Source organism: Marmota flaviventris, chromosome 12 (genome assembly GCF_047511675.1).
Source record: "Marmota flaviventris isolate mMarFla1 chromosome 12, mMarFla1.hap1, whole genome shotgun sequence".
Taxonomy (NCBI): Eukaryota; Metazoa; Chordata; class Mammalia; order Rodentia; family Sciuridae; genus Marmota; species Marmota flaviventris.
The window spans coordinates 56,232,370-56,376,548 of NC_092509.1; the positions used below are offsets into that span (position 1 = coordinate 56,232,370).

At 37.8% G+C, this 144,179-nt stretch overlaps 1 protein-coding gene and 1 long non-coding RNA gene across 2 annotated transcripts; both read left to right on the plus strand.

Annotated features, from left to right (window-relative positions):
* The first annotated feature begins 10,291 nt into the window (after nucleotides 1–10,291).
* Nucleotides 10,292–98,105, plus strand: LOC114084082 (complement factor H-like). The gene is given in 18 exon segments (XM_071619672.1): nucleotides 10,292–10,391; nucleotides 17,900–18,052; nucleotides 42,858–43,031; nucleotides 48,971–49,165; nucleotides 49,717–49,890; nucleotides 70,982–71,164; nucleotides 72,451–72,627; nucleotides 77,842–78,018; nucleotides 78,779–78,961; nucleotides 79,066–79,245; nucleotides 81,682–81,858; nucleotides 86,826–87,008; nucleotides 87,403–87,612; nucleotides 88,294–88,467; nucleotides 89,148–89,324; nucleotides 90,461–90,637; nucleotides 93,421–93,603; nucleotides 97,867–98,105. Coding segments are annotated over 18 exon segments (3,186 nt in total). The 3' UTR covers nucleotides 98,076–98,105.
* A 32,475-nt stretch (nucleotides 98,106–130,580) lies between these two features.
* LOC117794943 (uncharacterized) lies at nucleotides 130,581–133,409 on the plus strand. Its single transcript, XR_004618826.2, has 2 exons — nucleotides 130,581–130,661; nucleotides 133,063–133,409. It is a non-coding gene; the product is annotated as an uncharacterized lncRNA (long non-coding RNA).
* Nucleotides 133,410–144,179: the final 10,770 nt, after the last annotated feature.

Below are 144,179 nucleotides of genomic sequence, written 5' to 3' on the forward strand. Positions count from 1 at the left end.
TGAAGTGAGTTCCTTGATTAGAAGCAATGGATATGACGAACAAAATAACATGTGCTAGAGAGGATGTGGAGAAAGCAGAACTTTTGTGCACTGTTGGTGGGAAGGTAAAATGGTAAAGCCTAGAAAACAGTATGGTGGTTTTTTTTTTTTTTTTAATCTTTTTTAATTGAATTGTCATTTGATCCAGGAATTCCATTCCTGGATTTATACCCCAAATAATTGGAAGTAGGGTCTCAAAGGGATATTACTTCCCCACATTCATAGCAGTATATTATTCACAATAGCCAGAAGGTAGAAGGAGCCCAAATGCCCATCAATGGACAAATGGATAAACAACATGTGATATATGGATTGGAATATTAGTTAGCCAGCAAAAGGAAGGAAAATTTGATCCATCCTACATGGGTGAAACTTGAAGATGATATGTTAAATAAAATAAGCCAGTCATAAAAAGACAAACACTGTCTGATTCCACTTACATGAGGTACCTAGAGCATTAGAGATGAAAAGCAGAATGGTGGTTGCCAGGGAGGAGGGGAAAATGGAGTTATTATTTAATAGGTACAGATAGAGTTTCAGTTTTGAAAGATGAAAAGAATTCTGGAGATGGATGGTGGTGATGGTTGTATAACAATGTAAAGGTACTTAATGCTCTTGGACTGTACTACAAAAGATGTTTTTTAAGTATATAGTTATAATGGTAAATTTTATGTTGTGAATATTTTACTCCCCCCCTTTTTTAAGCCATTTGTGCCGCAGACAGCAACTTGGGAATCTGTAGACTATATCGATGGCAGTTGAAATTACAGTCTTACAGAGGGGAGAAGCTATCAGTTACAGTGTCAGCAGCGTCAAAGGAAGATGCTAAGAGGCCTGAGAAGCAGCGATTAGAAACACAGGCGGGAAAACAGGAAAGAGTGGTAGCATAGACGTGGAGGGAGGGGACCTGGTCCTAAAGCCAGAAACTGCAGAGGCATCGAGAATGAGATGGACAGGGGCTGGATGTGTAGCTCAGTGGTAGAGCACTTGCTTATCATGTGGGAGGCTCTGGATTCCATCTCTGGCGACACACACACATGCACACACAGTGACAATGCCTAAAGAGAATCCTGCGTTTCACCTAGGTTTATGGCCTAGACAGAAAGCAGCTTCAGGACAGAGGTGGGGGTAGACTTCTGATTGCAGCAGGATGAGGAGCATGTGGGCTGAGGAAGCAGGGAGAAGTGCAGCTTCCTCAAAGGCTGGCTGTGCATGGAGGGAGAGAGATGGTAACAGAGGGAGGTGCAGCCAGCCATCATAAGTTGATGACAGGGTCATTAACTTTGCAACTTGTTCCAATTTCATGCTCACTCAGCTCTCTTCTGTATACATCCAGATTGCAATGCCCATAGACACACCTGGCCCACCAGGCAAAGTAACTGCTTGAGGAATTGGCGTTCTAGTTGATACACCATCCTCTAAAATTTTGGTTAGCTCAGGAAAACTCTCTAAGACTCAAAAAAAAAAAAAAAAAAAAAAAACAAACCTGTCAAGATGGAGTTTTTCAAAGTGCAGCGCTCCAGACAGTGAACTGCTTGGAGGTCCCTGTGTTCTCATGCTGCATCTCCCCTCTATTTTTCTCAAGTTGTCCTCTCTGGCTAGAACACTGTCCTTCTGACACATACCACTTAAATTTTATTCCCACCCATCTTTTGAGACTCAATTTAGCTTCACACCTCTTTCCTTCACTGAGCTGTGAACTCCCTGAGAGTTTCTTGGTTTTAAAGCCCCTGCTTTCACTGTATTGTAGATGGTCAGTAAGTGTCCATTGAATTCAATGAATGGCAAAGAAAGATTAGATTGAGACTGCCTAATGAATAATGGGATAGAAAGCCCCACTCCTTTAAAATGTAAATTTGTTTTTTATTGTTTTATTTATTTTAATTGGTTTAAATTTTTTTCTTTTTGTTTGTTAACCCATTCTTTAGCAAACTACATATGTACAGAACATATTATTACTAATCTCAAGACAGAGTCTCACTGTGTTGCCCTGGCTGGTCTCAAACTCCTAGGCTCAAGTGATCCCTCCGCCTGAGCTTCCTGAGTAGCTGGGACCACAGGCACATGCCACGTGCCTGGTTGAGTAAGCAATATTTACTGAATATTTGTCAGGCACACATGAGGTATGATGGATATATAAAAGGATATGAACTAGGTGTGGTGGTACACACCTGTGATCCTAGTGACTCATGAGGCTAAGGAGGGAGGATCAAAAGATCCAGGCCAGCCTTGGAAATTTAGCAAGACCCTGTCTCAAAGTAAAATACAAAAAAAGGCCTGGGGATGTAGTTCAGTGGCAAAGTGCTGCTGGATTCAATCCCCATTATACCCCCCCACACGCACAGTATGGACTCCATCTTTAAAGAGCCCATATGTGAAAATTCTTTTTTGTTGTTGTTGTTATTGGAGATGAACAAAATACTTTTACTTTATTTATTTATTTTTATGTGGTGCTGCTGAGGATCAAACCCAGTGCCTTATACATGCTAGGCAGATGCTCTACCAGTCAGCCCCAGCCCCAGCCCCTGTAATTCTTTTTATCACATTTTTCCTGTTTTGTGGGGAGGGTTGTTTGTTTTTGAGGTACTGGGCATTGAACCTAAGCAATTGCTCTACCACTGAGCTATAATCCCAGCCTCATCTTTCATAGTTGAAAAAGGAATGGTCATTATATTTGGCCTCTGTGCTCTCAAAATTATTTGTTCATACTTGAGGCTGGCACGTCGTGCACAATAAATCTTTGTTGAATAGATGAATGAGCCTTTATCACAGAACTTAAAGTACAATTTTTTTTAGTTTTGATGTGTGATTTTTCTCCTCCAGTTTGGAAGTTAGGAATTCTGTCTTGCTCATGTTTGTTAACAGAATGTGGCACAGAGCTTTGCACATAGTAAGTGCCAAAAACATCAAGTGGTTGAATGAATGAATTTCTAATTGAGGCAAGGGTGATACACAGCTACATGCATGTGTATTTTACACTCTTGTTCACCCCACCCTCCACCCCAACTCAATATTTTTTCCCCATAGGAAACCAGGTGAAAGATCCATTTCTTGTTTTTGGCTTTTAAAGCTTCTGGATAAAAGCTTTTTGGCTTCTGCAGGCATCCTCAGTAGTTTGTTCTGGCTGCCAGGCTCCCATTGCATGACTGATGTTCTGAAGGATCCGGGAAGAAGCACTGCCACAGGGTCAGTGCACTTGATCCTCATGAAGACTGTGACTGTGTTGGCATTTCTCTGGATGAGGAGCAATGGTGGCTGAAGATCTGATATGCTGTCACAACACAGCTGTGCACCTGGGCTGGGAGAGGGGCCCAGAAGTTAGCTAACACTGCCCAGCTGAGCTGCACACTTAACTTTTAAAAATTCTCCAGTGAGTATATTAGATTTACCCATAAGTGCACACAAAAAAAGAGGTACCGGGTAGTTATCTAGTGCAGGTTTTCTTGTGCAGAAAGCAAAAACAAAAGCTCCCCATTTCATTGACCTGCCTTCAGGGGAAATGTGTTTGTCTATTCAAGAATGAGGTTTTCATGTGGGGTTAAGAGGGATGGGAGTGTTTTACTTTATTTAAATTTTTTTTTTCCTTTAGTGATGGATTGAGTTTATCAAAGAACAGAAAATGCTGCAGGTGATCATTTCAGAGATTCTGGATGTTGCCTTAGGGGCCTACTGGTGGCTACAAAACTGGTTGGACCAGAGCCTGCAAAACTGGTTTGACTAGAGCAAAGAGGACAGGCCTCCTGCTTGCTCCTCGGCTAGCCCCGGCAACACTTGGCTTTGTATTCTCTGGGAGTGAGCCCTCTAGGCTGACACCTCTGTCCTTTCTCCACCCTTGGAACAAGTGCTGGTGGCTCAGGAAACGTACTTCAGCACATGTTTCTACTTCCTCTCTATTTAGGTGGCTAACATCAAGCGGTAGTCCAAGGTCAGCTGGTAAGGGAACACCCTTGGTGATGGTTTCCTCTTCTAGGTGTTCCAGCCTTTGGCTTCATCTTTATAAACAGTGATGGGAAAGCCTTACCCTTTCATGATCCTTAGACTGATTTCTTTTGGACCAGCCTGATTTCTTTTCTGGTCTCATGGGGGTCAAGGGGGCTGTCCCAAAACATATTGTGTTTATTCCCAATGAAAAGAGCTGGCTTCCTCTCTAGCTATTTTTCTGGTCTTCATTATTTGTAAATTCCAACTCTCTAGCCTCCAGCTAGGCAAATTTGCAAGCTATTATTAGTAGCTATGTGGAAACCTCATATTCGAAATGTTTTCTGATAAAAGAAGGAGGACATTCTTTGTTAAAAAATATTTCAGAAATACTTTTCTTGTTTCTCCCTATTCTAATGGCTCTCTTTTTGTTCTACCCTCTCCCCAGAGCATTGCTAAATGCTGTCTTTTCACAGCTTTGAATAACTGCTTTTTAATTTGACTGTGCTAACAGTTATTAATGCTAACTGGTGGTAATATGGGTTTTAGTTACGGTATTATTTGGACTTTTCTATACCTTTTATATTTATCAGAAAAGAACAACCCTAAAATGAATTGCTTTTCACCTTCTTTCCTGGGGTTTTGCTGGTGATTTAGTGCTATCTCAACTCCCAAGCTGTTAGCAGGACCACACTGTTTCCTTTGTGCACGACCAGATCTCAGTGTTCCAGGGCACTGTTTCTCCCACCTAACTGGAGGCTTGCCAACCATTCTTGCTAGACTAGGAAGTGAACTACTGATACTAAAGATTAGAAAACAAAATAAGGAGCTACAGGGTCCCCAGAGAAATCTCCCTACGTAACTCCGGTGTGGGTTACTAGTTTTGCTCCAGTGGCTTCACTCCAGTTCCCAGAGAAAATAACCAGGCTTTTGAGGTAGACAGACGACTGGGGTGGTCTGGACCAAGATGACACATTGCTTTGACACTTGCGGGAGCTGAGGACGTGGGATGAAAGTATTGATTCCAGAGCTTCAAATTTTAACTGGACTTGGTCCCACCCTCATTTGCCATCTGTTAACCAATAAACCACAATAAACCACTGCTCCTTCAGTGTTTTCATTTAGAACAGCAGTTCTCAAGTTTATGTGCGTAGTCAAATAACCCAGAGAGCTTACTAAAACATAGGTTTGTGGACCCCCAATCCCCTTGCCCCCCAGCTTCTGATTCAGTAGAATTGGATAAGGCCTAAGACTTTGCATTTCCAACAAGTTCCTAACACTGATGTTGCTGATTTGGAACAACACATTAAGAACCACTGATTAAGAAGGTACATTTGGGACACTTGCCTAACATGTATGAGGCACTGGGTTCAAGCCTCAGCCTCACATAAAAATAATAAATAAAAAATAAAGGTATTGTGTTAAAAAATAGGTATGTTTGGTGGTATTATCTAATCTGTGTGCTGATGGGAAAATAAAGGTCAAAGAGGAAGAAATCAGAAGCTTTGTAGAGTTCTGTGCTTTAATGTATGCGAAAATGGAGTGGCATCCAATTCATATTATTTGGTGCTTCAGTAGTTGGGGGTTGGAGAGGTACTCTTTGGGAAGGGGCATATCTGTGTATGCCTCAACCCAGAAGGTGTATTCTCTGATCTCATAGTGACCCCTGCCCTCTCCCCTGATTGGAAATCAAGTACAAATTTGCATTTCTAGTTTTTTTTTTTCCTCACTGTGATATATTTAGACCTGGCCTCAAACTCCTAGACTCAAGGGATCCTCCTGCCTCAGCCTCCTGAGTCGCTGATACTATAGGCACAGACCACCACAACCAACTGGTCTACATTATTTTTAAGATTACAATAAGATTAAATTATATGTGTCTCAAAATTTCACAGTATAACTGCTGTTCAAAGCCATGTTTCAGAGTATCCTAACTCTACCTGCCCATCTTGCTTGCTGTTGCCATGGCAGTTCATCTCTCTCAAGCTGGTTGAGCATCTGGTTGTCATATGTCCCTGCCTCCCTCCCAGCCCATGGAGGACCACTCCCAGGGGTTCTGCAGCAAGACTCAACACACCAAAAGACCATGTTCCAGGAGATCTCTGGGTTCTGACTGTCTTCTGATATAATTTATGGTTGCAGTTATTGGTGACATGAATGGAGCTACTCAGGAAATGGAAAATCCCTGATATGTGGGTCCTGTGTGTTTATTGAAAAGGGAGAGCTTGGGGTAGATGGAGCATTTTCTGTTTTGTTTTGTTTTCATTGCTCAGTAAATTTCCCCAAACAATCCTTGCTTGCAACATTTAGCACTGAGAGGAAAATCCCAAAATAAATATTAATAATCTAAAATCTTAACTAGCAAAAGCAGAGGTCAAAGAGTTGGTAATCTGCTCTCTTTTTTATTTATATAACAATAAAACTGGATTTTTGCTATGGGACTTTAATTCTAAGGCAGCCAATTGTCTCTGTATAAGGTTATGGTTTAATTTTTTATCCTTTCTGAAAGATGATAATGCATCGTGTACATGCTGTACTGTGTTAATCTTTCCATCGTTATTAAATTCTCATATATGGGAAAGTTTAAACATTATCTACTTTCAAATGATTGTTTTCTCTTATGTTGTATACTTTGGGAGTGTTTTAGAAATTTTTCTTTTTAAAAATTTTTTTTTGTTTTCGATGCACACAATACCTTTACTTTTATTTTTATGTGGTGCTGAGGATTGAACCCAGTGCCTTCCACGTACAAGGTGAGCCCTCTACCACTGAGCTACAACCTCAGCCCTTTAGAAATTTTTCTTTCCTCCCTTATGTCACACAGATTTTTTTTTTCCAGATGGCCAGTTAGGGACTTTATTACTTTTTCCCTAACAGAGACCGTAGATCTATGAACTATGAATTAGGGAGAAAATTTGGTGATTTACCTGGAGACACAGATATATTACAGAAGTTCCTTGACTTATAATGGGGTATGTCCTGACCAATCTATAGATAGTTGAAAATATCTTAAGCCAGGCACATCAGCACACACCTGTAATCACAGCTTGGGAGGCTAAGGTAGGAGCAAGTTTAAGGCCCTAAGTAACTTAGTGAGACCCTATCTCAAAATGAAAACTAAAAAGAGCTGTGAATGGGGGCTATGGTTGTAGCTTAGTGGAGAGTGCTTGCTTAGCATGTGTGAGGCACTGAGTCCGATAAAATAAACAAAAAAAGGATTGTGTCCATCTGCAACTAAAATAAAAAAAAAAAAAGCTGGGGATGTAGCTCAGTGGTAAAGCACCCCTGGGTTTAATTCCACACACACACACACACACACACACACACATACACACAAACACACAATAACATCTCACATTGCTAGCCCAGGGAAAATATGATCTCTACTGAATGAATGTTGCTTTCACGTAATCATGAAATAAAAAACTTGTAAGTTGGAGTTGTCTGTGTAAGTATTAACCATGAGGAAAAAAAATAAGTAAGGGTAGTCAGTGGTCCCTGGACCGGTTGCATCTGTGTTTTAATGCACCTCACCATTAGATGGTAGTATAGTAATAGGTATAACAGCCTGGGGGGGCGGAGGCACTGTTTTTACCCATTTTTTAAAAATATTTATTTTTCAGGTGTAGTTGAATACAATACCTTTATTTTATTTATTTATTTTTATGTGATGTTGAGGATTGAACCCAGGGCATCGAACGTGTTAGGCGAGTGCTGTACCTCTGAGCCAAAACCCCAGCTGTCTTCACCCATTTTAAATAAGCTCAGAAAGCTCTATATTGGTCTAATAGAACCATAAGGTCCTTATCAGCTCCAACAATGTAGATTTGGAACTGGGACCTATATCTTAAAGACTCTATGACAAGTCAGATGGAGTGAATACTGCAAACAGAACTTTTTCTTTCTTCACAATACTGGGGATTGAATCAGAGGCTTCTTGCTTGCTGAGAAACTCTCTACCCCTGAGCTACACCCTCAACCCCAGAATTTAGTTTTGGTTTCAGGGTGCTTTGTTACCAACAGATGTGGGATAAATATCATTTAAGTCTAAGAATGCCTGGATGGGATTGGGGAATATTGTTCTGAGACTTCTTAGCATAGCTTTTGGCTTTACTACTTTTCTAAATTTGGATGTTAAAATATATAATTCATTACTACTTCCTAATAGATCTACTGTTTATCCAACATTCAATCAAATGCGTTTCTTTTAATTAGCATTTAATTTTCCCTTCCTAAATTGACATTTTAAAAAGCAAGGCTAGTGTTTGGCAACTTTTCTCCCACATAATTTGTGACCTGCGAAAGAAAGAAATAGCTCTGTCCCTCCCCAGTTTCAAGGGTCAGCTGCTCTTTGACGTTAGTGTCTTCTTGTCTGCTGTAGCGAGTCATAAGGTGTCATTATCAGGGATTCTGTATCCTGAGAGGGCCAAGAAAACCAGGTCAAAAGTAATGTGCAGAGGTATTTAGACATTTTTAGGAATGGCACGTTTAGCTTAATTTCTAACATAACTGAAAGACTCTAAAGTTAATGGGGCTTTTTACATGGCTGGTAGAAATAGAAACAAATCCACTTAGACCCAGTTTCAGTAAAGATAAAAAGAAGAAAGCAAACCTTGAAGAAATAGAGAAAACAGAGTGGATTTGATGAATAAGTTTCCCTATCTTCAGAATCAGGGTGATAGATTCTCAACTGGATCTCACAGGTCATGGACTTGCTGGGGCAATTTCTTACACCTATACAGGGCTCTGGCCTCACCCTGCAGCACAGTCATTGTTCCTTTAGGAGCTTTCATTACCAACCACTCACTGGGGCCATTGTCCCAGAGCATTTCACTATTTAATCACAGGCTTCACCGTTACCTTACCCTCTTCAGGGACTATCAGAATTGTCCCAGTCAGGAACTGGCCCTCCACACCCTAAGCCTGGGGGCTCTCCCAAACCCTGGCCTCATCCTACTAGTCTGGCACATTCCCACAGTGGGAAAGTTGCCAAGCTACATGAGCAAAAACCTACATTGCATGTCTGCGGGAGACAGTGAGCAAGACCTTTTCTGACCTAGCCAGCTACCAAGAGACCTTTCATCCTCCCAGGTGGCTACCAAATCCCGCTCTGTTCCCTTCTCATGGACTGTCTTTCACCATCACAGATTCTGATGCTTTCAATGACCAGAGGGCCATGGAAGTCACACTGCTTGTGGGACTGGAGAGCCTTGCTGCTCAGCCTAGCTCACCTTCCCTGCTCCCAGACCCTGAGAAAGACCAATGAAAGCTGAAATCTCTGTAAGTTTGACAATGGGGCAGTCCTGCTGCTGTGAGCCACGCCCTGTCCCCACTCTAAGGAACACAGACCTGCTCCTCTCTCACATCTGTTAGGAAATTACTTTTCTCAGAAAACAGGTGCTTCCTCAGGCCCTGAGAAATCTGTTCTGCTGCCCTTCAGCACACTCTTGCTGGCCATTCCAGGGAGATTCCTAAGTGAAGTAAACGCTCCCCTCTTCTTCATCAGAGCTATAACTGGGAGCTGTCTCTTCATGCAGTGATAGGTTGGTAAATGTGAGTAACCAGCTTTGGGTAGAAAGGGGGAGAAGAAACCACTAACTAGTAGCATTTGCTTGTTTCCATGATGTGAGTACTCTGGGACCTGCTTTTGGGGGAACTTCAGAGAAAGCTACAGCAGCCTTGGCAAAGAAGAGAGATGGAGGAAGAGAAATAGGACTGATTTTAGGAAAGGACTGCACTCAAAGATGAGCAGGGATCAGCAAATATAGACTTCATGGCACAGAGAGCAGGCGGGGAGTATCCCTCCCCTCCCACACCTTTTTTTTTTTTTTTTTTTTTGGTGCAGTGAGGGGAATGGAGGTTGAATTCAGGAGTGCTTTGCTACTGAGCTACATCCCCAGCTATTTTTATTATTTTTTAAAGATGAAAGGCCACATTGCATACAGCTGCATGCGCGCCCACACATATGTACCTAGAACTCCGACCTGCCCTTCTTGCCCTGGGGAATTGGGTCTCAGGACTGGAGGATTCAGCATGCAACTCCATGAAGTTGCCTTGATATCCCTGCCCTCACTTTGACTATCCCTGCAAGCCCTGGAGGCCCTAAGCTCCACAAAGAGGACCACACTGGCCCCCCTGTCCTGGCCCTCAAGCCCTGGCCTCACTGCACCTGTAAAGGCACCCTGGGGGTGGGGCCTAGGGCAACAGGGTCCACCCACACACATTGTGGAAATCCCTCGGCAGCCCCACCCCCTAGCGGTCTGGCTCTCCTGGGCTCAGATGCCCACACGCTCCACTTGTGGATGATCCACATGCTCCAGTGGGATGGCGGTTGATGTGTATTGTGGCCAAGGGCCCACGGCCAACCGCCCAGCGCGGCGGCACTAAACTGGCTGAACAGTGGCTGAACTGGCTGAACAGTGTCCTGGTCCAAGGTTCCCAATTCAGAAGCTGGGCCCCGTGTTAGGTGTCCATTGTCCGCCCTGCATTCCTATTGACCACCTTGTCTGCGGTGTAGCGGTGCAGCCCTCATCTCCATTCCTTTGGGGACATTTGGGAACTCGGCGCTGGACCACCATGGCCATGCTGCAGGACATGGTAGCTGCAGAGGCTTCAGAATCCCCACACTGAACTCCAGGTAGGAAAGGTGCCCAGGTGGGCAAGGTGGGGTGAAGTTGGCACTGGAGGTCAGGCCTGGGGAACCAGGAAGGGTGCTGTGTGGCTAGCTGGCCCCCACCCATTGTGGTCAGAGCTGGTGCAGAGGTGAAGGGCATATGGAGAAGTAGGGCCACCTCTCCAGTGCAACCCAGCACAGGGCAGAACCTCTACGGCCCCAGGCATCCCTAGCCAAGTCACCAAGGGAGTGACAGGTGGGCTGAGCCCAGGGCAGCTTGAACAGTACCTATTCATGGAATCTGGTTAAAGTCTCTGGTTACTTGGTCATGTCATCTGTCCAGTGTTTCACACTATACCTGGTCAGAAATATGTTGCTAATGTCTGTTTAATGTAACTGGTCATGGTTATCTAATTATTGTCTCTGTTTACTGTACCTGGTCACTGCAATTGCCTTAGTGGTTACAGTACCTGGTCACAGTATCTGGGTAATATCTCTTAGTATAATAGATCCCAGTATGTAGGCATTATCTTTGTTTATTGTACCTGGTCGTGATATCTGGCTAATGTCTCTGGTTACTATATCTGATCATAGTATCTGGATGTTGTTCCCTTTACATGATCACAGTATCAAATGTCTCTTGTTAGTGAATCTGATCACAATATGTGGCCAATGCCAATTGGAACAATATCTGGCCATCTATCTGGGTATTGTCTCTAGTACTCTATTTGGTCATGACATCTGACTGGTGTCTCAGTTTGCTGTACCTGGTCAGGTATCTGCATAAAAGACTCTGGTTATAGTATCTAGTCACAGTAAATGGGTAGTATTTTGTTTATTTTATTTGTCTCTCAGGTTATTGTACCTTGTCCCAGTGTTTAAATATTATCTCTGTTTACTGTATGTGGCCACAGTATCTGGTTTTTTAATTGGTCACAGTATTTGACTAAACATTTCTGGTTACCTACTGTTCCTTGTCATGGTATCTGTGTATTGTCTCTGTTTACTGTGTCTGGTCAGAGCATCTGGCTGTTTCTTGTTATTGTACCTGGACCTTACGTGGCTAAGGTCTGTGGTTATTGTCCTGGGTCATGGTATGTGACTCATGACTGTGGTTACTGTACCTGGTCAGGTATCAGGGTCTCTGCTTGATGTACCTGTCATGGGATCTGGCCAAGTCTCAGGTTTCTGGACCTCATGACCATACTTGGGTATTGTCTCAGTTTACTGTACCTGGTCACAATATCTGGTTTAATTCTCTGGTTATTGTATCTTGTCATAGCAGTTGATAAAGTGTCTGATTTCTCTGGTCACAGTATCTGGGTAATGACTCTTTTTACTATGTCTGGTCTTAGTATCTCCTTACTGTACTGTGTCATGGTATCTTGGTATTATCTTGCTGTGTGTACTCTACTTAGCCTTGGTATCTGGTTAATGTCTCTGGTTACCGGTCACAGTATCTGGCTAATGTCTGTGGCTCGTGAACCTGGCCACAGGAAGTGTATAATTTCTCTGGTTTATGTACTTGGTCATCGAATCGGGCTAAATAGTTTCTGGTTATCATACTTCTCACAGGAGTTGCTCATGGCTCTGGTTTCTGAGCTTGTTGCTATATCTGGCTAATGTCTCTGGTTCCTGTACCTGGTCATCTTATGTGTTACTATACCTAGTCATGGTATTTGCCTAATGACTCTGCTTATTGTAACTGGTCACAATATCTGGTTTGGCTTTTCTTTCTCCCTCTATTTATTGAACCTGGTCATGGTTTTGGGCTTATATTTCTTGTTATTGAACCTGGTTATGGTAACTAGCTAATTTTTCTGGTTCCTGTACCTGGTAATGGTAAGTGTTTAATTTCTCTAGTTATAGTTTCTGGCCACTGTATCTAACTAATGTCTCTGGTTACTATAACTGATCACAATGTCTGGGAAATGTCTCTTGATTACTGTACCCAAGTCATAGTATTTGAATATTTTCTCTGGTTACTGTAGATGGTCATATTGTCTGGCTTATATCTCCTGTTCTTCTACCCAGTCATGGATCTGGGTAATGTCTCTAGTTAGTGTATCTTGTTAAAGTATATGATTAATGTCTGGTGACTGTGTCTGATCACAGTAGTTGGACATTTTTCTATATGCTGTACTTATTCAAGATGTCTGACCCATTTCTCTGCATACTATACTTTCTAATAAAATGACCAATATGAGCACAGAGTACTTGATTACTAAAAGCACTTCCAGATGATACATATTTAGTTGGCAGTTCTAACACTAAAAGTGTAGTTATAAAGTCTGATGTTCACTATTTACCACTATTCTTTCCTCATTAGGGAACTGAAAAATGATTTGGTTTGTGTCATAATTATTTCCATTTGAATCTTTATGGAAATCAATATTCAATGGCTTATGTTAATACTCTTTTAATAGACCTTCAATTCTAACTGAATGAAAGATACAATCAAGAAAGCACATGGCTTCTAAGTTTATGTTGCATACATTGTGCATGGGCCTGAAGCAACAATATTAGATTAGATCCATTATCTACCAAGCACATAAATAGATGAAATGTAATACATTATGCCTGAATCAAATCTGAAAGATGGTTTAATTACTAATTACATGTCAACTCAGTGCAATTAATTTTAACACAGTGTGGGACTTTTTTTCTTCTTTATACAGAAACTTTGTTATCCTGTTCTCATCCCACTTCCAGCAAACTAATGGAATCCACTACTCAACCTGGCCAAGCTACTCATTTATTCAGCCCTCATCCTTCCTCCTTCTAACACTGATTTCTGATGAGTACAGTTGCTCCACACACATATATTCTACTATTCTTTGTCTTTAATCTGAAGATTGATAGAAGTTCTTCAGAGTTCCTGCCACAGTCATTGCCAAAAAGTTAGCAGAACATGGTACTTAGTCACCCAAACCTCTGCTACCACCCACCTATGCCCACTTATACCTAGTTCACTATGTATTAATTTCTTCCTTCCCCCCCCCCAATCTACTTATTATCCTTTCCCTGTCTTTTAGATGTTTAATTTATTTATTATTCTTTTTATATTAATTTATTATTTGTAAGCTACTACTTGAATGCTGTTTTAGCTACATCCCATAAATTCTGATATATAATATTTTCATTATTATTTTATAGAAATTCTATCAATTTAATTTATACTATCCTTCTGACCCAAGGATTCCTTTATAGAAAGTCTGTACATTTTCAGGGTGGTCAGCCTTTTTACTTGGCTTACATTTTAAATGTGTTGCACTATAACCACAGAATGTGGCTAAAATAAATCTATATTTGGAATTTAAATTATATTTTCCTTATGGCCTAATATATACGGCAAGTTTTCATGACTTCTTTCTGTGCACTTGAAAATATTGGGGTGCAGAGTTGGCATAATCCATAAAGCACATCTTTTCTAGTATATTGATCACATGAAGTAGACAAAGACAGTTATTAATTTCCTTTCCTTTTACCTGTCACATAGTTTTTGCTTCATAAATTTACTGTTGTGTTATTTCACTATAGATATGTTTAACTGAACGTATCTCCCTTTGCAATTGAGGCTCTATAAAGAGATTTTCACCTTCTCAAGACTGAGATACTTATAATACTTTCCTCCTCCTCCTCCTGCTCCTCCCCCTCCTCCTTCTTCTTTTTGACTTGGTTATACCCTTATCTGTTTTTTTTTTTTAACCTGTGATATAATACACGTTACTTAATATTTACCATCATACCTAGTTTTAAGTTTACAGTTCAGTGACATTAAGTGTATTCACATTGTTATGCAACCATCACCAACATTCATCTCCAGACTCTTTCAGTGTTGAGAGACTGTAATTATACCCATTGAACATGTGCTCGCCATTCCCCTTTCCTTTCAACACCTGGCAAACACCATTTTATCTGTTTCTATAAATTTTCCAACTTGAGAGTATTTTACTCATTGTGCCTGATTGTTTCATTAAACCAAATGTCCTCAAGATATCTTATTTTCTCTTGTATTAGGTGAGTTGAGCTCTTCTGTTGTTTGTTATATCTATGATGTTTGTGTATTTTTTAAAAGTTTTTGTTATGTGTTTTTTTCTTGGTTCATTATCGTGTTGCACTTTATTTTTTATATTTATTTACTTTTAAAGAGAAATATATTAAGTATATATTAATATATTCTCACCGCCAACTTCTTCTCCTTCACAGAAGAAGCAGAATCCGGAAATGATCTCTTTCTAGCCACAAACCCAGTCCCTCCTCCTACAAAAGGTCAGGTGCTTCCTGTGCCTTTGATCTCAATGTCCTCACTTTTTAAAGAAACCACTGAAATCTGCTATGAAAAAATTTTTCTCTGTCCTTCTTTCCTCTTTCATTTAATTTGAACAAATGCTCAATATTTTTTATTAAAAAATTCATTTCATTTTATTAAAAAAGATCTCTTTTATCAGTATCTCCCCACTCACAGTCCTACTTATTGACAAGCTCATCATGTTCATGTCTAGGTTTGCTGTACCTTACATTTATTCCTCGACTACTTCCATTCTCAATTTCATACTGGATGCTGTCTCTTCTTTTGGGGGTAACCAATAAGTCCACAGTATCCAAACAGTAGTTTTAATCTCATCTCTTCTGGTTTCCATTGAACCAGTGCAGCCATCCCTTTACAGTTTATTTGTTGTACCTTGTCTTATCCCAAACCACTAAACTTTGAATATGCCACCACTTTACCTTGTACTTGCTTTCACTTTTGCACTTTTCACACTTTTCTTTCTTTAGCATTGAACATTTGCAAACAGGCAGCTTTGAACTATATTGTCCACAGAAATTTTTATCTCCCTCCAAAATATTAAAATTAGTCGGCCTCACAATTAACAAATCAGAAGATTAAAGTATAGCCATTACTTCAAACAAGAGAGTGACAGTGATGCTCTTTCAGGTCTGCAACAGATCTGTGTGATACAGACACTGTCATCATGCTTGCAGGACTGGCTAATTTCAGATCATATAATTTGCATGACCCCAGTAATTTTCTGACCAAAAAGAATTACTTGGGAAGCATAAAATATAAAAATAGCAATGGCCATTCATTTTTTAACCATGTTCCTTTAACAATATTTTAACAGGTAGATAGTTGACTAACGTAAAAACAATTTGACTATTAACCCTATAGCAAATATCACAATTAATTTTTTATTGGTACATTATAGTTATACACAACATGATGATTCATTTTGATGTAATTACACAAGCCTAGAATATAATTTGCTCCATTCAGTCCCTAGTACTTTCCCTTTCCCTTTTCTCCTTCCTCCTCTGGTTCCTTTTTTCCTACTCTACTGGTCTTCCTTCTATTTATCTATAGTTTTAAAAATTATTTCTTTATTCATATGCACAAAGGTGAAATGCACTTTGGTATATTCATATATGCACCTAAGAGAGTTTGGTCAATTTCATTCCACCATTCCTCACATTTCCTGTTCCTCCTTCTTCCATTTCAATACTCTTCCTCTAGTTCACTGATCTCTCTTCTATTTTCATCCCTCCTCACCCTTTTTTCCTTATTTTTTTCTAGCTTCTGCATTATGAGAGAAATCATTTGTTTTAGTTTATTTGCTACTGCAACTGAAAGACCAGATCACAACAATGGTTTGGGAGGAAAAGTTTATTCAGAGGGCCCATGGTTTCAGCAGTCTGAGTCCACAAAAGGCTGCCTCCATTCCTTGGGGCTCAAAGAGAGGCAAAACATCATGGCAGAAGAGTGTGGCACAGAAAAGTCGTTCACATGATGATCTGGAAGCAGAAAGAGACTCCATTCATCAGATACAAAATATATAATCCAAAGACAAGCCTCCCCCAATGACCCACCTCCTCCAGACATAGCCTATCTGCCTTCAGCCATCAATCTTTATATCATCAGGGGATTAATTCACTGATTGAGTCAAGACTTTCATAACCCACCTGCAGAACCCCACCTTCCCCACAGGTAGGGAAGAATATAGTTGCTTAGATTGCATTGAGGAGTGAAGAGAGAGGAAGGGGTATAGTGGGTAGAATGGATAGTAGAATGAATCAGACATTATCATCCAAAGTACATATACAAATACATGACTGGTGTAATGCTATTTCTTGCACAACCAGAAGCATGAGGGATCATCCTACATTTACGTATGATATGTCAAAATGCCTTCTATTGTCATGTAGAATTAGAACAAATTTTTTAAAAGTAGATTAAAAAACATATCAATTTGCAGAAAAAAATATGACTACAATATCTGCCCATAAATGGATCCACCTGGAGACAATCATGATAACTGAAGCTAAGCCAGTTTACAAAAAACAAAGGACAAATATTTTATCTGATATGTGGAAGCTAACCCACAACAGGAGGATGATGGAAATAGAAGTGCAGTAGATTAGACAATAGGAATGAAGGGAAAGGAGGGGGCATAAACAAAAGAAAGACAGTGGAAAGACTCTGATGAAGCTTTCCCATGTATATATGTGTAAACAAAACAGTGAATCCCACCACCATGTACATCCTAAGAATGCAACTCTAAATAGATAAGGTCTAATTATACAAATATGGACTGTATCAAAATGAATTTTATGGGCCAGGGTTGTGGCTCAGAGGCAGAGCACTTGCCTAGCATGTGTGAGGCACTGGGGTTAACTCTCAGTACCAAATATAAATAAAATAATATAAGGGTTCATTTACTACTTAAAAAATTTAAAAAAACCATATTTTATAACTAAAAATGACCAATAAATAAAATTAATAAAATGAAACATTTCCTAGGTTCCTTTAAACATTTTGATAGCACTGAACTCAACTTCGAATGAATGGAAAGAAAAAGGACTTTTAAGAGTGGGTTTTAGTCTCTCCCACTTTTCTGCCAAATGACGGCACAACTATTGGGACAGACTTTTCTGACTTCTAACCTCCAGAACTGTGGGAAATAATTTTCTATTCTCTATGAATCTCATAATTTTACTGATAGAAATTAAAATTTAAAAATTGCAATATTTATATATTTACATATAATATATAAACATATATATTTATAAATATATAATATATGTTATAATATATAATGGACATGATATATAATAGATATATTTGTAAATATTATATATTTATATATCTATTACATATAATATATTTAAATATGTATTTATATATCTTACATATAACAGTACCTTTGAAACCGGAGTTCGAAGATGAAAATCCATGGCTTCTGCTGGTAGGTAGGATCTGTGCGCACAGGGTGGGGAAGCCTCTGCAGCAGAGAGGAGTCTTAGCTCCTCATGGCGGGCCATTCCATCCAGTGCTGCTGCAGACCCCAGCAGATTCTCAACCATCTCTTCTTCTTTCACAGTCTCTTGGAAGTGGAAGAATCATCTCCAGGAAACAAACCAGGCTGCAACTTCCGTGGAACTCCAGCGGAACTCAAGCAAATATCCAGCGCAACAATCTTCAAGGTCTGGGCAGCTTCTCTTCTCCAAAACAACCTCCAAGGGTTTATATAGCACTTGGTCCAATGCTATTGGTCCAAACTTATGCTAATTAGGACTTGAAAGAAGTACCAATGCTATCGGCCCAAAATTATGCTAATTGGGTAGGACACATACGAATGCCATTGGTCAGTCTTTTGTGAAATATTCATAGTAGATTCATTCATAAAAGCAGCCCCAAATTCCCACACTGGCAATGAATGAATGGGCTGGGAAGCAGCTTAATGGGAAAGTGGCAAAGCCCTTGCCTCCCATTCCCCAAGCTGTGCATTCGATCCCCGTTCTGAAAAGAAAAAGAAAACAAAATTACTGGTAAATTTTTGCTGGCAAAAAGGAAATAAACAAACTTTATAAATACATAAATCCTTATTCATAAACATACCTGCTCTGCATTCTGCAGGATCTGTCAAGTGACCCCTTATCCTTTACCTCTTCAAAACAATTTTCCCCTAAAGTTGAGAGTCATGGACGATGTCTTAGTCATCTCTCTTCTGCATCTATGCCAGAGGTGACGTGGATGTGTGGAATGTAATCTGGCTGAGGATCAAGGTCTCATTTGGGGCCAGCTTGGGAAGCATTGCTAGTGATATCACATAATAGCTACTTGTTAAAATTCAAATGCATGCATGAACAATTGCTATAGAACCAAAAGATGGTATGATTAAAGGTCAAGAAGCAGCAAATAGGGTTGGGGTTGTGACTCAGTGATAGAGCTCTTGTCTCGCACGTGTGAGACATTGGCTTTGATTCTCAGTACCAAATACAAACAAATGAATAAAATAAAGGTCCAGAGACACCTGCCCAAGCTTAGGCCCTTCGCAAATGCACTGGAGCCAGGGCTCACTGTAGCCCAGTTTCATCCCACCAACAGCAAGATTCTCAGGCCAAGCCCAAGAATGCTTCCACTCACTTGCAGACACCTGCCAGAGCTCATATACAGTCCAGATCTTCCCCCACTGACCTGCTCGGGAGGCCAGACACAGAGTAGGCCCATGTCCACCCCTCAACTGGGAGACCTGCACTGAGCTCTGGTCCGGCCCAGGACCACCTGTGCACACCAGCAGACACCCACTGGAGCTCAGGCTCTGCCCAGATCAGCCTCGTGAACCTGCATGGAGCCCGGGAAATGGTAGGTCCAGGTCCATGCCAACGCTGGCCAACCCTCACCAGAGCTGAGACTCAGACCAGGCCTGCCTCTGCCCACCAGCAGACCACTTCAGGAGCTCTGATCCAGTCCAGAGCCACCCTAAGGACCTGAGCCGGAGAAGGGGCCCAGGGTAGCCCGAGTCCATCCACTCACCCTGAGACTGTCCCCAGAGCTCAGGTTCTGCCCAGGACTGACTCCACCCTCCAGCAGCACCCTCCAGAGCTCAGGTTTGGACCAGGACAGACTGCCTACCAACAGACACTCCCTGGTGGCCAATCCCGGTCCATTTCAGCCTCAATGACCTGAGTGGCAGCTGAATCCCAGAGTAGGCCCTGCTGCTTCCCGCCACCAGCTGACCCCTGCTCTATCTCAGCATTCAACCAGAGAAGCCTTGAAAATGTGCACAGGAGCCTGGGCACAGGGTAGCCCTGGGAACATATGGCCACCACCAGACCCCCACCTGAGTTCAGGCTGAGCCAAGGACCAACTCGGCCCACAATCAGACCCCTGCCAGAGCTCATACATGGTCCAAATTGGCCTCACTGACCTGCACTGGAACCCGGGCAAGGGGAGGTCCAGATCCATCCTGCCACCTGCAGAACCCCACCAGAGCTCCAGCTCTTCCCACATCCAACTCAAAGACCTGGCAGGAGACAAAGCTCAAGTCCAGGATAGCCCAAGTCCATTCAGTCACCAGGAGACTGCCACCAGAGCTAAGGCTCCACCCACGACTGACTCTGCCCACCGGTAGACAGTCCCTGAAGTTCAGTTCCAGCCCAGATAATCCTTGCTGACAGGCACAGGGAGCCTGGCCCAAGGTAGGACTGGGACCAACTGCCACAAGCACCACCTCCACCCACTGGCAGAACCCAGCTCAAGCTCATATGAGGCCCAGAACCATTGTGTTGACCAGCTCAGGAGCTCTGGAAAAGTAGGAGTTGTTCCATCCAGCCACCGACCGCCCCCCACCCCCCCACCCAGTAGATCTCAGGCTCTGACCAGATAAGCCTTGCAGATGTGCATAGGAGCCTGAGCATAGGGTAGCCCTGGAAACATATGGCCACCACCAGTCCTCCACCCGAGCTCAGGCTTGACCCACGACTGACTTCACCAACAGGCAAAAAACACCCTTCAGAGCTCAGAGCTCAGTCCAGCCCAGGTCCACCTCGAACACCTGCACCAGAGCCCAGGCAAGGATAGGCATGTTCCATTCCTCCACTGGCCCACCCCTGCTGGAGCTCAGGCTCAGCCAGGACTGCCTCCACCCACAGGCAGACCCCTGCAGGAGCTCATAAATGGCCCAGATCACCCTGCTGACCTGCACAAGAGCCCGGTCAAGGGGAGGCCAAGCTGCATCAGCCACTTGCAGACCCCGACCAGAGATCCAACTCGACGACTTGGCAGGAGACAGAGCCAGACCCAGGGTAGCCAAATCCATCCAGGCACCAGGAGACTGGCACCCAAGCTCAGGCTCCGCCCATGACTGACTCCGCCCACTATCAGACAGTCACCAAAGTTCAGCCCCAACCAAGATCAGTCTCTGTGACAGGCTCAACAGCCTGGCCCAAGGTATGCCTGGGACCAACTGCCACAAGCAGGCCCCAAGCAGAGTTCATGCCAGACACAGGACCACCTCTGCCCACAGGTAGACCCCTGCTGGAGCTCATCCATGGCCTCGCAGACCTGCAGGGGAGCCCGGGCAAGGAGAGGCCTGGTTCCATCCCGCCACCTGCAGAACCCCACCAGAGCTGCAGCTCTGCCCAGATCCAACTCATATACCTGGCAGGAGACACAGCCTGAGCCCAGGATAGCCCAAGTCCATCCAGTCACCAGGAGTTCAGGCTCCGCCCACAACTGTCACCCGAGCTCTTCAATATGCAATAGAAGTAGAAGAAAATAACTTCAGTAGATAGTATTGAACATAGATTTAAAGGGTGGTCGTTATATAGTTGAAAAATAAACATGCCAGTTTATTGTTCATCTAAAATCTATTTTTCTGAAGTGTACTGACCTGAATTTAGGAAGCATTCATAAGCTTCATAAAAATTAATTAAACATAAATATTAAATTATGTGCTCAGTAAATATTAGGATCCTCATAGTTTTGATATTTTAGTAATAAAAGTACACTGATGATTTCCTTTAAAAACAAATAGGTGCAAGAGAGATCAGGAACTGGTGAAAATAATTTCCGTGATGGGGTATTCATCATTTCTTTTCTCTCCTTTACTTACATATTCAGCTATTTCAATTTTATATGGCATAGAACAATGTCTCATGTGAGGTGTGTATATAAGTATATATGTATTTACTTATTTATTCTGGTACTGGGGATTGAACCAGGGGCACTCTACAACTGAGAACAGGTCGCACTAAGTGGCTTAGGCTGGCCCTGAACTTTTGATCCTCCAGACTCAGCCTCTCCAGAGCAGCTGGGATTGCAGGATTATATATGTATGCCACCACATCCAGCTGAAATGAGCCTTTTATTATTATTATTATTATTATTATTATTATTATTATTATTATTACTGAAGATTGAACCCAGGGGCACTTTACCACTGAGCTCCATCCCTGGCCCTTTTGCTTTTTAATTTTGAGACAGAGTTTCATTAATTTGCTTAGGGCCTCATTAAATTGCTGAGGCTGGCCTCACACTTGTGGTCCTCCTATCTCAGCCCCAAGTCACTGAGATTACAGGCTTGGCCCCACTGTACCCAGTGAAATGAGACTTTTTAATGATCATTACACTAAAATGTCTTGCATTCTGAAGTATATTGCATATGAATATTGAGTTTTGAAAATATTCAACCTAATTTTCTATCCCTCCAGGGCTGGAGAGTGAGCCCAGGTCCTCCAGCACACTAGGCATGTGCCTTACCACTGAGCTGTGTCTCCAGCTCTCAACTTCAGTTTTCTATGTATCATTATTTACACTATAGGTCTTTCCTAAAATACAGGTCCCAGAACTATTTATCATTGAGAAATTCCTTGTTCACACCTTTCACAATGTTTGACTTCACACTTCACGAGATAGTCATTTTGCTTACTATATTCAAACCAGTGTTGATAATAGTTCAGTTATTGCCCACTTCATTTTGCTATGAATCAAAAATAGTGGAAATCATATAAAGTATTTACAGTCCTCAAGTATATTTTTTTCTAAAATAACTTGTGAAAAATCAGAGATGCTACTCATTCTTTAATCTTGTATTTGTTGTGTTATTATCCAATTAGGTTTGGTGGGAGAATGTCTCCACACTTGAGTCCTCAAGGTTGTGAACTGCAATTAGGTTAGTGCTCACACTACTTGAAAGTCTAGAGTGGAGGAAACTAAAGTAACACAGCCAAGTCTCAGCCCAGGGCAGCGACTGAGCCATCAACTTCAGAGTCCTGGGACTCAAGCTCTTTGCAACCCATGAGGCTTCTGTTCACAGGGTTTGTCCTGCCACACAGGGAAACCAAGTTCTTTGAAGATGTTCCAGTCCTGGGCTGCTAAGTCAGTGGGTCCTTGTTTCTTCTCCCCCTTCCTTTTTTTTTTTTTTTTTTTTTGGTGGTGGGGGCTTCCAGGGATTAAACTCAGAGACACTCAGCCACTGAGCCACATCCCCAGCTCTATTTTATATTTTATTCATAGACAGGGTCTCTCTGAGTTGCTTAGTGCCTCACTGTTGAGGCTGGCATGAACTTGTGATCCTCAGCCTCCTGCGATACTGGGATTACAGGTGTACACCACCCGGCCACTCTTCCATTTTCTTGCTTAAATGAACTCTGCAAAATTTAACTGGTTTAAGGGTTTTCCTTTAACCATCAAGTATGGCACGGAAACTAAAAGTTTATTGTCATGTAGTTATAAGTCGGTGATATTTATGTATAGGACCTATTCACATATAAATTTTAAGATAAAATGGTATTTCATTCTAATACATGTGAAACATATTATGCTTTTTCAGATTTTGCCTATAAAACTCTTAATAAAATTTGAGCATAAATGAAAGTAAACGTATAATCTAGCCAGCAACTAGCACTGGCTTCATTAAAGAAGGTTCGAACTCTGAGCAAAATGCTAGGGAGTTTTAAATTAAAGAGGCAACACTCTAATTACCTTTAAAACCAGCTCCAGGATGGCTTCTCCTAGCTCCAACCTCCAGCCACCTAATGCAGTAGCAAGGTTTACTGAAGAGGCTAGCACATGCCAGAGAACACACCAGGGAGTGGACTTTTATTGGGGAACAAAAAATTCTGAGGAAAATTCCATCCAATGAAGGTTAAGGGGGGCAGCATCCCAAGATCAGGACAAGATTGGGTCTTTGGGGCAGTGTCCAGATACGCCTCTGCAAGGACAAGCCCTAGGACCTGGAGAAGGGTGGGGAAAGCTCTGACACAGCTGTGTCTGAGTGCCTCTCACCCAACCAGGGAGGCAACTCAAATCACGTGCGACAACGGCCTCCCACAATATAATGTTTGGCATATATACATATATGCAAAATAAGCTTCAGGGAAATAAAAATTGGCATGCAATCTAATTCACATATCTAAGATAGAAATCACACTATGTGTTGTGACAAATTTTGAGGAGAAAAATGACCAGAACGTAATTAAATACATTAAAACAATGTTCTCAAGGTTTTTGAGTTTTCAAGTCCCTTTTCCTCATTTTGGCACAGAGAGAACAGCATTTCTGCCAAGGAACTGGTAGAAATGAAGCAGAGTTCAGTGCACAAAGTTGGAGGCATGGTCTCCTCCCAGAGACCAGCAGGTGTAGGGTACAGAGGGAGTCGGCCCTCTTGTAGCTCCAGGGTGTACTCTGAGCACCATCCTAGGAATGAGGATCCCCTCTGGATCTTCAGGAGGTTCATATGGGAAGTCAGACTCCAGGGGCTCAGTTCATTGGCTGTCCCCTCCTCCCTGTCCCAGCCCAGACCCCTGTCCCTGCCATAAAGGAATCACATCAGAAAACCCAATACAGTCCTCTCACCAGAGGAAATGAGGTCCAGGGGTCAGGGATCAGACCCATACATCCAATAACTGTTTGCTCCATGATGGATTCGGATAAAATATGCTGCTATGTCCCCCCACCCATGGCATCGTGGGAAGGGTCCCATGTGACAGCCCCCTGGAGTTATGCACTTGAGGAGGCTAGGCAGTCCATTTTGATTTCAGTGGGCCTGGGTCCTCAGACAGTATAGATGGACATGTGCTTGGTCAGAGTAGGCAACTAGGGTGCCAGAGGGCAGAGGTGCTGATATGTCATGTGGACACAGGGGGTGGGTGTGAGGACTAATTGAGTTGTGTCCCACCCAGGGCCTGAGGTCCAGAGACATCCCCACTTCTGGAAGCACAGGCTGCACCTGGAGCTGCAGGGTGAGCACTATACAGTGAGCTGGGAAAGGTGGAGAGAGAGTGATGAGACAGAAGTGGGCCAGAAGCACTGGACCAAGGTCTCACCTTTTCCCTGTCTCCTGGAGCTCCCTTGGCTTGCCTGACTGGGGACAAAATGGCTCTGCCTTAGGAGAGTGGACATAGAATCCACTTGTCATGGCTTGAGGGATGTCAAACACCCTCACAAGTCTACCTACTGCTTGTTGACCCCATCAGGTGGCCAGGCTCTGTCCTCCTGATTGTCCAGTTCCCACCTTCAGCAGGGATATGTCTTCACCTGCAGCGCCCCAGAATGGTGGGCCAGCTCAGACTCAGCCATCAGAACCTTGTCCCACAGGCCTAGGGTGGGATCCCTGCACCTGGAGGTCCCAGCCCTGGCTCTCAATTTTGTGCCTGGCAAGCAGCCATCTCTAAAACCTTCCTCCTGGGACAGTGGGTTCATGACCCTCTGTAGCAGGGCACTGAGGCAGCTGAGCTACCTGTGTACCACAGGCTTAGTGAGTGCCTGCTCCTGCATCTCAAGCAGTAGGTGAAAGGCCACATTGCATACAGCTGCGTGCGTGCCCACACATATGTGCCTGGAACTCAGACCTGTCCTTCTTCCCCTGGGGAATTGGGTCTCAGAACTGGAGGATTCAGCATGCAACTCCATGAAGTTGCCCTGACATCCCTGCCCTCACGTTGACCATCCCTGCAAGCCCTGGGGGCCCTAAGCTCCACAAAGAGGACCACACTGGCCCCCCTGTCCTGGCCCTCAAGCCCTGGCCTCACTGCAGCGTGAGGGCACCCTGGGGGCGAGGCCTAGGGCAATAAGGTCCACCTTCACACATTGTGGCAAGCCCTCGGCAGCCCCACCCCCTCGCGGTTTAGCTCTCCTGGGCTCAGATGCTCACAAGCTCTACTTGTGGATGATCCACATGCTCCAGTGGGATGGTGGTTGATGTGTATTGTGGCCAAGGGCCCACGGCCAACTGCCCAGCGCGCGGCGGCCCTAAACTTGCTGAACAGGGACTTGGAGCTCCTTCCGGCTTGGACACGGTATAATCCTGATCTGAGGTTCCCAGTTCAGAAGCTGGGCCCCATGTTAGGTATCCATTGTCCGCCCTGCATTCCTATTGACCACCTTGTCTGCGGTGTAGCCGTGCAGCCCTCATCTCCATTCCTTTGGGGACATTTGGGAACTCGGCGCTGGACTGCCATGGCCATGCTGCAGGACATGGTAGCTGCAGAGGCTTCAGAATCCCCACACTGAACTCCAGGTAGGAAAGGTGCCCAGGTGGGCAAGGTGGGGTGAAGTTGGCACTGGAGGTCAGGCCTGGGGAACCAGGAAGGGTGCTGTGTGACTAGCTGGCCCCCACCCATTGTGGTCAGAGCTGGTGCAGAGGTGAAGGGCATATGGAGAAGTAGGGCCACCTCTCCAGTGCAACCCAGCACAGGGCAGAACCTCTACGGCCCCAGGCATCCCTAGCCAAGTCACCAAGGGAGTGACAGGTGGGCTGAGCCCAGGGCAGCTTGAACAGTACCTATTCATGGAATCTGGTTAAAGTCTCTGGTTACTTGGTCATGTCATCTGTCCAGTGTTTCACACTATACCTGGTCAGAAATATGTTGCTAATGCCTGTTTAATGTAACTGGTCATGGTTATCTAATTACTGTCTCTGTTTACTGTATCTGGTCACCGCAATTGTCTAAGTGGTTACTCTACCTGGTCACAGTATCTGGGTAATGTCTCTTATTGTAATAGATCCCGGTATGTAGGCATTATCTTTGTTTACTGTACCTGGTCGTGATACCTGGCTAATGTCTCTGGTTACTATATCTGATCATAGTATCTGGATGTTGTTCCCTTTACATGAACACAGTATCAAATGTCTCTTGTTAGTGAATCTGATCACAATATGTGGCCAATGCCAATTGGAACAATATCTGGTCATCTCTCTGGGTATTGTCTCTAGTACTCTATTTGGTCATGACATCTGGCTGGTGTCTCAGTTTGCTGTACCTGGTCAGGTATCTGCATAAAAGACTCTGGTTATAGTATCTAGTCACAGTATATGGGTAATATTTTGTTTATTTTATTTGTCTCTCAGCTTATTGTACCTTGTCCCAGTGTCTAAATATTGTTTCTGTTTACTGTATGTGGCCACAGTGTCTGGCTTTGTAATTGGTCATAGTATTTGACTAAACCTCTCTGGTTACCTAGCATTCCTTGTCGTGGTATCTGTGTATTGTCTCTGTTTACTGTGTCTGGTCAGAGTACCTGGCTGTTTCTGGTTATTATACCTGGACCCTACGTGGCTAAGGTCTATGGTTATTGTCCTAGGTCATGGTATGTGACTCATGACTGTGGTTACTGTACCTGGTCAGGTATCAGGGTCTCTGTTTGATGTACCTGTCATGGGATCTGGCCAATGTCTCAGATTTCTGTACCTCTTGACCATACTTGGGTATTGTCTCAGTTTACTGTACCTGGTCACAATATCTGGTTTAATTCTCTGGTTATTGTATCTTGTCATAGTAGTTGATAAAGTGTCTGATTTCTCTGGTCACAGTATCTGGGTAATGAGTCTTTTTACTGTGTCTGGTCTTGGTATCTGGCCAAAGTCCTGGTTACTGTACTGTGTCATGGTATCTTGGTATTATCTTGTTGTGTGTACTCTACTTAGCCTTGGTATCTGGTTAATGTCTCTGGTTACTGGCCACAGTATCTGGCTAATGTCTGTGGCTCATGAACCCGGCCAGAGTAAGTGTATAATTTCTCTGGTTTATGTACTTGGTCATCGAATCGGGCTAAATAGTCTCTGGTTATCATACTTCTCACAGGAGTTGCTCATGGCTCTGGTTTCTGTGCTTGTTGCTATATCTGGCTAATGTCTCTGGTTCCTGTACCTGGTCATCTTATGTGTTACTGTACCTAGTCATGGTATTTGCCTAATGACTCTGCTTATTGTAACTGGTCACAATATCTGCTTTGTTTTTTCTTTCTCCTTCTATTTATTGAACCTGGTCATGGTTTTGGACTTATATTTCTTGTTATTGAACCTGGTTATGGTAACTAGCTAATTTTTCTGGTTTCCGTACCTCGTCATGGTAAGTGTTTAATTTCTCTAGTTATAGTATCTGGCCACTGTATCTAACTAATGTCTCTGGTTATTATAACTGATCACAATGTCTGGGAAATGTCTCTTGATTACTGTACCCAAGTCATAGTATTTGAATATTTTCTCTGGTTACTGTAGATGGTCACATTGTCTGGCTTATATCTCCTGTTCTTCTACCCAGTCATGGATCTGGGTAATGTGTCTAGTTAGTGTATCTTGTCAAAGTATATGATTAATGTCTGGTGACTGTGTCTGATCACAGTAACTGGACATTTTTCTCTATGCTGTACTTATTCAAGATGTCTGACCCATTTCTCCGCATACTATACCTGGTCATGGTATCTGGCCAATATCTCTGGTGACAGTAGCTGTACACTGTATCTGGGTAATGTCTGTGTTTTCTGTGACTGGTCAAAGTTCTAGCTAATGTTTCTGGTTAATGCCTCTGCTTTTTGTAACAGGTTGAAGTATGATGTATTGTCTCTACTTACTGTTCCTACTGACAGAATCTGTTTACTGTACCCAGTAACAGTTTCTGTCTCTGGTTACTATGTCTGGTCACCATACCTTGCTAATGTTTCAGATTACTATATCTGGTCATATTATCTGGCTAATGTCTCTGTAGGCTGGACCTTTTCATGGTATCTGGCTAATGACACTGGTTACTCTACTTGGATACAGTCTGGGTAATGACTATTTATTTTACTGGTTCTCCATGTCTTCCTAAAATCTCAGCTACTGAATATGGTTGCAGTATCTTGCTAATGTCTCTAGATAATCTATTATCTATTCATGGCATCTTATTAATATTTCTGCTTATTGTAGCTCCACATGTAATCTAGTTATCATCACTAGTTACTGTACCTGGACATGGTATCTGGACAATGCCTCTTATTATTGTAACAGGTTGAGGTATGAAGTATTGTCTTTTCTTACTATTCCTGGCCACAGAATCTCCGTTTAATTTAGAGCATCAGGTTGTTGTGTCTATTTAGTGCACCTGTATCTGGTATTAGAGTGATGTCTCTGTTTACTGTATCAGGGCAAAATATTAGGCTTATGTCTTTGGTTATTGTGCTGGGACATGGTATCTGATATTATCTCTGGTTACTCAACTTGGTCATGGTATCTGGCTGATATGTCTGGTTACAATACCTGGACAAGATATCTGGCTAATGTCTCTGGATGCTGTACCTGGGCATGGTATCTGGATATTGTCTCTGTTTAGTGTACCTAGGCAAGGTGTCTCCATATTTTTTCTGTCATGGTATTTGAATCTGTTTAATGTCTCTAGTTGCTATGCTTGGTCATGGTATCTAGGTAATGTCTCTGATTATTGTATCTTGTCACAGTATATGGCTAATGACTCATCATGGTATTGTTTTGTGTACTATACGTGACCAAAATGTCTGGATTCTGTTTCTGTATATTGTACCTGGTCACTATACCTAGCTAATGACTCTGGTTACTGTATCTAGTCATGGTATTTGGTTAATGTCTATGGTTATTGTCCCTGGTCACAATCTCTGGTTAATGCCTTTGATTCTTGTAACTCATTGAGGTATGAGGTATTGTCTCTGCTTACTGTTCCTAACCGCAAAATCTGGCTAAGGTCTCTGTTTACTATACCTAGTCATAGAGTTAGGATATTGTCTCTGTTTACCATAACTGGTCATGGTATCTGGCTAATGTCTCTGATTATTGTATCTGGTCCCAGTATTGGATTCATAGCTCTGCTTACTCTATCCAGTCAAATATTTGGGTATTATTGCTTGTACCTTGTACCTTGCCACAGTGTCTGGAAAATGTCTCTGCTTACTGTACTGGGTCACAGTATCTGAATATGGTCTCTGTTTACTGTAACTGGTCACAGTACCTGGCTGATGTCTATAGTTACTGAATGCCATCAGGGTATCTGGCTAATGTTTCCTGTTGCTATTCCTTATCACAGTATCCGGCTTCTGTGTCTAATTGCCATACTAATGCATGTGGTCATTGTATCTGCTATTGTCTGTCATTCCCAAACCTGATCACTAAATTTGCATATTACCTCTGGTTATAGTGACTGGTTTCCATATCAGGCTAATGTCTCTCTTAACTGTATCTAGGCACAGTATCTGAGCATTACCTACCTGGTCACTAAATCAGGCCTGGTTACTATATCTATTTATAGCATCTAGCTATTGTCTTGTTTTGTTTACCTGGTCACAGTAGTAGGCTAATATCTCTGTTGATTGTATTCAGGCATAGTATCTGGACATTGTTTCTCCCTGGTCATTGTATCAGGCCTGGATATGGGATCTGTTCACTACATCTGGCTATGTCTCTGGTTACTTGAACTGGTTATAGTAGGAGGCTAATGTGTGCCGAGATTGTATCTGGTTACTATCTCTGGGTTTCATCTCTATATACTGTTCTTGGTAATGGTATGTGACAAATGTCTCTGGGTATAGCACCTGGTCATGTTATCTGGCTGTTTCTGTTTAATATTCATGGTCAGGTTATCTGACTAATACCTTTGGTTACTGTACCTGGTCATACAGTCTGGATAATGTCCGATTTTGGTACCTCTCCATGGTTTATGGTTATTATCTGTGGTTCCTGCACCCAGTTACAGTAACAGGCTTTGGACTATAGTGGATGTATCTGGATAAATATCAGGCAATTTTCTCTGAATGGTGTACTTATTCGTGGTATGTGACTCATGTCTCTAATTTCTATATCTGGTCACAGTATCTGGATATTGTCACTGGTTACTGAACTTGGTATCTAGCTAAAGTCTTTGGATACTGTGCCTACTCATGGTATCTTGTATTTTCTCTACATACTATACCTGATTATGGTACCTGGTTAATGTATCTCGTTACTGTAGTTGGTCACAGTATCTGCATAATGATTCTGTTAAGTGTACCTAGTCTCAGTATCTTGCTAATGTCTCTGGTTACCATACCTGGCCACAGTAATTGCCCAATTTCTCTGTTTACTGTACCTAGTCACAGTATCTGACTATGCTTCTCCTTTCTGTAATACGTCACAGTAGCATAGTCTCTGCTTACTGTTCCTGGTCAAGTATCTGGCTAAGGTCTCTGTTCACTGTACATTGTCACAGCATTGGGTTATTATATCTGTTTACTATATCTGGTCCCTGTGTTAGAGTATCATTTCTGTTTACTTCATCTGGTCACAGAACCTAGCTAATGTCTCCTAAGTCTGTGACATTATTTGATTAATGTCTGATTATAGTAACTACTCACAATACTTGGATAATGTCCAGTTGTTGGATCAGGTCATACTGCCTAACATCTGTGATTACTATACCTGATATTGGACCCTGGATTTTGTCTCTGATCACTTTACATATCTGATTTTCTTCTCTGGTTACGATTTCTGGTCATAGTACATACTTGTTTGTGGTTGCTATGCCTAATCATGGTATCTGGCTGACATCTCTGGTTACTCTATCTGCTGTATATCTGGTGTGATGGTTATTCTGAATTTCCAACTTGATGGAATTAAGAGATGCCTAGTATTAAAAGCTTCTGGGTGTCTCAGTGAGGTTGTTTCTAGGAATGATTGGCATATGGGACAGCAAGCTAAGGTGGATACCCATTGTAAGAGTGGGGATTCAATAGGTTGGGGTCTTGGATGGAATAAAAGTTGGAAGAACAAGGAAGCAGCAGCAGAAACAAGCTCAATTCTTCTTGAATGGGTTCTTGACTACTGCTGTGATCACCTGAGGACATCAGAATCTACTTCCTTCATTCTTCCAAAGCAGACCCTGACCAGCAACTCTCCAGGGGGTTTCCAGGCCTTTGGTCCAGGACAGGGGTGGTATCATGGTTCCTTTTATTCTGAGACTCCAGTTTCATGGGCTGAGAAGCTACTGATCTCTCCAGCTCTCCAGTCTGCAAATGGCCACTGTAGGACTATCCAGTTTCTGGTTGTATAAGACAATCTAACACATCCCCTTTTTAAAACCATACCTATTTATATCCTGTTGGTTCTGTTCCTCTAGAGAAACCTCACTAATACTCTTTCATTACTGGTCGCAGTATCTGTGTAATGTCTCTGTTTAGTGTACCTGGTCATGGTATCTGGATAATGTCTTTGGATAGTGTATCAGGTCACAGTATCTGGGTATTGTCTGTGTTTTCTGTACCTGATCACAATTTCTCTGTATGTTTCTGATAATTATACAAAGTCACAGTAGAGGACAACATCTCTGGTTACTGTACCATGTCATAGTATCTGAGTATTATTTCTGTTTATTGTCTATAATTATTTGGCCCTATTGGTTTGGGCCTCTGGCAAGATAGAACATGATGACAGAAAGCATGTAGTGGAGCAATGTTGATTACCTTATCGTGGCCAGGAAGCAAAGATTAGGAGGGAGGGAGAAGAGGAGCCTGGGATAAATGACAAAATGTACCCTCAAGGACATTCCCCCAATGATCTATATCCTCCAACCTTGAGCAAATTCTCAAGTTCTTACCTCCAAATAACCCCTTGAGTTATGGATCCCCTAGCATTCTTATAATCTGTTTGTGAGATCAGAGGCCTTTATGATCCTGTCTTCTGCTCAAGGCCTAATCTCTGAGCTCTCCTGCATTGGGGACCAAGTCTTTAACACATGGGCTTAATGAGGACATGTAAGATCCAAAACATAATATTCTGCCCACAGTTCCCAGAACTGTTGTCTGTGAGACAATGTGAATTGCATTTCGTTAATCTCCAAGAGTTCCTGTAGTCAATAGTTCCAATATGGCTCAAACATCTAAGTTCAGAGTCTTCTCTCAAGACTCAGGATAAATATTTGATGTGAGCCACTGTAAAAAATCAAACCAACAGTTGCACGTTCCCAAGACACACACACAGGATAAATGTCCCCATTACCAAAGGAAGGAGTAGGAAAATGACAAAGAGGAATAGTTCAAAGCAAGACCAGATCCTCCCAGGGTAAACATCAATTCCTGTAGGTCCATATTCAACATCTATGTCACAGGGTGGTATGATGTGAGCACCAAAAGGCTTGTGCAAAAACTCAACTGAAAGTGGACCAAGGACCTAAGCAATGGACCAGAGACCCTGCCATAACTAGAAGAAAAAGTTGGCCCAACTCTGTATCATCTTGGCTTTAGGAGTCAAGAAGACTCCTGGAGTGTAAGAAGTAAAACCAAGAATCAATACTTGGGATGATAGCAAACTAAAAAGCTTCTTCACAACATAGGAAACAAGAGTGTAAAGAGATAGCCTACAGAAGGGGACATCTTTACCACCAGCACCTCAGATAGAGCATTACTCTCCAGTATATATAAAGAACTCAAAAAAACTTTAACACCAACAGAACAAAACAAAAACAATCCAGAAAACAACCCACACAAATAACTCAATCATTAAATGGGAAAAGGAACTGAAAAGGTACTTCACAGAAGAAGAAATTCTATTGTTCAAAAACTGGTTAAAAAAAATGTCCAACATCCCTAGCAATTAGAGCAATGTAAATTAAAACTAACTCAGATTTTATCTCACTCTAGTTAGGCAATTATGAAAAATTCAAATAACAACAAATATTGGCAAGGATATAGGGAAAAGTTTCACTAAATACATTGCTGGTGGGACTACAAATTGATGCAACAACTCTGTATGGAGATTCCTTAGAAAACTTGGAATGGAACCACCATTTGACACAGCGATCCCACACCTTGGTTTATACCCAAAGGACTTAAAATCAGCCTACTACACTGATACAGCCACATCAATGTTTAGAGCAGCTCAGTTCACAAAAACTAAGCTATGGAACAAACCTAAGTGCCCTTCAACAGATGTATGGATAAAGAAACTGTGGCATATATACACAATGGACTATTATTCAGCCTTAAGGAAGAAATTATGGCATTTTCTGGTACACTCGGGGAGCAGGCACACTCTAGATAGCTCCCCAATATCACATGTGCCCAATATCACTTGTGCCCATGCATTCACACACACACACACACACACACACACACACACACACACAGGCACACGCAGACACAATTATGAAGCCTGGTAAGATGGTGCTCACTTGAAATGCCTTCAAATGTTGAGACTGAGGACTTGGGAGCACCATTTTGAAGTTCATCTGGGGAACAGTGTAGAGCTAAGGGGTCAAGTTCTTGTGTGGTATATTAGTCTCCGGTGTCCACAACTAGAGGGATAAAAAAAAAAAATGTAAGGAAGATAGAAAAAAAAGGAAGGTGGTAGTAGGAAAGCTGGGGGAAGGAGGAGGTAGAGTTGAGTTTACTCCTTCTTCCTCTCCACCTCTTGAGGACAAAGCTAGGAAGCTAAGTGAGGGAGAAGGAAGCTAGTTCTGTGCACACACCAAATCTCCTGGCCACCTGACCTTGGATTCATCAGACCCCGGGAAACCCAGAAGTTGAACCCATGGATTTATTGTGATGAGCTAGCCTAAGATGGCGAGGGGCAGGAGTGTGACAGGGCAAGGCCTCTGGGCACATCTGTGTTTCTCTGTCCCAAGGCAGGACCCATTGGTGGCCTACAAGTGTGTCCTGGATCGCTTTTAGTTGAAACCACTGCCTTGGGGGTTCCAGGGTTCCCAGAGAGGGAAGCGTCTCAGAAATTCTGGGGGAAATGTGGACCAAGGCTCGTTTGCTCTCAGCCCTGTTGGAGTGAAGAAGCTAGACCCGGGTGTCTTAGGGGACAGGGCATTGTGTGAGGGTGCGGTGATGTGAGTGAAGGGCCACCACATTAGGACACCAACCTCCCTGAGGCGGCAGACAAAGGAGGGTGGAGGTGCTATGGGCCGAAGGCCAAAGGAGCTGTGGGTGTTGGGACCAGACACGCCAGGGCCTTGGAGCCCACTACAGGTTTTGGTAGGTGCGCAAGACACTGTGGGTGGGCAGGACGCATCTGTGAGCTTGTGGACTTTGATCTTCACATCATGACCAGTGCCAAGGTCCTGGGGGCCAGAACCCCCAGGGAGAGGAGCACCATGGGCCAGGCAGGGCGCACAGGGCCATTTGTGGCCGTGACCTCACAAGGGGTGATTGTCAGGGCATTCCGAGGGGCTCTATAAAAGGCAGCGGCGACAGCTGGGCTTCGTCCATTGTGCAGGAAGCTCTTGGTGGTGACCTGTCGGACTCCCAGCTAGTTAGTGCGTTTGGTGGTTGGTGGTTTGGCGGTTCTGGTTTGTGACTTGGTTCTTTGATTTGGGGTGTTGTTGTGTTGTTTTGTTGTTTTAGTCTTGCTTTGTTTGTTGGTTTTGTTTGTTGTGTTGTTTTAAGGTAGCGTCCTCAGGTGGCGCGGCCGCTCCTGATGCCTACAGAGAGTAGTGAGAGTCAGAGTAGGGAGCCCAGGAGCCCCCAGCGGGGCCTGGAGGCCAGCTCATCCTCGGAGGATGCCCTGAGGGGCCAGTATGAGGTGCTGAGGTGCATAGGGCAGGGCAGCTTTGGCACCGTGAGGCTGGCCCGCCACATCCTGACGGGGGCGGAGGTGGCCGTGAAAATCGTGCGCAAGGGCGAGCTGGACCCGGCCTTCCTTCAGGCCGAGGTGGCCATCATGAAGGCCATGGAGCACCCCAGCGTGGTGCAGCTGTTCCAGGTGATGGAGACGGCTGACCGCGTGTACCTGGTGATGGGGTACGCTGGTTGGGGCCAGCTGCTGCAGTACATCCCAGAGGGGGTGGGCCTGCCCGGAGCGGGAGGCGCAGGGACTGTTCCAGCAGATGGCCAGCGCCCTGCACACGTGCCACGCCAAGGGCATCGTGCACAGGGACGTGAAGGCGGAGAACATCCTGCTGGACACGGTGTGCGGCACGATCACCTACTGGGCCCCGGAGATGTTCGTCCAGGGGGCGTACAGCGGGCCCCCAGTGGACGTGTGGAGCCTGGGTGTCGTCCTCTACTTGATGCTGATGGGGCACCTGCCCTTTGAAGGGGACACCTTCGAGGAGCTGAGGGACCAGGTGCTGCACCGCTCCTGGGTCTTACCGGCCCACCTGTCCTTCAACGCTCAGGACCTGGTGGCGGAGATGCTGACCGTGGACACCATGGAGAGGCCCAGCATGGCCGAAGTCGCGACGCACCAGTGGCTGAAATGGGGTCAGTGGCCTTTTGAGATTGCTACCAGGAAGTCCCGCCGCCGCTTCTGCCCAGATCCCTCCACAGTGAAGGTCATGCTTGACCTGGGTTTCGACCTCACTGACACCTGGTCGTCCCTGAAGAGGCGAAAGTTTGACGAAGCCATGGCTACCTATCTCCTGCTCAGGCACCAGCACACGCAGGGGGTGGGCTTCACGGTCCAGAGGAGGTCTGTGCACTCGGGGCTCCAGCCCAGGTCCTCTGCGGGTTCTCTCCCAGCCACCCTGCCCCGCCAGAGGAGCGCCAGCAAGCCCACCTCTCACTCCAGGCGGGTCGTGCCAGCTGTACAGCAGCCGCGTGGGGAGCACCTGCGGCCCGGGCAGAGGGGCAGCAAGGGAGGCAGCCTGCCTGCCCTGGCCCTCCCCAGCCTGCAGGCCCAGAGCCCAGCTGCCCCCGGCAGGGCCCCACAGCAGAACCTTGCCGCCCTGCCTCCTGGCCCTGGGTCTGGAGGCCACAGGTCACAGGTGGAGGGCAGCAGGAGCCCCCAGGGAGTGTCAAGAGGAGAGCAAGCCCTCCCCAGGCAGCAAGCCCAAGGAGGGACAGCGGGCTCCTCTCAGGAAGGCACCAAGGCCTGGCGGAGGGTGGCCAGGAGGATCCTCGCCTGCCTCACACGAATGTGCTGTTGCTGCGTGGCGGCCCCCAGGACAGGGCCCAGGCAGGAAAATGGGGTGGCTCGGACCACAGAAGGGCGGGCACGCAGATTGCGAAACAAAGTGGTTCCTGAGATGGTGGCCAGTTGAGATGGAGGCGCAGCCAAGCAGGTGGGTGGGTGCAGCCTGATGCGGCCCTTGCGCCATCCCTGATGGCCTTCCCCAGGACATAACCCAATGTCCCTGGGTGGGTACCGAGAAGGGGGCGTGATGCGCTCAGGCTCAGGCCAGTCCGTGTCTTTCCCCTCAGCCAGTTGGCAAGGATCTGATCAGCATGGCGCCGGTGCTCCATAGAGGCGTGCCACCTGCAGGCACCTCCTTCCTATGAGTTCCAGTCCAGAGGGCCTGCTGGGGACAGGATGCCTGGAGACAAGTGCTCTACCACCAACCCCCTCCCTGGTCTGCAAGAAAGACTTGGGAATCCTTTTCCTGGGATGCCCCTCCCCCCGCTGTGCTCTCCTCTGTCCCCTGTTTCTGCCATGGCAGACATGGCTGGTTCTTAATAAATTTCTCTTCCTCACAGATCTCCTTGCTTGGATGCTTTCAGGGGGACCAGGGAGATTTGTCTGGGTTGCATCCTGCTCTGAGTTGGGGCTGGGCCACCATCCATTAGAGCGAAGGGGTGGTTCTGTAGTATTGGGGATAGAGCAAGGCAAGAGGGACTCCTGGGTCCTCTGGAGGTCCCCTGGGCCAAACAAGGACTCTCAAGTGCTTGGGAAGGTGGGAGGCTCTTGAGCTGCCTGGGGGCCAGCAGTGCAGACCCTGTGGGGCACCTTCTGACCCTGCTGGTCCCTGATGAAGAGAGTGGAGAAGGGGAGGTGCCCTGGACAAAACATGCGCCCAGAGATCATGTCCTCAGTGACCTATCTCCTCCTGCTGGGCCCACGTCCTAATATCTCTACCATTTACCCCTAGCCCACCAAGATACACAATCACCAATGTCTCCATCCACTCGTGAACTCAAAGCGCCTTTTACAGCGCCTTTGATCATTCACCTACCCCAGGACCCCAACAGAGAGTACTGCTCCCCTGAGGTTCAAGCCTTCAAGTTAGGAGCTCTCTGGGGACTGGGAAGATTCAGAGCAGAACAAGAGGGGTGTAGACTGTGCTTTGAATGTGGATTCGGGGCTGACCATGGGGTCAGAAGACTCAATTCAGATCCATTCTCTTCCACTGACCCTTTGAGTTACTATGGACATGTCACGGAACTCTGCAAGCCTTAGAGTTCTTGTTTATTCCAGAGGCCTTATTGAGCACCTACTGTGTCTGTGTGTGTGTGTGTGTGTGTGTGTGTGTGTGTGTGTGTGTTTACACATGCTTGTCTTTGGGATTCTCCCCAGGATCCCACCACTCATGAAAGCATATTTGTGCCCTGTGACAAAACAGGACCCACACTTTAGCCTCATGAACAGTGAAGCACAGACACTAGGCAGATCATAGGAGAGAGCGTGACACATCCAAGGGTCTGTGTACATCTCCTCCTGCTTTCCTTCTCCCTGAAAGGAGTCTCCAGAAACAGGGTCTGAGGTCCAAGGCCGAGTCTTGAATAGGATCCACTAGTCCTGGTATGTGGAGGGAGCCTAGTTGGTGCCGGAATCTCTAGATTTTGTCAAGCTGCGTTTTGAAATGCCTTTATGTGAGACAGAACTTCTAATATTAAGCAACTGAACTGATTCATGTTTTTATCTTCTGTAAAGCAACTAAGTTTTTTACAGTGTACACAGGCCAAAAGCTAGGAGTTTATAGGGTTGGGGAAGGTCACTTGGCCTTTAGTCTTCTATTCATTCTGTATCCTCTGAGATTCCTTTGTTCTAAATGTCTTATTGCTCATTTAAGTTATTTTGTTGTTTTGCATCGTGTGGTGTTTTATTTTGTTTCAGTCTCAGAACGGTTCCAATTCAGAATCTCTACAGCTGACATATTCACCCAAAGACTTCTTGGGAATCAAACCTATAAGTCATCTTTCTTGCTGGCTTATTGTGAAGTAAGAAGAACATGAATTCTTTGATACTCATCACATCAAGAAGTGGTTGAAAAAGTCACTCTCTTTATCTGGACAGTCTCTTTAACTGTTTTGACCCATAGCATATGGTAGAAGCTGTATCATGTAGATTTCTGGGCCCAGGTATTAAGTTTGTAGCTACCTCCACTTGCTGTCTCTTGGAATACTTACTATGTAAGAAAGTCCAAACATTTCTGTTTAAAAGCCCTCCTGGAGTAGAACTAAAATCCCAGGTCTACAGTCTCAGTCTCCCAGTAACAGGCAGCACCAATGTGCTAACCATCATGTGCTACCCATGAGTCAGCCGTCTTGGAAGCAGATATTCCATTTCTAGTCAAGTCCTCTCTAATGAAATTCAGGTGACTAGAGAAGCACCATCCTGTCAATTCCTGACTAGACTGCAATTTTGTCAGCACAATTTTTTTAAGCCAAAAACTTTGCATCGATTTCTTATATAGAGATAGCATACCATGAAATATTTTATTAAAAATGTGTATTGAATACTGCCCTGTAATATTATGCTTATTTGGCAAAAAAGCATCTGTAGCTATTATCTTATTAAGACATGTTTACCCTTAGGACTATGAAATTCATACCAATAAAATTTAGCAGGGCCAATTACCACCTAATACAATTACCAACTCTATTATTATTATTTTTTTTAATACTGAGGATTTTGGTGCTCAGAGGTGCTCTATCATTGAGTTACATCGCCCACCTTTTTTATACTTTTTGAGAAAGGTTCTCACTAAATTGCAGGACTGTCATAGGCTTTCCAATTTCAATAATCTGCAATTCTCAAATACATAAATTGCTCTTCTAAAGCCTAGAATTTGGCTCTAAAGAGTAAATTATGTTAACATCAGATGAGGTAAATCTCTATTGACAATGGAATTAAAGGGATCCAGAAAGTGGAGATTTTCATGAGCAATGGGTTTAATTTGGAACAACAGTGATGATGGTGCTGAAAAAGAAATCCTAACTCTCAGCTTCTTCATGGAAGGATGTCATGCAGAGAGGCAGAGTGCTTTTTCCCACAAGAAGTATATCTGAATATTGTGTTCTTTTTTTCTTACCTCCTTTTAAAGGGATGTCTTCCAAGGATCATGACCTAGAAGAGAGAATATAGATGATTGAAGAGTTTAAGAAATCATAACCATAAAAAGAATAGCAAGAAGACATAGCTATATTGTAGTAATTCCTGTCCTCAGATATTTGCAGGCATTTCTGAAAAGAAGTGAGGTAGCTTTTTGATGAGAACTGTTGCAGTGAGGGAAACAAGGACGATTGATAGGTCCAGTGATTTTCACAGATTTTACCATACTGGGAAGTAAGGAGAGTTAACTCCTAGGAACCCTCGGAACTTTACATCTGTGGTATGTAATTACATGCTTAAATGTTGTTTTAGTTATATTTTATAAAAGTACAGTTAATTTTGAATTGATTTTATAATTAAACATTTTATTTTGCTTCAGTTTACAAACAGTTCCATGGAAAATGTATCTTTCTTCACAATAGAGTGATCTCTATTTTTAGGTATCATTAACAAAATATTTTAGAAAATAATTAATGAATATAAGACAATGATAATCCATGTTAAATCCACATTAAAAGGGATTTGGCTGATCACAAGGTATTTTATTAAACTTTGATAACAATAAAGAGAGATTTACCCCAAATTGGATAAGCATGTACATTGTTTCAAAATGTGTTTCATTTTATTTAAATATACTTTACATTGACTAGATGTAGAAGAGTTTCTTGTTAATAAAAGGACTCTACCTTCTGTACCTCAGCTAATATATTACAAATACTTCTCTTTGTTTTCCTGGCACAATGCAAGAATTGACCTGTTGACATATGATGAACTCCTGACCCAGAAATCTTAATTTCTCTAAAATTGTGTAACTCAAAGCTCGGAAATTGAGTAATAAATCAAAATTTAAAATGGTTGAGGAGAAAATAATTGAATTGCTTTCCATCTCTTCCACGGCATATAGATGCCAAGGGTTTTGACAGAGGTGTCAAAACTTTGGTTCTCTCTGTCCAATAGAAGACAACCTACAATAAGTCATTTACAGGAATAATTAAACATGCCAAAATGAATTGATTAAAAGTCACGTTTGATCCAATTCCATCTGTTTTCCTCATAAACTTTTAAAAATTGATTTACAACATATGCTGCTAATCATGCATTATTATTCTTACTTCAAATGTATCTGGTAGTGAGAAAAAGGGACCACATACATTTGGATAGTCTTGAATATTATTATTTTAGACAGCAATAGATAGTAAGGCAATTTTTAAATTGTTTATTTTAAGAAAGATTTCAAAAGGCAAGAATTAAGGTTCATCAATGAATTCATGTCTACAATTTGAGATTAATCTTCAGAAGTGTTTCCATTCTCGAATGTTTTAACAAAATTACCCGATACACTTTAATCATTCTCTTAAACTTTTGTTTTTTATAACTTGTGACTTTTGGATTAAAAAAAATTGGTATTAAATTTAGTTATACCATGAAGTAAAACCTAAGTAAAGAAATGTAAACTAAAGTTCAAAGACTTATTATTTGTTGATAAAAGAGCAATTGGGTTAGGTGGCTTGAAAAGAGTGTATTAACAATTAGTAACTTATATTGGAAAATGAAATAAGAGGTAAATTATGAGCATATAAAGGATTATTTTAATGAAATAAGAGATGAATTATGAGCATATAAAGGATTATAAGTAATGATGAATATCCACCACATGTTTTTAGGCCAAATTACAATATGGCATCAATACAGACATTTATATAACTTTTCTACTATACTTAAAATGTATAGCACTTTATAAGAAAAAGAATATTGTAAATTGATCCATTATTGGGATATAGCAGAATTGATGGAAGGAACAAGAAAGAGCTTTATATGTGAGAAGAGACTAGATCAAAGGAAGGCAAACTTGCTCACAGGTCAAATCAAGCTTGCTTCCCATTTGTAAAGAAAGCTGTATTGCAACACAACAATGTCCATTTATTTACAAATTGGGTATGGTTACTTTTATATTATGTTGCCAGACCTAAGTAGTTGCAAAAGAGACCCCTTACAAAAGAGGCTTTCCAAAAAATAGATTGCAGTATATCAATATCTTAACAAACTACACTTTGTTTCTGGTTTGTGCTCACTTCTAATACAGTTCAGAAGGGTCTCTGCACAGTATTTCACTGAAAAATCATTGCAGACTTTATGCCTTTTTTTTTTGACAAAAAGTGAAATGCTACTAAATGTTTCACATATGAAACATTGTTTTTTAAATTGTGCAGGTAATACTTGAAAATTTTCATTACTAAATTGTCTTGGTGCAAGATTAGAACACATGGAATACTCATGAACATATGTTAATGCAGTGGTATGGTAGGGACTTTCTCAGAACAAAGGAAAGGTAACATGACACCCACAAAATCACCATGCACATTCCACAACTCTGTTGTAATATTGTTGCAAATCTATAGTATAAAATATAATGCCCAATTAGAATGTATATAATGTATATTACCTTATATGGGAGACAAAGAGCTAGCAAATAAAGAGGAACTAACAAGAGATATATATGGCAACATCTCCTGCTTTGGGACCTCAGCCTTTGAATACAAATCCACTGGACCAGTGCCAACACTAATATGCTCTGCTTCCTGCTGAATGCCCTGGTTCCTGGTCTCTCTGTGGAAGAATCCTGTAACAGTGGCAATGGTAATGCAGTGAAATATGGTAAACTAGTTCTAAGAATCAGGTGACAAAGGCATCATCTTTCCAATGTTCTTCTTCAGTTAATGCAGATGTGGGAATGAGAACATGAAAATTCATACAATGTCTTTTAAAACTCCCTTCTGTTTTATTTTCATTACATTGAACTATCTAAGTCATATGGCCATATTTAATTCAAAGAATGGATGTGATTTCCTACCAGTTGTGTGGAAAGAAGAGTCTATGTATATTTTTGTAAACAATCCTTATGAGAGCAACAGTGTCCAAAGAAATAGAAGAAAGTGGAAGAAATATTTGAAATATTTATACATGATCATGATTAAGTCATTGCCAGACAAGGAGTATCATGAAGTATGTGAAAGCTTTAGACAAAGCTATCACATACTTCATGATATCACAAATATATTGGTAAAAACCACAGTAAGTTAAACAGGAGTGATATATGAGGATATATATATAGTGATATGTGAGGATATGTTTATTTTAATGTCATTTTGTGATCCTCTAGGGACAAATAAATATTACCTATAGTCTTACTTTCTTATACTTAATTTTAATGAGTACTGATTTCCACACTATTCACACATCCTATTTTTTTCCCCCAGAAGTAACATGTAATCCTCCTTATATTCCAAATGGTGTTGACTCACCTCAAAGGATTAAGCACAGAACTGGAGATGAAATCAGATATGAATGTAAAAGTGGTTTTTATCCTGCAACCAGGGGAAATACTGCAAAATGTACAAGTAGTGGCTGGATACCTCCTCCAAGATGTAGCTGTAAGTTCCATTTATATCTTGAGCTACTTTGTAATTCTGAATTGATTTTTCTACTAAACACACACACACACACACACACACACACACTGTGACAAGACCAAATAGTTGTCTATGTTTATGTACATAATATGTACATAGAGCCTTTAAAAGCATTCTTTACATCTCTTAGTATGAAAATCACATCTTAGTAAATTAAAAACAGTTTCTTGCAATTCAAAAAAATGTATGTATGTGTAATATATATGTGTATATATATATATATATATATATATATATATATATATATATATATATGTATTTCTCTAATTAATAAAATTCTTCCAGTATGTGAATAAAACATTGGGTAAAAATACTACCTTCTAACAGATAATATGTTAGTTATTTGTTTCATTAAAACAAATTTACTGGGCTAGGGTTGTGGCTCAGTGGTAGAGAGCTCGCCTAGTATGTGTAAGGTCCTGGGTCCGATCCTCAGCACCACATGAAAATAAGTAAATAAAATCAAGGTATTGAATCCAACTACAACTAAAAAATAAAATTAAAAAAATTCCCCCCAAACATATTTGTTTAATACCAAATATTTGTTGTCTCATTGTGACTGCGGGTCAAGAATTTGGAAATGAGTCAGTAGTTCTGAGTCAGTTTCTTCTTGTGGTACAGTCAGTACATCAGTGTAATAGACTGTTCTGAAGGATCTGTTTCCCACACGGTTCACTCACATAGATTTTTGGCAGGAGGCCTCAGCTCCTGACCACATGGGCCTCTCTTAGGTTACCTGAATGACAGCTAACTTTCTCCAGAGCTACTGATCTGAGTGAGTGGAGGCCTGAATACCACTTAGGGTCTACTCACATACTCTTGCTACCACCACATCTATTCTTCAGAAATGAGACACTAAGTCCAACATGCCCCCAAAAGGAGAAAAATAAAGCTCCCCTATTGTGAGGGAGGAGTGCTGAAGGACTTATGTAGTTTCGTACAAATTTTACATGTGGCAAAATTCCACTGAAGGTCAAGACTATTTTATTTATGGAATGCTTTCTTGGCCCTCTTCAAGTTTTAGTTTGTCTCCACAGTCATATTCCTTTTCTTTCTATCTAACTGTACATTTTAAAGGTGTATAACACTTAAACAAAAATGTGATGATACAAATGATTGGTCAATGAGTTCAATGTTAGTTCTAGGCAAAATTCCAATCACTAACAGAGAAAGCTTTTATAACTGTGAAACAAATTTCAAAGTGCATAAGAACTATAAGGTCAATCTTTAGTGATTTTATAGTTGACTTCGACAATATGGATTTGCTCAAATATATCTAAACCTGCCTTTCACAGGTTCTTATGGATAAGGCAATGAAATTGACCAGTTAGATGGTTTATCTCTTTGCAATTTCATTAAATAATCTTATCTGATAATCAAGCAAGAGGACTTTCTTCTCACGACAACTCCATTACTCATTGGTGACATCAAATTATTCAATGGCTCAGGGAAAATGTAGTATGAATTCACAACTTGAATGACACAAAGGATGATGTTAGTGTATCTACACTAGGACATATCATTCAAAGAAAATCCTACATGTCAAAATGAATCAAATAGGATAAACTTCTGCAATGGTAACTATAAAATCCTGGGCTTGAGTCAAAGAAATAAGCTTCCTAGGACAGATGGATTAGCAACATTTATGAAAATTAGTGAATATTTATTCAATTTTAAGATCAGTTTGACTGAACACTAGGATGGAACAACTATAGCTGGCAATGAGACTATGACCTACATTTAGTGAAAGTATAAGCAGGTGGATACTCTAAGTAGTAGAATGAGGCTGTTGTGAGAACCACCCATCTCTGCTGATAGGTCCTTAGTGGAATATTAAATTTGCTTCAAGGTACACCCTTTTAATGAGGTTTAGATGTGCACACATGATTGTGAAGAATATAGACAAGTGCCTCTGGCCTATCATAATAATTATACCTGTCAATTCTCTGCTTTTTGTGCATTTTGAAAAGACATCAGAGATAACGAATTTATTTTATTGATGTTCCATGAAACAGCATAAGTAGGTGAATAAACACATTTTTCTGCAACCACCAGGTTTCAAATCTCTTATCTACAAATGGGAAATTTAATTGATTAATCTTAAAATCTCACTTCTTGCAATTCAAAAGACTCAAGCATGTCCAAGGCACAGTTCTTGTTGAATAATACAGGTTTGGACAGTTCATGATGTAATTTCTAAAACCCATGGGTTAATATAAAATATCAAAATCTTTAAAAAAATATTATAGGGGAAAAAGTGAATGTTACCTAAAAGGAACAAGACTTAATGCTAAAAAGCATTTTAATTACAACACTGGAAGCTTCATAAAGGTGAGGAAGTATTTGTCAATGATAAGAGATATGGACTGTAGACCAAGAAAGTATACTTAGAAGAAATCATTTTCTCACCTTTGTTTAAAAAAAAGACATTTAGGTTGAGCAAGAATTCAAAATATATAATCCAAAATCCAAATAATATATCCATAATAACACTGAAAATAAATAGCCTTAACTCACTCATTTAAAGACATAGACTAGCAGAATGGATCCAAAAACAAGATCCAACCAAATTCTGTTTGCAAGAGACTCATTTCATAGGTAAAGGCACTTGCAGACTGAAGGCAGAAGGATTGAAAAAAATTTTCTTCATGCAAATGAACTCTGAAAACAAGCTGGAGTAGCCGTTCTTCATATCTGACAAAGCAAATTTCAAGCATGAATTAATCCGAAGAGAAAAAGAGAGCCATTACATCCTAGTAAAGGAAACAACCCAACAAGAAGAAATAATAATAGTTAATATATATGCCCCAAATGTCAACATATTACATTAAAAAATACTTCTTAAGGGGCTGTGGCTGTGGCTCAGCAGTAGTGCACTTGCCTGGCATGTGTGAGGTACTGGATTCGATTCTCAACACATCATATAAATAAATAAAACAAAGGTCTATTAACAACTAAAAAATAATAAAATAATACTTCCTGACATTAAATCCCAGATAGATCCCAATACAGTAATACTGGAAGATTTCAATACATCCTTATCACTAATAGATAGGTCATCAAAACATAAAATAAATAATGATATATCCAAACTGTATGTATTCAAACTCAATTTATCTTTTTCTCAGCAGTTCATGGAACCTTCTCCAAAACAGACCATGTTCCAGGTCAAAATGTACATCTAAGCAAATACACAAAGAAAATTGATATAATCCCATGCATCCTATTAGAACATACTAAAATGAAACTAGAAATCAAAAGCAAGAAAAATAGCAGAAATCACATAAACATGTGGAGTTTAAACAGTATCCTTTTAAGAAGGATGGATCAAAGAATAATTGAGGGAAGAAATAAAAAATATTTAGAAACAAATGAAACCAAAGATATATTAAATCTCTGAGATAGTATGAAAGGAGTACTAAGAGTAAATTTTATTTCATTGAGTATCTACATTAAAAATATATAGAGAGACCAAATAAATAAACTTATGTTATACTTCAAGGTCTTAATTACAAAATCAGTAGAAGGTCAGAAATAATAAAGATCAGAGCCAAAATTAGAAGAAAACATAGGATCAATATTCCATCATATCAGTGCAGGCACTGACTTTCTGAATGAGACCCCTAAAGCTCACAAAATAAAACTAAGAATCAGTAAGTTGGATGCCATTAAATTAAAAAAAATCCTGTCCAGCAAAGAAAATGATAAAGAGAGTTGAAGAGAGAGCCTCTGGAATGGGAGAGAATATTTGTCAGTTACTCCTCTGACAAGGGAATAATATCCAGAATATATAAAGAACTAAAAAAACTCAATGCCAAAAGCAAACAAACAAACAAACTCAAACAAGCAAACAAATAGAAATAGGCCAATTGATAAATGGCCAAAAGAACTAAACAGAAACTTCGTAAAAGAAGAAACCCATCATGCTAAGCGAAATAAGCCAATCCCCCCAAATAGGGGCTGAATGTGTTCTCTGATAAGTGCATGCTAATCCATAATGGGGTGGCGGATGGGGTGAGTGGAGGAACTTTGGAATGGGCAAAGGGAAGGGGTGGAGGGGATATGGGGGTAGAAAAGATGGTGGAATGAGACACACATTATTACCCTAGATACATATATGAATGGTGTGACTCTACGTCATGTACAATCAGAGAAGTGAAAAATTCTGCTCTGTTTATGTACAATGAATCAAAAAGCTTTCTGCTGTCATGTATAAAAACTAATAAAAATGAATAACAAAAAAGAAACACAAATGGTCAACAAATATATGGAAAAATGTCCAGCATCTCTAGCAATTAGGGAAATGCAAATCAAAACTACTCCAAGAGATATGGACTGTAGACCAAGAAAGTACACTTGAAAGGAACCAATAATTATCAATATCATGAATAATAATAAATGCTGGTAAGGATTTTGAGGAAAAGGTGCACTTCTGCATTATTGATGGGACTGTAAATTAGAACAATCACTCTGGAAACCATGGGGAGATGCCTCAAAAAAAAAAAAAAAAAAAAAAAAACAACTAGGATTTAAACTGCCATATGACCCAGCTATCCCACTCTCAATGTTTTTCCAAAAGGCCTAAAAATCAGCATCCTATTATGATTCAGCCACTTCAGTATTTACAGCAGCATAATTCCCAAATTATGGATTCTACCCAGAAGCCCATCAATAGGGATTAGAAATGTATTAAGAAAATGTGGTACATACATACAAAAGAGTTAACTCAGCCGTAAGAGTGAAATAATGACATTTGCTGATGAATGGATGGAAATGGAGAAAAATCATGCTAAATGAAATAAACTAGACTTAGAAACTCAAAGGTTGAAAGTTTTCTCTCATATGAGGAAGTTTTAGTAAATTTAGGGAAAGAAGGCAGTGGGGGTGGGGATCAGATATCATAAAGATATAGGGAAGATCAGTGGTAGTAGCTATTGGAGAATGAGAGGGAAGAAGGAAGACAAAGAGGAAGATAAATGGCATGAATTTAACCAAATCATGTCATATTCATATATAAACATCCCAAAGGAAATTTCCCTTTTGCATGTGTAATAGAATGAAATTTTAGTAGAGAAGAGGAGGGAACATGAGGGAGAAGAAGGGAGGGAAAGGTTGGATGGGGCTTGAAATAAAATTTCTTGCATATTTGATTGTGTCAAAATGAACCCAATATTTATGATGTTCTAATACAAAAGATGAGCAAAAATTCAAAGTGTATAATGCAAATTACCATTTTGAAGAGTAGAAACTTCTTGAAAATGGTCTGCAATCAAACATAAAGGAAAGTGGAAAAATTAATTGAAGTTGTAGTATATTTAGTGTATGTGTGTATACATGAAGGCGATGAGGGGATTCTTTATAACATATCACATAAGATTTCTTGAAACAGAATCATATTGCCTGGAAAAAATTAATACTATTTAGATATTCAAAGGAGTAGGTTTTCTCTAAACAATCTCTTGAAAATAAGTAAATTTCAAGAAAATAAAAATAAACCTGACAATAAAATAAATAACAGCACTTAAATTTGTGTTAAATTATTTAAAACATAAGAATAATTCAATAAGATATAATCATATTATACCTCATTGAAAAACATTTTAGCACATTAAAAACATCTCATTTCCCAACTGAAACTAGAATAAAACTATTGTTTATTATAACCTTATCTATTTTGATACTAACAAATTTTTCTAGTTGATTTCTCTGGTGACTGATATCATTTGACTTCACTAACAAAGACCTCACAGAGCATAATCATCTGATTTCTGTGACTTATCTTTTCTTGAAAACCTTGTAATTATGTTAATAATAAGACATAATTCATTACTTAAATGGTTTATTTCTGATATGTTGCTCAATAAAATAAAATATTATTCATCTTATTTTTTTATCACAAGTGAAACCTTGTGATTTTCCAGAGATAAAACATGGTCGTCTATACTATGAAGAAAGATATAGACCATATTTTCCAGTACCTATAGGACAATGATATACCTATGAATGTGATAACAATTTTGTGTCTCCTTCAAAATCATACTGGGGTTACATTTATTGCACAAAAGAAGGGTGGCTGCCAGAAGTACCATGCATCAGTAAGTAAATGTCTTTACAATGATACATGTATCTTTCAATGAGGGAAGAAAGAAGCACATAAGTATTTACGGTTAAGTCTTGCATGACAAATTAGGGCCAAGGGAAGAATTGTGTGTGCAAAAAGACTCAATTAGTTTTTGTCTTTTATAAGACGCTCTTCATAAAAATCACATGAAAACCAAAGTTACAAGAAAACCTGTATCATTTACACATGTTTTAGCTACAAAATTAAAGATGAATTCAATGTTATTGATTTTTTTTTTTGATATTTATTTTTTTAGTTTTCAGCAGACACAACATCTTCGTTTGTATGTGGTGCAGAGGATCGAACCCGGGCCACACGCATGCCAGGCGAGCGCGCTACCACCCGAGCCACATCCCCAGCCCTGATTTTTATTTTTTAACAAACATTTGGTATAGTAGTTTTGGGGTTTTCTTAATTGCACATTTTTCGGATGCTACACATTTTCTAAATATTATAAAGGTAATTTTTAATCCAATATTTTGTTCAAATTAATGTTTTCACTTTTTATCACTTTGTGCTCCTTAGGACAATGCATTTTCAATTATGTGGAATATGGATATTACTCACGTGAAACAAGACATTCACTGCATGAGTCTGTTAAAGTTGACTGTTATCCTGGCTATAGTCTTTCAAATGGTCAAAACACAGTTACATGTACAGAGAATGGCTGGTCCCCTCCTCTCAAATGCATTCGGATTAGTAAGTAAAATGCTCTGATATCTATACTCGTGATTTTTTAAAGGTCCATCTACATTAAACTGGGGCAAAATATTTATAAAAATTTGTTTCCATGTTTCATGTAAAAGTGGAAATCAAAATTTATTGATAAGTATGTGGCAAAATAAGTGCACCTTAGTAAACAGTATTCAAGAATATAGTAAAGAATTTGAATACAGGGGCTGGGGCTGTAGCTCAGTAGTGGAGCACCTGCCTTGCGTGTGTGAAGCGCTGGGTTTGATCCTAAGCACCTTATAAAGATAAATAAATAAAGGTATTGTGTCCATATACAACTAGAAAATATATTTTAAAAAGAATTTGAATACAATATTTTTGGTTAAATTAAGTCATATGCATATACGTTGAAATTAATTATTTGACTCAAAATTATTATAAAATTGTTATAAATAAAAAACGAATACAATGAGAGTAAAAGATGTCTGTCAAGAAGTGATGGGGTATTTTTGCAGTATTGCCCTTTGTCTCTGAGTATTTCTGGGACATGTTACAGAAATGGGTCTTCTGGGAAATTGTACATATTTTGTTTTGGATTTTCTATAGAGCTTGTACTAATATACATTCTGGTCAATGCTGAATTCTTGCTCTACGTTCTTGATAATGATTAAGTGATGTTGTATTTTAATATTTACTAGATAAATGGCAATAAAGTGGTAAAACACTGAAGTGTTGATATGTGCTTCTTTTATTAATAATTGGATTTAGCATACATTGTTATGGGCTAATGGGAAGTTCATTTAATCTGTAAGATGAGGCTTGATTTTTTTTTTTTAGATTATCTTTTTGGAAGCTTTGATGTTGGATTCTTAGTAATTCTAAATATCTTTTTTTTCAATTATATGTATTACATATGTGTTCTTAATTTATATGGCTTTTATTTTTTCTTTTATGTTTACTATGAATAATATTGTTCCTTTCACTATAAAATTAACTGTATTTTATTGCTTATGTTTTTGATAGTAATACTTCAGAATGTAGACATACTTTTTATTCTAAAAGTTATATCTTGTCTTCATATTATTAATTCATTTGCAGGTTATTTTTATGCGTGATAATGACATTATTTCCTTTTAAAAACAATATGGGAAAATTCAACATTTCCTCAGTAATCCAATATTGTACCTTTTCATATATCATAAAAATGGATACTGACTATTTATACTGTGTATTTTATTTTGCAACATTAGCAAATAATGTTTTAGTAATCTTCTACCTTAATCACTATAGATTCATAATAAGTATCGCTATCTAATCATGACTTTTCACCCCAGTCTTCTTTGTATCAGTTTCTTTGGGAGGTGACACTTTGATCTTCTGTAAACTTTTAAATTTAGCTTACCACATACTTTTAATTACCCTGTTTAGATTTTGTTTGCAGTTCTCTTGGGTCTGCAGAATAATTTACAAATAATTCACAGCTTAATGATAATTGACCTTTCCCTTTTAGAAATGAAGTATATTTCTATGTATATGTTTCTACATATATATTCTGTATTTCATATCTAGGTCTTTTGAAACACATTTTTGCTAATGAGAGGCTTTGAGCTTTTCTGACTTTATTCTTTGTAGGTAACAGGATTATCCATTACTTGTTTAAGCTCTAAGAATGTTCTTTTATCTTTGGGAATTTTAAATTTTACAAGGTTTATATTATTATTTTCCTTAAAATTTGTGTTGAGCTTTTATTTGATGGTTTTTAACTTTCTCTTCAGAACCATATTTTGCTTAATTCTTATTTTTCTATATTTTTTCTATCTGAAGTGTTTGTTATTTGGGTTAATCTGCTTTGAACATATAACTTTTATTTCTATATCTTTTCACTTTTTATGTTCTATGTAGATAGATTGCTTTGACTTTTTTTCTTTCAATAACTAAATTATATTTAAAAATGTTTTAAAAACTGCATATTTAGTTTCTAAGGGCTGAGTTTAAAAATTATATTAGTATGTATTTATAAATAGACTAATGGGCTTTGTTGTGACATATTCATACCTGCACATGATAGTTTAATCAGTTTCATTCCCGACTACCTCCTCTGGTCCTTCTTCCTCCCTTGCTGGTCACCTTCTCATTTTTCAATTTCTAAGGGTTCACTTTTTAAAAAGACAAACTTTATTTAGGTATGAAGTATATACAAAGAAATTCACATGCATTTAGTGTGAAGGTGAAAGACTTTGATAAATTATATAAGTATAAACATAATGAAGTTTGAGATAGTTTTAATATTATGAGAAAGTTCTCTGGTTCTTTATCCACTGAGTCTACCCTCAATTCCATCAACATAGGTAATCAATGTTATTTCTGTCACTACAGATTAGTTTGCCTTTTGACAACTTTGTTATCAATAGATTTACACAGCATAGTCATTTATATTTGGCTTTATTTTTTTCAGCAAAATGTAATTTTTTTCTGTTGTTTCTTGCATTAACAACTAATTTTTTTCATTACCAAGTCATATATCATTATACAAGTCGATGAGTATTTGGTTTTCTATTCCACTACCAATGAACATTTGGGGTATTTTCATGTTTTGGTAATTTTGGTTGCACTCTTTATGAATATTTGAAGAAAATCTTTGTATAGACATATTTTTACTCTTTATCTAGGATACATTTCTAAAATTGAAATTACTGAGTCATATGATATGTACATGACTAAATCTGTAAGAATTTGCTACATTGATTTTCAGGATTATTGGAATATTTTATACATTCCTATTGGCCACGTATAAGAGTTCCAATTGACTTGCATCTTCACTGACAAATAGGATGGCCAGTTTTAAAATTTTAGCCACATTGGCATATATGTAATGGTATGTCATTGTGCCCTCATTTTATTTTCCTGGTTGACTCTTTATGGTGAGCACTATTATATTTGCTTAGACATTATATCTGCAGGGACATTGTTATACTTTTTATTGTAAATTTCAATGTTTTTCCCACTTAAATTGTGTAGGTTATCTTATCATTCCATTGTGATAGTTCTTCATATAGTTAGGATGCAATTCCATTATCAGATATATGTCTATACATATTTTCTCATATTTTGTGGTTTATCTTCTGAGGTTCTAAGAGATTGTTTCTAGTAACATATATTCTAACTTTTGATGAAATCCAAATTAATCATTTTTGTGAGTTATTTTTTGATCTTATATAGATCATTTTTCCAATGCTAAATTTACCCCCAAATTTCCATATTTTTCCAGTAATATTTCTATATCTCATATTCATATGTTGATTGACATACTGTTATGTTTTTTATGAAATGGAATTTATTTTTATATGGATGTCATTCTTAAAAAAATAAAAATTTTAGAACTTGTGTTTTTTTTAATTGAATATGCATTTATTCACTGGTACCAAAGATACCCATATGTCCCCAAATATCCATTTTCCCCTTCTTATAACAGAATCTGCATACTTTGTCTGGGCACATGAACATCTAGAATAAAGGCTCCTTCCAATTTAGGTATATCTACACAAATAAGTTTTGAACAATACAACATAAGGGAGAGTGGTATTTGTGTTTTTTGAGCAATGAGAAACATAATTGTCAAGAAATTGTTAAATGTAGGTTTTGTGATTTTTTAAAATATTTGTTATTTTTAGCTGTATTTGACATAATACCTTTATTTTATTTATTTATCTGTGGTGCTGAAGATTAAACCCAGGGTCTCGATTGTGCTAAGCGAGCGCTCTACTGCTGAGCCACAACCCCAGCCCAGTTTTTGTGTTTTTTTTTTTAGGCTTTTTATTCCTTTATTTTTTAAATTGATATATGTATTTATTCTTATATCAATATACTCTGTCTTGTTTACTGATGTTAACAGTAACTTTGTTCTTAAGTGTAGTAGACAAACTAATGGCCTCCTTAAAGATGTCTATGTTCTCATTCTTGGAATCTGAAATGCATTACTTTAAATGGTAAAATGGACTTTAGAGATATTACTTTGATCTTGAAATATGGAGAGTATTCTGGATCATCTGGGTGAAATCACGATAATGTGTGGAAAGAAAGAGAGAAGGAGAGAGAGAAAGCAAAAGAGTTATGTTACTGTGGAAAAGGGTCAGATAGAAGTTCAATGTTTTTGACTTTGAAAATGGAGGAAGGGGACATAAGCCAAACAAAGGGGAAAGTCTCTGGAAAATGGAAATGACAAGAAAATAGATTTTTCCCTCAACCTTCCAGAAAGGGATGCACCTCTTACAACATATCAATTTTAACTTAGTATATACATGGCATATTTTTGATATTTGGAATTTTAAGATAAAAACTTAGTATTGTTTGAAGTTATAATAGAATTCTTTTGCAGAAGCAATAAAATACAAATACATTATTTTTAAAAATAATTCTGCCTTATCTAGCTGTTTTCCATTTTATTTTACTTTTGATATCACCTTATTGATTTCTATAAAAATTCTGCTGAGATTTGATTGAGACTGAGGGGAATATGTATATAATTGGGAGAATCATATTATAAAAATATTAATTCTTCCATTTAATGAACATGGTATGTCTCTTTGTTTATTTAGGTCTTCTTTAATCTGTTCATTAATGCTTTTTAACTTTTAAAATGTGAGTTATGTACATATATTGTTAAATCTTTTTCTTAGGCAGCAGGAGAATTTAAAAATAATATTACATATTATATTTATTTTTTCCATTTTCATTAAATCACATAGGATTCTAATGTGTTTCTTGTATATTAGGATCTTATTAAATTTACCATTGGTTTTGCGGTATACATCCCTCTGATTACATTCTTAAAACTTGTCTGTGTAACTAATTATACTATAAATCTATGTATTTAGATAAGCTTCTAAAGGATGTCTCCAGGGGAGTTTTGAACTTTAAATAGAAAACTATGAATCACTACATATTGCATCTCATGCTTATCTTGGTCAACGTTTAACACTGGAATTCCTAACATCTTTGGAGATAACCACAGAATGTATTATTCCTCTAACAAAAGAATTCTGTCCTGACAGTTTATCTTCCTGTTTATTGGTCAACTTTTCTTAGTTAAAATATCTCATTGTCATTCTTTTTCATGCATTTTTAATAATGTATAGAATTGAAAAAGCAAAAGGAGAAGAACTACTGGTATGTAGGCATTGCTTTCCAGAAACATTAGAGTTTTAATAAATATTTCAGCATAAATTTATCTATAAAATGTGTTACTACCCCTGATTGTCTGCTCCAGGAATACAATATGAATATGTACTTTACGTTGTGTTTTTCATTTGGAATGCCTCCCAAAGGCTCGTGTGATAAATGCTTGATCCTCAGCTGATAGCACTATTAGGAGATGGTAGAAATTTCAGGAGGTGGGGCCTGGTTAGAAGAAGAAGTTTACTGGCAGACATGTCTTTGAAGAGTTCATTTTGTCTCTAGCCTCTGTCTCTGTCTCTGTCTCCCCTCCCACTTTCTCTGTTTTATCACAGGCCCATAGCAATGGAAGCAGCCACCATGGACTAAATTCTTGAAACTTTGAGCTAAAATAAATCTTTCCCATTTATGTTTATTTTTTTTTTTTTTTTTGCCGGGGAGGGGGGAGTATTTTGTCATCATGATGGAAAGCTGACTAACATATTTTGTAACCGAATTATAGGCTTTTCCATATAGTTTTATAAAGGTGGTATTTACCTGACATATACATTAGTTTGCATATTCCAAAGGCAGGTACCCTTGGCAAGCACTAAGCTTGTTAATAGTTGGTATGGAAGGCATAGTGAACTCTTATTCTGAATTGGATCCAGTTTATGAAGCATTCTTTAATTTGAATATTGACAGTCATCCACAAAACAAAGAATTCTCCATCCACAAAGATATCATCTACAGCATAGACAAGACAATAAAGGACAGACAATAAATATTTTGGGTTTTGCTGCCACACATTTTTTTAAAGAGAGAGAGAGAGAGAGAGAGAGAGAGAATTTTTTAATATTTATTTCTAGTTTTTTCGGTGGACACAACATCTTCATTTGTATGTGGTGCTGAGGATCCAACCCAGGCTGCACGCATGCCAGGCGAGCGCACTACCTCTTGAGCCACATCCCCAGCCCCAGCCAAACATTTTTGTTGCTGTTATTCAACTGGCATTTTAGCATGAATGTTGTCTTAATGTAAAAATCATCAATATAGCTGTATTCTAATAACCTTTATTCACAAAAAGAGACAGGGGCAAAAATTTAGTCCACTGGCAATTATTTTTCCCCAAGTCAGGGTCCAGATGTATTGTAATACATGATAATATGACTAGTTAGACATTCCACAGATATTTGTTTTTGTCTAGGTTGTTAGTTATATGGTTTTCTCAAGACTTGTTTTTGAACAATGACTACATGTGTTTCAGGGAGTTAATATTTCCCACAATTCACTTCCCAAAAGAAGTCCTGTCATACAAATAGCCAGTCAAAATGAAACCAAAAAACCCGACAATATTACGTCTCTTCCAGGTGTTTACCTTTAAGGTGCCATTAGCCTCATTGTAAAGCATTATGTGCATCCATTCATTTGTTTCAATCCCCCAGTACCTATTCTAGACCTTCACCTGCAAAAAACAAACAAACAAACAAACCAAACAAACAAACAAAAAAACCCAAAACCCAACCAGGGAGGATTTCTATAGGCAAACAGCTATGATTTTGAGTATTTGTAAATACTGTCATAAAATTACTGTACATTCTTTTGTTCTCAACTTTTCACATGGTATCAAGGCAATAGTAACTTTTCCTTTCTGCATTGGCGGGTTTTTGTTTGTTTGTTTGTTTGTTTGGTTAACAATATTCTCCCTTTTTTTCATTTAGCATTAATTTTTTTCTTTAGTTTCCATATGTCAATGCAACCAATGTAGGATCACTAGGTTCAGCAGAGAATTGAGTCATAAGATGGTAGCAATATCCACCTGGCTAATATTTCTCCTTGTGTTCCCCATTACATGGAGCAGGGATGCATATATATAAGGTTACAAATCTCTCATCCACTCTGTAGAAAAGAAGGTAGAAATCATTAATTCTAGTTTAAACAGTGGAAGAAGGAATAATCCATGCAATAACTTTTGGAATTTGATCTGCAACAACTAGAAATATTGCCATGATATCATATTTAGCAATTGATCTTTCTCTAAACCTGCAAAAACAGCCTAAGTCCCAGGTATATATGATCAGACAAAATAAAATTAAAAAGGTTAGAAACAGTGAAGATGTTTGAAATTTCTGGTATCATGCCTTACTTTTCATCCCTATCTTTCCCAGGGTATTTCAAATATCTCTACAATGGTGGTTCTGTTTTACATCCATCAATGTTGAGTAACACACATTTACTGATGCAAACTATCCATTTATTTTCTAAAACACTCCCCTCTATATACACACACACCCAAATTATTAAGTAGAAATGTTCTCAATCGATTTTTTGTTCAATCAACTACATTTTAGGTCATGAGGACTTTAGTTCATTATATATTATGTTTCTCAGTCCTTTGTTATATTGCACCTACAGTAAAATAAATGCATTCCTTGACCAGATAATATATAACCTGTGGGTCTAATTTAAGTGCAGTCCTTAAATTGCAATTCTTACCTATTTACTCTGTGCTATTGTAGAGAAATTTGTTTCAGTTACCAGGTATGGAAGTCCATATCTAAAATTACATTATGGCTAAAGCCATCTGAAACTGGGGGAAAACAAATTTACCAGATTTCTTCCAAGGTAAGGAATAGATATATTTGGTATGCAGTGATCCTATTACTTTTTTGTCTGGTAAATGAAAGAAATAACAGAGCCTAATAATATTTCTTGATTTGACATGAAATATTTTTATTCTTTTTAATTACATGTAACATTAGGATACATTTTGACATAATCACAAAAGCATGGACTATAATTTGTTCTAATTCAGTCCCCAACACTTCTTTCCTCCCCTATTTCTGCCCCCACCTGCTCCCCTCTCTCTCTACTCCACTGATCTTTCTGTACTTATACTTTTTTTAAAAAAATAGTGTGTTATGGATATACTTGGTGTTGTTATTCACTCTGCTATATTCATGCTATATTTTAATCAAATTCATTCCACTCTACTTCCCTTTTCCCGTCCTTCCATCCTCCGCCTCCATCCCTTCCATCTACTCAGCTGATCTTTCCTTTATTTTGCTGAAATTCCCTCTCTCTTTTTCCCCCTCTCTCTCTTCCTTTTTTATTTCCCCCCTTATTTTGGATTAGCCTTCACATATTTGATGTTTGACTTTTGGGGATTGGCTTATTTTACTTAGCATGATAGTCTCCTATTTCATCCATTTACTGGCAAATGCCATAATTTCATTCTTCTTTATGGCTGAGAAATACTGCACTGTGTATATATACCATATTTTCTTTATTCATTCACCTGTTGAAGGGCATCTAGGTTGGTTCCATAGCTTGTCTATTTGTGAATTATGTTGCTGTAAACATTGATGTGGCTCTATCTCTGTAGAATGCTGATTTTAAATCTTTGGATATATACCAAAGAGTAGGATAGCTGGGTCATATGGTGCTTCCATTCCCAGTGTTTTGAGGAATCTTCTTGCTGTTTTCCAGAATAGCTGCACTATTTTGTGGCCCACCAAAGATGTATGAGGATACCTTTTCCCCCACATCCGTGCTAACATTTAAGTTTTTTTTGTTTTTTTTTTTATATTGGACATTGACCACAGAAGTGCTTAACCACTGAGCCACATCCCCAGACCTTTTTATATTTTATTTTGAGACAGGGTCTTGCTAAGTTGCTTAGGGTCTCACTAAGTTGCTGAGACTTTGAACTCCTGATTCTCCTGCCTCAGCCTCATAAGCTGCTGAGATTAGAGGCATGAGTCAATGCACCTGGCAGCACTTATTTTTCTTTGTATATTGATGATTGCCATTCTGACTAGAAATGAAATCTCAATGCAGCTTTGATTTGCAATTCCCTAATTGCTAGAGGCGGTGAAGTTTTCTTTTCTTATGTTTAGTGACCATTTGTATTTCTTTTGTGTGTGTGTGTGTGTGTGTGTGTGTGAAGTGTCTATTTAGTTCTTTTGGCCATTTATTGCTCTCTCTGTCTCTCTCTGTCTCTCTCTCTCTGTCTCTCTCTCTCTCTCTTTTTGGTGTTAAGTTGTTTTTTTTTTTAATTTTTTGTATGTTCTGGATATTAATGCCCATCTGAGGAGCACGTGGCAAAGATCCCCCATTCTATAGAATCTCTCTTCACACTTTTTGTTTCCATTGCTGTGCAGAAGCTTTTTCATTTGATGTCATCTGACTTATTGATTTTTTTATTTTACTTCTTACAGTTTAAGAGTCTTTTTAAGGAAGTTGGTTGCTGTACTGACATGTTGGACTGTTGGGCCTACATTTCCTTTTATTAGCTGCATGATTTCTGGTCTAATTCTTAGGCTTTCAGTCCACTTTAAGTTGACTTTTGTGCAGCATGAGAGATAGAGGTTAAATTTCACTCTTCTACATATGGATTTTGAGTTTTCCCGGAACCTTTGGTAAAAAGGTTATCTTGCTTTTTTATAACATATGTTTTTGGCATATTTGTCTATTGTCAGATAACTGTATTTATGTGAATTTGTCTCTGTGTCTTCTATTTGGTTCCACTGGTCTTCATGACTGTTTTGGTGCCAGTACCAAAACATGTGCCTTTGTTACTGTAGCTTTGCAGTGTAGTTTGAGTGATGTAATTTTGTTGCTTCCAGCTTCACTCTTCTGGGTCTCCTATATTTACAAATTAATTTCAGACCTTATTTTTCTCCTTCCATAAAAAATATCATTAGAATTTTGATGGGGAGGGTTGGGGTTGTGGCTTGGAGGTAGAGTGCTTGCCTAGCATGTGTGAAGCATTGGGTTCAATCCTCAGAACCACATGAAATAATAAATAAAGATATGTGGCCACCTGTATCTAAAAAATAAATATTAAAAAAAAGAATTTTGATGGAGATCTTATTGAATCTGAATAGAACCTTTGATAGTAGAGTTACTTTGACATCTATCTAAGAACATGGGATGTCTTTCCATCTCCAAAGTTTTGCTTCAATTTTTTTCTTTAGTATTCTATAGTTTTCATTGTAGAGTTCCTTCACCTCTTTTAGATTGATTCTTAAGTGTTTTTTGTTTGCTTATTTGTTTGTTTGTTTGTTGAGGCTATTGGAATGGGATGGTTTTCTTAATTTCCTTTTCAGCAGATTAATTATTGGAGTATAGGAACTTAATTGATTTCTGAGTGTTGATTTTATATCCTGCTACTTTGCTGAATTGATTTATGAGCTATAGAAGTCTTGTGGTAGTTTTTTTGGGGGAGGGGTCCCTTAAATATAGGACCATCAGCAACAGAGATAATTTGAGCTCTTCTTTTCCTAGAGTTTCAAGTACTGTGATGTACAGGAGAGGTAAAAGTGCCTTGTTCCCCTTTTTAGAAGAAATGCTTTTAGTTTTTCTCTATTCAGTATATTGTTGGCCTTGGGTTTATCATATGTAAGTTTCTTCTTACATTAGTTTTACAAAAACATTAGTTTTTCTAATGTTTTCAACCTAAATAGGTGCCATACTTTATCAAATGCTTTTTCTGCGTTGATTGAGATAATTTTGCAATTCTTAACCTTGACTCTTTTTTTGTGGTAAGTCACAGTTATTGATTTTCATCTGTTGAACCAACCTTGTGTCCCTGGGATGAAGCCCATTTGATCACAGTGCACTATCTTTTTTTTTAATGTTTTATTTTTTTTTAATTTTTTTATTGTTGGTTGTTCAAAATATTACATAGTTCTTGATATATCATATTTCACACTTTGATTCAAGTGGGTTATCAACTCCCATTTTTACCCCATATACAAATTGCAGAATCACATCAGTTACACATCCATTGATTTACATATTGCCATACTAGTGTCTGTTGTATTCTGCTGCCTTTCCTATCCTCTACTATCCCCCAGTGCACTATATTTTTAATGTGTATTTGTTTGCAGTTTGTCAACATTTTATTAAGAAATTTTTCATCTATGTTGTTCAAGGACATTAGCATGAAGTTTTCTTTCCTTAATATGTCTTTGTCTGGTTATGATATCAGGGTGATTCTGGCTTCATAGAATGAGTTTGGCAGTATTCTCTTCATTTCTATTTCATGGAAATGATTTCAGGAGGACTGGTATAAATTCTTTTTTCAAGTTCTAGTAGAACTCAGCTGAGAATCTCTCTGGTCCTGGGCTTTCATTGTTGTTGTTGTTATTGGAAGGCTTTTGATGGCAGCTTTAATTTCTTCACTTGACACTGAAATGTTTAAGTTTTCTATATCCTCATGGTTTAATTTGGGTAGGTCCTGTGTCTCAAGGTTTTCTAACTTGTTGGATGATAAATTTTCAAAATAGTTTCTGGTGATTCTTTGAATTTCAGTAGTGATATTTTCTTTTTCATTTCAAATTTTGTTAATTTGATTGTTTCCTGTCTTTGTTTAGTTTGGTTAAGGGTTTATCAATCTTTTTGATCCATTCAAAAGACCAACTCTGTGTTTCATTGATCTTTTTTTATTTTCTTAATTCTCAATTTCACTGAGTCCTGGTATGATTTTAATTATTTTCTGATTTCTACTGATTTTGGTGATGGTTTTTTTTTTCTTGTAGGACCTTTAGATGTAATGCTAGATTTTTATTTGGTATCTTTCTATTTTAAACTGCCATAAACTTTCCTCTTAGAGCTGCCTTTATACTATTCCAGAGATTTTGATATGTTGTATGACTATTCTGATTTCTTCTAAAATTATTTTTTTTATTTCTTCATTGATTTCTTCTTTTTCCAATTCATCATCCAAAAATGTATTATTTAATCTCCAGGTGTTATACTGGTTTCTGTTTTTTTTATCTTATCATTGATTTCTAATTTTATTCCATAATAATCTGATAGAATGCAAACAATTATCTCTATTATTTTTGCATTTGCTAAGATTTGCTTTCTGATCTAAGTTATGGTCTATTTAAGAAAATTTTCCATGTGCTGCTGAGAATAAAGTGAATTCATCTATTGATGGATGAAATATTCTGTACATACCTGTTAGGCCTATATTATTAATAATATTTTAGTTCTATAAAATGTTTACTTAGTTTATATCTGGATGGTAATATAGTCATAAAAGAGGTGTGTTAAAGGTAGCCAGTAGTATTGTATTGTAGTCTATTTGACTTAATGTTGAGAAAGGTTTGCTTCACATATATATATATATATATATATATATATATATATATATATATATATATATATATATACAAACACACACACACCATTTTAGAGGGCATAAATATTTGCAATTGTTATATTTGTTGTCTGATTTCCTTAAGCAATATGAAGTGAACTTTTCCAATACTGAACTTTTCCATTTCTTCTGATTAATTTTGGTTGAAGTTCGCATTTCTGATACAAGAATAGCTTTCTCTGCTTGTTTTCCAGTACCATTTGCATAGTATGTCTTTTCCCATCATTTCACCTTCAGTCTGTAGATGTCTTTCACTATGAGATAAAGATAGAATATTGTTGGGTCTTGTTTTTTTATTAAAATCTTCCAATCTATGTCTTTGATTAAAGATCTTAGAGCATTTATATTCATGTTATTTTAGAGAGATGATTTTTATATTCTGAATTTTTTATTTATTTCTAATATTTAAGTCAGATTTGATTATCTGTTAATTATCTATTCTTCTAGTGTAATTCCTCCTTATGCTGGTTTTCATTTCTTCTTCATGAAATATTTCATCAAATAAGTTTTATAGCAGGCTTTCTGGTTATGGATTCTTTTAGCTTCTGTTTATTGCAGAAGATTTTTATTCATCTTCAGTTTTGAAGCTCAATATTGCTGGGTATAATGTTCTTGGCTGGCCTCCATTTTCCTTCAGAGCTTGGTATATATTTTTCTAATCCCTCCTGGTTTTTATGGTTTGGGTTGAGAAATCAGTTGAAATTTAGACTGGTTTACCTCTAAATGTGACGAGCTACTTTTCTCTTGCAGCTTTTAAAAATCTATCCTTCTTTTATATGTTAGGCATTTTCATTATAATGTGTCTTGGAGTAGATAGGTTGTGATTTTGTGTATTTATAGTCCTATATAACTCTTGTATTTGAATTTCCATCTCATTCTAATTTTCTGATATTATTTCATTGAAAAGATTTTATATCTCTTTAGCTTGAACTTCAGAGCCATTATCCTCCCTGGTGCTTATTAAATTTTGCTTCTTGATGTTATCCAAGATTTTTTAATATGCTGCTTATATTCTTTTAGCATCTTTTATTTTTGGCCAACTTTATTTCAAGTTTATGTATTTTGTCTTCAAGGCCTGAAAATATATCTTCAAAGTGGTTTATTCTATTGGTAATGCTTTTCATTGGATTTTTAATTTGGTTTATTGAGTCTTTCATTTCAACGTCAGATTTTTTCAGAATGTATATCTCTTTTATTAAGTGATCTTTGACTTCCTGTATTTTCTTCTTTAATTTTACTTCTTACATCTTCTTTTAGCTCATGGAACATTTAGCTATGAATTTCCTAAATTCTTTCTCTGACAATTTCCCCACTGTAGCATTAATGCAGTCAGTTGTTTAAGCATTATGGGTTGTTTGGGATGATTCATTCCCCTTCTTTTTCACATTGTTTTTATGTCTATCCATCTATTGGGATAGTTTTCATTTCTTCTTTTAAGCAAGGGACTACTTTATGAGCTTTTTTTCTCTTCAGAGACCTGTGTTGGTTGAATATCCAGATATTGATACTTTAAGTCAGTTTGTGACATATGCTGATCCCAATATCATACCACTTTGAGAGATGTCACTGGATACTTATTATTATTATTTACTATAATTACTTCATAGTAAAGCTATGTATTATTTAACCTTATGAGAAATGAAAACTTGCTGATATTGTTCTTCACAGTCCCTCAAATCCAGGTTTAAAACTTGTAGTAAAGTTTTGGAATAGGTCAAAAGTAGTTATTATGTTTAGTAAAGTTGCTATAATTTAAAATGAAGGCTAAAAGAAAGAAATAAAAAAGATTGGTCAACAAAGAAAGGAAAAAAGGAAAGCAAGAAAGAAAGAGAACATGAGAAAACAAACAAAAAAAAACATGTAGTAGATATCCATTATTTTTTGGGTATGGATTGCTTCAGAGTTATTGAAGCACAGGAGCCAACCCCCTACTTGCTATGGAATGTCTACCAGCCTGTTGTGGTTTGTCAGGTCAGGGACCTGTAGCTTACTGCTTGGAGAGTACAGTCTTGTGGCTTGGTTGTTTTTATTGTGTGTAGGAGTTCAAGATGCAGGCTCTATTGTGTCCATGTAGCTGCTCCCCTTGTCAGGGTCCTTTTCATGGTTGTGAATTTTCTGTGGGTGTTCTGTGGTGCAGAAGCATTGCCCTTGCCCATGCTGCTCTCTAGGTTCTGTAGTAACCTGACTCAGGTGGTTCACCTAGGTTCTAGTTTCCACTGCCCCTGCTTTTAACAGCAGGCATCAATTCCTTCAGTTGACTCTGACTGATGGCAAGGCCAGCCAGTCCTTTTACTCATCATTTGTGCTGTAGGTCAGGCTGGGAGCAGTCAATTCCTGCTGTTTTGGATCAGGAAATTTTCTGCCTTTGCGTGACCTCCCTCTGGCTATATTTTTAGGTGCCTTCCAATTAAGTTTACTTAGGTATTCAGTGAACTTCTTTTAGCAGCTTCTTCCAGTGGCTGCCACTATCCAGAAACTGGATTTCTATGTCACTGGATATTCCAGCAGCTTTCCTCCAGCCCCATGATTAAAGATACAGTCCCTAGGCTTCCTATGGTGACTCCTCTCAATGTTGGTGGTCAGGGCTGATGCAGTCTGATGGCTTTGCTTTCCTCTACTCAGGGCCAAAGCTGCTTTGCTGATCTGTCACTGTCTGGATCCCATGGAAGCTGCACAGAGCATTTCCCCTCTGCCTAGATGACAGGGAGGCTGAGCAGAGCACTGAGTTAGGGGCACTTCCCTACACAGGTCTGTACCTGAACATCCTTGTTCATAGTGAGAAGGAGTGGAAGGGATTTTAGCAATTTTGGGCTAGTAGCGGTTCCTCTAGAACTTCTTTCTAGATGGATTTTTTTAAGAGGTCTCGATGCAGAGGACTTTTCTCTGATTGAATTTGCAGCTATCTGGGCATAGGAAGATGCTGTGTTGACTTAGCGGAGTGATTGGTCAGCTGAGGGCTCCATGAGATAGCTACAGACTCCCTGGGTCAGCTTTCCTTTCACAATTTGGTTTTATAGTGTTTGATCTGCTTTAAGAACATTGCTATTTTCCTCATCCTTCAAATTTTATCTGCCTTTCCAAATATTTTTAAATGGGTGAGCTTAAGAGCTTTCCCATTCATTCTTTTTCTTTCTGTGTTGCCCACACCCTACCCCCACTCCCACAGCCTCTTACCCCACTCTGGTTCACGTTGGAGGTTAGGGAACTCTGTACTTATTTTCTGCTCTGGCAACCGATCTTCAAGTCTCTCCAGGTTTCAGACTTTATACAGTATTTAGTCTTAGCGCATTTATTTTTCACCCACCCACCATTCTAGTGTTCATTCACTGCCTCCTTTCTGTGCTGTGAAGAGACTAGGAATTTGTGCCTAGATCCCACCCACCATCTTCTCAGCTCTTGACGTGAAATTTTGTCTAATATTAAAAAATTCAAATTTTTTGTCTCTTGCTTTTGTTTTAGAGCTAGCATTCAATAAATTTCCTTTCTTCTATACTTTACCTCTCTCTACCTTACATTTCTTTCTTTCTCTTTCTTTTTTTCTTTCTTTCTTTCTTTTTCTTTTATATCCCTGGTTTATCTGGCTCAAATTATTGTTAAGAATTTCTTTGCAAATTCCAGGATCCTGTGCTTTGCTCTGGTTTTTTAGTGACTCAATGGTGGTCATGTAATTGACCAATCTCACGTTGATATTCATATTGAGATGTCACTATTGCCAATATATATTTAGTCATCATTGAATCACAGTCATTTTTATTTGAATTAAATCTAAACCTCACATAATCATATTGTGACAATAAGCAGATTAATTAAAATATAGTTGAGTGCAGTAGACAAATTAGTATGTTCTACATAAGTATTATTTGTCCATAGTTTCCTTTAAAATCGTCACTGAATATAATAAAAATTAGCCAAATGGATCACAGAATACCATTTTTTGATGACTTGATATGAATTATTAGAGCTATTTTGTCTGATGCTTTTGAAGATATTACTTTTTCACCCTTTGAAATAGTGATTTATTTCCCATTAAATTGTCCATTTTAACTCATATGTGGTGGTATCTCTCTTTTTTTTTTTTTTTCAAAGTCAAAGTCATTTAATTATTATTTTTAATTGATTTTTTAAAAAATGACAGCAGAATGCATTACAATTCTTATTACACATATTTAGCACAATTTTTCATATCTCTGGTTGTATATAAAGTATGTTGACACCAATTTGTGTCTTCATACATGTACTTTGGATAATGATGTCTATCACATCCCACCATCCTTGCTAACTCCCTGCCCTGTCCCTTCCCCTCCTACCCCTCTGCCCTATCTAGAGTTCATCTATTCTTCCCATGCTCCCCCTCCCTACCCCACTATGAATCAGCCTCCTTATATTAGAGAAAACATTTGGCATTTGTTTTAATGCTGCTGTTTCTTTTACCATGTTTAATTGCTATCTACACATCTTTGGTGAAGACTCTGAAAAGCTTTTGCCTACTTTTCTTTGGGTTGTTTTTTTATTACTAAATGTTGAAACTGCTTAATATATTCTGGATACCCTTTTATTGGGTAGACATGCTGCAAATATTTTAGTCCCATCTGTAGCTTTGTTGTTCACTTTGTTAACTGTGTAGTTCATAGAGCAAAGTGTTTAATATTTAATTTCATTCAAGGTATCAAAATTTTCATTTGTGGAACATGTCTTTTTGTGAGTACAATTCACAATCTCTTTGCTGAAACCAAGGTCATATACTTTTGTCAAAGTTCACATTTCACCTTTAGTAGATGATTCAATTTTTGAGTTAATTTTTGTATGAGCTTATGTGGAGACTTGTTATTGTCCTTTTGAATGCCTGATTGTTCCAGTAACATTTGTTGAAAAGACAATGTTTCCTCCACTGATTTAATTTTGCTTTCGATCCTTTGTTAAATAGTAATTGACCATGATATAAATCAAGTTCTGGACTATACCTTCTCTTTCATTACTCTATAATTTCACAACATCACTGACTGTTTTAATTACTATTGCATTATATAAGACAAAATATTCTTTATAAGTCCTCTACCTTCTTTTTTCCTTTTAAAAATTTTTAGACATAAAAGCATAGAAATTGTGCATATTAGTGGGGTAATGTGAGACTTCCATACGTATTTAAATTAGATTAAACACATCTATTTCCTCAAACATTTTTAAGAATTGTATTGATATTGTAGTCTCTTTGCCTTTTCATGTAACTTTTAGAACCAGCTTTTTCAGAAATATTGACAGGCACAGTGGTTCATGCCTATAATCCCAGTGGCTTAGGAGGCTGAGGCAGGAGGATTCCAAGTTCAAAGCCAGCCTCAGCAACAGCAAGGTGCGAAGTAATTCAGTGAGATCCAGTCTCTAAATAAAATATAAAAAAGGGCTGAGGGATGTGGTTCAATCACCGGTACCCACCCCCTAAACAAAGAAACATGAAATACTGCTTGGTTCTTTATTGAGATTGAGATATACATACATACAATGTATGTGTGTGTGTATATATATATATATATATATATATATATTTTATATACACATATATATATACATATATGTATGTGTATATGTAATACATATATACATATATATAGGTTATCAATATAATATTATTGGGTTTCAATTCATAAATATATATCTGTATTTAGTTATACCTTCTTTGAAACCTTACACCTTGGTTTTGTGGTTTCAGCATAAAGATCCTATCTGTATTTTGTTAGATATATAACTCATATTTTTAATGTCATTATTTTTTCTTGAGTGAGCTGTGGTAGTCTGTGGCTTTCAATGACTTAATTAATTCACCTAAGTTGTTATATTCATTGACCTAAATCAAAATATTCCTTTTGTGTTCTTTTAATATACATAAAAATTAGTGAGGCCATTACTAGCATTGCTATTATTGGCAACTTGCATATTCTCTGTTTTATTTCTTTTGTTATTTCCTGACAAATCTGTTTAAAAGTTTAATCAATTTTAGGGACCTTCTAAAATAACAGCTTCTAATTTTTATGTGTGTATGTGTATATGTATGTGTATATTCTATATATCATGTAAATTACATATAATAAATATATATTATGTGTATATGTTATATATAAATATATCATGTATTAATATATAGTGTGTGTATATAACATAATATGTAATGTGTATATATTCTATATTATATGTAATATTTCTTTTTTCTGCTTTATTATTTTAGTTCAAATCTTTGTTTTTTCCTTTTGTCTGCACACTTCATATTCAATTTTTTCTTCTTTTGCTAATGTATTAAGATAGAGGCTAAAGTAATTTTTAAAAAAATATTTTTTAGTTATTGATGGACCTTTATTTTATTTATTTGTATGTGGTGCTGAGAATCGAACCCAATCATCATGCTTGTGAGGCAAGCACGTTACCACTGAGCCACAACTCCAGCCCCCCACCCGCCCCAGGCTAAAGTAATTGATGTGGAACCCTAATCCTTTCTGTACAGATATTTAGTGTCATCAATTCATTCCATAATGCTTCAGTGGCACTCCAGAATTTTGATACAGTTTGTACATTGATGTTTGGATGGAGAAGAGTGAACATTACCCAAATAGTTTTGGTGTGTATGTGGGATGGGAAGTAGATATTGACAAAACTGTTTTTTCTTTCACTTTCCTTCTATCTTCTGACTGAAGAAACAGGCTTTTCTTTGTCATTACTTCTTGGTGTTTGGGGTTGGAGACGTGGACAGTTACCTGGTTTTTGTTTTTATTCTTTGCAGTACTGGGGATTGAACCCAGGGCCTCACAAATGTTAGGCAAATGCTACATCCCCATCCTGGATCACCAGTTTTGAATTTTGCTTTGAAAAACTAAGTTTGTTTGAACATTTTTATCTGTTTTAGTGTTATTAACACTGGTTCAGGGAGCTTTTACTCGGGGACTAGTTTATTCAGAATATTAATAAGGCGACTTTACTAAGTGATCTAGTCCAAGGCTCTTTCTACTCTTACCATTCAAAATTGAATTTCTCCCAATGTGTGAGTGCTCTGGAATCTTTGACCTTATTCTCCAGTGGTTTTCTTCCCTCTGGTAGTTATTCTTTGTTGCCCAGTGTCATGGAATTTTGTCCTACAACATGTCAGCATTCAGCTAAAGGATTTAGGGGATTGCTGTGCAGATTTGTAGTTCTTTCACTCTATGATTTCTTCCTCTTTGGTTTTCTATCCTAAAAATTCTTGTGACCTCAATCTCCTTTAAAACACTGATTATTGTTTCCTTTGTTTATCAAAACTGCTATCTTTTGCTTGGATTCTTCCTGTCTGCTGTTTACAGGAGAACTCCTCCTGTTTTATCTCTGAGATTGTCCTCAGGTGGTGCTGCTTGTATTCCAGTCCGCAACAAAAACGATTTCAACTATTAGTTCAGTTTCTTCATTATTTGTGGCTGGAACTCTGTTTCCATTTATTATTCTTGCTTGGTCTTCATCAGTTTTATTTCTGTACAAAATCACTCTTGCTTGTTTACTTTGTCTCATTTGTTTTCCAATTGATTTCTGCTATTTTATTTCCCCAGAATTGATAATCATGTTGGCTTTTGTTTGCTTCTTTCTAATTTCTTAAAGTGAACAAATTATTGATTTTTATTCTTTAATAATGGAATTATAGCTATTTAATGCTAAATTTCCCTTTCAGCACTACTTAAGTGTTAGTTTATGTTTTATTTAATGTTTTTATTATCATTCAGTCAAACATATTTAATGTTTTTTTATTTTTGTTTCCTATTTAATCTATATACACATGAAGCTTTATTATGGGAAGAAACCTAATAACTGACAGATGTCAACTTTTAGTTTCAAGTTAAGTTATATGTAATTTGAGGAATCATCATTTTAGCCTGAGGACATCAAGAAATATGTTGCTCTTTGTTATCTTCTTTGAACTCTATGCATCCATTATGTTTTAAGCACACAATTATGATGACATTTTAAATTCTTGGAGCCAGTAGTAACTATGCTGACAGATTCTTTAAGATCATTACTTGATTTCAGGAACCCCAATTGGCTAGATGAGGCTTGGGTATTTTCAGATTATTTTCAGATTTAAAGCAAGTCCTAAGGGAAAATAAACACATTGCCTATGGAGTTATGGCATGCTGTCGGATCCTGGATTCATTCATCCCCTAAATCCTTTAGCTAAATTTGTTTGTTTTTTGTTTTCAATATAAAAAATAAATCTTCATATGTTTAATTTTTAAAAATTTGAATTACTAGAGATATTTTTAAAGAACAACATGAAATCATAATGTTACTTTTGATTTAACAAACTGGGAGGAAAGAGTATTTTCAACATTAAAGATAATAATCTATTTTTAAAGCAGAGAGTTAAATTAATGCCTCTTGTAGGCCGTATACAAAGGATTGTTTTGGTTAGTAGGCTAAATAGTCCATGTGACCTTTTTTTTGCCATACTTCTATCATGTAATGCATCCAAGGAAATCTAATTACATTATTGTAATTAGAATTACATTATTGTAATTAATTTTATTGAAACTTCTTATAATTTCTCAGAAAGGATTATAAATGTTTAATTCTAACCTTCTTACCAAAGGAAAACATTTCATAAAGGACCTTTATTTAATATCTTTGGAAACTCATTGCTTAATTTCTGTAGCACAATAACCTGGATGATTAATAATTATTCCAGATATTTAGACACAAATGGCTCATTATTTTTTGCACTGTCATATTATTAGAGTCTTTATATAATTATATTACATGTGCTTGTCTTTTCCTTATCCTGTTCCCTTCTAGAAACATGTTCAAAAAATGATATAGAAATTAAGAATGGGTTTCTTTCTGAATCTGACTTTATATATAATCTAAATAAAGTAACACAATATAAGTGCAAACCAGGCTATGTAACTGAAGATGGTAACACATCGGGATCAATTACCTGCCTCCAAGATGGATGGTCAGCTCAACCCTCCTGTGTTAGTAAGTGGTTTGTTATATTAGTATCATTATCCTGATGATATACAAAAGTTTAACTTTATTCTTTCTTGATGTAACTATGTTTCATTTTAATAGGCAAATAAAAACATTTGATGAAAAGTATAAGTCGTCATTTTTTTTTTCTCAGAATTGCTAGTATGGTAGAACATAAGTACATCTTTCCTCCCCTGACAGACATTTTAAAGAATACTATGATTTAGAAGTGACTCAGAGAGCTTCATGTGTATTCTGGTGCTGACTCATTTATTTTAGCTGAGATCTTTGTCACTGTTAGGTATAACTGTGTTTTAGGTGGTCAACCTCTTATATCAAAGACTTCGATCCCAGACATAAAAGTAATGTTCTTAGTGAAAATATGGAGCCTTGGTATATAACCTCAGAATATTTTAACCTTTATAACTTATATGTTTGACATTGTAAGATAGGTCTACTTCTGAAAAACCTCCCCCCTTAAACATCTGCATAAACATCTAGGTATTTGAAAGGAGGGAGTGTTTCAAGATGATACCAGTTTTTGCTATGTTGAAAGATTTTCCTGCTATAATACCCAAGGTTAATGAAGATTTTCTAGGAATGATTATTTCTGTTTATCTTATTAAACTCAAAGTTATTCAGTAATATTTTGCAAGCAATACTTAACATACTTTAAATGACACGACTAAGATATTCATTCTTACTTCTTAATTTCTATTCCTTATTTTACAATTTCTATGCTTACAGCATCTAGCTAAAAAATGATACAAATTGCTGCCTTATAAAACTCATCATATGCTAAATTCTGATAAATAACCCATTATGAAACTTTCTTATTAAGAAATAGAAAATCTTATTTAAAATACATTAATATTTTGTTAATCAATCCACATTTCTTCTATTATGTCACAACTACTAATAAGTCTGACATCTTAATTCTCAAAATGCCATTCCAGTCTTCTAAAACAAGTAATACATATTTATTCTATTACTAGCATTTATTACTATTTTATTACTAGCATAAGGTAAATGCTTAAATAAAATAGAATTTTAAAAAGTTTTTAAAGTAAACTTTTCAGAGAGTTTAAGCAATCAGAAAAAGGTTATGAAGGAACATTTTTAATTTATTGTAACTTTCAGAAAAATGACTTATCATTGGTCTTAGGCTATTTTTGTACAGTACTTAATTCTAATCACATATTTACTTATAAAGTCTGTGTTCTTGGGGTGAGATTTACTAGTATTGTCATTTAAATTACAATAGAAATAAAATCCTCAATTTTATTATGCATTAGAATCTTGTGATATGCCAGCATTTGAGAATGCTAAAACCAAAAGTAACGCCACGTGGTTTAAACTCAATGACAAGTTGGACTATGAATGTAATGTTGGGTTTGAAAACAGATTCAAGCGTGCCAAAGGATCCATAATATGTCAGGACAATGGATGGTCACATATACCCACATGTTATGGTAAGTACTGTCTCAGAAATTTTTGTTTTTTGTTTTCAATATAAAAAAATAAATCGGCATGTGTTTAATTTTGAGAAATTTGAATTACCTATGTGAATTACCTATATTTTTAAAGAACAGCATGAAATCATGATGGTCCTCCTGATTTAACAAACTGGGAGGAAGGAGTATTTTCAACATTAAAGATAATAATCTATTTTTAAAGCAGTGAGTTAAATTAATGCCTCTTGTAGGCCGTATACAAAGGATTGTTTTGGTTAGTAGGCTAAATAGTCCATGTAACTTTTTTTGCCATATTTCTGTCATGCAATGCAGCCAAGGAAATCTAATTACATTATTGTAGTTTCTTTGATATGTCCAATTAGAAGACTATAAAAATGTGGTGGATTTGGCAATATGGGGCTCCTATTGGAAATACTGGTAAGGGTTGCCAATAAGACCATCCAATTTTGTAACAGGAGGAAGTAAAGAACATGGGTGTGTAAATCTAATGCTGAAAAGAATCAGAAACTGATGATTCTATTGTATTTTGAAGTATGAGACAAGGGCATTGAGATTGAATAGTGCATGAGGGAAAGAGGATGAGGAACACCGTTGTAATATTCAAAGGCTTAAATTTAAATGGTAGTAGAAGATACCACATCTTGAGACTTGATTGGCAGGATTGAGCATCCACTAAAATTTAATCCATTTGGGATATCAAGCAATTTCTTTTATAAGTTAGGGGAAAATGATAAAAAAAAAAAAACAAAAAAAAAAAACCACAAACTCAGTTCTGCTTTCTGGATTTTTCATTGCAGTATCAGAGAATCAATCCAAAATCCAATGAATTAAGGCACATAATAAACCAATTAATAAAAATAGTTTTATGTATGTGATTATAAGCAGATACATGCTGTGTGCAGCCAGAAGCTTTTACAATACTAAGTGTCCATCTTCAAAAAAGGCTGGTGCATTAGCTTAGTGCTGGAGTGCTTACCCAGCCAAAGCCCTGGATTCAATCTCCAGCACTGAATGAGAGTTATGAATATATGATTCTCATTGCTTTTCCACTGTCACTAGACATGGAAAATGTGAAGATGTGCAGAAGAAAAGAGAAAGTAAGAGTGACTGAGATATAGCGATAGAAACGAATTCAGTCAAAGTAGCTTTTCATTGCGAATTTTATGAAGACTAATAATCACATTTCCAGGAGATGTAAGTCTCCATATATTGAGTGAATAAATGACAGCTTAGTATTTTTGCCTCAGCCATGTAGCATAAAACTGCACACAGATTGACAGATATACAACTTTATTTCAAATGTACTGGGAGTTCTTGTCTATGGGGAGATGTTTACATTATTATCCTAAACCACTTAATCAAAACAGACTTACAGAAATCTTAAAGTAGTAAACACCTTAGAGTAAAAATATCTATACTAACATTTCTGTTCATCAGCACTAAAATATATGATTTGAACTATTAGACAAAGACAAGTATTTCTCATCCAGGGTTTGTCCATTCACACTTCTCTTTAAATCACACATTTAGTTACTATCTCTGTATAGATATAGCAGTTTGATAGTACTCAACAGTCAAAATCATTTTTTTCTTGTTAAGGGCAATGCTTTCTATAATATGATGAAATATAGAATTTATATAAAACAACATAAAATAAATATACACACACAAAAGAACTTTTAAGTTTGGGAAATTTTCTAATATTGCATTGAAGAGATTGTGCATTCCTTTGGTTTGTATCTCTGAGCTTTTATCTATCCCAATAAATTTTAAATTTTCAAGTTATCTCATATTTCTTGGAAGTTATGTTCAGGGTATCTTAACATCTTTCTCCACAGTCAACTTTATTTTTAAGATTATATATTTTGTCTTCATTGCCTGAAACTCTGTCTTCCAAGTGGTCTAAAATGCTCATGATGCTTTCCATTGAATTTTTAAATTGGTTTATTGATTCCTTCATTTGGAGGATTTCTGCTTGATTTTTTTTTTTCAGAATCTCTCTTTTTTTGAAATGATCTTTTACTTCCTTATTTTCTTTCTGATTTTACTTCTTATACTGTCTTTGCTTTGCAGATCAGTTTAACTATATATTTTCTAAATTCCTTCTCTGACATTTCTTCTACTGTGGTGTTGATGGATTCTGTTATTGAAGTACCTTGGTTTGTTTGGGGCTATTTGTTCCCCTTGATTTTTCATGTTGTTTATGTATCTACCCATGGGACAATATGGCTCTGAGGCAGCAGAGTTTCTGCCTTGTGAACTTGTAGTGTCCCTGAAGGTTTCCAGTACCTCACTGTTTAAATGGGAACAAATAATCACAATAACCAATGCAAACAATATATAGCTTTAAATCAGACAGTTCCTATTATGACATCTACAATGCTAAATGTCACAATAAACAGAAATTATATGATCAATTATTGCCCACAGTAAAAACAGTATGTTTGCAAAAGGGTTTACAATTTCAAATAGTAGACTGGAGAGAACAAAAGTGATGTGGGATATGATGATTATGAGGGAGGAGGAGAGAAGATAGAAGTAAAAATTTAAAGGAAGAGTGGAAGGGAGGACAATGGAGATTGGCTGTTAGCAGAAGAAAAGAGAGAAAGAAAATAAAAAGAAACAGATAAGTGAGAAAAAATACATATATAAGGTAAAAATTTTTAAAATTAAAAACAAAATTAAAAGAATACAAAACAAAACTGAAATATAGTAATCAAACATCCTAGTCCTCAAAATACTGATCCATGAAAAGTAACTGGTTTCAAAAATGTTATAAATGAGGAAAAAAACAACAAATATGAATATGTATAAATGTCCATGAATAACTCAAGGTCACAATTTAACAAAGAAAAAAAGGGAAAAAAAAGATCTTGATGAATTAAAGATGGGAGTTCATAATCTGCTTGAATCAAATGTATGAAATATGATATGTCAAGAGCTTTGTAATGTTTTGAACAACTAATAATAAAAAAAAGAAAATAATAATGTTGTTAGTATATAATAAAGATGTATTATTTTAACTATTGAAAAAAAAAAGAAAAATTAACAATTGTGTTTGCTGGAGTTCAAAGGATTCTTAGCTTCCCTTCTTAGCAGTGTTAGGTGGGATTGCTGGGGAGAGAGAGGTAATCCCATAGGTGGAACTCCTGAAGGCGGGCTTTAGATTTAGGTGGGTCTCTAGGTTCTTCACTGAATGCCAATTGGTCTGGAGACTTTAAATCATGCACCTCCAGGGATCAGCAATCGTCAATCCATGTTGGAAGACTGCACCCCAGGGATCTCCCCTGGGTTCCACTCATGTGGGTGAGAAGCCAATATTAAGTCCACTACATCACCTGTTGATTCCATGCTTCCTGGTCTTGGGTTCAGTCTCCAAACCCACTCTCTCCCACCTCACCCTTTTGAATTCCTAGCTAGGCATGTTTCTTCTAGTTGGTTCTGAAAGCAGCATGTTTAGAGGGAGAGGGGGAAAGCCAATTGGGTTTCCACAACCAGTTCTCCTCTGTGTAAACCTCTCTCTACATTTGATTTTCTCCTAGTCACTTAGACACACTTTATGTCATGAGTGTGGGTTTTCTAGGCCTGTATTTTGGGACAAACTCGGGTTTTTCAGGAATCAGCTCTCCTGGGTACTGGCCACCACACCATGGCTGCAAAATGGTTCTTTCCTCTGTCCTCTGCATAAAGTCTGGAGAGATGGTGGCTTCTTACCCACACAAGCATACTGTGAAGCACCCCATTCAGTTTAGTTGGGCAGTGTCTTTGATCTCTAAACTTTCTATATCTAGATAAGCCTCAAGTCTACCCCAAATGTGGGCTCCTTTAATTCCTTTATCACTCCACTTTGGTCATGGAGGGACCACTGTGGCTGGTTCTTCCAGTTGTGGTAGTGGCTGTGGAGCTGGGGATTTCTTCCTTATTTTATTTTATACCACCTCTGAGTCCCTGATCTGCCTTGAATGTCCAGCAATTAAATTCCAATAAAGCCTCCCCCCACCTTTTTTGTTTTATTTTTTTTGTACACCCACCTTGCTAAGAAGCTACCTGTCTGCTTTCTTGGTTTCATGCCTTGGGCAGCCACAAGAGTGGCTTCTCTAGTCTGCCATCTTGAAACCCCCTCCAAAGACAAAATGACTTTAATGTAGACGATTTTAATATAATTCAAGGAGTGGAATACCAGTGACTCTCATTCAAGTGTAGTTTTTTCCTAAAGTAATCTGCAATACTCAAAAGAATTACAAAATTAATTGGGGTTCTGGGGATTGATTCCAGGTCCTCACACCTGCTAAGCATGAGCTGCATCCCCAGCCCCACAGAAAAAACTTTTAGTTTTTGAAGCATTATTCTTAAAAATAGTTTTTATTGTACATTTAAATTTATAAATGTTTTGGTACTTGAATTTCGATAGTATGCATTTTCTTTCTACCATGGTTCTAATTTTATAATTGCAGCCTTTAATTTTATGAATTTGTAAGGAAGAGGTATTCCAAATAAGAAAAATGATTTTTCAATGTTATTTGCTAGTGTTACCTACTTTTAAAAAATTAAAAAATGTGAGAGAATTTTATACAGTATTCCACATTTGACTTAAAATAATTAATAATCATTAATAAAAATTATAATAAAATAATTGAATATTAATGTAAGGATTCAAGACACCTATCAGTTTGACTTTGAACTATTTCTTAGTTTGTTTTCTTTATTTGTAATATATTAATTATATAATTTTTTAATGTTACTCTAACTTCAAATACATTAGAGATGCTTTTTAATATAATCTATTTTCTCAATTATATTAAACAGAAAAGCCAGTTTTTTAAAAAATGTACCATTTAAAATTTATACAAAACAGGTTGATTTAATATGAGAATAATTCCATGTTTTAAGGGTACAAAAATATGACATTAAATTTTACAAATATCAATAATAAGCCAGATTCAGTGAAAACTAGTTCAATTTGCAAGTTAAATTTCAGGACAGATATATTGCCATTCAATATCACCATATTTCTCAGAGTCCTAGATGAGTAAATTTAGGCAGTGAATAAAACTAATCTGTAACATTTTTTTCCAGGAAGAGGATTTTTCTGATACTGTCCTGTATATGCATCACTGAACACCTACCTCATTTTAAAATGACAATGTAAAATGTAATTTGTCAACGATTAATTATATATTCTTATTAAATTATTTTATTTTTTTATTTTAGAAAGGGAATGCAGGATTCCCAAAATGGGAAAATTCTTAATGGCTGATCCCAAGAAAGATAAATATAAAGTTGGAGATTTGTTGAAATTTTCCTGCCGATCAGGACTTACAAGAGTTGGACCAGATTCAGTACAATGCTACCATTTTGGATGTTCCCCGGATATCCCAATATGTAAAGGTGCATATTTATCTTTCTGTTGTAAATATGATGATTAGAATATTGAATATAAACCTTTTTTCTTTCTTCTATTAATTTTTTATTGGCTTCCACTGTATCTGTAATCTAATTAATGAAGTTGTTGATATGTGCTATGTGGCAGAAAGCACAACTAGTTTATTTAAGAATTTAATCACCAATTATTTCTTGAAATATGTATTGGGAGTATTCATACATACAAATATGGTGCCTGAGACTAGAGAGATTTACTTTGTTACTTTCCATTTTTCCTACACTGCTACCATTAATACTGGACATTTTATATAGTACAAGACTTCTCTCAAGTTTCATAGAGTATATCTAAACAATATTTAAACAGTTTATAGTTAATTCAATGGAGTACATTAGAAAATCAGTTAAAGATGTTGATCAAATGCTTGTCTCATTGATGATACTTTCTCAAAAAATTATGATAAAATGTTACTATAGAATTAAAAATTAATATAATTTACACAACCACATTTGCTAACAGTTTGTATGTATCTTCAAAATATCTACATCACTGAAAATATTCAAAGCTTTAAAATATTTCCAATGTTACTATAATAGAATTAATCCAACTTGGAAATATGAATATAATATAAAAATTTATTTTTAATTAAGAATTTTACAATTAATCATATGAAAAAATAATCAATTAAAAAAGAATTCTCTCCATTTTTCTGGATTTTTTTACGTGCAAGATAGACTATTTAACCATTAACCATTGTTTCTACTATAGATCAAGTACAGTCATGTGGTCCACCTCCTCCACTATTCAATGAGGAAGTTAAAGAAACAAAGAAAGAAGAATATGGACACAATGTAGTAGTAGAATACAATTGCAATCCTAGATTTTTGATGAAGGGACCTAATAAAATTCAATGTGTTGATGGAACGTGGACAACCTTGCCAAAATGTATTGGTAATATATTAAAAATACTAAATTTAAACTGAAATATTTTTGTATTTATTTAAACATACATACTGTGTCTTCATTATCAACATGTATTTGTGAAATTTACATAGAGGAGGAGAGAACATGTGGCGCTATACCTGAACTTGACCATGGCTTTGCCCAGCCTTCTGACCCTCCTTATCACCATGGGGATTCAGTGGAGTTCAATTGTACAGAAACCTTTACAATGATTGGAGACAGATCAATTACATGTATTAGTGGAATGTGGACCCAACTTCCTCTGTGTGTTGGTAAGACTGCCCTCCTCAAATTCACACTTAATGAAGTTTAAGTTTTATGGAAAAGATATTTGCAATCTATTCATAAAATTAGAGATATTCTTGAAAAAAGTCTAGTCTTAACTATAATGAATTTTATTGCTCAGCATTTAATATGAGTTTCCAGAAGAAATAAATAAAAGTAGTGATAGAATTTATTAATGTTTCTATCCCTATTAATATTATTTACCTTATAAATGTAAAGCTAGATTTTACTTAATCACGATTAAAATGTGAATATTCCTTTCCAAAAAATATAAGTATTTTACATAGATATTGTTGTTGTTCTATATGGCACTCTGTCTTTCAAGCCCTGGAAAACAAATAAAGTCCACAAAATACCCACTTGTTACTAGCTTTTCCTATAAGAATCTTTCTCTGTCAGAGATTCTGACAAGGATAAATTCTCAGTTTCAAAGTTAGCAAGCTGAAGTTCATGAGCTGCAGCACAGGTGTTAGTAGTAACTTAGCAACATTACATATCTGGTGTTGGGCCAGGAATCAAATATCACTGATTGATTTCACACTTTCCCTGTTGGTGATCAAGCCTTTGATGACCAAAGGAAAGGTTCTTCACTTTTCTCTTAGACTGAGTTCTTTCCTAGATTTCCCTGGGTCCTTCATTTTAAGTCTGTCCTGGGTATCCAGTCTTATTTATTCATTGGATTTCTAGACATAATTAATCTCAGAACAGAGTAGAGTTCCTCCAGAACAGGAATTACCTTTGTTTTGTTCTCATGACATTAAGATGGATTGACATACAGAAGCATTTATTAAGTTTTTGTCAAATGAAACAATAAATTATGTTGATTATTAACATTTTCTGCTAAACACATTTCTGTGAATAAAGTGTCTTCAATCCTTTTGGACCTCACCTTATCCTTGTCCTTTTTCATACACAAATGGTTTTATCTGATTTCATATGGGAGGAAAACTAATATTAGGCATGAGAAACTCTCAACTTTTCATTTTAATTAAACTCAAAGTTGTGCTACAATTATTATTTCTTCTGATCTCAGAGTTTTTCATCCTGTGAGTCATCTTCTGCTTACTGCCTATAGTCTGCTTCATATAAGTCCTTCCAGCTCTCATAGTTTGGTCTATAATTCTACCCTTTCAATATTCATTTTGTACTTTCCACCACTCTAGCTTTTCATGCTTCTCAATATATTTATTTACTCCCAAAACCAAAGAAATCCTTTCAGAAACCGATCAAATCCAGGGCACAAACAGTTTCCCTTGACCAAAGATGTTCCTTTAGTTTCTACCTCTTGTTTTTCCTTTCTCAACACTGTGGACCAACCCCAAGGATGAGACTAATTCTCAAGTACCTCATGTATTTTTAAATTTCCCATTTCATTGTTTTGGTTTTAAAGATTGGTTTACAAACTTACTGTGCTTTGGTAGTTACTGATTTTTCTTTGCTCTGTTTATCCTCACTTGACTCTGCTTTTCAAATTGTTAATAACAAATATTTACAGAGACCAATACAGACATTTTATCATTTTCAAAAAGAACTCTCATCTTCCCTGAGTTATTGAAATATATGGTACATTGAAAGCTTCTGTAGTACTTATTGAACTCATAACAAAGTCAGCAAAATTTTGTTGTTATGGTATTATAATATTATTTGATTATAGTATGATCTGGTATACATAATAATTTCTTAAAGACTCTAAGAATGGAAAAAGAGAGATTATGATTTTAAAGCACCTGATTTCTTTTTTACTTTTTCTTTTTATGATGTAGGGATTGAACTTAGAGCCTGGAAATGACAGGCAAGCCTCTACCACCAAGGTACACTTCTAATGAAAGCACACAATTTCTTATTCCAAGTATTTCCTCTCTCTCTCGGATCATATAACAAATCTGCTTAACTATTCATGTCCTATAAAATATATTTTAGATAGATTTTATTATATTATGTTACTACTCTCAAAAATATGTTTAAATGAACAACTTGTTATATTACATTTCCATAGATGATGTTTTTATTTTAATATTTAAGGATTCTAGATTATAGATAATATAGTGGTGGTTGCAATTAGGAAAACAAATGAATATGAATCTTTTGCACAGGTTTCAAATATGGGACCAAATCTAGTGTTTTTAAAATATTTTCCAAATTTAGTTCTTTGATAACTATTTAGTATGCAAATCTTCTGAGAAAATGAGTCTCTTGTGCTCTTTCAGTTACCAAAGTACAAAATATCTTTATGACAGGTATTATCTATAATAGTTCAAAGATAGGACATAAATGCCATCTCATGCAGTGGTGACCAGGAATAATTTGGTTGATAGGATTTAAAGGCACAAATCAAAATTTCATTTGACATTGACTGTACAGCTACTTTATATTGACTTGATTCTTATAATTGGTCTTTTCATGGAAATATTTTCATTTTATAGCAACAGATCAACTTGAGAAGTGTCAAGCACCAAGACTAACTGCAAATGAAGCAAATCAATCAGATAAAAATGAATATAATCATAATTTTAACTTCAGTTACTCATGTAGGGGAAAGTTGGAGCAGAAACATTCAATCTGTGTCAATGGACAATGGGACCCTGAACCAACCTGCACAAGTAAGTTCTTGTGTACAATGTTTTCTAAAATTCATTATATTTTTCCTCACTTATAGAAGTAGTATTTTGTGTTTTTTAAAAATTTAGCTATGTGTTGATATAATTTCTTTTGAAGTTGGAAGGTAATTTTTGTCTCTATCTGCCTTGAAAATTCTGGGTTGTACTGACACTTGCAATTCCAATTGAATAGCAAAGAGCATTCTAGTCTTTCAGTTTTTTATATCTTTTTCTCTGTGATTATAAGGACTAGCTTCAATAGTTTTGAAATTCTGCCATACCAATATATAGGAAGTATGGCCATACCAATTTAAAAAAGAAATGTAAGGCATATATTTTAACTTGATAATTTTCTTTTTCTATTTTATTTTGGTAATATTTATTTATTTATTTATGTTTGCATTAAAATTCTTAATACACAATTATATCATAATTTATCGTATCTCTGATTATATATAATATATGTTGAGATAATTTTTTTAAAAGGAAACAATTTACATGCAATGAAGAACACATGTTCTTTTACATTTTCTTCCTGAAGCTTTATAGCTTTACAGTACTAGAATTTAGTTTTATCACCTTATATTAATTTTGAGTACAAGATTAAGTAGCAGTTGTTTTTTTTCTCTGTATGGATAGCCAGTTGTTCAAGCAATATGTATGAAAAAGAATCCATTACTATGAAAGTATTGATTTATTTCAGCACTCTTCATTCAATATTTTACCATAAGTGTCATGTTATTTTGGGATTTACATAGGTGCTGTTTATCAAATTGAGGGGGTTTCTTTCTGTTCCTAGTTAGCTGAGAAATTTTGATCATTGGGGGGTGTTGAATAAATGCTAAATACATTTTCTTTATTGATAATACAGTGAATTTTACATGTTTGTGTGCACACATACATATAAAAATCTTAAATCTTTCATTCTTTTTAAAAAACATTTATGCTTTTTAGTTGTAGATGGATACATATTTTATTTTTATATGGTGCTGAGGATTGAACCCAGTGCCTCACGTATGCTAGGCGAGTGCTCTGCCTCTGAGCCACAACTGCAGCCCTTAAATCTTTCATTCTTGAGGAAAAACTCTACTCGTACATGATGTGATGTAATTCTCAGTTCTACTGTGCTGAATTGTATGTTTGGGCAAGTTATATTTTCATTTCCATGTGTCTCAAGATACTATCTAAATTTTCTTTTGATTTCTTCTTTGGCTTATTGGTTATTTTTATGTTTTAGATAAGTTGTCCCAAAAAAAACTCATGTGTGTGAAATGCAGGAATGTTCAGAGGTGATATGATTAGGTAATGAGAGCTGTAATCTAATCAGTGGATTAATCCATTTGATGGATTATTAATATGAAAAAACTACTGACTAAAAGTACTGTACTATACTTCCAGCTTAAAAAGAATTTATATAGGCATGTGACTAAAAACAGGTAAGATATGACTGGAGGAGGCACATCACTGGGGGCATGTCTTTGAGCATTTGAAGTATATTCCATCGCATCATGACTTTGAGACAATTGACACAAAATTTCAGAAAATTCAGAGCATTTGACACAAGCTCCACTCTTCCTTTCTTTGCCCAATAAAAGTCTGGAAACTGGACTTTATTATCAATTGTGTAGCTCTGTGCTGGGGGAGAGGTATGGAAAGACATGAATTTTCCTACTGGCTTTGATGCATTTGTTTAGGGCTCACCTGGCATTAAGAGCCTTTCAACCACTTTGTAGATTTCTCTCAAAGAGAATTGGTTCATGTATTGTTGACCAGTGTCTATGGAGAAAAGGAGGATTGAGGATTCCTGATCTGTCACTCCTTTGTTACATTCTTGATATGCTGTCCTCTATCGTGTTTCTTTATCATTTTTCTGTTAGTCAGCTTTTCATTGCTGTGATGAAAATACCTGAGAACAGCTTAGGGAAGGAAAAGTTTATTTGGGGCTCACAGTTTCAGAGGTTCAGTTCATGGTTGGCCAAATCCATTGCTCTGAGCCTGAGATGAGGCAGGGTATCATATCAGAGGAGAATTGCTTAAATCATGATAGCTTGGAAGCAAAGAATGGGGAGCCACAGGGATGGTGAACATCCTTTTAGGGCATATTCCTAGTGACACACCTCCCCCACCTTTCTACAGTTACCATTTAGTCCACTCAAACTGGAATGGTTTGATTAGGATAGAGCTGTCACATATCATTTCACCTCTGAACATTTCTGCATCAACATAGGAAGTTTGGGGCCAAATCATAACAGTTTTTTTTTTCAATTTTATTAATAATTTTAGTAACCAACTTTAACACCCTATTTTATCCGTTTTCTCTCATTCAGATTTAGATTTTTAAAGTTTCAAATTTAGGCTTTGCTAACTTTCTCTCTTCTCTCTTTTTAATTTTGTCAATTTTCTGTTTATTGTTTTCTTCCTTCTAAAGACTTTGAGTTTAATTTTATTATTACCATTCACCTTTATTTTATTCATTTTTTTCTGTGCATGGTGTTGGGGATATAATCCAGGGCCTTGCACCTCCATCACTAGGCAAGCATTTTATGACTGAGCTAAATTCATAGACCACTGCTACCATTTTAAGTTAGTAATTAATGTCTGAATTTCAATCATCATACATTTGAAATAAAAACTTCAAATTTCCACTTTTTAAAGACCTGCCTTAGCTGTGTCCCACAGTTAGACATATAAATATGTATATGAATATCTAACTATGTATTTTATTTTATTTAAAATGTATTTATTTATAAACTCAAATTATGTATATATATTATATATAATTTATATTTAATTTGTATTCCCTTTGAAATATATTCTGATTTTCCTTGTGATTTGTCCTTTAGATCAACAATTATTATTTTGAAGTGTGCTCTTTCATTTCCAAATATTTATTTTCTGTAGATAACTTATTCTTATCAGACTGTGTAGTTATTTAATTCTGTTCTCAGGAAACTATGCAATATTTCAATACTATGATTTTTTTTTTAAAAAAATTCGACTGTATGTTCTCTATTTTATTTATAGCTCCATTTTCACATAAAAATATGCATATATGGGACTGGGGTTGTGGCTCAGCAGTAGAGCACTTGTGTGTGAGGCCCTGGGTTCGATGCTCAGCATCACATAAAAAAATAAATAAATAAAATAAAGATATTGTGTTCAACTACAACTAAAAAATAAATATTTTTTTTAAAATATGCATATATTCTAGTTGTAATATAAGGTTAAAGTGAATAGTGGTTTTCAAATTTATCCATATTGTTTCAAAACTTTACCTATTTTTTCAGTAAGTCATAGCATGAATGGTGTCAATATTGATATGTAGGATTAGGGATTTGCCTTTTTCTTCTTTATTTCTGTCTATATTTTAGGTATTTTGATGTTTTTAGACATATATTCAACATTTGTTTGGACTTGTGAAGTAACCCTTTTATAGTTATAAAATATTTATTTCCAAGTTTTTAGACACTTATCCTAAGGTATACACTATCTACTTTTAAGGTAGCCAGGTCATTAAAAAACTAATCATATCTGTGTGATAAAGGAAATCTAGATGAATTTTAAATAATCAACTTCCTAAAGTATTTTCTCTAAACTAAAAGTAAAAATTAAAGTAATGAAAGTGCTAACTAGATATCTTGAATGCTCATCTTGCAAATTTGGAAAATTGGAAAACAAACAAACAACTTCATTATCAATTATTTACTACCAAAAATTACTCTAAATTAAATGACAGTAATTGTAGTATAAACTGAAATCTATGGAACAGATTTAATACAGATATACTTATAGCATTAAAACATACATTAGAAAACAAAGAACAAAATAAAAGCAATATATAAAACAATCTAGAAGCCAAAAAAGAACATACTTAAGGAAAATAGGAAGAATAATTAAACATTATTAATAATTGAGGAAAATAAATTTATGAAAATATATAATGAAAACATTGAGAAATATGTCAAAATATTTAAGAATAGAAATTAGAAAACATTATTGATAAAATGTGATTATATTGCCTTAAACAAAAACAGAAACCTTGGAGTAAATAATAATCATGAATCAAGTTTATTCAGTAAACTATCTCCAGGAGCTATTAACAGCATAACACACATTTGAAAAGATTTACAGTATTTCCTAGTGTACACTTGCCTAAGGCTTTTAATGAACTAAAAAATACAGTAAAATAGGAGAAAGCAAGCTCAAGAAATCAGAAGTCCAATTGCTTTCAGATTCATCCAGAGCCCTCCCCCAGTCAAAAGGGACATAGTTCATCTTCACATTATAAACCATCAAGATACATCTGAGGAATTTAGCTTTATGGAAACTGAGATATAAGTTTGCAAAGGGGTATTTTATACCCTACTAATTGTGTAACTACAGTTAAACTGTGTAGTCATTAAACTGGATATATACCCTCAATTTATATACCCCTAGGCAATGTGAGTGTGCTTCTAAATGGTAAGTTCAGGAAGGTTGAAACTTCAAATGGCACACTGTAAATTATTTGTAATTATGGTTAATGATCTAGAAGCAATACAAATTGTTTGTTAACTGACTGCAAATTTTTACTCTTGTTAATCAGCTTCTGTTGGTAGATTTCAAAAGGGTTTTATTATAGTCCCAATACATTTGTTCATGTATATTTCTAAAATCACCTTCATTGCATACTTTATTTAATACTTGTGATTAAAAATGTATTAATCAGTTAAGATTATCTAAAGATTACAAATAATAAGTTTCTTGTAAATAAATAAGTTTGCTTAAAAAAGAAGAAATGGGAGGACCATCAAAATAGGTAATATTAAACTGCCATCCAAATTGAAAAGTATAACATATATAAATATGGAACATAATTACATCATCATTTTGTGATACATAGTTATTGAATTTTCTATTTTTTGTAAAGTATTTTAATATATGTAAATTACTATTTTTTATTCAAGAAATCTAATTTTAATATTTTCTAGAAGTGGAGATAAACTTCTGCCCACCTCCACCTCAGATTCCCAATGCTGAAGATATGAAAACCACAGTGAAGTATCAGGATGGAGAAAAAGTATCTGTTCTTTGCAAAGAAAATTATCTGATTAAGGAAGCAGAAGAAATTGTGTGCAAAAATGGAAGATGGCAGTCAATACCACGCTGTGTTGGTCAGTACTGTGCAATTTGCTTTATAACATGCTTTCAGTTGAAGTTAATAATCCCCTCTGCTTTATGTAAATGAAAAAGATGAGGACCTTTTCTATTTCTCTATCTATTACACTTGATCCTAAAACTGTAAGTTATGATCTAGGTTCATAAACCAGTCACCATCTTTCATTTCTGTCAACAAAATTGGACAACACTTTGGGATATTATATAACTAGCAGATAAATTCCTATTTATGAATATTTTTCATATAATATAAGAGACACAAATCAAGGGAGATATTGGGCAAGAGGATAGCATAGATGTTTTGATGACAGGCTTAAATAGTATTTGATTTTAGTTTTAATTTAAACATTTTATTTATCTTTGACCCTTTGATTTCTGTTTTTCATACAGAAAAACTTTCATGTTCTCAACCACCTGACATAGACCATGGAAGAATTAGTCCATCTAGATCTTCAGAAGAAGGGAAAGAAGCAATTGAATCCAGACAGTATGCACATGGCACTAAACTGAATTATAGTTGTGAAGATGGTTTCACAACCTCTGAGGAAGATGAGATAACATGCTACATGGGCAAATGGAGTCCTCCACCTCAGTGTGTAGGTGAGGACTGCATGAAAACTCGAATTCTGATTTGAGAATACAAATACTTAAATAATTGAGAGTACAAATAATTGAATATAATATGCTTTTGTCAAAGTCAGGGTATAGAATAATATAGATTATCATATGTATTTAATCATTTAAATACTTTACCATTAAAATACTATTGCATTATTGAATCAATCCTATTTTTATTAATTTTATTGGTTCATTATAGAGTCAGTTTTTAATTTGGCATTTCTTTTTAAAAAAATATAACATGTAGTGAATTTAAATTTATGTAACTTGTAGTGTTTGCTTTGCAAACAAGATTTTAAATATTTTTAAAATATTTTTCTTACAGTGTTCCTTCTGATGTCTTACAATACTTGGTAAATCCATCTCATCAATTTATTCAATGTTTCTGTTTTCACTCATGGTTTATTAGAGAAGCTCTGGTGATCTCTTAAAAGCATCAACATTTTTTATTTCAATTTCTTGCTCATGTTTTTACAGTATGAGAGGTGGACATACATGAGAAAGGTGGACTTAAGAAGCCTTTATGCACATTCTCTGTGACTTTATAATAGCTTATTTATTATTATTTCTTTTCAAAAACTGTGAAATATCAAAATTGACCTATAAAATTGAATTTCTGAGTTGTAAAACATGGATTCATTCTTTCATTATTTTATTTTTTAGGACTTCCTTGTGAACCTCCACCTTCCATTCCTAATGGTGTTGTGTCTCATGAGTTAGACAGTTACCCATAGGGACAAGAAGTTATTTACAATTGTTCTGAAGATTTTAGGATTGATGGACCTGCATTTATAAAATGTTTAGGAGGAAAATGGTCTTCCCCACCAGAATGCATAAGTACAGTGTATTTAATTTTATAATATGTGTGATAGATTCCGTCATTCAAAGTATAAGTGGTACAAATAAAAAAGTAAGCTGTTATTCTAGAATTTTACAAGGTACCTGAAGTTTCTTGAGTCTGGCAGAGAATTATAACCTAGTAATTAAAAAATGTTTGACAGTAAGAGCCAAATTGTTTCATTGTCACATCATTTTGTGTGAACATTTAGCATCCTCTAATGTACATTCTCAGAATTTTTATCTCTCTCTGTTCCTAGAAAAACTGGCCCCTACTCATCCATCTCATGCTCAGTTCATCACCAATCTCACAACAAAATACATATTTCATAAAACTTTGAAATAATTATTGTAAGTAATTCACATTTGCAGAAGCCAAAAGTAGAAATACATAAATTTACATGTGGCAAGTGTGGGCAAAAAAATAATTTGAATGTAAAAATCTGATCTAAAGCATTAGAACTACTAATATTTCTTCAAGCATCATTCCTATCTTATATGTTTGATAAATTTAGAACAGTTCAATTGAAGTCAAAACATCATATTTTGCCAAGGTGTAAGAAGTATATTATTCATTATTCATTGGTTCTATAGGTAGCTAAGTATTATTTTAGAATATTACTATTAAATATTACATATTTTTTAATTTAGTGAACAAATACATGTTTTTTTTCTTTCAGGAACAGATTGTTTTAATTTACCCAACTTTGATGATGCCACGCTTTTAGGAGAAAGGAAAGAATCATATAAGTCAGGAGATCAAGTGACTTACAGATGTCCAGAATTTTACCAAGTGGAAGGGTCCAATACTATAACATGTATTAATGGCAAATGGATAGGAAAGCCAATGTGCAAAGGTATGTTGATGGCATTATAAATTTATATATAGTGTCTTATGAAATATTAAATTTTCTAAAAATGAGTATAGGTTAATTTTCAAGCCAAGACAAAGTAAGTTTAAGATTAGAAATAATCTAATTATTTAGGTTGGAATTAAATATATAGTGGTTAATCTCACAGTTCAATGTATACCAAAGAGTTCTCAGAGTGTGGTCCCTAGACCAGCAGCATCAAATTTTGAACAGATTTTTATGAATTCAAATGAAAATTCCTGAGGTCATCTTAGGCCTACTGGAAAAAATAATCTTGAGATATGACTTGAAATTATTCATCAAGTTCCCCAAAGGATTTTACATACTCCTCAATTTGGGAACCATTGCTATAGTCTGTTATTACTAACCATGCACCTAAAACTCTCTGAGGAATTACACATAGTTTATCATAGTATCCAAAAGCACTTATAAATAAATTTAAAAAGCTATGTTTCTATAAATATAGTTGTACTTTTCTGTTACTTTCCCACATCTTTAGTTTTTTAATTGATAATCTTCCTCTTTTTAAAAGATTTACTTAACTATTTTTTTTGCTTTTATTGGTGCATTATAGTTGTACATAACATCTTTAAACTGTGTTTTAAGAATAACAAATTATTCTTCAAACTATGTTTTTAATTCTTGACTTATTCTCTAAAGAGATGCATCTTTCAGTTTTTATTTTAAGAGGCTAAAATGTTAATTAAAGAGCAAGATAATTGTATACCAAAGAGTGATGCTATATAATCTTGTTACTCTTATTTTTTGTTGAATTTTAAAATTCATGTTGCACTTATGGACTTTGTAATATTTGTTGTACTCAACTCAAGGGGAAATATTTCATTCTCAGTGGCTTTTAAGGGGATAAAATATCTATCAGTGTTCTAGTGAAGGATAGTGAAGAGATTTAAAGGCATGAAAGGTTAGCTCTGACAAAAAAAAATATTGCTATATCTTCTTTTCCTTGTATTACATGTGAATTTATTAAAATCAGAAAAGTTCTTCATGACAAAGTATCTATTAATCTTCAATCCTATTTAAAATGTATTCAGAATCTTATTCATTGTTTAGCTACTCAAAATGAACACTAGGTGGAGATACTTTCTTTTCTTTCTATTCAGATATTTCCTGTGTGAATCCACCCAAAGTGGAAAATGCTAATATAATATCAAACCAGATGCTTAAGTATCCATCTGGTGAGAGAGTACGTTATGAATGTATCAAACCTTTTGAAATATTTGGGGAAGTAGAAGTGATGTGTCTAAATGGAACTTGGACAGAGCCACCTCAGTGCAAAGGTAGAAGATCATATTTTCTAATTTTTCTTTGCTTGAGGACATAATGTGAGTAAAATATGTTGATAAAAATAAAGTCAAGTCATTCTTAGGGATTATATTTTTTCAAATGCAAATAATATGATATTGCTAAAGATTTATTTTCTGGCAAAATGAACTAAGAAATATGGTGTATTTTTTTCAAGACACATTTAACCAGATTAATAGAACAGTTACAATCTGAGAAAATTCCTCATCTTAAACGTTAAGACACTCAGTACATTTTGACAACTCCAAGAGATATCTACTTTGAGAAACAGAAAATAGGTCATTGAAGACTGATCATAGAATATAAATATACATTTGGGCATCTTCAGTATATAGAGTATATTTGAAAATATGTGACTGAGGCCAGCCAGGGAATCACTATATTTACAAAAATAAGTTTGGATATTAGGTCATCAGCATTCTAATATTCAGAATTCAGGAAATGAATAATGGAGATATTATATCATCCATTTCTATTTTTAAAAATTAATTTTTCCTAATTTATTTTCTCTCACTTTACTTTGATTCTACCTTTGGCTAATGATGAAGTCAGTTTTATGTAAACCACAGAATTAGGTCTCCTTTATGTATCTATCTTGTCCTACTTGCTCTTTCCTCTAGTATATTTAGATCATTTATATTTAAAATAAATATTGGGCTTTTTGTTTCTTGTTTTATTTGTTTATTTTCTCTATTTCTCATTCTTGTTTCTGATCTCTTCCATTATTTTCAGGGAACAGTTTAAAAGAATTTCATTTTGATTTATCTTCCTGGTTTTGAGTGTATCTCTATGATAGCTTATCCCACTACCTTTCTTTTTAAAAATGTTGCTTTAGGAATTACAATATATACATAATATATTTGCAACTTACCACTCTACTAGTAATGGCATTTCATTTTCGATCAAAACATGAGAAGCTTGCTTCCATTTAAATCCATTTACCCTTTAGTATTTCCTGTTCATACAGTGAACATTGTTACCAAATGATATAATTTTCTTTCAAACATCAAACATAAATAAACATAAATGAACAAACTGAGGAGGAAAAAGTCTATTATGTTATACATTCTTCCTTTTAGCAATTACAGGGGCGAGAAAATAATACTTAATTGCTAAAAGGAAGAATATATAATATAATAGACTTTTTCCTCCTTAGTTTGTTCATTTGTTTGATAACTCAATTATCCTTTCTTCTTTCTCCAACATTTTCTTTTCCTCTAAAGGTCTCTGAAGTTTGATTCATTGATTGATTTTTTTCAGTCTATTTTCACACTGGGTAATTTATGTTGTTATATCTTGAAGTGCATGTATTTATCCTTCTGTCATCCTCAAACTGTTCATTCTGTACAGTGAGACATTTTGTTTTGTTTTTAATTTGTTATATTTATCTGTTCTAAACCCTACTGAGCTTTTAAGAAACATTGACTATCAATATCTTTATCACATCAGTATTCTCTTTTATTATCTTTTTTGTTTGTTAATGTTTCTGATCCTTAAATTGATGAGTAATTTTTAATTTTACACTTGATATTTTAGGTATTACATTTGAGACTCCCCCATTTTATTTAAATTTCCTGTTCAGTAGTTCTCCATTACAGCCATGCTGGATTTAAGTCCAGGTTTCTCATTCAGCCTCTACAGGCATACAGTATCTGTTCTGCCACCCCTATATGTGGGTGGTCTCTGGTCATCAGTGCCTTATGATGTTTTTATGATTTTCTCTAGATTAGGTCATGTATTGTTTTAAAGATCTCTTAGACTAGCAAGGCCGCTCCCTTCCTTGTCCTTAGGTTAAAAGGATGAGACTCTGCATGAGCTTTTCCTTATTTATCTCTACCTGATATCATTTCTGAGATTACCAACCTTCTCCAGTGCTCCATCTAGAACACACAAGAGCCCAAAAGTGACCTCATATAACAACCTATTTGCCATTCCTTGAGTCCTGAAGTTCCTAGCCAGAGTGAATTCTCTGTACCTTCTAGAGTCTTCTTATATTGGCATTTAAAATTTATTATGTCCAAGATTATAAATAATGCTTAGCAAAAGGGGAAGGGAGGGGTCTTGGGGATAGGAAAGACAGTGGAAAGAGATGGACATCATTACCCTAAGTACATGTATGAAGACAAGAATGGTGTGACTCTACTTTGTGTACAACCAGAGATATGAAAAATTATTCTCTATATGTGTCATATGAATTGTAATGTATTCTGCTGTCATATATAACAAATCAATATTTTTAAAAAACTCCAACATACAAAACCTGAAAAAAAGGAATAGGTGACAATGATTTTTACTCATCTTGTCCAGATTAGGAAGACAATATTTCCCTATTATTTTCTACAAATTTACTTCCTTTGAACTTTTTTCAAGGAGTTTTTATTTCTTTTGGAATAAAAAGGAAAATTAAAAAGAAGTCAGAAGGGACACAATAAATACTGCGTAATGTCCTATATAATAAGAAACTTTCTTAGTTTGTCCTCACTATCTACCTGTTCAGCATTTATATATTGACACATTTTTTAGTATTGAATCATTATAAAGCAGACACATTTGTTGATGGTTTATATGCGCCTTCAGTGAGATGAAAAGAAGAGCTTAAAATGTAACTCTCATTTTCTATGATTAAGATTTCTGTGAGCAATCATTTGTTACCAGAAATCATGAAATCTTGATGCTATCTAGAGTAATGTTTGTGCTGGCTTTAATTTTATCCTGTATTTTGATTTGTTCTCTCATAAATGAAATGATATTTTTCCAGATTCCAAAGGAAAATGTGGGCCTCCTCCACCTATTGACAATGGAGACCTCACTTCATTCCCATTACCAGTATATCCTACGGGTTCATCAGTTGAATATCAGTGCCAATCCTTATATCAACTTGAGGGTAGCAAGACAGTAATATGTAGAAATGGAAAGTGGTCAAACCCGCCAAAATGTTTATGTAAGTACTTCAGTAATCTCATGGGACCTGGGAAAATCAGCGCCTTGAGTATGATACTTTTCTGTGTAAAATAGCAATAATTCACATATTAAAAAATAAATATTCTGTGGAATGCTTCTCTACCAAATATTCATGTGTGAGGAAATAAAGATTAATAAGTTACTTTTATTTTAAAATAATTAATAAATACAATTATATATATATTTAAATTTTTTATTAGCATGTAATAGTTGCTCTTATTAATGGGAGTCAGTGTGATATTTCTGTATATGCATACACTCAGCATGATCATATCCAACCTCTATTTACCCACCCTATATCCCTTCTCAACCTCTATTGGTCACTATTCTACATTCAGGTCACCCTTTTTAATATTCCAGATATGAGAGAGAATATATGGGTCTTATCTTTCTGTGTCTGGCCTATTTTGCTTAACATAGTGTCCTCCAGTTCTATCCATTTTGCTGTAAATGTCAAGAGCCAATTCTTCTTTGTAGCAGAATAATATTCCCTTGTGTAAATATACTACATTGTCTTTATCTCCTCATCTATTGATAAACACATGTTCTCATTCAATATCTTAGCTACTGTGAATAACACTGCATGGGCATGCAGATATCCCTTTGGTATGCTGATTTCTTTTCCTGTGGATATGTACCCAGAAGGAGGATAGCTGGGTCATAGAGCATATCTAATTTAAGTTTTTTGAGAAAACTTCTGCTCTCTATAATGATCGTACCAATTTAAATTCCCACCAAGAGAGTGTAAGTGTTCTTTTTCTCTCACATCGTCACAAACATTAATTTTAGGGTTTATTGTTAATAATAGACCTTCTAACTGGAGCGATATGGTATCTCATTGTAGTTTTCATCTTGATTTCCCTGATGGCTAATGATATTGAGTGGTTTTTTTTTTTTTTCATGTATTTTTGACTGTTTGTACTTCTTTGAGATATGTCTATTCACAAATCATTTGTCCAGTGTTTAATTGGATTACTTGTTTTTAGTTTTTTTGAGGTCATTATACATTCTAGGTATTAACCCTTTGTGAGACGCATAGCTGGCAAGTCTTTTTCCCATTCCATGGCTCGTCTCATTCTGTTGACTGTTTCTTTAGCTGTGCAGAAGGTTTTTCAATTTAATATATCAACTTTGTCAATTTTTGCTTTTGTTTCTTGTGTTTTTGTGGTTCTATCCAGAAAATTGTTGCTTGAACCAGTTTCTTATTTCTCCATATTTTCTCCTAGTAGTTTTAGAGTTTTCAGGTTTTACATTTAAGCCTGTGTGCATTTTGAATTTAATTTTGTACATGGAAAGAGGAATCAAGATTCAATCATCTGTATGTGGATATCCATTTTTAGCATCATTTATTGAAGAGGTGGTCCTTTATCCAATGTTTTCTTTTTTGGAAACTTTTTTGGAAACTTTGTTAAGAATCAGCAGATATAGATGCATGGATATATCTATATCTATCTATCTATAAATACACATATATATGTATACACACACACATACAGAGAGAGAGAGAGAGAGAGAAGGAGAGTGTGTCTCTATTCTGTAGCATTGGTCATTGTATCTATTCTTATGCAAATACTATGCTGTTTTGGTTGCTATGGTACTGTAGTATGTCTTGAAATAAGTTATTGTGATGCTTACAGCCTTTGTGTATTTATTTTTTTTTTCAAGATTTCATTAGCTCTTCAGGGTCTTTTGTGCTTCCATATGAATTTTAGAATTTTCTTCTCTAGTTCTGTGAGGAATATCTTTCATATTTTAATGGGAATGGCTTTTAATCTGTAAATTGCTTAAGGTATTATTGCTGAAGGAATATATGCTTAAGGTATTATTACCAGCACTAATTCTTCCGATCCATGAGCAGGGAAATTTTCTTATTTATTTTGTATCTTCTTCAATTTCCTTAATCAGTGTGTGGTAGATGTCTTTTGTTCTTTGCTGTTTTGTTTGCTGTTGTAAAGATTAGTGAATGAGATTGTTTTTATTATTTGGTTCTCAGCACATTCATTATTGGTGTATAAAAATCTCACTGATTTTTGTATATTGATTTGTATCTTGCTACCTTAATGACTTTATCCATTCTAATAGTCTTTTGGTGGAATCTTTGGGGTTTTTTATATATATATTTAAACATATCATCTGCAGACACAAATAATTTGACTTCTCTCCTTTCAATTTGTATGCCCTTTATTTCTCTTATTTCGCTATTCTGACTAAAATTTCTGGTACTTTACTGAATAAGAGCAGGGAGAATAGATACCCTTGTTCCTGATATTAGAGGAAATGTTTTCAACTTTTCTCATTTCAGTATATTGCCTATGGCTATGTCTTGTATGGTCTTTATGATGCTGAGGTATGATCTTCCCAAACCTTATTTGCTCAGGACTTTTATCAGGAAGTGATATTGAAATTATTCAAATGCATTTTCTATATCTATTAATCACATGATTTTTATCCTTCATTCTGTTAATGGGATGTATTATGTTTATTGATCTGAATATGTTGAACCATCCTTGCAACTCTGGGATGGAACCAATTTGATTATGGTGAATAGTTTTTATGATTCTCTGTTGAATCACATTCAGATTTACTCATATTTTATTGAGAAATTTTACATCCATGTCCATCAGGTTATTAGTCTACAGTTTCTTTTATCTTGTGTTCTTGTTGCTATGGTACCAGGGTAATGCTAGCCTCAAGGAATGGGCTGGGAATGATTCTCTCTCTTTCAAATCTTCACAACAAATTTAAAAGAAATTGAATTAGTTCTTCTTTAAAGATTTCAAAAAATTAATCAGTAAAGGCATCTAGTCATGGGCTTTCCTCAACTTTTTATTACTGATTCAATCTCATTACTCATTATTGATCTCTTCTGGTTTATATGTTTTCATGGTTTAATTTTGGCAGAATCTATGTGTCTAAAAATTTATAAATTCCTTCTAGGTTCTCTAATTTGTTGGCATACATTTTCTCATAATAATCCCTAATGACTCTTTGTATTTCTGAGGTATTGGTTGTAATGTCTTTTTTTTTTTCCATCTCTTATTTTGTTTGAGTCATCTCTTTTTCTTGGTTAGTCTTATTAAAGGTATGTTCATTGTTCTTACCTTTTACGATAACCAACTTTTTGTTTCTGAAAGAATGAACAAGGCTTGTCGTCAGAGAAAATGCCCGTTTATTGAGGAACAGCTCTGCATATTTATAGAGCTGGGGGTGGTTTGACAATTATGACAGTTTAAAGGTTGAAGGGTTTGACAGTTGGCATAGGGTGCTTTCTGATTGGTGGGTAAGGATCATGTGGGTCAGCAGGGCTAGTCTGATTGGTGGGTAAGGATCATGTGAGCCAGCAGGCTAGTCTGATTGGTGGGTAAGGATCATGTGAGCCAGCAGGGCTAGTCTAATTGGTGGGTAAGGATCATGTGAGCCAGCAGGGCTAAGTCTGATTGGTAGGTAAGGATCATGTGAGCCAGCACCGCTCACCATTGTACGGCTCTTCTCAGGGGATGGGGAAGTTAGTCTTTTGAGCCGGGGCGACTCCCAGCAGTTTCATTAGTCTTTTATACTGCTTATGTATGTGACACCCTTTCTATCTTATACATTATATAACTGAAAATTTGTAGCATTTGACCAATATTTCTTTTCTTTCTTTCTTTTTTTGTGAGGCTGGAGATGGAACACAGGGCTTGTGCATGTAAGGCAAGAACTCTACCAACAGAGCTATATCCCTAGGCTTTTGACCAATATTTTAATTAAAGAAAAACCAGCTAGTCATGATAGTGCACTCTTGTAATCCCAGAAACATGGGATCCTGAGGCAGGATGATTACTATTTTAAGGCAAGTCTCAATAATTTAATGAGACCTTGTCTAACAATAATAATAAAAGAAAGGAATGTGGATGTAGTTCAGGGATAAAGTGCCCCTGGTTTCAATCTCCAGTCCAAAAAAGAAAAACAAGATCAGCCATGATACCATAATGGTTTTACACTCTAAAATGCCAAGCTCTTAATATGATAAATGATCTTAAGAATTGGTAATAAAATATAATTATCACAAATTAACCACCTAATTCTTACATCATTTACTACTTTAACTTTATTTTAATCTATCTGGTATTCACACAGAATTTGTTCAGGAAGAGTTTTCAGGAAGAATTTCTGAAATATTAAAAACATTCTACTTGAAAACTCCAAAGTCTTGGTAAAAGACTCATATCTAACTTAATATATTATACTCATTTATTTCTTTCAGATGCATGTGTAATATCAGAAGAAATCATGGAAAGATATCACATAACCTTAAGATGGAAAGAACATCAAAAGCTTTATTCTTCATCAGGGGACACAGTTGAATTTGTGTGTAAATATGGATATTCTCCATCAACACGAAATCAATCATTTCGTACAAGGTGTATTGATGGTCACCTGGAATATCCCGCTTGTATTAAGAGATACTCTTAATTTCATTAAAATGTGCACTTAAATTCAGAATTTTTATTATTAATCTAGTTTTCAATTTTATTTTAAAGTATTGTTTAACTCATTTTTATTCATAAATTAGAATTTGTGTTGATACCTGCTAATGTGTTTAGAATCTGAGAGGATAGAGCCGCACATCTTAAAAGCACTGCATTCAAATTTGGCAAACCAAAGTACCATGCATCCTATTCATAAAACATCTATGCAAGAAATTAGATGCAATTACTTCCATGCTTGTCTGTATCCCTCATTCTCCAAACTGAAAGTTTTCTACATAACTTTTGGGGCTCTCTGAGACTCTGTTTCACAGTGCATGAAAAGATAGACTCTCCATCTTCAAAATTATAAAATTCAGAAAGATCTAAAAACCAAACTAAGTCATGACTTATTTTAGTAAAAAATATAATCAATTACTAAGTATTACTTATCCATAAGCAAATGTAAAAAGATGACATGTGAGCTTCTAAAATATATGAATCTAGTACATTTAACAATGTAAACAAATCATAAAGAGGAATAGAAGTTTAATTGGATATATAACTATAAAACTATCATAACTGTTATTATATAACTATGGAAAAATGATTGGCAGAAAATGCAATAAAATCTGTAAAAACTATATTTATACTTAGAGTTAAGAGGATTGACTTGTTTAATTCCTTTAAGAAGACAGTCTCTAAATTATGAGACAGTCTCTAAATTTTTTATTTTTTTACTTTACAGTAGTATGAAAGTGATATGTATTCAGTAGAAATTGTACTTTAATCTTTTTTCTGCAACTAGAAATACATGGTAGACTACTTTTATGGTATTGGGTAACAGCAGTTAAACGCATCCAATTGGCATTGTGATTAACAAAGTAAGCAATCACTATACTACAGAGTACTGTTCTGCTAAGTTATGATATATGATAGGTTGGTATATTAAATGCATGTTCAACTTAAAATAATTTTAATTTATCATGAGTTAATCAGGATGTAACACCATTCTAAGTTGAGGAGTATCAACATTTATTATATTGTACAATTTTTCAACCTTTAATATACTCAGTTTTGAACTTTAAGAATAAGTTGTTTTAAGACAATAATGCCTAAAAAGCTAGGTGGTAATGTGGAGAAATATAAAGGCCTTATTGGTAATGATCTCAAGGTCAAATAATGCTTTAATGAGTTTTTGTTGCAAGAATTTTTTTTTCTGTTTTTAGAATTTCAGTAACAAAATTTTGAAGTGTAATTTTATGTCTTTACATTTTAGACAGAACTATTTAGTTAAAATCACTTTGGCTAGAAACATTTTTTATTTTTAAAAAGCTATAATCTTAGGATGAAAATAGAGATAAAAATATACAAAACTTAAAGGTGATAAATTGTTACCTCTTATTGCATAAAATCATAAGGCTTATATTAAATGCTTTCCTCTTGTTTGAGATCCTGATTTAGATAAATTGAGTTGAGACAGATTTTCAATTTCAATGAAATTGGTTACAATAAGCAAGTAATCCTTGTGTTTAATATTAACACCTGAATATACTTAACTCAGTTCCATTGTGCCACTATAACAAATATAATTTGTTGGTTTTGAGGAAGATGGCGGCGAGGGGAGTGCATTGCCCCCGTGTGCTGCTTCACTGTGTGGGAGTATGACAAGTCAGGACGGCTAAAGGCAATCTTGTTAGGAATTTCCAGCAATAGTGGGGTGCTCCAGAACCTGGAGGAAGGATTTCCATCGCACGAGGATCAGCTACGGGGACTCAAACGCGAGAGGTTTGTCGCACGGAGGGTAACACTGCTTATTCAGCAAATCGCCCCACGGCTAGAGTCTGCAGCGCACGCTGGGAAACGAGGAGATAGCGACGCAGGGATACAGCGCTGCAGTTTCTGCCAGCCGTGCAAGCACCGTACTCAGGGCTGAATTCTGGGTTCGAGACGGGGGAAGGAAGCAGTCCATCTCGGTTCTCCACACCGGTCAGACCACAGAGGAGGCCAGCGGCCACCATGTTGGAAAGCTGACGTCACCATCCCTGTTTTCGACTGACCGCAGCTCATTCAGCCATAGAACAGGTAATTTCAGGCTGTCATTCGCCTGCGGCTTGCAGACAGATTGCTCAGGCTCAGTGCCTGGGTGCTTCTTAGAGCCTGCTCTTATCGGAGCGAGCACCGAGCGTGGGGCGGCTGAGTTCCGGCTCCCGGAACTGCCCTGGTCCAGGGCTGGGGACCCTGCGGAGGCTGCTTCTTGGAGCCTGCTCTTATCAGAGCATACACCAAGCACGGAGCGGCCGAGTTCCGGCTCCCGGAACTGCCCTGGCCCAGGGCTAGGAGCCCGCGGAAACTGCTTCTCGGTCCGGGTCCTGCTGAGGGCTGGTCAGGACTCACCCGTTGCTTTGGTTGCCCGGCAAGGGGAACGAAATGCTGCCATTCGCATAGGATACCAACATGGCAGAGATCTGATGTCATCAGAAAGCGGCGGAGGAGAGAACTTCATCAATACCAGCGGTGACAGAAAAAGTTGGTCTCCTGGTAGGGGGGGTGAGGCACAGACACCCGAGTCTCTCTCGATTTGTCGTCGAGCCAGAGGGGAGGAGCCGGGCCACCGCCAGCGCCCGGAGCAGGCCCAGCGGCTTGCCGGCGTGGTGACCGCGTGACCCCAATTGGAGAGGGGGCGGAGTGGAGCCGCCACCTGTGCCCGCAAGGTGGGCAGACCCGCGACCCAGTGGTACACGGGCATGGTAGGAGGGGCAGGGCAGAGCCGCCGCCCGCGCTTGCAAGGTAAGCAGACCTGTGACAGACTGGCGGGTCAGGCCCAGCGGCCTGCCAGCGTGGTACACACGTCACCCCAACTGGAGTAGGGGCAGAGCAGATCCTTCGCCCTCGCCTGGATCAGGCCCTGCTGGTGTGGTGGTCACGTGACCCCAATTGGAGTGGGGGGCAGAGCGGAACTGCCACCCGTGCCCGCAGGATGAGCAGACCTGTGACCAACCTGCAGATCAGGCCCAGTGGTCCGCAGGCATGGTAGGAGGGGCAGGGCAGAGCCGCCGCCCGCGCCTGCAAGGTAGGCAGACCTGCAACAGACCGGCGGATCAGGCCCAGGAGCCTGCCGGCGTGGTACACACATCACCCTAATTGGAGTAGGGGCAGAGCAGAGTCGCAGCCCGTGCCAGGAACAGGCCCAGCGACCTGCCGGTGGGGTAGCCATGACACCCCAATTGTAGTAGGGGCAGAGCAGAGCCACCACCCGTGCCCGAAAGGTGGGCAGATCTGCGACCGACCAGCGGGACAGGCCCAGTGGCCTGCCGGTACGACAGACACGTCACCCCATTTGGAGTAGGGGCAGAGTAGAGCCGCCGCCCGTGCCAGGAACAGGCCCAGCGACCTGCCGGCGGGGTAGCCACGACACCCCAATTGGAGTAGGGGCAGAGCAGAGCCACCACCCGTGCCCGAAAGGTGGGCAAACCTGCAACCGACCGACGGATCAGGCCCGGTGGCCTGCCTGCGTGGTACACTCGTCACCCCAATTGGAGTAGGGGCAGAACAGAGCCGCCGCCAGCGCCCAGAACAGGCCCAGTGACCTGCCGGCATGGTAGTCACGACACCCCAGTTGGAATAAGGAGAGAGCAGAGCCGCCGCCCGCGCCTGCAGGAAAGAAATGTAAGCAGTATGAAAAGACAAGGAAAGAAAGGACCACAAGCAATGCAGGTCAACGCAACTTTAGAAGAGGTAACAGCTGCAGCAGATGGAATGTCAGATAAAGAATTCAGGATATACATGCTTCAGATGATCTGGAGTATCAAGGAAGACATTAGACAGCAAAATCAGACAATGAAAGATCACTTCGACAAGGAATTACGCAAACAAATCCAGGAAGCAAAGGATCAACTATACAGGGAGATAGAGGTTATAAAAAACAAACAAACAGAAATCCTAGAAATGCAGGAAGCAATAAACCAACTTAAAAACTCAATGGAGAATACTACCAGCAGAGTAGAACACTTAGAAGATAGAACATCAGACAATGAAGACAAAGTATTTCAACTGGAAAAGAACATAGACAGCTCAGCAAGACTGTTAAGAATCCATGAGCAGAACATCCAAGAAATATGGGATAACATTAAGAGACCAAACTTAAGAGTCATTGGGATACAGGAAGGTACAGAGCTCCAAACCAAAGGAATGAGCAGTCTATTCAATGAAATAATACGAGAAAACTTCCCAGACTTGAAGAATGAGACAGAATCCCAAATCCTAGAAGCCTACAGGACGCCGAATGTGCAAAATCATAAGAGATCCACACCTAGACACATTATAATGAAGATGCCCAACATACAGAATAAGGAGAGAATTTTAAAAGCTACAAGAGAAAGGAAGCAGATTACATTTAGGGGTAAGCCAATCAGGATAACAGCTGATCTTTCAACACAGACTCTGAAAGCTAGAAGATCCTGGAATAACATATTTCAAACACTGAAAGAAAATGGGTTCCAACCAAGAATTGTGTATCCAGCGAAATTAAGCTTCAGGATGGAAGATGAAATTAAAACCTTCCACGATAAACAAAAGTTTAAAGAATTCGCAGCTAGAAAACCATCTCTTCAAAACATCCTCACCAAAACATTACAGGAAGAGGAAATGGAAAATAACAATGAAAACCAACAGTGGGAGGTAGGACAGTAAAGGGGGGCAAAATAATCAAAGAGGAAAACAAACCATGTTTACTAACAGAAATAAACAAATATGGCTGGAAGAACAACCCATATCTCAATAATAACCCTAAATGTTAATGGCTTAAACTCACCAATTAAGAGACACAGGCTAGTAGAATGGATCACAAAAGAAGACCCAACAATATGCTGCCTACAGGAGACGCATTTGATAGGAAAAGACATAACATAGGCTGAAGGTGAAAGGTTGGGAAAAATCATATCACTCATATGGACTTCGGAAACAAGCAGGAGTGTCCATACTCATATCAAATAAAATAGATTTCAAGCCAAAGTTAATCAAAAGGGATAAAGAGGGACACTACATACTGCTTAAGGGAACCATACACCAACAAGACATAACAATCATAAATATTTATGCCCCAAACAATGGTGCAGCTATGTTCGTCAAACAAACTCTTCTCAAGTTCAAGAGTCTAATAGACCACCATACAATAATCATGGGAGACTTCAACACACCTCTCTCACCACTGGACAGATCTTCCAAACAAAAGTTGAATAAGGAAACTATAGAACTCAATAACACAATTAATGACCTAGACTTAATTGACATATATAGAATATACCACCCAACATCAAGCAGTTACACTTTTTTCTCAGCAGCACATGGATCCTTCTCAAAAATAGATCATATATTATGTCACAGGGCAACTCTTAGACAATATAAAGGAGTAGAGATAATACCATGCATCCTATCTGATCATAATGGAATGGAACTGAAAATCAACGATAAAAGAAGGAAGGAAAAAGCATACATCACTTGGAGAATGAACAATAGGTTACTGAATGATCAATGGGTTATAGAAGACATCAAGGAGGAAATTAAAAAATTCTTAGAGATAAATGAAAACACAGACACAACATATCGGAATCTATGGGACACATTGAAAGCAGTTCTAAGAGGAAAATTCATTGCTTGGAGTTCATTCCTTAAAAAAAGAAAAAACCAACAAATAAATGATCTCATACTTCATCTCAAAATCCTTGAAAAAGAAGAGCAAAACAACAGCAAAAAGAAGTAGAAGGCAAGAAATAATTAAAATCAGAGCTGAAATTAATGAAATCGAAACAAAAGAAACAATTGAAAAAATTGACAAAACTAAAAGTTGGTTCTTTGAAAAAATAAACAAAATCGACAGACCCTTAGCCATGCTAGCGAAGAGAAGAAGAGAGAGAACTCAAATTACTAGCATACGGGATGAAAAAGGCAATATCACAACAGACACTTCAGAAATACAGAAGATAATCAAAAACTATTTTGAATCTTTATACTCCAATAAATTAGAAGATAGTGAAGGCATAGATAAATTTCTTAAGTCATATGATCTGCCCAGATTGAGTCAGGAGGATATAGACAACCTAAACAGACCAATGTCAATTGAGGAAATAGAAGAAACCATCAAAAGACTACCAACTAAGAAAAGCCCAGGACCGGATGGGTATACAGCAGAGTTTTACAAAACCTTTAAAGAAGAACTAATACCAATACTTTTCATGCTACTTCAGGAAATAGAAAAAGAGGGAGAACTTCCAAATTCAATCTATGAGGCCAACATCACCCTGATACCTAAACCAGACAAAGACACTTCAAAGAAAGAAAACTACAGACCAATATCTCTAATGAACCTAGATGCAAAAATCCTCAATAAAATTCTGGCGAATCGGATACAAAAACATATCAAAAAAATTGTGCACCATGATCAAGTAGGATTCATCCCTGGGATGCAAGGCTGGTTCAATATACGGAAATCAATAAATGTTATTCACCACATCAATAGACTTAAAAATAAGAACCATATGATCATCTCGATAGATGCGGAAAAAGCATTCGACAAAGTACAGCATCCCTTTATGTTCAAAACTCTAGAAAAACTAGGGATAACAGGAACATACCTCAATATTGTAAAAGCAATCTATGCTAAGCCTCAGGCTAGCATCATTCTGAATGGAGAAAAACTGAAGGCATTCCCTCTAAAATCTGGAACAAGACAGGGATGCCCTCTCTCTCCACTTCTGTTCAACATAGTTCTCGAAACACTGGCCAGAGCAATTAGACAGACGAAAGAAATTAAAGGCATAAAAATAGTAAAAGAAGAACTTAAATTATCACTATTTGCAGGTGACATGATTCTATACCTAGCAGACCCAAAAGGCTCTACAAAGAAACTATTAGAGCTAATAAATGAATTCAGCAAAGTGGCAGGATATAAAATCAACACGCATAAATCAAAGGCATTCCTATATATCAGCGACAAATCCTCTGAAATGGAAATGAGGACAACCACTCCATTCAAAATATCTTCAAAAAAAATAAAATACTTGGGAATCAACCTAACAAAAGAGGTGAAAGACTTATACAATGAAAACTACAGAACCCTAAAGAGAGAAATAGAAGAAGATCTTAGAAGATGGAAAAATATACCCTGTTCATGGATAGGCAGAACTAACATCATCAAAATGGTGATATTACCAAAAGTTCTCTATAGGTTTAATGCAATGCCAATCAAAATCCCAACGGCATTTCTTGTAGAAATAGAGAAAGCAATCATGAAATTCATATGGAAAAATAAAAGACCCAGAATAGCAAAAACAATGCTAAGCAGGAAGTGTGAATCAGGCGGTATAGTGATACCAGACTTCAAACTATACTACAGAGCAATAGTAACAAAAACAGCATGGTACTGGTACCAAAACAGGCGGGTGGACCAATGGTACAGAATAGAGGACACAGAAACCAATCCACAAAACTACAATTATCTTATGTTTGATAAAGGGTCTAAAAGCATGCAATGGAGGAAGGATAGCATCTTCAACAAATGGTGCTGGGAAAACTGGAAATCCATATGCAACAAAATGAAACTGAATCCCTTTCTCTCGCCATGCACAAAAGTTAATTCAAAATGGATCAAGGAGCTTGATATCAAATCAGAGACACGCCGTCTGATAGAAGAAAAAGTTGGCTACGATCTACATTCGGTGGGGTCGGGCTCCAAATTCCTCAATAGGACACCCATAGCACAAAAGTTAATAACTAGAATCAACAAATGGGACTTACTCAAACTAAAAAGTTTTTTCTCAGCAAAAGAAACAATAAGAGAGGTAAATAGGGAGCCTACACCCTGGGAACAAATCTTTACTCCTCACACTTCAGATAGAGCCCTAATATCCAGAGTATACAAAGAACTCAAAAAATTAGACAATAAGAGAACAAACAACCCAATCAACAAATGGGCCAAGGACCTAAACAGACACTTCTCAGAGGAGGACATACAGTCAATCAACAAGTACATGAAAAAGTGCTCACCATCTCTAGCTGTCAGAGAAATGCAAATCAAAACCACCCTAAGATACCATCTCACTCCAGTAAGATTGGCAGCCATTATGAAGTCAAACAACAAGTGCTGGCGAGGATGTGGGGAAAAGGGTACACTTGTACATTGCTGGTGGGACTGCAAATTGGTGCAGCCAATTTGGAAAGCAGTATGGAGATTTCTTGGAAAGCTGGGAATGGAGCCACCATTTGACCCAGCTATTCCCCTTCTCGGTCTATTCCCTAAAGACCTAAAAAGAGCATGCTACAGGGACACTGCTACATCGATGTTCATAGCAGCACAATTCACAATAGCAAGACTGTGGAACCAACCTAGATGCCCTTCAATAGACGAATGGATAAAAAAAAAATGTGGCATTTATACACAATGGAGTATTACTCTGCATTAAAAAATGACAAAATCATAGAATTTGCAGGGAAATGGATGGCATTAGAGCAGATTATGCTAAGTGAAGCTAGCCAATCCCTAAAAAACAAATGCCAAATGTCTTCTTTGATATAAGGAGAGTAACTAAGAACAGAGTAGGGACGAAGAGCATGAGAAGAAGATTAACATTAAACAGGGATGAGAGGTGGGAGGGAAAGGGAGAGAGAAGGGAAATTGCATGGAAATGGAAGGAGACCCTCAGGGTTATACAGTGGAGGGGGTAGAGAGAGAGGAGGGGAGGGGAGGGGAGGGGAGAGGTGGGGAGGGGCGATGGTGGAGGATGGGAAAGGCAGCGGAGCACAACAGACACTAGTATGGCAATATGTAAATCAATGGATGTGTAACTGATATGATTCTGCAATCTGTGTATGGGGTGAAGGTGGGAGTTCATAACCCACTTGAATCAAAGTGTGGAATATGATATGTCAAGAAATTTGTAATGTTTTGAACAACCAACAATAAAAAATTAAAAAAAAACAAATATAATTTGTTCAGTGTGGCTTATTTTTAAAAGACATATCTTTCATATAGTTCTTGAGGTGTCCAAGATCAAGGCACCAGCTAACTTGGTGTCACAGGAGGGCTTATTCTCTGTTTTGCAAATGGCGTCTTCTCACTAGATGAAACTAATTAGGTGGAAGTGGCAAGGAAGTGGCTCTAGCCTTTCCTTGTAAGGGTACTATTTCTACTCTTGAGGTTGGAACCCCATCACCTATTCACCTAAAAAGACTTCATCTTCTAATATGCACACTGTGGTCACTAGGAATGAAACGGTGACATTTAGGGGGACACAAACATTCAGGACATAGAAGAGAATAGGGAAGGAAAAAGACAGTCCATGCCACAGAACCAAAAGGCAGTAGTGGTGTTTACAATTCTATTTCACAGAGGAATTCAGCCAAACATTGTAAGACAGAGATAAAAGAAGTTCATTTTATATATACACACACACATTCTTTCCAACATGGGAGAACCTAAATATAAAAAAGCAAATGTTAATAGATCTTGAGGGAGAAATAGATTGCAAAATAATAAGAATAGTTGGGTGCTTCCATACTCCATCTTTAATACAATAGATAGGTCATCCAGACATAAAATCAATAAGAAAACCTTTTACTTGAGCTGTATGTTACACCAAATAGACCTAACAGATATCCATAGAATATTCTACACAATAGCAGAATACACATTATTCTTAGGGCATACACAACATTCTCCAAGATAGGTCATATGTTATGCCACAAAACAAATTTCAAATATTTAAGAATGCTGAAATTATATCAAGTATCTTTGCCAAATAAAAGCACGAAACTATAAATCAATAACAGGGAATGTTGATATATTCACAAATAGATAGAAATATATGAATGACATCCTCCTGACCTTCTAATAGTTCAATGACAAAATTGAAAGAAAAATTAAATGACACTTACAGACAAACATCAAAACACAGCATACTAAAACATATAAGGTGCGGAAAAGGAATTTTGTAAGGGAAATAAGTATATAACTATAAATGCCTACATGATTTAGATCTCAAATAAATAATAAAGGTTCAAACTTTATACCTCAAAAAACTAGAAAATGAAGTAACTAAATTAAAGATATTAAGAGGGAGGAAATAAAGATACACACACAAAAAAAACAATATTAAGAAGATACTCAGAAAACACTATTAAGCATCAACAAACCTAAAAGTTGATTTTTTAACCAATAAACAAAATTGATAAAAGTTTAGCTAGACAAATATGGAAGTAAATAAATTTCAAGATGAAGAAGAAACATTACAGCTAATAGCACAAAAATACAAAATGTACTACAAATTCTCGTATGAACAATTATACCTGCAATTTGGATGACCTAGAAGAAATGAATCTTTGTAGAAAGTTGCAACCTACCAGGACTGAATCACAAATACAAAATCCCAACAGACTGGTAATGAGCAAGGAGTTTGAATTAGTTATTAAAAATTCTTTTATGAAAGAAAAGCCCAGGACCTGATAACTTTACGCCCAGGACCTAGATTAACCCAACTCCCTTGTATAACTATAAAGCTTAAAAAAAATAATAACATGCATCCTTTTCATGTCCTTCCCCAAAAAACTGATGAGTAGTAAGCACTTCCAAATTCATTTATGAGGCCAGCATTATCTTGACAAAAAAGCCACACAATTATACTATGAGAAAATTATAACCCAATACACCAGATGAATATCCCTGGTGAATAGAAATCCAAAACTCCTCAATATAAGATGAATTCAACAGCACACTTAAGGGATCATAAGACTCGCTCATCTGTGATTTATTTCTGGGACTCAGAGATGGTTCAATAAATACCAGTCATTAAATATTACCCATTACATTAACAGAATAAACTTTTAAAATCATTATTATTCAATAGATGGGAATAAAGCAACATCATTTGATAATAAAAACACTCAAAAAATTTGGCATAGAAGGAGTTACTCCAAGACAATAAAGGCCATATACAAGTTGAATAATCCTAATCCAAAAATCCAAAATCTGAAATGCTAATACTTCTGAAACTTTCTAGATAATAATGCCCAAATTGGAAAATTCCACATCATGATTCTTTGCCTCATGCACAAAATTATTTGGAGTGTGCATATAACTATTTTTGGAAAATATTTATGTAGTGAATATGAAAACCAAATGAGTTTTGTGTTTAGGCTCAGGTCCCACCCCAGTGTATCATTATGTATATATAAGTACTTCAAAACAACAACAAAAATGTGGTCCCAAGCATTTGTAATTAGGGATATTCAACTTACATTAGCGGTCTACAATTGGTATCATACTAAATGGTTACAAGTTATATACTTTACCTCTAAGATCAGGACTAAGGCAAGAATATCTACTGTCTTAGTCCACTTTCATTTGCTATCATAGAATACCTATGATTGGGTAACCCTAGCATCCTCTGCTTGCCCCCAAATTCATGTCTTTCTCACACACAAAATAACATTCTTTTCATCCCAATAGTTTCAAAGTTTTCACTTCCTTCAGCATCAACTCAAAAGTCCCAAGTCCAAAGTCATTTAAATTGAATAAGGGTGAGACTCAAAGCCTAAATCATTCTAAGGCAAATTTTCTATAGCTGTGAACCTATGAAACTAAAACAAGTCATCTCCTTCCAAAATACAATGGGAAAACTGATATAGGATAGACATTTACTTTCAAAAAAATGGAGAAATAGGAGAGAAGAAAGGAGTAACAGGCATCAAGTTCAGTCCTCAAGCTACAAAGTAATCTCTTTAATTCCATGTCTTGCTGATTGGAATCAGCAAGGAGATTGGAATCCCCAAGGAGTTCAACTTGATAGTCCTGTGGTTTTGTTGAGCTTAGCCCATGCTTCAGCCCTGTTGCACTGATGTGGTCTACAGTTCTGGGGTTTTGGGCAACAGTCCCTATCCCAAACTTGCCTCTATACTACCATAATGAGAACTGTCTGTGATAGCTCTGCTCCCATGATTTCATTAGTCACTGCCCTAGCATGTATTCTGTGTTGTTTCTAGCTCTGACCCCACACTTCTGCTTAGCATTGTCCTAGTGGGAGCTCAATGTGCTGGTTCTGTCCCATTAAAAGTCTCTGCCTGAGCCACTGGGTATGACCTTGAAATCTAGGAGGAGACTGCCAAACTTGCATAGCTCTTTGCAGACCTTCAGAATAAATTACTTTCATGTGAATGCTGCCAAAGTTTATGGCATGTACCCTCTGAAGGAGTGTGTCTAGCCATAACTTGAACTTTAACAGGGTATCCCCTTCTAGAAGTTGTCCTTGGCAAGATCACTCACTTTCTTTTCAAATCCTTTAATACCTTCTCCCTGAAAATCAAAGGGAGATCAGTAGAATAGAGAAAAAGAATCAGGGGGAGGAAAGAGGGAAAGGAAAAGGGAAATACTGGGAAAATATTCTCTAAATTATATTGATATGTTATGTACATGTATAAGTAAGTAATAATGAATCCCACTACTGTGTACAACTATAATGCACCAATAAAAAATATGGGGGGAATTCCCCTCCCTTTTACTCAGTATTTTAAATTATAAGGAAAGGCCTCCCCTGCAGAGTCTAAATTCTGCAAGGCCTCACTTGAATAGCTAGGATGTCAAGCATTTCTTTGATTCCCAGAACTCAGGGAGCCTTTGTAACATTCTTCTTGTCAGCTTGCTTTGGGGGGTCAAAATCTATTGTGATATCTTCAAAAAAAATAAAATACTTGGGAATCAACCTAACAAAAGAGGTGAAAGATTTATACAATGAAAACTACAGAACCCTAAAGAGAGAAATAGAAGAAGATCTTAGAAGATGGAAAAATATACCCTGTTCATGGATAGGCAGAACTAACATCATCAAAATGGCGATATTACCAAAAGTTCTCTATAGGTTTAATGCAATGCCAATCAAAATCCCAACGGCATTTCTTGTAGAAATAGAGAAAGCAATCATGAAATTCATATGGAAAAATAAAAGACCCAGAATAGCAAAAACAATGCTAAGCAGGAAATGTGAATCAGGCGGTATAGCGATACCAGACTTCAAACTATATTACAGAGCAATAGTAACAAAAACAGCATGGTACTGGTACCAAAACAGGCGGGTGGACCAATGGTACAGAATAGAGGACACAGAAACCAATCCACAAAACTACAACTATCTTATATTTGATAAAGGGTCTAAAAGCATGCAATGGAGGAAGGATAGCATCTTCAACAAATGGTGCTGGGAAAACTGGAAATCCATATGCAACAAAATGAAACTGAATCCCTTTCTCTCGCCATGCACAAAAGTTAATTCAAAATGGATCAAGGAGCTTGATATCAAATCAGAGACATGCCGTCTGATAGAAGAAAAAGTTGGCTACGATCTACATACTGTGGGGTCGGGCTCCAAATTCCTCAATAGGACACCCATAGCACAAAAGTTAATAACTAGAATCAACAAATGGGACTTACTCAAACTAAAAAGTTTTTTCTCAGCAAAAGATACAATAAGAGAGGTAAATAGAGAGCCTACATCCTGGGAACAAATCTTTACTCCTCACACTTCAGATAGAGCCCTAATATCCAGAGTATACAAAGAACTCAAAAAATTAGACAATAAGAGAACAAACAACCCAATCAACAAATGGGCCAAGGACCTGAACAGACACTTCTCAGAGGAGGACATACAATCAATCAACAAGTACATGAAAAAATGCTCACCATCTCTAGCAGTCAGAGAAATGCAAATCAAAACCACCCTAAGATACCATCTCACTCCAGTTAGATTGGCAGCCATTATGAAGTCAAACAACAACAAGTGCTGGCGAGGATGTGGGGAAAAGGGTACACTTGTACATTGCTGGTGGGACTGCAAATTGGTGCAGCCAATTTGGAAAGCAGTATGGAGATTTCTTGGAAAGCTGGGAATGGAGCCACCATTTGACCCAGCTATTCCCCTTCTCGGTCTATTCCCTAAAGACCTAAAAAGAGCATGCTACAGGGACACTGCTACATCGATGTTCATAGCAGCACAATTCACAATAGCTAGACTGTGGAACCAACCTAGATGCCCTTCAATGGATGAATGGATAAAAAAAAATGTGGCATTTATACACAATGGAGTATTACTCTGCATTAAAAAATGACAAAATCATAGAATTTACAGGGAAATGGATGGCATTAGAGCAGATTATGCTAAGTGAAGCTAGCCAATCCCTAAAAAACAAATGCCAAATGTCTTCTTTGATATAAGGAGAGTAACTAAGAACAGAGTAGGGTCGAAGAGCATGAGAAGAAGATTAACATTAAACAGGGATGAGAGGTGGGAGGGAAAGGGAGAGAGAAGGGAAAATGCATGGAAACGGAAGGAGACCCTCAGAGTTATACAAAAGTACATACAAGAGGAAGTGAGGGGAAGGGGAAAAATAATACAAGGGGGACAAACGAATGTCAGTAGAGGGGGCAGAGAGAGAAGAGGGGAGGGGAGGGGAGGGGAGGGGTGATAGTAGAGGATAGGAAAGGCAGCAGAATACAACAGACACTAGTATGGCAATATGTAAATCAATGGATGTGTAACTGATGTGATTCTGCAATCTGTATATGGGGTAAAAATGGGAGCTCATAACCCACTTGAATCAAATTGTGAAATATGATATATCAAGAACTATGTAATGTTTTGAACAGCCAACAATAAAAAATTTAAAAAAAAAATCTATTGTGATAAGACAAATACACTCTCTGAGGAAGACCCTGCCCAGTCTCCAGCCTTAATTCATCCTATCCTCTCCTTAAAAACCCTTTACTCCCTGAGCTTGAGAAAAATCAGAGCTTGAAAGAATTGTATGTGATTCAGCAAAAGCAGTATCAACAGGCAAGTCCATAGCAATAGGTGCCTACATCAAAAGGAGAAAGCTTTCAAATAAACAACCTAATGATGCACCTCAGGAAACTAGAAAAGCAAGAAGAAGAAAAAAAACCTTTAAGCCTCATATTATTAGGAGAAAAATAACAAAGATCAGAGCGGAAAAAATACAGAAACAAAAATAAATACAAAATATCAATGAAACAAAGAGTTGGAGGTTTTTCCTTTTTTGAAAAGATAAACAAATTTTGAAATAATTTTAGTTAGTCTTATCAAGAATAAAAAAGACAAACAAATGAAGACTGAAGAGAAATGAGGCATGACAAATGATATCACAGAGATTAAAATACTCAGTCATTAAGGAGTGTTATGATCTTATTCATACAGATAACAATAAATGTTGGTGAATATGTTATCTTTAAAAGTGTTTCTATGGTTCTATGGTGAATAAGTGTAAGCTAATTTTGAATAGTTATCTATCAAAAGGAAGAACAATTCTTCGTTGCAGCTTTTACGAATCCTATTTTTTTTGGAAGACAAACATTCCTATGACTAAGTTGTGATTTTATACAAAATGATCAGCAATATGAACCAACAGTACAGCTAATTCAACAATAGAAGAAATAAATTTTAAATTTTCAATGCTCTTCAATATGCAGTAGAAGAAAATAACTTCAGAAGATAGTATTGAACATAGATTTAAAGGTTAGTTAAAATATATTTTTCTGAAGTGTACTGACCTGAATTTGGGAAGCATTCATAAGCTTAATAAAAATTAATTAAACACAAATATTAAATTATGTGCTCAGTAAATATGAGGTTCCTCATAGCTTTGATCTTTTAGTAATAAAAGTACACTAATGATTTCCTTTAAGAACAAAGAAGTGCAAGATCATCTAAGAGATCAGGAACTGGTGAAAATTATTTCTGTGATGGGGCATTCATCATTTCTTTTTTCTCCTTTATTTACATATTGAGCTATTTCAATTTTATATGGCATGCATAGAACAATGTCTCATGTGAGGTATTATATAAGTATATATATTTATTTATTTATTCTGGTGCTTGGGTACTCTACAACTGAGAACGGGTCTCACTAAGTTGCCTAGGCTGGCCCTGAACTTTTGATCCTCTAGACTCAGCCTCTCCAGAGCAGCTGGGATCACAGGATTATATATGTGTGCCACCACAACTAACTGAAATGAGCATTTTTTTCTTTTAGTACTGAACATTGAACCCAGGTGCACTTTACCACTGAGCTACATTCCTGGCCCTTTTGCTTTTTAATTTTGAGACAGAGTTTCATTAATTTGCTTAGGGCCTCACTAAATTGCTGAGGCTGGCCTCAAACTTGTGGTCCTCCTATCTCAGCCCCAAGTCACTGAGATTACAGGCTTGGCCCCACAATACCCAGTGAAATGAGACTTTTTAATGATCATTACACTAAAATATCTTGCATTCTGAAGTATATTACATATGAATATTGAGCTTTGAAAATATTCAACCTAATTTTCTTTCCCTCCAGGGCTGGAGAGTGAGCCCAGGTCCTCCAGCACACTAGGCATGTGCCTTACCACTGAGCTGTGTCTCCAGCTCTCAACTTCACTTTTCTATGTATCATTATTTACACTGTAGGTCTTTCCTAAAATACAGGTCCCAGAACTATTTATCATTGAGAAATTCCTTGTTCACACCTTTCACAATGCTTTGACTTCACACTTCACGAGATAGTCATTTTGCTTACTATATTCAAACCAGTGTTGATAATAGTTCAGTTATTGCCCACTTCATTTTGCTCTGAATCAAAAATAGGGGAAATCATATAAAGTATTTACAGTCCTCAAGTATATTTTTTTCTAAAATAACTTGTGAAAAATCAGAGATGCTACTCATTCTTTAATCTTGTATTTGTTGTGTTATTATCCAATTAGGTTTGGTGGGAGAATGTCTCCACACTTGAGTCCTCAAGGTTGTGAACTGCAATTAGGTTAGTGCTCACACTACTTGAAAGTCTAGAGTAGAGGAAACTAAAGTAACACAGCCAAGTCTCAGCCCAGGGCAGCGACTGAGCCATCAACTTCAGAGTCCTGGGACTCAAGCTCTTTGCAACCCATGAGGCTTCTGTTCACAGGGTTTGTCCTGCCACACAGGGAAACCAAGTTCTTTGAAAATGTTCCAGTCTTGGGCTGCTAAGTCAGTGGGTCCTTGTTTCTTCTCCCCCTTCCTTTTTTTTTTTTTTTTGGTGGTGGGGGCTTCCAGGGATTAAACTCAGAGACACTCAGCCACTGAGCCACATCCCCAGCTCTATTTTATATTTTATTCATAGACAGGGTCTCTCTGAGTTGCTTAGTGCCTCACTGTTGAGGCTGGCATGAACTTGTGATCCTCAGCCTCCTGCGCTACTGGGATTACAGGTGTACACCACCCGGCCACTCTTCCATTTTCTTGCTTAAATGAACTCTGCAAAATTTAACTGGTTTAAGGGTTTTCCTTTAACCATCAAGTATGGCACGGAAAGTAAAAGTTTATAGTCATGTAGTTATAAGTCGGTGATATTTATGTATAGGACCTATTCACATATAATATTTAAGATAAAATGGTATTTCATTCTAATACATGTGAAACATATTATGCTTTTTCAGATTTTGCCTATAAAACTCTTAATAAAAATTTGAGCACAAATGAAAGTAAACGTATAATCTAGCCAGCAACTAGCACTGGCTTCATTAAAGAAGGTTCGAACTGTGAGCAAATTGCTAGAGAGTTTTAAATTAAAGAGACAAGACTCTACCTTTCAAACCAGCTCCAGGATGGCTTCTCCTGGCTACAACCTCCAGACACCTAATGCAGTAGCGAGGTTTACTGAAGAGGCTAGCACATGCCAGAGAACACACCAGGGAGTGGACTTTTATTGGGGAACAAAAAATTCTGAGGAAAATTCCATCCAATGAAGGTTAAGGGGGGCAGCATCCCAAGATCAGGGCGACGATTGGGTCTTTGGGGCAGTGGCCAGACATGCCTCTGCAAGGACAAGCCCTAGGACCTGGAGAAGGGTGGGGAAAGCTCTGACACAGCTGTGTCTGAGTGCCTCTCACCCAGCCAGGGAGGCAACTCAAATCACGTGCGACAACGGCCTCCCACAATATAATGTTTGGCATATATACATATATGCAAAATAAGCTTCAGGGAAATAAAAATTGGCATTCAATCTAATTCACATATCTAAGATAGAAATCACACTATGTGTTGTGACAAATTTTGAGGAGAAAAATGACCAGAACGTAATTAAATACATTAAAACAATGTTCTCAAGGTTTTTGAGTTTTCAAGTCCCTTTTCCTCATTTTGGCACAGAGAGAACAGCATTTCTGCCAAGGAACTGGTAGAAATGAAGCAGAGTTCAGTGCACAAAGTTGGAGGCATGGTCTCCTCCCAGAGACCAGCAGGTGTAGGGTACAGAGGGAGTCGGCCCTCTTGTAGCTCCAGGGTGTACTCTGAGCACCATCCTAGGAATGAGGATCCCCTCTGGATCTTCAGGAGGTTCATATGGGAAGTCAGACTCCAGGGACTCAGTTCATTGGCTGTCCCCTCCTCCCTGTCCCAGCCCAGACCCCTGCCCCTGCCATAAAGGAATCACATCAGAAAACCCAATACAGTCCTCTCACCAGAGGAAATGAGGTCCAGAGGTCAGGGATCAGACCCATACATCCAATAACTGTTTGCTCCATGATGGATTCGGATAAAATATGCTGCTATGTCCCCCCACCCATGGCATCGTGGGAAGGGTCCCATGTGACAGCCCCCTGGAGTTATGCACTTGAGGAGGCTAGGCAGTCCATTTTGATTTCAGTGGGCCTGGGTCCTCAGACAGTATAGATGGACATGTGCTTGGTCAGAGTAGGCAACTAGGGTGCCAGAGGGCAGAGGGGCTGATATGTCATGTGGACACAGGGGGTGGGTGTGAGGACTAATTGAGTTGTGTCCCACCCAGGGCCTGAGGTCCAGAGCCACCCCCACTTCTGGAAGCACAGGCTGCACCTGGAGCTGCAGAGTGAGCACTATACAGTGAGCTGGGAAAGGTGGAGAGAGAGTGATGAGACAGAAGTGGGCCAGAAGCACTGGACCAAGGTCTCACCTTTTCCCTGTCTCCTGGAGCTTCCTTGGCTTGCCTGACTGGGGACAAAATGGCTCTGCCTTAGGAGAGTGGACATAGAATCACTTTTCATGGCTTGAGGGATCTCAAACACCCTCACAAGTCTACTTACTGCTTGTTGACCCCATCAGGTGGCCAGGCTCTGTCCTCCTGATTGTCCAGTTCCCACCTTCGCAGGGATATGTCTTCACCTGCAGTGCCCCAGAATGGTGGGCCAGCTCAGACTCAGCCATCAGAACCTTGCCCCACAGTCCTAGGGTGGGATCCCTGCACCTGCGGGTCCCATTTTGTGCCAGGCAAGCAGCCATCTCTAAAAACCTTCTTCCTGGGACAGTGGGTTCATGACCCTCTGTAGCAGGGCACTGAGGCAGCTGAGCTACATGCGTGCCACAGGCTTAGTGAGTGCCTGCTCCTGCATCTCAAAATTTTAAGACAGGATCCTACTGAATTGCCTATGAGATATTCACAACCAGTGGGATATTCTCAATTTGATCCAAGATGCAGCTGTGAATTGAGATGGATGAGAAGATTACAACAGGGAGAGGCTGGTATGAACTGTGCTGCTTCCAAATCTGTGCTCCTTCTTACAGACTAGGCGTGGAAAATGCTGGGAACCTCGAGGACCTTAGAATGAATATTTCTATGTTGCTATGCTAGAAATGTGGACTAGTCATCTAATTTCTGAAAAGAGAGGGTTTTGTGATTTTAAATGCCCACACAGGCCTGGGGATGTAGCTCAGTGGTAAAGTGCTTGCCGAGTTTGCATACAGGGTCCTGGGTTTGATCTCCAACACCACAAACAAAAAATAAAATGCCAAGGTAATGAATTAATACCTCAGACTGAGCAGAAAAATTCTGTGGTCCTTGGAATTATTATTTAATGATGGGAAAGAGTTTTCCTGGTGGAATAAATTTTGAAGGAGCAGTGGGTGGATAAAATAAAGTTGCTTAGCTGGGCACAGTGGTGCACACATGTAATCCCAGTGACTCAGGAGGCTTAGACAGGAGGGTTGCAAGTTCCAGGTCAGCCTAGGCAATTTAGTGAGAACCTGTCTCAAAATGAAAGTTTTAAAAGGGAACCGGGATGCAGCTTAGTGGGAGAGGATTCCTGGGTTCAATTCCCAATATCACAAAACTAATAAGTAAATAAAGTTGCTTTTTTAAAAATCACATTTCAGGGCTGGGGTTGTGGCTCAGTGGTAGAGCACTCGCCTAGCATGTGCGAGGCCCTGGATTCGATCCTCATCACCACATAAAAATAAATAAATAAAATAAAGGTATTGTGTCCAACTACAACTAAAAAATAAATTTTAAAAAGTCACTTTTCATAAGCAGTACTGGTCTAAGGAGCAGATTTGATGGTTAATGGTGAACAGCAGACCCTACAGGACCAGTCTAATCTGCAAGGTCCCATGTCTTGGGCCTGTTGGAAGCAGAGGCAACTGGGAGATGTGGGGCAAGCCCAACAGACTCCATGGTAGAGGTTGCTTAAACAGACTCCTGGATTGAGGGAAGAATTTAATTTACAAATGCATCTTTTCATAAAATGATACATTTGCAGACAAAGTAATTGCCTGTGGGATAGAGTCCCACTCCCATTTGTAGTCTGTGCAACATCTTCTCCCAGCCCCTCCCATGACTCACAAAGGGTGGTAATTTCTCCCCAGAGTCTTGAGAAGCCCTTAATGAAGTCAACCACACTAACCAAATTTCAACCTGTGATATTTCCAAAGGAATTAGTATGAGACAGAGATGTGCCTGTAGGCAGATACTAGTTCCAGTTCAGAGAATTTGGGCCAGTGGGAAGAGTCCAGCTCTTTGGAGATCTTGATAAAAGATATTGACAGATATAAACTTGAATTAAGGTCCAACATTCTTATACATTCTATACATTCTGCCAGGTTCCTTGCAGCTCCAGACATCTTTCATTCTGTGTCCTTTTTGCAGCACCATCTGAGTCAACACATTTTTTTTTTTTTTTTGCCACTCTCCAGGCAGTGAGAGGTTTGCAGTGTGTGTGTGTGTGTGTGTGTGTGTGTGTGTGTGTCTATTCTGTTGTTCTGTGAGCCACCACAGCTACCACCACAGGCTGCAGCTGGTGTTGATGGCGCAGAAGCGCTGAGTCACTGGCTGTTCAGCGACCCTTACATCATGTTCCATTGTCCTTTCTTCCTTTCTGGGCTTCTGAGGGCTTGTTCAGTGTTTTTGTTTTGTTTTGTTTTTGCCTGGGGCATAGCCCTATTAGGAAATCAGGGTGTTAAAATCAAGAGGCTGCTGGGGCTCCGGAACAAAGCCGTCCAAAGGGACAGGGGTCCCTGCGGGTCCTGAGAACACCCAGCAACCCAGACTCAGGCGCTGGAGACACCGCCCCAATTTGGGCGTGGGGTCCCAGGGTGGGCTCCAGCTCACATTTTTCTGCAGCTCTTCCTGCTGTGCCGGTTTCAACTGGAGCTGATGAGTTTAACAATCTCTTTATACATGCCGAATTCAACCTTCTGCAAGCCGGTTTTAGCACAAATGTAACAGGTGGTGCTAATTATCTGTGCGACATAAATTCTTAGAAAAGTAGTCTCTGGAGGCGGCTATATAAATTTGTTTAAATGACTGTTTGACCCAACAAGCTTGTCCCTTCATTAAATTTTTTTGTTTTAAAAATTACCTATTTATTATGTAAAAATGGGGGGGGGGGATAAAAGATGAAATGAAAATTATGTAGTTATTTGGAAGGCTGAGGCAGGAGGATTGTTTGAGTCCTGAAGTTCAGGGTCAGCCTGGGCAACATAGTACGATCTTGTGTCCAAAAATAAAAAAATATTTGTAATCCCGGGACTGCAGGTATAGAGTACATGCTTAGCATGAGCCAGCAACCCCTCTCACCAAAAAAGATCTATAACCCATCACCCAGGGACAATCTTCTAATAATTTTTCTGTATATCTATTGATATGTACATACATTTTAGATCATTTAGCCCACATTGTACATTTTATTTAAACTGAAAAATATGCTGTGAATATACTCTATTATCATTAAGCCATATTCTAGAAGTGCTACAAGTTAGTGCATATGAACAGAGATACAGCTCTAACTGAATTTTGGATTCTTTCATGTGCTGTAATTTCATTTTTCTTTCTCAGACCTTTTTCTTGTCAGAATAGCCTCATCCACAAATACCATCCCTTCCTCTCACCTCTGCAAGGTAGCTAAAGCTTCTTTGGCCTTCTGAGAACCCCTATGGTACTTCTATCTGGGTCAGTGCTTTTGAGACTTGAAGGTATCAAAATTTTCTGGAAGGCTTGTCAAGAAAGTTTGCTGGGCCTCATCCTTAAGAGTTTCAGGTTCAGCAGGGCTCCGGTGGTGGGTAATAAGCAAGTTCCAGGGTAATGTTACTTATGTTACTTTGCTACTAAGAACCACTGTTGTGGGAGAATGAATGAACAATGTTTCTTTTCCTTTATTACATTTATCTTGTCCCCAAAGTTGTATCTTTTAACCACTACCTATTCTGTCTGGTATCACCCATACACCCAGAGGACAGAAATATTTTCTTCTGTCTGCTCAGTAGTAGAGCACTTGCGTAGCATGCTCAAGGCACTGAGTTCAATCCCCAGAACCCCAAGAAAATTTTAAGAAAAAGAAAAATTCCTTTCTTAATGAGGGGTTGAAATTCAAAATCCAATGGGTTTGAGGAGGCCCCCAGTACCTATGAGAGTAGAGCCAGGGTGATTTGTCCTTCACTGTCACTGCATCACATTCTCCTAAAGAGCTGGCTCAAAAGGAAATGCACAGATGCCCAGACTATTTGTTAAAGGAAATGACACATTATCCTCTTCCCAACATCTGGTAATTCCTGAAAGACAGTCAAGCCCTGATAATACTGTTGGCTCATTAGAAGCCTGTGTCTTCTTTCCTGAGGGAGGTGGGGGCCAACCAAGGAGGACAGAGACTATTTTTGGTGCGAGACAGAGGGGACGCCTTGAGGAGAGGGGCGAAGGGTCACCGGCAATGCAATTCTATTCCTTGAGCCAGGAAAACAAGCTTCCTTCCTGTCCAGCCCTGAGCAACAGTCCCTTTCTTAAGTTTCATATCTTTCACAGAAAGCTGAAAAGATTTAAACAAACCCTCATGGGCTAGAATAGTTGGACACCAGTAGATGGACAATTCAATGGGGAAGGAGATTTGCCAGGGCCCTAGGTATGGCAGCAAAGGTGAGATGTCTGGTCGTCACAGTGTGCAGTAGTGCCACAGAGGGAGCTGGTGGCATCTGGCTACCCCTTGGCTGGGAAAGACATTTTTATTTTTTATTTTTTGCAGTGCTGGAGAACCCCAGAGTCTCATACATGCTAGGCAAGTGCTTTATCACTGAAATATATGCCTGGCCCCAATACACATCTTTTTCCAGCCCTCCGACATCCTCTGGGGTTTAAGTGAAATGTAGAGAAAGAATAGGAGAGGTGTGAGCAGGATGCCTGGCTAATGAAACCAGAAGGCTTGCCTAGGTTAACTGACTTTGTACAGGTGAGAAGTAACACCCTGAAACTACCTGGAGATCCAAGGCTTGGGTGTCTCTTAACTGGCCTCTTCCAGCATCTAGAGCAATGGAGAAAGTTAAGCTGAGGTCTGGGAAAAGAAAGTCTTGTTCTCATTAAATTAGCAGAAGGCCTCCTGCACTGGGGAGGGAACCAGGAGGGGGTAGAGTGGGCACATCTGCCTTCAGATCTAAGGGCATTTTTTGTGCCAGGCCTTTGTACTGTTCCAGCCAGGGCACTCTGGTGAAAGCATCCTGGGAATTCGGCCTGCAAACAGAAAGGGCATTTCCTTGTGTGGGTTTCCTGTTTAGGTCTGTGTAGAAACCCAAAGGATCGCTTGGCCTCATAAATCCTCTAGACATTACTGGTGTAGATGCTCTGGCAGGATGCCATGGGAAAATTGCACAAAAATAGAAGAAGGGAGGGAAGCACATTCACTCTCAGGATCCTGGGTGGGTTTCAGGCTCCCTGTTTTCAATCTGTAAACAGAGGGGGTTGGGCTAGAGGAGATGACCATTCAGGTCCCCTCCAGCTTTGACATTCTCAGGTTCCGTTTCTCTCTCAAGGGTTACTGTGCAGCTCAATAATGGGAGGCAGCTAAGCAGTTCACCAAACAGAAGCACCAAGAAAGTTTCAACTGAAACATTAGGAAGTTGCCCTAGAATGTCTTTTAGACTCCTTCACAGAAAGAAGGTACATTTGAACTCTGGTATTTCCCAGACTTTCCTAAACATTTAGAATATTCCACAATAGACAGCTAACAGGTTTAGGAGTTTTGTGGATTTTTTTTTCCCAGTAATGGGGATAGAACCCAGGGATGCTACAGCACTGAGCTACACCTCCAGCACCCCCCTATCCTTTTTAAAAATTTTAAAAGATGTTGATGGACCTTTATTTTATTCATTTATTTCTATGTGGTGCTGAGAATCAAATCCAGTGCCTCACACATGCTAGGCAAGTGCTCTACCACTAAGCCACAACCCCAGCCCTCCAACCCTTTTCATGTTTTATCTTAAGACAGGATTTCACTAAGTTGTTGAAATGGCTTCAAACTTGAGATCCTCCTGCCTCAATCTCCTGTGGTGCTGGGTTTACAGGCATGTGCCACTGTGCTCAGATATAGCTGGATTTTGACCCAAAGTAAGTTCACAGAGCTGATCCCAAGATGGTGAATAAAAGGAGCCTGACCCATTTCAGGTTTGTTTTTTTACTTCTTGTTTCCCTCAATTTCTGCATATGTTAAAAATTGCAGTTTGGCATTCAGAATGGTTTAATGGAAGAAGTCATGCTTTTATATTTGTTCTGTGGCTGAATTCACAGATTCTGAGGCAGACTCTACTTGGAGACTCACCAGATACTAGGTCAGCGGGGAAAGTGATGGGGCAATGCTATAGTCTGGATCTGGAATGTCCCCAGAAGGCCCGTGTGTTAAAAGACTTGGCCCCCAGCCTGTGTTAGAACTTTTAGGAGGTGGGGCCTAATGGAAGGTAGTTAGGTCATTGGGGTTGTGCCCTCAAAGGGGAAATTAGAACTCCAGCCCCTTACTTTTTCTCTTTCATTTCCCAGTTGCCACAAAGTGATCACTTTCCTCTGGTGCATGCTCCCACCATGAAGTGCTGCCTCATCCCAAGCCCTAATGTGATGGAGCCAATCATCCACGGATGACTGAAACCTCTGAAAATGTGAGCCAAAATAAACTTTTCTCTTTTTAAGTTGACTTATCTCAGTTTTTTTTTTTTTTTTTTTTTTTGGTGTGTGTGTGTTTTGTTGTTGTTGTTTACAGAAACCCAAAGCTGACTAACACAGGCAAAAATAAGGATTTCTTCTGGAAGTGCTTTGTTCCAGTGAAGAAATTGACTTCACCTTCAATGATACTTTTTGTGTTCTTTTATTTTTACTTGTCATGTGTGTACCATTTTTCAAAAATTGCCATAGGCATTGTCTTTTCAGAAAGTACTACAATGATATTGGGTAACTTCAAGCTAACCGCTGTTAGTCTGGCAATGCAGTGTTCTAGTAAGTTAAATGGATTTTATACTTAAGTGGGAGTAAATCCATTATGCAACAACACTTCCCAAGTCAAGATTGCTCCCTTAGAATTCAGCATTGCTGTTTGCTCAGTTATCTCAGGTGTGAATTTGTGATGTTTATCTATGAACCTCAGGCCCTCAATCATGTTCTTGTGGATAAATATATCAGCAAATGAAAATCACTTCTGAGGTCCAATTCTGGTTTTTTCCCCCAAAATTTTGCTTATATACATCATACATTCTCCTTTTCCTCTTCCCAACTGTGATTCTTCAGAACCAGGAGGAAGGGGAAGGAAGTTTTAAGTTTCCTGGGTCAGTTTTGACTCCTTAGGACACCAGTCCTGAGAAACATGCTTTAGCAGCATGATGGCACATGCTTGTAATTATAGCAGCTCTGGAGGCTGAGGCAGCAGGATGCCAAGTTCAAGGGCAGCCCAGGCAACTTAGCAAGAGCATGTCTCAAAATATCACAACAACAATATGTTAATAATAAGAATGGGCTGGGGATGTAGCTTAGTGGTAGAGTTCCCCAGTACCATAAAAGAAAATAAAAAGGAGAAAGAGAAGGAGAAGTATACTTTATCAGGGAGTTTTATAGTTGCATATGTTTGGAAATGCTGTCTTTGAGAGTCACAGTAGAAGAGCACTTGTCTTGCATGTTCAATCCCCAGTAAACACACACAAACACACACACACACACACACACACACACACACACCTCTGAAATTCGTACAATAAAGAAATATGTTCAGCCTCAACTCAGCATTTCCTCAAACTTAGGTGATCAGAAAAGATTCTTTTTCTGTCTATTATAGGTGTTAACAAACAAAGTAATAAGTGTTCAGTGGGATCCTTTGAAAAATGCTGCTTTTAGCCAAGAAATGAAGTTTACTGTCCTTTACATATAGCACTGTGTGTGTGCTTATGTGTGTTTTCCAGTACATTTCCATATATATAAGTGTGTGTAATATATATTAAATACATATGTATATTTACATATACATACACATAAACATATAATGGCAATGTTTCTGCTCTTCTCAAAATTTTAATTGGCAATAGACTAGGATGATTATGATTATGAAAAGATACACACACACACACTTTTAGTTGTTGATGGATCTTTATTTATTTATTTATTTTGATGCAGTGCTGAGAATCAACCCCAGTGCCTCACACATTCTAGGCAAGCACTTTATTTACTGAGCCACAACTCCAGTCCTGAAAAGATTTTTTTTGTGAGTGTGTGTGTGTGTGTGTGTGTGTGGTGCTGGGGATTGAACCCAGTGCCCTGTGCATGTGAGGCAAACACTCTACCAATTGAGCTATATCCCAGCCCCTGAAAAGATTTTTTTTTAATATTTATTTTTTAATTGTAGTTGGACACAATACCTTTATTTCACTTATTTATTTTTATATGGTGCTGAGGATCGAACCCAGTGTCTCGCACATGCGAGGTGAACACTGTACTGCTGAGCCACAGCCCCAACCAGCCCTGAAAAGACTTTTATGGATTAAAAAAAATATATTAGAAGTACAGTGAAATCTCAATTGTGACTGTTGGTGATTGGTAGAATGACAGGGGAAGGTTTTTTCCTATTTTCTATTTTCCCCCCAAATCTTCCACAATGCACATGAATTATTTTATACTTGGGGTATAAGTCAAAATAAATATATTTTTTAAAAAGAATCAATATTCAAAGCTTTTTTTCATTTGTTCTTTTATTTTTACTTGTTTATTTGTATGGGGATTGAGCCCAGGGATCCTTTACCACTGAGCTATATCCCCAGTTCTATCTTTTTTTTGAGGGGCAGGGTCTTGTTAAGTCTTGTTAAGTTGCTAAGGCTGCCTCCACATGCAAACCTCCTTTCTCAGCCTCCTGAATCACACTAGAATTACAAACACGAACCTGCGAACATGGGTTCTTTTCATTTTTTTTAAATACTTTTATTTATTTATTTATTTATTTATTTTATGTGGTGCCTGGGAATTGAACCCAGTGCCTCGTGCATGCTAGGCAAGTGCTCTACCACTGAGCCACAACCCTGGCCCCTTTTCATTTGTTCTTAAGTGAACATATCTGCTCTGTGCTAAGAAGCTCTCAGATCCATTCTCCCATTCATCCTGGGTTTGCTGGGGTCCCATGGCACTTGTCTTCTAAGGTCCTCCATGGGTGTTCCTGGAGTGCACATAGCCTCTGCATATTTAAGAAAAAGTAGAGCAATTGCCACATGATGTGAGGGTCAGTGTGAGGGAAAGATGTGACCTGATCAAGTCTACCACATCAAGTTGTTCCTGGGTCATGTGTTAAAGAAGGAGAGGATGGTATACAAGTTGGAATTTTTGGTGGCAACCAATGAAAATCTCAAGTGGAAATAAATTTATTGGAAGAATGTTGCATAGTTCACAGGCTCCATGAGAACCCTGGAGAATGGGTGATGGGAATGAAAAGCAAGGGAGACAAGGTATAGCCAAGATCTAGGAAAGAGCCACAGGGATAATGTGCCTAGGATCCTGCCACCAGTGCTGTCCTGATGAACACTTGTCATCGTGCTGCCACGTCCTAATATCCCTGAACAAGCATTGTCATGTTGCAAGACACCCAATACCACCATGACCACTGCAGGTGACTTCTGTCTCCCAACAGGCACAATGTCCCAGCTGAGTCCAGGTGATAAGCTGGTTTTCTAACTGCTGAAGCAAAGAGGGAAACTGTCCTTTTTGACTTCTAAAGAAGGAAATGGAGTCCTGCCTCCCCTCTTCTCACAGTTCCCTCAAAGGGAAAGGATGTTTAAAGCCTGGGTAACCAGAATGACCAAAGTGCATAACATTTATATCTAGTAGGCTCCCCCTTATTATTATTTACAGCAGCCCAGAAATATTAAATGGAAAATTCCAGAAATAAATAATTCATACATTTTAAATAACTTTTATTACAGCATTTTGTTATAATTATCCTATTTTATTATGAGTCACTGTTGTTAATCTCTTACTGTGACTAACTTATAACTTAAACTTTATCATAGGTATTTATATATACAGGAAAAAACAGTATGTATAGGATTTGGTGCTGTGGTTTCAGGCATCCTCTGGGGTCTTGAAGCAGATTCTCTGTCAATAAAAGAGAACTACTGTACTCTATAAAGGATCGAGGATCTTGGAGAGGAAGGGGCAAAAGCAGGCGACGATGTTCAGAAGTGAACTCCCCTCCCCAGAGTGGAATACGGTGTGGTGTTCTTTCAGTTGGATTCCTGAAATGGAAAATGTTCCATTTTCATGTGGTTGAAAATCTACTGCTCACAAGAACTGACCTCTCTTAGTAAACTCCATACTCAATAATAAAATAAGAATTACCATTTTTTCCCCGCTGAGGGACCAGGAGTCAGATGAAGAATGCCCATCCAGCTGTGAGACTGTCTGCAGCTTGCTAACCAAGGGAAGTGAAGGGAAAACAAAATACTTGAAGGATTGTTTTTTTTTTTTTTTTTCTCAGAAGAACTTACAGTTTAGGGAAGCTGATTAAATAGATTGATATTACCTCAGAGAAGGGGGCCGTATAAGTGCAGGGACTGGGAAAGGAGTAGGAAATGTAAACATGGATCTTTTATTGACTTCCTTATTTGGGAATGTAACTTTCTGCTCATAAATGTCCAAACTTCGAGGTTGGATGCAGAGTCCAAATGATGAAATAAATTCAAGGACAGCATTGGTGTTACCGTGGCTGTTGTTGCAGGATGCCAGACACAGACCCTAAACTGGACTATGTAGGAGAAAACTGGTGGGGTTGACCACTTCAGAGTTTGGAGTCTTAGGAGTAGATTGGAAACCAGTGATTAAGATATGAGAAAAATCCCTTTATTTTGGAACCGATACAGATATGCTCACCTCAGAAAAGTGAGGTACAATTTAAGAACTTCAGGCAGGCTGTGGCTGGGGCTCAGTGGTGGAGCGCTTGCCTTGCACAGATGAGGCACTGGGTTCAATCCTCATCACCACGTAAAAATAAATAAAATAAAGATATTGTGTCCATCTGGAACTAAAAAAAATATTTTAAAAAGAACTTTAGGCGATTAACTTTATGTGATCTCTGCATTATTACAAAATTTGGCAATGAGTTGCCTCTGGATTGTCAGTATATTTACATAGCTTTCATGGTTACCTGGGGCCTTTTAAGGATCATCAATATATTCATAGGTCCCAGAGGCTTTGGATGCTGAGACAGGAGGATCGCAAGTTCAAAGACAGCCTTAGCAAAAGCGAGGCTCTAAGCAACTCAGTGAGACCTTGTTCTAAATAAATACAAAATAGAGCTGGGGATATGGCTTAGTGGTCGAGTGCCCCTGAATTCAATACCTGGTACCCACAACTCCCCCCCCAAAAAACCTTTCCCTATGAATATATATATCTGTTGGGGGGGAGGTACCAGGGATTGAACCTGAAATATTTTATCCTGGGTTCAAGCAATCTTCCTGCCTCAGCCTCCCAAACAGCTGGAACTGCAGGTATTGTCACTGTACCTGGCTATGGCTACACTTTTTACAAGTTGTGTGACTTTGAAGAAATTACCTAATTGTGTAATTGGCTTTCTGTCAGTGTGACAAAATATCTGAGATAATCAACTTAAAAACAGAAAAGGTTTATTTTGTCTTACAATTTCAGAAGTTTTGTTCATGGTTAGTTTGCTCTGCTGTTTTGGGGCCTGTGGTGAGGCAGCACATCATGGCTGGAGTATTGAAAGAACCCATAGAGGGCCTGGGTTGTGGCTCAGTGGTGAAGCACTTGCCTAGCATGCGTGAGGCACTGGGGTTGGTCCCCAGCATCATATAAAAAGACAAAATAAAGGTATTATGTCCATCTACAGCTAAAGAAAAAGAAAGAAAGAAAAAACCCATAAGAGGAGGTTGTTCACCTCTGGTCAGCCAGGAAGCAAAAAGAGGGGACCCTGGGGTCTCAATATCCCCTTCAAGGGAACACTCCTAAGGACCTGATTTCCTTCAACTAGACCCTCACTTCTTAAAGGTTCCACTACTTCCCAGTAACACCACAGGCTGGTGACCAAGCCTTTAATAAGTGAGTCTTTGGGGGACATTTCAGATCCAAAGAATACCCCCTAACCTTTGTATGCCTCAGTCTTATCATTTGATAAAGGGACAACTAGAATATGACTTCAACCAGGTGCAGTGGCATGTACCTATAATCCCAGCAGTTTGGGACGCTGAAGCAGGAGGATCTCCAGTTCAAAGTTAGCCTCAGCAACTTAGCAAGACCCTGTCTCAAAATAAAACATAAAAAGGGCTGGGGATGTGTTTCAGTGGTAAAGTGCCCCTGGGTTCAATCCCTAGTACAAAAAAAAAAGTGTGTGCATATATATATATATATATATATATATATTCTCATAGAGTTTTTATGAGTATTATATACATTAATTAATATGAAGTGCTTAGTACTTGGCACCTAGTAATTGTAATCAAATAATTGCTTGATAAGCAATTAATCTTCAATATTACTATCGGTATGGGGGTTACACGTGCCAGAAGGAGGGTAACATTTTCCATCTGCTTTCATAAAACATCCAGATAATAATTCAGATTAAGCTCAGAAAAAAAACACAGTCATTTACTTTAATCCAACTGAAGTTCAAGTATCTCTCTGGTGGGAATAATTAACTCACCTCAATAATATTAATGCATTGGTGGTGTTAAAATCTTACTGGCAAATGCTTTGTGTCATTGAAGTCCTTCCTAAGCAGCTGAGCAGCATGGTTGAAATGCAACCATCATGGGTCCTCATATTAACATCCTCTGAAATGGAGTTCTCAAGAATAATGAGTACCATGGTGTCTTATAGCTGTAGCTGAGGTCTGTCAGTGACCAGGATTTGGGGACAACTTGAGCCTTTTATAATGTATGCTTTTAACTGGATGCAGTGGCTATACCTGTAATCCCAGTGGCTCAGGAGGCTGAGATAGGAGGATTGTAAGTTCAAAGCCACCCTCAACAATTTAGTGAGACCCTGTCTATAAATAAAAAAACAAAGAAGGGCTGAGGATGAGGCTCATTGGTTAAGCGCCTCTGGGCTCAATTCCTGGTACACAAAAATAAAAAAGTGTGCTTTTATAGAATAAAACTTAGTTCCTTAAGTCCACTGTCCTTCCTTTCCCCTCCCTTTCCTTCCTTCCTCCCTCCCTCCCTCCTTTTCTTCCTTTCCTGGAGATTGAATCCACTTTACCACTGAGCTACATCCGGCCATTTTTTTTTTTTTTTTTTTTTTGAGACAGGGCCTTACTGAGTTGCTATCCTCCTGCTTCAGTGTCCCTAGCAACTGACTTGCATCATGGTTCCCAGCAACTCAGTTGTTTCTCAAACTGGGGTCTGTGGAAAAAAATTTTTTTTTTCCTTTCAATGTGTTGGTATGTTACTGAAATTTGAGGACTGTTGATGTAGTGGAAAGGGCATTTCCTTTGACATCAGAACGATCCGTGTTCAAATTCTGTCTTCACCACTTAGTTGCTGGACAAGTCACTTGGCCTCTCTGAGCCTCACTTTTGTCATCTGTAAAATAGTGACAATAGCTTTCCACAATCTTGTGATGAAGATGCGTGCACCTCATTTGACAAATATCAGAGGCTCAGTAAAATTATCTTTATTTCACCCATTTTTCTTCTCCCCTAAAACAAGAGGAGAGGACTTAGTCTGCCTTCCTAAAGTAGAGAAGAACTCAGCTGAAATATTTGCTGTAGTTTGAATATGTCTCCCATAGTTCATGTGGTGGAAACATAATCCTCAAATAGCAGTTGAAAAGTGGGGCCTATTAAGAAGCAATTAAAGCATGAGGGCTCTGCCCTTGTGAATGAACTGATGTCATTACCACAGGAGGGAGTTAGACATCATGAGGTTAGGGAAGTGAGTTTGGCTCCCTCTGGTTCACTTGCATTCTTGTGCTTCTTCCTTCAGCTTGGAATGAAGAAAACCCTAACCAGACATTGTCCTTGCATCTTGGACTGCCCAGCCTCCAGACTGTGAGCTAAGTGAATTCCTTTCTTACCATTCCTTCCCTTTCTTTCTTTCTCCCCTCTTTCTCTTCTCTTCCTCTTTGTTTTTTCCTTCTTTTTTTCTCTCTCTCCCCTTTCTTCTTTCTCTCTTTCTTTCTTTTACAAATTGTCCAGTCTGTGGTGTTCTGTTACAGCAACACAAAAAAACTAACATAATATTCAAGAGGTTTGTACTGGATGTTCAGTGATTCCGATACAGATAATGTGGCGGGCAGGCTGGATAAAACCTCTCCTGCCCCCAGTGATATCCCTGAAACTTGCGAATGTTATCTCCTGTGGCAAAAAAGAACTCTGCAGATGGGATTACATTGTAGATGTGGAGATGGGAGATTATTTGAGTGCTTGCTTATCTCCTCCAAGGACAGCCATTTTTCTGAGAAGTAGTGTTTTAACTTTTGTATCTCCAGTGTCTCATGTAGTGCCTTTCATACTAAAAGTTTCTTTATATGTTATGAACTATGGTTTTAGTTTAGTTTTTTTTATCTAAAAAAAAATTCTTATTCCAGTGGGCCCTAAATGCAATCACATTTATCCTTATAAGAGGGAGGCAGAGGGACATTTAACAGACAGAAGACAATGGGACTATGGAAACTGATAGCAGCAGCATTGTCACAAACCAAGGATTGCCAGTGTCACCAGAAGCTGTAAAAAGAGTCAAAGACCAGATTCTCCTTTGGAGCCTCAGGAGGAGTGTGGCCTCTGCTGATAACTTTGATTTCAGCCTAATGATACTGACTTCAGACTTCTGGCCTCCAGAACCTTGAAAGAGTATATTTCGGGCCATTCAGTTTATGGCAATTTGTTATAGCAGCCATTGAGAACTAATACAGATTGTTGGTTGCGACTCTGTAAAGAAGAACATTGAAATGGAATGGAAACAGATTGTGCCTAAATGCAGAAATTTAAGAACTCCTCAGCAAATATTTAAATTCTGTTGTTTAATTCTAATTGCAAGGCCAACAGGTGTGTAGAAAGGAAAATTCTTTTTCACAAGGTGGGTTGAGAACTTTAGTGGGCTGTGACTGGCATTTTTTTTTTAAGCAAACTAAATAGAATAAAAAGCCTGACACACCATGTTCTTGGCATTGTCAGCTGCATGCTTTCCACGCTGGTCTATGTGCAGCATTGCTCATGGTCTTTCTTGCCAACTCATTTCTTCTATTGTCATTTCCCCCCTGCCCCCCAAGTACTGAAGATTGAACCCAGGAGTAATCTACTGAGTGACATCTCCTGACCTTTTTAAAAACTTTATTTTGAGACAGCCTCACTAAATTGTATAGGCTGGCCTCTAACTTGCAATCCTCTGGCCTCAGCTGCCTGAGTAGATGGGATTCTAGGCATGCTTGAACACACTTACCTATTCTCTTACCTTTTTTTTTTTTTTTTTTTTTGGTACCAGGGATTGAACCCAAAGGTGCTTAACCACTGAGCCACATGCCCAGCCCTTTTTATTTTTTATTTTTGAGACAGGGCCTTGTCAAGTTGTTTAGGAATTCACTGAGTGGCTGAGGCTGGCTTTGAACTTGAGATCCTCCTACCTCAGCCTCCCCAGCCACTGGGATTACAGATATGCACCAATGCATCTGGCTCTCTTGCTATTCTTGACTAGATGTTCTCTTACCTCTTTCCACACACCTTGTGCTTTTCTTATGGTTCTTACCACCTTGCTATGGTTCTTACCACTATTGCTCATTCATTCAGCAAGTACACTTACAGTCCTACTGTGTGTCAGACCCTGGGCTGGATGGTGGTCCTATTTGAGTGCTTGCTTATCTCCTCCAAGGACAGGCATTTTTCTGAGAAGTAGTGTTTTAACTTTTCTATCCCCAGTGTCTCAAGTAGTGCCTTTCATACTAAAAGGTTCTTTATATGTTATGAACTATGGTTTTAGTTTAGTTGTTTAATCCAAAAAAAATTTTTTTAGTTGTAGATGGACAACAATACCTTTGTTTTATTTATTAATTTTTATGTGGCGCTGAGGATCAAACCCAGTGCCTCACATATGCTAAGCAAGCGCTCCACCACTGAGCTACAACTACAGCCCTGGTTTTAGTTTTTAGAATTATTCTTTTAAACAAATACAAATAGTGGTTGGGAAAAGGTCATATATGTCTGGCCCTGTTAGGCAAAGGACAAGACATTGCTCTTGGGGAACAGACCTAACAGAATTAGGTTTTCTAGATGCTTGGTCACAGAAAGCCTCCATTGGGGGATGCAGCTCAGTGGTTACATGCTTGCCTAGCATGCATGACGTCTTGGGTTCAATCTCCAGTACCATAAAAAGAAAGAAAGAAATCCTCCTTTTGGGCTACTAAATTTTGGTGACCCTCAGCAGAGTTGAACACAACTTTTCTCCTCTACTCTGCAGGTCACTCTCCCACCACAGCATCCAGACCAAGCCAGAGGGAAAATCACCTGACTGATGAAAAAAATGGAAGGAGTACTTGTGAACCTTGGAGGTGGTCCTAATTGCAAGACCAGCTGGAAAAGATAGCCCCAAATAAATTTCAGTCATACAGGAATTTAAAAGAAAAGGATACCTTCCTTTCCCAATGTGGGATTTTCTGCTAATTTATTGTAACATCATCATGTCCTTAAAGCATCAAACTTGATGGTCAAATTATATTCATCAGTATCTTAAGCAACAACCACATGTGTAAACTATAGACGATGATATCATTGGTGACTCAATATAATTACACCCTTGCTTGTGAACCCTGTCTTTCTTTCTAGGCATTCAAAACACATGACAGACATTATCTTACTGCTTTTCCCAACACTTTTTGTCAGGTAGGTCAGGAGCAGGCATCATGATTGTCTTATTTCACATATACATGGACAGCTTTCCTGGGAATTATTTGTCCAGAGCCCCATTGGTAATAAGAATAACTGGAAAGAAAATGGCTGGAGTTTTAATTTAAAAAGCAGAACTTCCTGTGGAGGCAACTTTAGGTCACAGTACTGGGATATTTCTAATTTCAGGCATCCTTGGTGCTAGAGGGCACAAAGGGTTAGTTACTTCCCTTTATTTATGGGTGTATGGGGGGAGTAGGGTCACAGATAATTAAACTGCTCCAATCTTGGCACTTCAGCATGTACAGGGAGCTCCATCCAGCATTATATTTTCTTTCCAAGACGACAGTGGCATAGCTCAATAAAGTAGGACCAGCAACAAAATCTAAAACATCAGTTTGATCGTATGACAATTTTTTTGCTATTGGAAACAATTCCTCTATAGTGATGAAAACTTGTGGAGTTGTGAAGTACTGGTTCTGACACTAATTGGATCTACAATTTTGAGAGTGCTAGAGACCAAAGCCAGGGCCTCTTTTTTGCTAGGTAAGTGCTTTACCACTGAGCTGTACTCTAGCCATTTTCAGAAAGCTTCTTAATTTCTATGGGTCTCATTTTTCTTTTCTTTCTTTAAATTTTATTTTTATTTATTTAGAAATTTTAAAATTACACATTAAAAATGTATACTCACTTCTGAGGTACCATATGATGTTTCAATACCTGTACACACTGTGTAATGTTCAAATCAGGGTAAACATATCTACCTCCACAAATATTTATCATTTCTTTGAGCTGAAACATTTAATATCCTTTCTTCTAGCTTTTTTGAAACATACAGTACATTGTGGTTATCTACTGTGCAATAGTACACCAGAACATTTTTTTTTCCTATCTAACTGTAACTTAGAATCCCGTCCCTCCCTCTCCCTGGGTCTCATGTAAAATGGGCACAATATTTGCCTTACCCAATGGCTATGCTTATAAAAGGAGACCATATATGTAAAGTGCTTTATAAACAGTAAAATGCCACAGGAAAACAAGGTATTATGAAGATTGGACCACTGAAATTACGTGCCTTAAAAATGCAGGTTATAGGGCTGGGGATGTGGCTCAAGCAGTAGCGCACTCGCCTGGCATGCGTGTGGCCCCGGGTTCGATCCTCAGCACCACATACAAACAAAGATGTTGTGTCTGCCGAAAAAAAAAAAACTAAAAAATAAATATTAAAAAAAAAATGCAGGTTATATTTTCTTTCAGTGGGGCCTATTTTCAATGGCTTATTGCTGAGAGCCACAGCCGAGTTTATCAATGCAAGGAACATACCTTTCAATCTGTAAATTATTATCTCCCCAGAAAATCAGAAGAAAAGAGAATGAATAGGGGAAAGAATGCCTGTGGCCACAGGTATATCAAAACTTAAAGAATGTGGCAAGCATAGACTCTATTTCTAGGTGGTGGAATTCAAGTTCCTGTACAAGTAGGGGTCAGGAAGTGTGGAAAATAAAGCTTTCCTGTGCTTTCTGGAATATTAGCCCTTTGTCCAGGATCTACAAGGTAAAGAATTCCATAGGAAGTATTTGCTTAATTAATTGTAGCCAGAACTTAGCTATGGATAGACTAGATTCCAGTGTGCAGTGATAATGCTTTTTCAATCAAGCTACGTGCATACTTGAACACATGAACAGACCCACAAGATTTGAACTCCTAACCTTTAAAACACAAGGCAGTAACTTTGGCCACCAGGCATCCCTGTTCTTGTTTACCAGGACTGGAAGTTCTCCGTCAGACAGAGCCCCATTTGTTCCATGACCCTAGCTGAATAACACCGAGAAACCAAAAGGAATATCCATTTTAAAATAGTGTCTGTGGCACTAAAAGGATTCTGGAGCTCTGAATCAGCCCCTTACCTCATGGCAAAATTCACAGACTTGCAAAGTTACATGGAAATCAGACTGGAATGTACGGGCTTCTATTTTTCTGTAATGACATGTTGTGAAGAGAAGGAGGGCAATTTTCGTGGACATTCCTCTAAAACCAGTACACTTGCAGTGGTTGTTTTTTGGTTTACAAAAACGATCCCAAACAGACTCAGGGCCCACTGCCATCACTGGGTACCAGACTGTAGGCCACATAAGCCATTTGTCCAGGGACTGTAATTAATTATCATTTCTTTCAACTTGGCACGTGTTAATCTCTTCTGCAAGCAGTTTGAAGGTGGACTTTCATCTCTCATTCTTTCTCTTAAGTAATTTAATGAGCACATTGGAAGAATGATTCTCTTAAAATATAACCTTAGACTTTGGCTCTTCCTACAAGTTGAAAGAATTTTGTAAGGAAAAAAAAAGAAAGAAAGACAGAAAGAAAGGGAGAAATGAAAGAAAGAACTCTCAAGAAATGGGTCTGTTCCTCACATCTGATTGCAAAAAACCCATATACTATGACCCGAAAAGGAAAAATAAACATAGTTCATGAAATCTGTGGCAAAAAGGAATGAAAGTGTTCTATAAAATAAAAAAATAATAAAATTAAAAATAAAAAGCCCCGAACTGTATTCTCTGTAGGTTTAAAGGCAAACTTTGCCAAAATGTGCTTTCTGGAAACTTTCCTTTAGACCTGGCTCCTACCATCAGTCTTGGCTGTGGGAGAAAGGCTTGGAAGACCATGGTTTGGAATGTGTGAATGTTAAAATCAGACATTGTTCTTTTTTTTTTCCATAACAAAACAAGCTTTTGGTTTGGGCTATATACATGCTAGGTTTACTGGTACTGTTTTGGTTCTTATCACAGATCTTGATATTTTCAGTTCCTTTTCTTTTGACTACTGCTCTCCCCTTTATTATAATGCCCTTGAGACGTTAATAGACACCCCCTCCATGCTGAAATGAAGAAATGACTGAGTGAGTAGGAAATGACTCGTGGAAGGCCACACAGCAAGTTGGAAGAAGAATCTGGACTAGAAACTTGGAATTTCTGTGTAAACCTGTAAACCTGGTTCACAAAGCAAAGTGTTTTTTTTTTTAACATTGAGACCCAAAGATGCCTCAAAGATCCACAGGCATGAGGTGTGACTTAAAACTGGGAGTCAGAAAGACAGTAGAACTACATAGGAAACACTTTAATTAAATAATCATCACCTCGTAGGGCAGAGTTATCACTTAAAATTGTCTGAGCATGAATTATTCTAATTTATAGCATAATTAAGATTGAACAGGCTGGGGCTGGGGCTCAGTGGTAGAGTGCTTGCCTAGCACGTGCGAGGCACTGAGTTCAATTCTCAGCACTGCATATAAATAAATAAAATAAAGGTCCAGTGAAAACTAAATAAAAGATTGAATAGGATAATATTCAGTTAGTTCTCATCTATGTTAAACAAATGACACATACAAATGTAGCATAGGGACTATGTCTCATGTCATATATCAATGTCACATTCTTAACAATGTAACAAGAACTGGGAAATAACAGAATCTATGATCATTACACTGTGGAGAACTCTGTTTTCAGGAAGCACACACAGAACCTGGAAGTCAGTCTCATTAAGGAAACCAGGTCGTGTGGATAAGCTACGGTATTTCACGGTAGCTGCTGCAACTGAAAAAACTGTTTCCTGGAAAAGGGCAAATACTGAATTAAGTGGATCTCTAGGTGTGAGTAGTATGTGGTACCATTGAGGAGGACCCTGGGAATGAACACAGCCAAATCTGGAACATGCTCTATAGAGTCTAGTTAAAGGAGTCTTGGGGGACTTAGAGACAGAATTCTCTGCAATTGGTCTAAAATTTTGCCCTGACACCAGGAAGAGAACTTTTGGTAGAAGAGGGTTTGGGATATGGGACAGTATAGGACACAGAAGAAGATCTATAGAAGGCACTGAACCATGAGCAATGAAAAGAGCAAGAGGGACCAGGCAGAGATTTGCATTGGTCATACTAGCCTAAAACAAAAATGAACCCACACTGTGTATTATTTATAGCTTCTTGTATGCATACATTTGTCTAAGCTAACTGTTTATAGCTTTTCTGATAGTACTACTTTTCAGTAGTTCCATTTTGTAACTACTTCTGTTGGTTTCATGAAACTAGATTAAAACCATTTCTTCTTGTATTATTAAAGATTGATCTTAGGAATTTTGGCTAAAGATGACTGTTGGCTAAGTGTACTAGCCTTTATTCCCCTCCAACTTTTTCTAAAGTGTAAAGAATAAGATTTTGGGGTGAGGATGTTATAAACCATAAGGACAAAGAGAATAGGAGAGAAGAAAATAAAAACAAAATTCTGGGTGCTAGAAAGCCTGGCTCAAATGATAATTGATTTAGAAGACCTGTGAATGCCAAAGTATATGGCAAAGGTTGGGAAGCTGAGAAGCAGCCCAATTTACGCTGACCCCCCCCCTCCCCCGCCCGCAGTCCTCCCCTACCCCCAGATCTTAGGAATTGGTAACTGGAGTTTCTTTCTGAAGTGAAGTTTGAAGGTGAGCTAAAATCAGCAGATTGGATGAAACTATATTTAAAAATCACTTAGATGAATGAATAAGTAAAATAATGTGGTATATCCACACAATGGAGTACTATTCAGCGATGCTATTCGACAATAAGGAAATGTTATACTAAGTGGAAGAAGCCAGTAATAAGGGGCCCTACATCAAATGATTCCATTTACATGAAATGCCCAGGATAGGCAAATTCACAGAAGCAGAAAGTAGATTAATGACTGCCCAGCTCTAGAGGGAGGGAAGAATCATAGTGGGTATGAGTTTTAAAGACAATAAAAATATTCTAAAATTAACCATAGTGCTGGATACAAAACACTGAGAAATATACTAAAAATTATTAAACTGAGCCACTGAATTATTTTTTTAAATAAGAAAATGGGGCTGGGGTTGTGGCTCAGCGGTAGAGCCCTTGCCTAGCACGTGGAAGGCCCTGGGTTTGATCCTCAGCACCACATGAAAATAAATAAATAAAATAAAGGTATTGTGTACAACTACAACTGAAAAATAAATATATTTTTTAAAAAATAAGAAAATGAACAACCTCATCCAAAAATTGGTCAAAAATTTTCACAGATCAAAGAGGATACACAGATGACAAATAAGTATTTGAAAAGACACTTCACATCTTATGTCACCAGAAAAATGCAAACAACAATGAGCCAAGTGTGGAGGCTCATACCTATAATCCCAGTGGCTCAGGAGGCTGAGGCAGGAGAGTCCCAAGGTCAAAGCCAGCCGTAGCAAATTAGCAAGGTACCAAAAAAAAATTGTTATTTGAAAACACATTTTAGAGTTGCTTCTAAAACTCAAGTGTACTAGGTGAGGGCAACCTAAAAAGGCAGTCTCTTTGCAAAACAGTGAACAAATACAGCCTGTTCCTGCCAAGGTGCACCATAGAGGGTCCTTACAATGCAGTGCCCTTCATCTTTACTTCAGCTGAGCAGGGACTGCTCTGAGAGGATAAACACTAAAGTTGACTCTCCATGTTTGTGGGTTCTACATCCCTGGATTCAACCAATTTCAAACTGAAAATATTTGTAAAGAAAATTTCATCTGTGCTGAATACAGACACCTTTTCTTATCATTATTCTCCATAATAGAACATAACAACTAATTTACATAGCAGTTATATTGTATTAATTATTAGGAGTAATCTGGAGATAATTTAAAGTAGAGGTGGTGGGAACAAATCTTTACTCCTCACACTTCAGATAGAGCCCTAAAATCCAGAGTATACAAAGAACTCAAAAAATTAAGTAATAAGAAAACAAATAACCCAATCAACAAATGGGCCAAGGACCTGAACAGACATTTCTCAGAGGAGGATATACAATCAATCAACAAGTACATGAAAAAATGCTCACCATCTCTAGCAGTCAGAGAAATGCAAATCAAAACCACCCTAAGATACCATCTCACTCCAGTAAGATTGGCAGCGTTATGAAGTCAAACAACAACAAGTGCTGGCGAGGATGTGGGGAAAAGGGTACTCTTCTACACTGCTGGTGGCACTGCAAATTGGTGCGGCCAATTTGGAAAGCAGTATGGAGATTCATGGGAAAGCTGGGAATGGAACCACCATTTGACCCAGCTATTGCCCTTCTCGGACTATTCCCTGAAGACCTTAAAAGAGCATACTATAGGGATATTGCTACATCGATGTTCATAGCAGCACAATTCACAATAGCTAGACTGTGGAACCAACTTAGATGCCCTTCAATGGATGAATGGATTAAAAAAATGTGGCATTTATACACAATGGAGTATTACTCAGCACTAAAAAATGACAAAATCATGGAATTTGCAGGGAAATGGATGGCATTAGAGCAGATTATGCTAAGTGAAGCTAGCCAATCCCTAAAAAACAAATGCCAAATGTCTTCTTTGATATAAGGAGAGCAACTAAAAACAGAGCAGGAAGAGGAAGAGCATGAGAAAAAGATTAACATTAAACAGGGACGAGAGGTGGGAGGGAAAGGGAGAGAGAAGGGAAATTGCATGGAAATGGAAGGAGACCCTCATTGTTATACAAAATTACATATAAGAGGATGTGAGGGGAAAGGGAAAAAAATCAAGGGAGAGAAATGAATTACAGTAGATGGGGTAGAGAGAGAAGACGGGAGGGGAGGGGAGGGGGGATAGTAGAGGATAGGAAAGATAGCAGAATACAATAGTCACTAGTATGGCAATATGTAAAAACGCGGATGTGTAACCGATGTGATTCTGCAATCTGTATACGGGGTAAAAATGGGAGTGCATAACCCACTTGAATCAAATATGATATATGATATATCAAGAGCTTTGTAATGTTTTGAACAACCAATAAAATAAAATAAAAATTAAAAAAAAATAAAGTAGAGGTGATATGTAAATAATATATAAGGGACTTGACCCTGAAAGATTTGAGTAGCTGTGGGCTTCCTGGAAGCTATCCCCCATGGATACAAAGTGATGACTCCATGTAGAATTCGCACCAGATGGGTCTTAAAAGAAGTTCATGTTTCATTTGTTTTACAAATGAAAGTACTGGAGCTCAGAGAAATTAAATAAATTAAACAGTGAATTTTGTGATGGAATTTTTTTCCTTTTTTTTTGAGATAGAGTCTTGCTATGTTGCCCACACTGGGCTCAAATTCAGATCCTCCCACTTCAGTCTCCCGAGCAGCTGGGATTATGGGAGTGGGCCTCTATGCCCAGCTTAGTATGTATTTTTGACACATCTCATAAAAACTCTAAGAAGTAGATGATAGTGTTCCTGCTTTAAACAGGAACTATAGGAGATGCTAAGAAATTTGTTCAATTTTCCACACTAGTTAAATGTCAGAATCAAGTCTAACTTCAGGGCGTGGGGTCTAACCTCCATGCTAGACTTTTCCTTCAGTGCTTCCTTCAGAAAATAAATGGTGGTAGCATTACTTGATTATTTGTTTTGAATGTTAATCATACTTAGGGAAGTCCAGCCTTTTCCTTTTTTTTTTTATTGTTGTTATTGTTTGTTTTGGTACCAAGGATTGAATCCAAGGGTGCTTTACTACTAAGCCCCATCCCCAGCCTTTGTTTTATATTTCATTTAGAGACAGGGTTTCACTGAGTTGGTTAGGGCCTTGCTAAATTGCTGAGTCTGGCTTTGAACTCACAATCCTCCTACTTGTTTTTTTTTTTTTTTTTTTTTTTTTTGTGTGTGTGTGTGTGTGCATGGGGGTTGAACCCAGGGCCTTGTGCATGTGAGGCAAGCACTTTACCAACTGAGCTATATCCCCAGACTTGATTTTTATTTTATTTTATTTTATTTTGTGGTTCTGTGGATTGAACCCAGGGCCTTGTGCATGTGAGGCAAGCACTCTACCAACTGAGCCATATCCCCAGCCCTTGGTTTATTTTTTAGGGATAAATTAATTCAACTTTATATTGCTATAAGAATCCTATCATCAAAGGGATTATGAGTTTTTTACTATGGATTTTTTTCCCAATCACAGTATCCTAAAGGTTTCAATGCCAATGGCCACTCCAATGTCCCCTTTATACATGCCCAAATGTATAACCTATAAATGTTTATCTGAAAATGTGATATTTAACTTATTCATTCATTTTGTCATTCAACAAATATTCATTGAGCACTTACTTTGGACTTGGTTTACAATGAGCATAACAGATATGGCCCTTGCATTCATGGAACTTATAGTCGCTTTGGGAAAAACAGACAAGAAATAAGCAAACAGTTCAATACCTAGAATTAAAAGCCATATTAAGCACTACAAGGTGAATAGAATACCATAGATGACTATAAGAGGGGACTGAGTTTTGATTGGGAGACCAAGAAAGGCCTTTCTGAAAAAGTAGTGCATCAAGTCCAACAGTATGGTCAGAAAGGTGAATTTTAGGTGGAAGTTGGTGGGATGGGGTGGGAAGGCTGCATTTCAGGGCACATGTGAGATAAGAAAATTTATGTGTAAAGAACGTAAAATGACTCATGTGGCTGGAATGCAGTAAATGAGAAGAATGGCAGAGGATGAAGTTAGAAAATTAATCTGAAATCTCATGATGCAGGTGCTTATAGGCCTTAGTGGGATGTTTTATTTTCAGTTAAATGCAACGGGTTCTGGAGGTGTAGCTCAGTGGTAGAGCACTTACCTAGGATGCACAAGGCCCTGGGTTTGATTCTTAGTATGGTAATAAATAAGTAAATAGCTGAGGCAAGAGGATCGTGAATTCAAAGCCAGCCTCAGCAATTTAGCGAGGCCCTAAGCAACTCAGTGAAACCTTGTCTTTAAATAAAATACAATGGTTGAGTGCTCCTGAGTTCAATCCTCAGTACTAAAATTAAAGAAATAAGTAAATAAATAAATAAATTCAACAGGAAGACAATGAACACTTAAAGCATGTTTCAAAGACCTTACTGGTCACTGTAGGAAGGTGAAAAGGGAGAGGCAGGAGAAGGGGGTGGGAAGAGGCCCAGGAGTTCAGATGTAGTTGGAGTCCATACCTACACAAGTTGACAGGGGTATGCAGATGGAAACATATACAGACTTAACTAATACTTGAAAAGTGGAAGTCTGCAGTATTTGGTAATGGTTGTCTGTTACAGGAGAGGGAGTTTGCAAAGATGGCTTGTAAGTTTGTGGCTTCAGCAAATGAACATTCAGTAGTTCCACTTATTTAGATAAGGAAGATGGGAGGAGGAGGAGGAGCAAGACTCCAGTTTTGGACAAGTTAAATTTGAGTTGCTGGGGAGATATCAGGCAGTTGTCTATAAAGTCTGGAGCTCAGAAAAAGGGTCTGGACTGGAGATAAATACACAGGCGTTAACAGCACTTTGATGATATTTAAAGCTACAGGACTGGATGAGCTCACCCCAGGGAAAGAAGAGAGAGACTCCAGGGGAAGTGCAGAGTGTGTCTAATCATCCAGGCAGAGGAGGAGAGAAGAGCTTGACAGTGAGACTTACATCACCCCCAGCATAAGAGAAAGAAGAAGGTGGCACAGTGACACAAAGACCAAGAGAAGAGTGTTTCAGCAACTCTCCACTATGCTGAATCCTTCTGAGAGGTTACCTCGAGGTCTGAAAGTATCTGTATTCTGACTCTCACCCATCCAGAAAAACAGTGTGGGGCATCTCTTCCCAATTCTGCATGTAGTGATGACATGTTGGTAGCCTGAAATCAGCCACAGTGGGAGTATTTACACCATGGAAGTTGGCAAACACTTTCATAGTTTTCTTTTTCTTTCTTTCTCTTTGAGAGATCCTTGTTAAACATGTACCAGCATGCCACTGGAAATTCGATTCCATTTGTAATAAAGAGGAGGGGGAAATGGCCTTCTCTGCTCTGTCTGTTCCCATCAGAAAGTTTTCAGAACATTTTTCATGGAAATGGATTCACTTCAAAGCAACCAGTAGGGTGCCTGAACTTTCTTTGAAGTGGGCTTTTACCTTTGCCACAGGACTCTCTAAAGTCTTAGCCTTTTAGTCACCAGCTCACAAATTTGATGCAGACCCACAGGGAAAAAAAATTCAATGTGGTCATATGAAGAATGTCTTCCAACTCTGAGATGCTATAATTCTGCGTTGGCTGCAAGAAATTCCAGGAAGCATAAGCAGTAAACCACATTTCATTTACTCCTGGGCTTATTTACTTGGTAAAAATAATCATTAGAAAATTCCAGAATTCCAAGGCTAAGAGATGACATTTTCCCCATCTTTCAGAAGAAGAAGGAGGAGGAGGAGGAGGAGGAGGAGGAAAAGAGAGAGAAAGAAGAGAAAGGAAGAAAGAAAAGAAAAAAAAGAAAGTAAGCTTGCTATTCTACAAAAATATAGATAAGAAAATGAACTGGAAGGTATGAAGTTTGATATTTTTCGATACCATGACAACTGAATTAGGTCATTTGATAAGCTAATTATTAGATAAACAGACATTAAGAGGAAAGTATTTAGAGAACTATTCTTCTTCTTCTTCCTTTTTTTTTTCTTTGTCTAGTGCTGGGGATGGAACCCAAGGTTTCAAACATGCTAGACAAGCTCTCTACCACTGAGTTACATTCCCAGCCCAAGAAGAATTTTTCTTGGTTTAAGAGTAATAGTTTATTTATTAAAGAATAGTTTATTTATTAATTAAAGAATATTCTAAATCCTGCTGTCTCCTAAAAATGAACTAAAGATGGATCTAAATGCATTTTATCACCAATTAACTAAAGAAGTCAGCAGTC